This window comes from Capricornis sumatraensis, chromosome 3, assembly GCF_032405125.1.
Source record: "Capricornis sumatraensis isolate serow.1 chromosome 3, serow.2, whole genome shotgun sequence".
Lineage (NCBI taxonomy): Eukaryota > Metazoa > Chordata > Mammalia > Artiodactyla > Bovidae > Capricornis > Capricornis sumatraensis.
This window is the reverse complement of record NC_091071.1, coordinates 170967075-171097767: the sequence shown is the minus strand read 5'-3', so window position 1 is coordinate 171097767 and position 130693 is coordinate 170967075. Positions and strand designations below refer to the sequence as shown.

At 45.7% G+C, this 130693-nt stretch overlaps 3 protein-coding genes and 2 pseudogenes across 3 annotated transcripts; 3 read left to right on the top strand and 2 right to left on the bottom strand.

Moving 5' to 3' along the window:
* Window positions 1–15628: 15628 nt before the first annotated feature.
* LOC138077059 (eukaryotic translation initiation factor 3 subunit K pseudogene) lies at window positions 15629–16252 on the bottom strand (annotated as a pseudogene).
* Window positions 16253–41332: 25080 nt separating this feature from the next.
* On the top strand, window positions 41333–54738 carry LIN28A (lin-28 homolog A). The gene is made up of 4 exons (XM_068968965.1): window positions 41333–41363; window positions 41830–42026; window positions 53648–53832; window positions 54522–54738. Exons 1-4 carry the CDS (start codon window positions 41333–41335, stop codon window positions 54736–54738), a joined length of 630 nt encoding a protein of 209 aa, XP_068825066.1.
* A 4867-nt stretch (window positions 54739–59605) lies between these two features.
* On the top strand, window positions 59606–93956 carry DHDDS (dehydrodolichyl diphosphate synthase subunit). The gene is made up of 10 exons (XM_068967910.1): window positions 59606–59637; window positions 60154–60269; window positions 62227–62343; window positions 66825–66967; window positions 70293–70409; window positions 71351–71452; window positions 82770–82884; window positions 84777–84884; window positions 93006–93242; window positions 93926–93956. Exons 2-9 carry the CDS (start codon window positions 60207–60209, stop codon window positions 93240–93242), a joined length of 1002 nt encoding a protein of 333 aa, XP_068824011.1. The 5' UTR covers window positions 59606–59637; window positions 60154–60206; the 3' UTR covers window positions 93926–93956.
* Window positions 93957–96478: 2522 nt separating this feature from the next.
* On the top strand, window positions 96479–100073 carry HMGN2 (high mobility group nucleosomal binding domain 2). Its single transcript, XM_068968724.1, has 6 exons — window positions 96479–96655; window positions 97682–97726; window positions 97929–97958; window positions 98287–98337; window positions 98728–98823; window positions 99251–100073. Exons 1-6 carry the CDS (start codon window positions 96641–96643, stop codon window positions 99284–99286), a joined length of 273 nt encoding a protein of 90 aa, XP_068824825.1. The 5' UTR covers window positions 96479–96640; the 3' UTR covers window positions 99287–100073.
* Window positions 100074–103853: 3780 nt separating this feature from the next.
* LOC138076374 (GTP-binding nuclear protein Ran-like) lies at window positions 103854–104816 on the bottom strand (annotated as a pseudogene).
* Window positions 104817–130693: the final 25877 nt, after the last annotated feature.

The window sequence follows — 130693 nt, the reverse complement described above, 5'->3', positions numbered from 1 at the left end:
CAGGAGGATTCACATACACCTTTGTCTTCCATCTGCCAACTCTGCTCCCTCCTCCTGGCATCACACTCTGCTCCCAACTCACAGAAAAGTCTGTACAACCTCTTGGTTAGGAACCAAAGTGGCTGTGGAGACTTTCAGGTCTCCCACCCCTGGAAGGACTGGCTAGGAGTGTCCTGGGAGGAGGACACAGTCCTTCAAGTTTCCATTGGAAATAGCCTCTACCTGCCAATCTCTTCCTTGTTCCTATCTCTTGGGCCCTGCCAGGTCCTCTGCCTCGTCAGCCTCCAGGTCCGCTATGGTGTCACTGGCTTAACTGTGAGGTCACCATGTCCCACATCCCCCAGGGGAGTAGCTCAGGGGTAGGCTCTTGGCCTCCTAACTGGGGAAAAAACCAGTGCCTGGACCCAGAGGAGAGACCCAGGCCAAGCAAGTCCTTTAAGACCAGATAGGGCTTGGGAAGTGATTGTGGAGGGAAGGTACGGTTAAGGGGCCTTCAGGGATGAGCAGAAGACACCAGGGAGGCCTCAGAAAAGAATCAGTATCTGGACCAGAAGAGCTGGAGGGGTGGACGTGGATCCTCAAACCCCTGGTCCACTGCGCACTTACTTTCTTCATCTTTCTGTGAATTACAAGATAATACAGATAAGCAGCAGGGAATATAAGGAAAAAAATGGAAGCTCCCTCCTTCCCAGTTTCCCGGAGGTCAGGGTGACTTGTTTGATGTTAATCTTTCCAGACATCTATCCATGAACCTACAAACAATAGATGAACTTCTAAATTTTGTTTTTATACATGAATATTAATAGATGATATGATAATACTGTTCTGTAACTTTTTCTATTGACAGTCTACTGTGGCCATCATTTCATGCCAGAACATACGCACCCTCTGCCTCCTGTCTTTTCCCGGCTGTATAGTATTCCACTGCAGAGAAGTGCATGCCTGCCCTCTGGTGGACATAATAGGTAGCATTTCTCTGTTGGTGGGCTCCAGTTTTCCCCTGTGCCACACAACACTGGACAGGATGTCTGTAGAGAAGTAATACGCAGAATGTTTTAGAATATTAACTGTCAGGCACAGAAAAATAGTTATTATATGTCACTTAAATGTGCAATTGAAAAATAATCCAAATGAATTTATTTACAAAACAAAAGCAGACTCACAGACACAGAAGACAAACTTCTGGTTAGAGGAGGGGGAAGAGGAGGGAGAGAGCTACATTAGGAGTGTAGGATTAAAAGATACACATCTCTATGTATAAAATAGATGGACACTCCCTAGTTCCATATGTGTAAAATATACAGTAAAAGAATTTACTGTATAGTAGAGGGAACTGTATTCAATATCTTGACCTAACCTATAACAGAAAAGAATTGGAAAAATATACATGTATGTATTTATAATTTTATTTATTTATGGCTGTGCTGGGTCTTCATTGCCGGGGGGGCTTTTCTCTAGTTGAGGTGAGCGGGGACTACTTTGTAGTTGCAACATGAGGGTTTCTTATTGCAGTGACCCCTCTTTTTTGCAGAGCATGGGCTCTAGGGTGCGCGCGGCTTCCACAGTTGCAGCACGTGGGCTCAGTAGTTGCAGCTGCCAGGCTTTAGAGCACAGGCTTGATAGTCATGGCACGTGGGCTTAGCTGATCCACGGCAAGCGGGCTCTTCCCAGATCAGGGGTCTAACCCGCGTCGTCTGCACAGGTAGGCAGATTCTTCACCACTGAGCCACCTGGGAAGCACTGCGTAGATATTTTTTAAAGAACGTTACCTCTGCTGATTTCACCCCAGCTCTGCAACCTTATGGCAAGTCACTTAACCTCTCTGCCTCTCTCTCCATCTGTCCAGTGCGGATAAGAAGAGCGCTTGCCTCCCAGGGTTCTTTCAGTGATTCCTCAAGATAATTCAGGTAGAGCCCTGAGGACACTGCCTGGCCCCATGCAAGCACTTGACAAACGTGGATTACTGTTAATATTGTACATCATTCTTTGCCTCGTTAGGCAAGTATCTGCAAGTCAGTTTCCTAAAAGCTGATGATGAATGTTCCTGGCTCCCTTTGGAAGACCAGAATTTAGGCAGCACACTTGGAGAGATGAATTACATTCAGTTTTATTGCTTTGTTCATTAACCCCCAGTTGGAGACTGCTGCTCTCCTCCAAAGCAGTCTTGCCCCCACACCAGTCCCCACAACACAGCAATAATAGCTCCTGGCATTCAAGCCCTCACCATGTGCCAGGAACCCTGCAAAGTACTTCGGCACGCTTGGTCTAACTCCATCAACACGATGACCCTGGATGCTATTATATTCTGTTTCATAGACAAGAAAGTTGAAACTCAGAGAAAGAAAGTGACTGGCCCAAGACTGCATGACCCAACATGGAGCTGTAATGTCCCAGAGGGGAAGGAGAGCTGAGGGAAGAATTGCTAGAGGGGCGCCTGTGAAGAGATAAAAGGGCTACAGATGTAGCACAGTAGGGTCTGGATTCCCTTCAGCGGCCAAAGGACCCTCAGAAAAATTAGGATGGATGGAAGCCCAAGTCAAGTCCTAGGGAAATGAGCTGTAGAATTAGCAGCTGGCACCCTGCAAGTGCCCTGAGACTCTGCCATTCATTCACTCACCTATTCATTCACATATTTATTGATTGTCAACTGTGTGTCAGACATTGAACCAGTTGCTGGGAGTATATCCCATAGGAACATGACTCAGACCTTAGAATTTAGAGCCCACCTACCAGAAGGCTTGCAGGATGTTGCTGAAATAATGAGTTGTGTGCAACTGTCATGGCTTATTATCAGGACTTATCTGGTGGTCCAGTGGTTAAGAATCTGCCTTCTAATGCAGGGGACGCAGGTTCAATCCCTCGTCCAGGAACTAAGATCCCACATGCCTCAGGGAAATTAAGCCCCACCCTGAGCCTGCATGTCCTGGAGCTTGAGGGTTGCAGCTGGAGGGAAGCCCTCGTGCTGCAACAGAAGATCTCACATGCTGCAAAAAAGACCCTTACACAGCCAAATAAATGATTTTTTTTTAAGTTTATTATCATTAAGAGGTTTGGGAGTGGTCATAGCAAACACCCTCTTCCAACAACACAAGAGACAACTCTACACATGGACATCACCAGATGGTCAATACCGAAATCAGACTGCTTATATTCTTTGCAGCCAAAGACAGAGAAGCTCTATACAGTCAGCAAGAACAAGACCCAGATAACCATGATGGTGTGATCACTCACCTGTAACCATGATGGTGTGATCACTCCAGCCAGACAACTTGGAGTGGGGAGTCAAGTGGGCCTTAGGAAGCATCACTACGAACAAAGCTAGTGGAGGTGATGGATTTCCAGCTAAGCTATTTCAAATCCTAAAAGATGATGCTGTGAAAGTGCTGCACTCATTATGCCAGAAAATTTGGAAACCTCAGAAGTGGCCACAGGCCTGGAAAAGGTCAATTTTCATTTCAATCCCAAAGAAAGGCAATGCCAAAGAATGTTCAAACTACTGCACAATTGCACTCATTTCACATGCTAGCAAAGTCATGCTCAAAATTCTCCAAGCTAGGCTTCAATAGTACATGAACTGAGAACTTCCAGATGTACAAGATGAAAGAAAAAGCAGAGGAACAAGAGATCAAATTGCCAACATCTATTGGATCATAGAAAAAGCAAGAAAATTCCAGAAAAACATCTACTTATGCTTTATTGACTATGCTAAAGCCTTTGACTCAATGGACATGAGTTTGAGCAGGCTCTGGGAGTTGGTGGTGGACAGGGAAGCCTGGCGTGCTGCAGTCCATGGGGTCACAAAGAGTCAGACACTACTGAGCGACTGAACTGAACTGAAAGCCTTTGACTGTGTGGATCATGACAAACTGTGTAAAATTCTTCAAGAGATGGGAATACCAGACCACCTTACCTGCCTCCTGAGAAATCTGTATGCAGGTCAAGAAGCAACAATTAGAACTGGACATGGAACAATGGACTGGTTCCACATTGGGAAAGGAGTATGTCAAGGCTGTATATTGTTACCTTGCTTGTTTAACTTATATGCAGAGTACATCATGCTAAATGCTGGGCTGGATGAAGCATAAGCCAGAATCAAGATTGCCAGGAGAAATACCAATAACCTCAGATATGCAGATGACACCACCTTTATGGCAGAAAGCAAAGAGGAACTAAAGAGTCTCTTGATGAAAGTTAAAGAGGAGAGTGAAAAAGCTGACTTAAAACTCAACATTTAAAAAATGAAGATCACAGTATCTGGTTCTATCACTTCATGGCAAAACAATGGAAACAGTGACATATTTTATTTTCTTGGGCTCCAAAATCACTGCAGATGGTGACTACAGCCATGAAATTAAAAGACACTTGCTCCTTGGAAGAAAAGCTATGACAAACATAGACAGCATATGAAAAACAGAGACATTACTTTGCCGACAAAGGACCATCTAGTCAAGGCTATGGTTTTTCCAGTAGTCATATACAGATGTGAGAGTTGGACCATAAAGAATGCTGAGCGCCAAAGAAATGATGCTTTTGAGCTGTGTTGTTGGAGAAGACTCTGAAGAGTCCTTTGGAAAGCAAGGAGATCAAACCAGTCAACTCTAAATGAAATCAATCCTGAATATTCACTGGAAGGACTGATGCTGAAGCTGAAGCTCCAATACTTTGGCCACCAAATGTGAAGAGCCGACTCATTGGAAAAGACCCTGATGCAGGGAAAGATTGAAGGCAGGAGGAGAAGGGGATGACAGAGGATGCGATGGTTGGATGGCATCACCCGCCAATGGATATGAGTTTGAGCAAGCTCCGGGAGACAGTGAAGGACAGGGAAGCCTGGCGTGCTGCAGTCCATGGGGTTGCAAAATGTCAGACATGACTGAGCAACTGAACAATAATCATTAAGAGGTTTGGGAAGCAAAGTAGAGCCAGGAGTGCTGGGCTGGCTCATGCAGTAAAAAGAGAAACACAACAGAACCACAAGCAGAAGCCTCACTTCCTCTTTGAAAACCTCAAAAACTTCTCCAATCCATAACCACTGCCACCTCCAACCTTGAGGACAGTCAGCTGAGCTCCTGGCTGGTTCAGTGCCTGGGTTCTGGAGCTCTGTTGCATGGATAATTTTGACGGGCACCAGGTTAGGAGTCCAGGTCAGATATGGGGGAGTCTGGGGCCATCATTGCTTCAGAAGGTTAAGCAACTCTGTGACTTCAACAGGGTTGAGGGTGGGGAGCTCACAGTGTGCTCACCTCCCCCTGCTCTGCGGTTGACACCTGCCTCCTCCTGCCTGACACCCACTTATCTCATCTCCCTGGACAGCCCAGCTGTCAGTCAGATGCAACAAGTTGGCCTTTGGCTTCACACCCTAGGGCGGGGAGATTCTGAGATAGGGCACATCAGCTCTCACATTTGCAGAAGGGGCCTCGAGACACTTGCATTTTCCCCTGCACCCACCTGTGGCGTTCCAGCCCTTCTGGGGACAAAACGCTAGCTGTTGTTCAGTCACTAAGTCATGTCCGACTATTTGCAACCCCAAGGACTGCAGCACGCCATGCTCCTCTGTCTTCCACTATCTCCTGGAGTTTGCTCAAACTCATGTCCGTTGAGTCAGGGATACTATCCAACCATCTTTTCTTCCGCTACCCCCTTCTCCTCATGCTTCAGTCTTTCCCAGCATCAGGGTCTTTTCCAATGAATGAGCTCTTTGCATCAGGTGGCCAAAGTATTGGAGCTTCAGCATCAGTCCTTCCAATGAATATTCAGGGTGGATTTCCTTTAAGATTGACTGGTTTGATCTCCTGGCAGTCCAAGGAACTCTCTAGAGTTCTCTCCAGTTTGAAAGCATCACTTCTTTGGTGCTCAGCCTTTTTTACAGTTCAACTCTCACAACTGTACATGACCACTGGAAAAACCATTGCTCTGACCATATGCATCTTTATCGGCAGAGTAACGTCTATGCTTTTTCATACGGTGTCTAGGTTTGTCATAGCTTTTCTTCTAAGGAGCAAGTGTCTTAATTTAATGGCTGCAGGCATTGTCCGCAGTGACTTTGGAGTTCAAGAAAATAAAGTCTGTCACTGTTTCCATTGTTTACCCCTCTATTTGCCGTGAAGTGATGGGACTGGATGCCGTGATCATAGTTTTTTGAATGTTTTAAGCCAGTTTTTTCACTCTCCTCTTTCACTCTCATTAAGAGGCTCTGTAGATATATCTTCAAATGACATCTTAGGTTCATCCTACTTATCCCCTCATCTCACCATTCCAAGAGGACAGGAGACAGAAAGAGGTCACACAGCTGGGATTCAAATCCAGCAGTGATAATATACTCTTAACCATCTTATGCTTACCATATACACAGATATCCTATCCAGCCTTGTGTCAAACAGAGAAAAACTGATGTTCCCCTATGTGCCCACCATTAGAAGAATTGTACATACATGCAACAGAATACTGTGCAGCCAGCAAAAAGCAAAGATTAAATCTGCTGAGTACCTTCTGTAAGCTAAACCTCTTTACAATCATCTCATTTAAGGACTTCCCTGGTGGTCTGATATCTCAGTTGGTAAAGAATCTGCCTACAATGCAGAAGACCCCGGTTCGATTCCTGAGTCGGAAGATCTGCTGGAGAAGGGATAGGCTACCCACTCCAGTATTCTTGGACTTCCCCTGTGGCTCAGCTGGTAAAGAATTGCCTGCAATGTGGGAGACCTGGGTTCGATCCCTGGGTTGGGAAGATCCCCTGGAGAAGGGAAAGGCTACTCACTCCAGTATTCTGGCTTGGAGAATTCCATGGACTGTATAGTCCGTGGGGTCACAAAGAATCAGACACGATTAGACAACTGTCACTTTCTCTGGTGGTCCAGTGGTTGGGAATCCACCGGCCAATGCAGGGTACATGCGTTTCATCCCTGATCCGGGAAGATCTCACATGCCAAGGGAGGGCAACTAAGCCTGTGCCCCACAACTACTGAGCCTGGGTGCCCTAGGACCTGTTCTCTGCAACAAGAGAAGCCACCACAATGAGAAACCCATGCGTCACAGCTAGAGAAAGTCCTTGAGTAGCAATGAAGACCCAGATCAGCGAAAAAAAAAATTTTTTTTAATCATCTCATTTTAATCTTCCTCAAAATGTCCCAAGCTAAGAATTATTAATGTCCTCATTTTATAAATAAACAAAGATCCAGCAAGGGTAAACCAGGCAGCATCCACGCAAATGCATACAGTGGCCATACGGTTAACAAAAAGTGGTCCAAGAATAGTATGATACAAATGGTACCTGACACTCAGCCTTGGTGTCAGGATTAACAAGGAAAGGTGGGGACTGAGGCAAACCAGAGAGCCTGGGCCACTCATCGTGACTCAGCCTAATTACAGGCCACTGCTGCCAAAGGTTCTGACTCTAGAGAATCTGAACATCAGGCTTCTTCTGTGAAATCTCTAGATTTTTTTTTTTTTTTAAAGTTGGTTCAATTGTCTTAAAATACTGTGCTCGCTAATCGGGACAGATCTGTGTGCCAGATTCAGCCGCCTCTGCCCAGGGTCCCAGAGCCCTAGCTCTTTCCTGTGGACATGACCCACATTCCTTCGAACAGTCAAAGAACACCAGTTCTTGACAAGATCTGCTAAAAAATATAAGAGAACAACTCCCAACTCATTCTATGAGGCCAGTATTACTCTGATACCAAAACCAAAGACCTTACAAGATAACTATAGACAAATATCTCTTATGGATATATGAGATATATGCAAATATATCTATATATGCAAATATATAGATATATCTATATATATATGCAAAAACCCACAACGTAATATAAGCAAATAGAATCCAACACCACCAAAGAAAGATTATACATCTGGACCAAGTAAGATTTATACCAGAAGTGGTTTGACATCCAAAAATTAATCAATGGAATACACTAGTCAGTAGAATAAAAGACAAAAACCACGCGATCATCTCAATAGATGCAGAAAACACACTTGACAAAATCCAATACTCTTTCATGATAAAAACACTCGCTCAACTAGGAACAGGGAACTTCTTCATCCCAACAAAGAATGTCTACATAAAGCAAGTGGCCAGGACTTCCCTCGTGGTCCAGTGGCTAAGACTCTGTGCTCCCAACGCAGAGGGACCAGGTTCTATTCCTGGTCAGGGAACTAAGTAGGTCCCACAAGCTGCAGCAAAGATCCTGCGTGCCACAACTAAGACCTGACACAGCCAGATAAGTAAGTAAAAAGAATTTGAATTTAAAAAAAGGCAAGTGGCTAACATCGCATATAATAATGAAAGCCTTCTTGCTTTTCCTCTCAGATCAGGAATAATACAACAGGTAAGTTAAACTTTATAAAATTGAAAACTTTTGTCCTTCCAAGAATTACATCAAGAAATGAAAAGGCTAGGATGGCTATAATTAAAAAAAAAAAAAAAGGAAAATAAGTGCTGACAAAGATGTAGAAGAAAATGCTCATCCATTGTTGGTAGGGCTACAAAGTGGTTCAACTGTTGTGGAAAATGGTTTGGTGATTCCTCAAAAAGTGAAAGAATTACCATATGACCCAGGAATCCCACTCCTAGACATTTACCAAAGGAACTGAATACAAACAAGTATTCAGTTGTTCAAACAAGTACATCTGTGGATGAGACACAAATTCAGGTATTCAAACAAGTACACTTAAAATGCTTGCATGTTCTTAGTAGCACTGTTCACGATAGGCAAAAGCTAGAGTCTAAATGTCCGTCAACAGATGAATGGATAAACAAATTCCCTGGTGGCTCAGATGGTAAAGAATCTGCCTGCAACGCAGGAGACCTGGTTTCCACCCCTGGGCTGGGAAGATCCCTGGAGAAGGAAATGGCAACCCACTCCAGTATTCTTGCCTGGAGAATCTATGGACAGAGAACCCTGGTGGGCTACAGTCCATGGGGTCGCAAGGAGTTGGACACGACTGAGCAACTAACACTTGCAGTTTTACGTGATAGAATAGCATAGAATGTGCAGGAACCTCCCAAACACTATGCTAAGTGAAAGAAATCAAATGCAGAAAGTCAGTCCACCTTCCAGTGCAGTAGACGTGGTTCTGTCCCTCATTGGGTCACTAAGATCCCACATACTGTGGGGCAACTAAACCCACACGCTGCAGCTACAGAGAGACTGCGTGCCACAATGAAGACCCAGTGCAGTCAAAAAAAAAGCTACATATTATATGATTCCATTTATACGATGTATGCTACTAAGTCGCTTCAGTCATGTCCAACTCTGTGCGACCCCATAGACGGCAGCCCACCAGGCTCCCCCGTCCCTGGGATTCTCCAGGCAAGAACACTGGAGTGGGTTGCCATTTCCTTCTCCAGTGCATGAAAGGGAAAAGTGAAAGTGAAGTCACTCAGTCGTGTCCGACTCTTTGCGACCCCATGGACTGCAGCCCACCAGGCTCCTCCATCCGTGGGGTTTTCTAGGCAAGAGTACTGGAGTGGGGTGCCATTGCCTTCTCCGATACGATGTTTAGAATAGACAAATTCATAGAGATGGCAGATTGGACATTGTCAAGGGTTGAGGGGAAGAGAGAATGAAGAGAAATTGCTTAATGGGTAAGGGATTTCACTTGGGAGTTATGGAAGCGTTTTGGAATTAAATACAGGTGGCGGTGGTACAATGTTCTGAATGTCCTGGGCTGTGCTTCATTGTCCAGTTATGTCCGACTCTTTGCAACCCCATGGACTGTAGCCCACCAGGCTCTAGCAGTGAATTGTTCATTTTAAAATGGTTAATTTTGTGTTACGTGAATTTCACCCCAATAAATTATTTTTTAAAAGAAGAACATGAAAAGTGTAGAGTATTAATATCTTGCAATCAAGTTCATTAGCCATCTTTTCTATATTGCAGTCATATTTCAGTAAACAAAGTTTTCTTAAAAAAAAAAAAAGTGAAGACTTCCCTGTGGTACAGTGTGGATAAGAATCTGCCAGCCAGTGCAGGGGATAGATGTCGCTGATCCAGCGATATTCCACATGCTGTGGAGACACGAAGCCCGTGGCCACTACTAAAGCCCTAAGGCCTGTGCTCCACAACAAGAGAAGCCACCAAAATGAGAAACCCATGCACCTCAATGAAGAGTAGCCCCCGCTCACCCCAAATAGAGAAAGCTGGCCTGCAGCAATGAAGACCCAGGGCAACCAAATATAAATAAATAAAATTTAAAAAATGAGCAGTCCTGATACTGTTATCCAGTTGATATAGGATGTTTAAAAAACAAAAACGTGAAAAGACAACTCACAGAAAGGTAAAAAAAATTTTTCAAATCATTCATATGGTAAGGAACTTGAATCCAGAAATATAAACAACTCTTCAGTTCAGTTCAGTTCAGTTCAGTCGCTCAGTCGTGTCTGACTCTGTGCGACCCCATCAATTGCAGCATGCCAGGCCTCCCTGTCCATCACCAACTCCCAGAGTTCACTCAGAGTCGCGTCCATCCAACTCAATAATAAGAGCAAATAATTTGCAGCACCATGGGTGGCCCTAAGGAGTATCACATTGAGTGAAGTGAGTCAGAGAAGGAGAAATATCAGGAGATCCCTCATATGTGGGATCTAAAAGGAAATGATACAAATGAACTTACTCACAAAACAAAGAGACTCACAGACAGAAAAAGAATTTATGATTGCCAGGGGGAAAGGATAGCCAGGGACTTTGGGAAGGTCATATACACACTGCTATATTTAAAATGAATAACCAACAAAGACCTATTGTCTAGCACATGGAACTCTGCTTAGGGTCACCTGCCAGCCTGGATGGGTGAGGGGTTTGGGGGAAAATGGGTACATGTATATGTATGGCTGAATCCCTTTGCTGTTCACCTGAAACTACCACAACATTGCTAATTAGCTGTACCCCAATACAAAATAAAAAGTTTAATGTTTGGGGAAAAAATAGACAAAGGAAAAAAACTAATAAAAGTAAATAATCCAATCAAAAATGGGCAAATGATAGGAACAGACACTTCTTCAAAGAAGGTATATAAATGGACAATAACCATATAAAAAATGCTCAACAACAGAAACTCAACATTATAAACATTAGAGAAATGCAAATCAAAACCACGATACTACTTCACACCCACTATACTAGTTATAATTTTTTAAAAATATATGATAAAAGACGTGTTGATGATACTATAGAGAAATAGGAACCCTTACACATTGCTGGTGGGAATGCAAAATGGTACAGCCACTGTGGAAAATAATTTGGTGGTTCTTCAAAAATTTAAACAGTTACAGCATGACTCAAAATTCTAATGTGGATATATATATACTCGAAAGATTTGAAAACATGTTCATACAGAAACTTGTATATGAATGTTTATAACAGCTTTAGTTACAATAACTAAAAAGTAGAAACAATCCACAAATCCACTGTACTTCAATTTAAAAAAAAAGGAAACCAAATGTCCATCAATTGAACAAATAAACAAAATGTGGTTTATTCCTACAATGGGATATTCTTCATTCATAAAAATGAATGAAATATTAATGCATGACAAGGTGAACAATAAAAACATTACATTAAATGAGAGAAACCAGTCACAAAGATGGCATATTGTATGATCCTATTTATATGAAATATCCAGAATAGGCAAGTATATGGAGATGAGAGTTGATTAGTGGTTGCTTAGAGCTAGAGATTGGGAGTGGGAAATGGAGAGTGTCTGCTTTTAGTGTGACGAAGATGTTTTAGAATAGATAATGGTTTTTTTTAAAAAAAAGATCATGGTGGTTACACAACTCTATGAATATACTAAAAACCATTGACATGTCCAGTTTAAATGGATGAGTTATGTAGTATGTGTATTATAACTTAAAGCTCTTTAAAAGAGAGAGAACTGAGGAGTTCCCTGCTGGTGCAGTGGATAAGACTCTGCCTGCTAATGCAGGGGACATGGGCTCCGTCCCTGGTCTGGGAAGATTCCACATGCTATGGAGCACCTAAGCCTGTGTGCCACAACTGCTGAGTCCTTGCTCAGAGCCTGCAAACTGGAAAGAGAGAAGCCACCGCAATGAGGAGTCCATGCACCACAATGAACAGTAGCCCCCGCGTACCCCAGCTAGACAAAGCCTGTGCAAAGCAACCAACACAGCACCGCCAAAAATAAATAAATACAAATAAAAGATTTCGAGAAGAGAAAGATGAGAATATTCTGGCCTCCTGGCACTGGAACACCTTCCTGGAGTTTCCCATGAATGCCTTCTTCTGGAATAGGAGCTCCATGAAATGAGGGCTCTACTGAAGTATCCATTAAAATCTATGTCAGGCGCACGCACACACACACACATGCACACACCACCCTACCCCCTTTAAGTTAATGGTATGTGAACAGGAGCAGGCCCTGAGCAGAGTAATTCCATACACAAGCTCTGCATTGGCAAGAAGGATTGTAGAAATGTTGGCTTGGTACTCAACATCCCTTGCTTCCTTCTAGCATGTCTTCTGGCACTGTGAAAAAAACTACATTTCCCAGACTCCCTTGCAGCTAGAACTCTGTGAATATGGTTCTCCTAAGCCATGGCTTGGGGCTTCCCTGGTGGCTCAGATGGTAAAGTGTCTGACTGCAATGTGGGAGACCCGGGTTCAATCCTTGGATCAGGAATATCCCCTGGAGGAAGAAATGGCAACCCACTCCAGTACTCTTGCCTGGAGAATTCGATGGAATTCTATGGACAGAGGAGCCAGTTGGGCTACAGTCCATGGGGTCGCAAAGAGTTGGACACGACTGAGTGACTTCACTTCACTTCACTTCAATCCATGGCTCAGAGGTTAAAGTGTCCCACTCCAATGTGGGAGACCTGGGATCAATCTCTGGGTTGGGAAGATCCCCTGGACAAGGAAATGGTAACCCACTCCAGTATTCTTGCCTGGAGAATCCCATGGACAGAGGAGCCTGGCAGGCTACAGTCCACGGGGTTGCAAAGAGTCAGACATGACTGAGCGACTTCACTTCACTTCAATCCATAAACAGTTGGGTGAGATTTGGGAGGTGAAAATAAGAAGGTCAAAGGCTCCAAGTCAGCCTTTTTTGCAACAGTATCAGCAGTGGAAGCAGAGTCAACGTTTGAAGCACCTTTTTTTTTTTTCTTGCAGATCTGGCATAGGTCTGGAGCCAGCAGTTACAGATTCTCCACCTTGCCAAGCGAAGCAAAGGGAGCAACTCCCCAGGCTGGTCAGTTCTGTGGGTTTGTCCTGGAATTATTCCTGGAGGCCTTTTCTAGAACCAGCCCCCTGTCCCTTCTTGTTATTTTGGAAGTATTTAAAGCCTTGAATGAATCCCTTTCCACTTGGCATGCATGCGTGCTAAGTTGCTTCAATCGTGTCCGACTTTGTGTGACCCCATTGTCTGTAGCCTGCAGTGCTCCATAGCAGTTTATTCATTTGCAACTGAGTCTTAAAGAATACACCTGCTTTGCCCAAGTTGTCCTGCATGAAGACATGCAATCAATCCTGAACCTCTCTATCCTCATCTTTAGAATGGAATTAAGAATACTTCACTGAGGATTAAATAGGAAGTATTTTAAGAAGCTAGTGTGCTACTTGACAACACTTTCATAAACTGGAGCTCTTTGGTTCAGCTCACAAATCATCACAGCTTGTCCTCCTGTGAAGTAACAAACAGTCTCATTTTGCATCCTCCTTTCTCCCAGAAGTTTACCCTGACCTTTTCTGTCTCTGCATGGTTAAAACTCAGAGCCAAAAGGGGCAGGTCCAGTTTTGTAGGGCAGGGGAGAGTAGGGCAAGGGAAAGACCACCCAAGTGGGGCTTGGATGATCGAGGTACCAGTAGCCCTGTTTTACAGACGAGAAGACTGAGGTTTAGGGAAGATGAAGGACTTGCTTAAGATCAGTAAGCCACGAAGGCAGAGAAGGGGTCTGAAGACATTCTGACTCCAGAGTGTGAAGCCTTCCATCAGCACCCTGTATGCAGACCTGTTACTTTTGGTGTGTGATCCATTCCCCTTTCAGTCTGAGGAAAGCAGCTGGCAAACCTCATTTCAAAGAGAAATTATCTCAACAGGCAGGCTTTGGCTTGCTCAGTGGTCAAGGACACCTCTCCAGAAAACTGGGGCAACTTGGGTACCACAGAGAGCATTCAGAAGGTGGCAGGTCCTTTGCTAGGATCTGGCTGAGATGACAACTCTGATTACTTCCCCAAGGAGTCAGGAGAAAAAGATCTATTCACTCAGTTGACATCGACCTAGTCCAAGCTGTACACGAGGTGCCATGGGGTTTGCAGCAATGTATGCTCTAGCAGGGAGCCCAAGCAGTGACGGTTACTCCACCCTCCCTTGCTTGCCCATCAGCAGGCCTCAGAGCTTTCCAAGGACATCTTCCCAGGGCCCTAGGACTTTCACACCTTCAGAGAGTACCCCCTCCACACTGCCAGTCCCCACCCCACCAACTGCCCACCTTTAAGGTACAGTGGGCAGTTTCCTCCTCTAAGATGGACCTCAGTTCAGCAACCTCTCCCACCTCTGAGGGTCTGCAGCCCTCGTTTTATGCAGACTGCCCCACAGGGACAGAGCAAATCCTGCCTTGTGTCCTGATTACAGTGGGAAAGTAGGAGGCCTGGGCTGACCTCAAACCCACATCAGCCCCACTGTTCTTGCATGTTATTGAGACTTTATGAACCTCTTTCTTAACCTGTGAAAAGTTACTAATACCTACTTTGCTGGAGAGGTAAGTATGTACTGGGGCTCCTGTTCAGTAGATGGTCATTCCCTCCTCCTGGCCTCTCTCCTGCTTTTCAGATTATACCATCCTTCAGGGCAAGACACAGAAACTTTTTATCTCTTTATTCACAACCACACCCATCCACACCTGCCCATGGAGGCTGCCTGACAAAACCTGTTGAATGAGTCAACAACTAGAAGCCTGTGGCGTAAATCACTCCATTTGCTTCATTCCTTTGTTTGTTGAACAAAAGGGTCTTGAGTCTTAACCAGATGCCAAGCCTTGTGCTTGGTGCCAAGGATAGAAAACATGAGTCAAGGTCCCTGTCCTCAAGAGAACCATGGGTTGTGATAAAACAGACACGTCGGATATCATTGTCCAGTGTGATCACTGAACTAGGGGTATCCAGAGGGGAATGTCCAACCGAGGATGTGGGGACAAAGTTGTCAGGGGAAGTTTCCTGGAGGAGGTAGGGCCTCATCCAACTTCATTTAGTGTCTGTGTCTCTCCATTAGAATGGAAGTTCCATGAAGGCAGAGATTTTGGTTTAGTTCACTGCTGTGTCCCCAGGACCTATAAGACTCCCTGGTACATAGTAGGTGCTTGATCAATATATGTTGAATGAATGAATGAAACAGGCAAAGAAGAGGAAGAATTGTGATCAGAGGCAGGAGATCACTTGGCTCCTCTGGGTTCCTGCATCCCTTGTTTTTCTTCTAAGAAACCCAATCACTCTACACAGGGCCCTACCCTCACAGAGGCTCTCATACCCCTGTGTTGGTTTCACAACAGCCCAGTGAGGTGAGCTGGGCAGGTACGACTCTCCCTACTCACCCACGGGGAAACAATTCGTGATGGGTTTTTTGTTTGTTTGTTTGTGTTTTGAGAAGCCAACAGATCTATATTAAACACCTGTTACTGGGAGGAAGCCATGATGCTGGACCCCCTGTCAGTCTATCTTCTCCATGACACTCTTGGGCTTAATGCTCTCTTCCTGGCTACAGATGGAGGTCTTGTCTAGCTCGTCGGGACTCCAGCCATACTGCTCACTCGCACCTTTAGCTTGCTGCCCGTCAGATCCCCCAGCATCTCAGCCAGCAGCCAGAGACTGATGTGCTGATAAGTGATGCCCACAACATGGCAGATTTTGGACAGAGTCTTCGAAGCCAGTTATACCTTCCAAGAGATCCATGTTTTTATCCAGGGCTTACCAGAAGGACCAGAAGTGGCCGGTCCCCAGCAGGTCTCTGAGGGACAAAATTGGCTGGGTGGGCCATTCTTCCTGCCACACTTGCCCAGCATGAGGTCAGCGTGGGGCAGGTTGGTGAGGGCCTTTAGCAGGATCTGGGCAGTGACTGTGGTCTGGAGAAAGGCTGGGTACAGCTTCAACACAGCCAGGTTGGCTTCCAGATGATAAATATTCTCCTTGGCCTGCGTCTTCACATAGTGGTCCAGGGTGGCCAGGTTCTCAGGACTGTACCTGTCCATCCCCTTGAGTGACTTGCCTGCGTTTGCTCTCATCTGCTCAAACATCACCATGACAGCTGTCGCCTCCCACACCGGGGATGGAGCTGAAGACCCTGCCGGGCTGCATCCTCGAGAACTGGAGAAGTGGGGAAACTGCTCTTTAGAGAGAAAAAGTGATTGACCTGTGGTCCTATGGCAAATTGGTGGCCTTGCTGAGAGGAGAACTCAGGTCTCCTGGCTCTGAGACCTGGCTCTAACCTGCTCCCCTGAGGGCAGCTCTGCTCTCCAAGGACCGACAGGGCTAGCTGGGTGTCTGGACCTTCACATCCGGAGAGGGGACCCAGAATCAAAGTGTAGAGAAAGATCCTAGTCCTGAGAATGGAGATGGTATAGTAACAGTAACAGTGATGAAGAGGAGGAGGAAAATTAGAACTTTTCTATTGTGAACTTTGCTTCAGTCGTGTCCGACTCTTTGCAACCCCATGGACCATAGCCCTCTAGGCTCCTCTGTTCATGGAATTCCACAGACAAAAAAACTGAAGTGCGTTGCCGTTTTTAGGAAGTTCAGTGGTTGTTCAGTCGCTAGGTCACGTCCAGCTCTTTGTGGCCCCCGTGGATTTCAGCATGCCAGGCTCCTCTGTCCTCCACCATCTCCCGGAGTTTGCTCAAATTCATGTCCACTGAGTGAGTGACGGCTATCTGACCGTCTCATCCTCTGCCGCCCCCTGCTCCTTTTGCCGTCAATCTTTTCCAGCATCAGGGTGCTTGACATTTGTTTCCTCGTGTATTCCTCACCACAGCCTTATGAGGTGGATAGTCTTCCCCCTATTTAACAGATTAAAAAACTGAGCTCAGAAAGGTTAATTCACCTTTGAGTTGTTTGAGGCCACACAGCCGCTAAGCGGTAGAGCTGAATCATAAGCCGTCTGTCGAGCTTTTTTACCATCTTTGGTCATCTGCAAAGAGCAAAGAATGTAGGACAAGTGTGATGCTGTGGCGCTGTGTTCATGCTGGGAGCCAGGAGGACCTCAGAGCCCTGGCCGGGAGGCACTGCCAAGGCCAAGTAGCTTCCTCCTGACCCCAGAGTCTAGAGATTTAGGTACCAGGAAGGCCCACGGTTCTGGCACAGAGCTTCTCTTGCTGCCATAGCTGTCTCACAACAGACACTTACGTAATGCCAGGTAGGTGCCTAGCATAGCTGGGTTGTACATGGAACCCAAACACCCAGCCTACCCCATTTATTGGGAATAAATGGGGGCACGTCAATAGCAACTACTTCACTGCAACCCAGCCTTGAAATCGTCCTCAATTAGTTCTCCTGTATCAGCTGAGGATTTTGGTTCATAGCCCATGGCCCTAGAGTCAACCAGACTAGGTTCAAATCCCTCTGCCTCTCTAGCTTGCATCTTGAGCAAATTCCGTGACGTGTCTGTTTGTTTCCTTATCTCCTTCACAAAATAGGACTTGGAACAGACGTGGAGTTGTTATGGAGACTGTAGCAGACCATGTCTGGAAAGTGCTTAAGACAGCACCTCACCCAGAGAAAGAGCTGGATGAACGTAGATGTCGGGAGGGTTTTTCTGAGAGGTTCCGGGGATGGCTCTGTGGGCTCCCAAGCATGCCATCATCTGCCTTCATGGGAAGACAAGGGTGTGGAAGCCAGGGGTGTTGCCTCTTGTGGGGCTCCCCCAGTGCTGGGCCAGCAAGTCACACCCACAACATGCTCTGTTCTCAGCGATGAAAAGGGTGTCCCACTCACGCCCCCAGTCCCGCTTTGTCAGCAGAGGGTGAAGGAGCTGAAACGGCACCTCGTGCTCTCCCATTCATCAGAGCCCTCCGTGGCGCCAGTTCCTTCGACTCTGACGAGTGGGGCCGCTGAGCGGCCCGACCCCGTGACTCTCGCTCAACCTCATGGGCATTTCATTCTCCTGAGGACTCCTCAGTCCCCACACACATGGGCCTGAGGGGTCCATGCTAACTCCTAATGCCTGAACCTCAGCAGACTTAACACCTACTTCTGGCAACCCCAAATCTCCCAGGCTGGGTAGAAAAGACTCCAATAAGGGATAATGCTGAAGGCCTTTAAGGGACAGAGAAAGTGTTGCGGGAGCACAGAGCGGGGACTGCTTCTTCTGCCTGGACCAGGGAAGGCATTCTCACCACATCACTAATGACTCAACCTGCTTTGCGGCTCCTCAGACCCCCAGTTTAGCCAATCAGACCTTCTCTGATGCAACCCCTGCCCAGGCAACCACAACATCTCCATGACCTCACTTCATCCTGCCAGAGGAGGTGGCAGTTTTATTACACAGAAAAGGAAATAAGGCTCAGAGATTTTAAATGATTTGCCCAAGGTCACAAAACAAGCTAGAATTTGAACCCAGACCCCACCCCAGAGCCTATGCTCGAAGAATCACAGAATCACTTTAAAAACTAAACGAGCAGGTCTTCCCTGGTGGCTCAGTGGTAAAGAATCCTCCTGAAAATGCAGGAGACATGCGTTCGATCCCTGATCTGGGAAGAACCCACATGTCGTGGAATAACAAAACCTGTGTGCCACAACTTTTGAGCCTGTGCTCTGGAGCTCAGGGACCGAAACCGCTGAGCCCCAGAGCTGCAACGATCAAAGCCCATGAGCCCCAGAGCCCGTGCTCTGCAAGGAGAAGCCTGAGCTCTGCAGCAGAGTTGCCCCCACTGATGGCAACTAGAGAAAAGCCCATGCAGCGTGGAAGACCAAAAAGCAAATAAGGAAATAAATCTGTATACGTACATTGAAAGAAATGCCAAATGAGCAAATTGTAGGGGACTTCCCTGGCGGTCCAGTGGGTAAGACTCTGCGGTTCCATTGCAGGGGATGTAGATTTGATCCCTGGCTGGGGAACTAAGATCCCACATGCTGCATGGCCAAAAAAAAAGTAAAAGTAAAAAAAAAATTTAAAGGAGCCATTTGTAAAAATACTTTGGAAAGCATATGAGAGAAAGTAAAGACACTGTTCATAGTAAATATATTTTAACTAAAAATATTTCCCTCATCTTGATCAAAACCCTCAAGGAATCCAAGGATAGTATCACCTCTAGATTTGGTCACTCTTAACAACACATCAGCTCCAGTACTCTCTTGCCTGGAAAATCCCATGGATGGAGGAGTCTGGTAGGCTGCAGTCCATGGGGTCGTGAAGAGTCGGACACAACTGAGCGACTTCACTTTCACTTTTCACTTTCATGGATTGGAGAAGGAAATGGCAACCCACTCCAGTGTTCTTGCCTGGAGAATCCCAGGGACGGGGGAGCCTGGTAGGCTGCCGTCTATGGGGTTGCACAGAGTCGGACACGACTGAAGCGACTTAGCAGCAGCAGCAGCAACAACACATCAGAGGCTTCCCAGGTGGTACAGTGGTTAAGAACCTACCTGCCAATGCTGGAGACACAAGAGACATGGATCTGATTCCTGAATTGGAAAGATCCCCTGGAGTAGGAAACGGGAACCCACTCCAGTATTCTTGCCTGGAGAATTCCATGGACAGAGGAGCCTGGTGGGCTTACAGTCCGTGGGGTCGCAAAGAGTCGGACACAACTCACTGAGCGCGCACACACAACACATCAAAGGAAACCAAAGGGGTCAACATGAGGCGTCTTACAGAACTGAGGGTCCTCCTTTCTGGACAGAGTGGGCAGGCACAGATTCTGGGACTGTTCCCTGTGGATTATGGCAATACCAGACTGCTCGGTCCTCAGCCAGAAGGAGCTGTCTAAAGTCCATTGCCCTGAGCAGCATCAGCAGTTGAGAAGGTATGCACATTCAAGATGGGTTCTGGCGGCTCTTCCCAAACTTTACTATGGAACACTTACAAAGTAAAGGTATGTTAGCAGACCACTGCCAGGAGGTGATGACCTCCAGGTTAAAGGAGACAGCCCAGCCTCTCACAAACCAACAAAGATGTCATAAATTAACTGCTATAAGAAATGATCCAAAAATTGACTCCTATTTTGATAGACAACAAGCATTGAGCATCACAGTCACACGCTGAAATTACAAGTTGCAAAACATAGTAAAATGATCAAATCGCTTGACCGCAATTAAACATGTGGTTGGTGAATACATTCCTATGAAAGTGGAGAAATATTTGTTGAAACAATGCATATATGCATTGGAGACTAGTCTGTGAAACTTGGAGGAATTCTTGATGTGTTAGTTCAGGTCCTCTGAGAAGCCATTGTTAAGAGGGGATTAGACGTGGGACTGATTTATTGGGGAAAATACCTGTGAGGGAAAATGGGCAAGGAGCCAGAGGAAGGTGGGAGCCCTGGCAGACCACAGTGCAGGTGAAACCCCCATGGAAGACAGAGGAAGGAAGGAAGGAGGAGTGGGCAGGAAACACTTCAGACTGAGGTGCAATTCTAGGAAAGTTTCAGCAGAACCACTGGGGAGTCCTCAGTCCAAAACTGCCTATCGCAGGGACCTCCCTGGTGGTCCAGGGGTTAAGACTCTGTGCTTTCACTGCAAGGGGCATAGGTTCGATCTCAGTTTGGGGCACAAAGATCCCACAAGATGCATGGGTAAAAACTAAAACAAAAAAACGAAATTGCGCATCACAAGCTCCTTTGCCTCCCAGGATGGCCTTGCCTTCCTGTGCTTGTCAGTCTCTGCCTGAGAGTCACCCATGGGAAGTGTGGCCTCAAAGAGAATGTGGTGAAGGATTTTGGCCATGACGCTTGGGGCACACATCACCCTTGGGAATGGCACACCATTTGGTAAAGGCGATAACGTGTGTCACAATAAGACCCATCATAGAAACGTGTTTAGTTTCTGTTATGCATGTACTTTTCCAATGCATTTTAAAAGAAATAAATATCACTAGCCTCAATTTTGTCAGAATATTCCATGAAGTCTCAGGAAACAGTTTAGAAAGTTCTGGATTCTGTGGATTCCTGGGCAAGGGTGGGTAACTGGGATTGTGGAAAGAGGACGCAGGACAGAACTGAGAGAGCTGGGTTTGAGCCTGATTCTGTCACTCACTTGCTGTTGGAGCTTCTTTAAGTTACTTTCTTAGTTTCCACACCTCAAAATGGGTGCAATGGAAAAAGAGTTCCAGACGTAGAACCTGCTACTCAGAGCCCCTTAAAGATTGACTCCTGGACAGAAGCTGCCATGGCAAAGTGGCTGCTTCTGTGGCATCAAAGCCTGCTGGCCCTGCAACCCCTACCTTAAGCCCGCATGGGTGTGCCAAGCAGGGACCTTGTCCCCCTCCCACGCTCTGTCCCTGCCTCCTCCTAAGCAGACTGGCTCAACTTCTGGTCTTGTGGTTTCCCTTTGTCAGCTGTCATAGCATCCGGGGGTGCTCTGGAAGGGGACTGTGGTAAGCCGGGGGAAGGTGTCACCTTCCAAAATAACCCCGGTGGAGAGACTGGTGGCCACTTAGAAGTTGACTCTCACCACCACGCCGTTTCCAGGAAACCCTCAGAGCCTTGAATAAAGGAGGGGCTTTTAAGAAATGAAGCCTGCTGCAAGGTCCTTAGGCTTCCTGGACAGATGGGAGACACGCCAAGGGGCTAAAAGTCCAACCACATTTGGAGGGGGAGCAGGGAGCAGAACCAGGAGGAGGGGGCAAGGTTGGTGGTGAGAAGGTATGAGATCCCCAACAGCAGGGTCTGGGTCTCCCCCAGAGGCTAGAGGTTCCTTGATGGTGGTGTCCTGGGCTCCCTGTGAGATAAGGAGGCCCCCACAACGTGGGCTCTGTGTCTTGCTCAAGATCGGGCGTCTTAGGCAGGGGCTCTGAAGTACAGCCTCGTCCACTTGTCTGCCCAAGTCTAGCACAAAACTCCTTCCTGTCCCCCAGAAGTCTGCCTCGATCAGTTCCCCCTACCTCTTATCTGCCCACACCCATACCTCACCCTCCACCCGCCGGGGGTCCAGCCCGGCCACACGGCTTCCAGAACCTCTGACTGATTTCCAGCTGCCGCTTCCTCTGGGCTTGATTGCCTGTCTGTGGCCTCCTTCCCAGCACACTTAGGCCAGTATGTGTTTGTCTTTGTTTTTATCTGTTCAGTCCAAATCCTTCCTTCCTCTGCGAGGGGCAGAGGCCTCTAGCTGGCCCATCACCAATGCCCCCCTGACAATTAGCTCTAACTCTGAGCATATATAAGTATCCATAAAACAGAGAACAGCGGCCACCCTTGACCGCAAGCTGTGTGTGTGCACCAGACACAGGGCTAACACTTCACACCTCGCATCTCAGGTCGTTCCATCCTTCAGGACTATTACAGAAAATTCCCTAGTGGTCAAGCTGTTAAGAATCCACCTGCCAATGCAGGGGACACGGGTTGGCTCCTTGGTGGGGGAACTAAGATCCCACAGGCCTCGAGCCAGCCAAGCCTGTGCTCCACAGCTACTGAGCCCAAGCTCTGGAGGCCGGGCTCCACAACAATAGAAGCCACTGCAACAAGAAGCACCACAACTAGAGAATAGCCCCGGCTCACAGCAACTAGAGAAAGCCCATATACAACAAAGAGTTTGTGTGCCACAACAAAGACCCAGGGCAGCCAAAGATAAATAAGTAAACAAAAGAAAAAGAAAAAAAAACTATTACGGAGCTCCCATTGTCCTCAGGCCCTTGTTGGAGATGCTGTGGTCAAAAGCAGACAATGGTGCTTGCCCTTCTGGAGTTTACATCCTTGCAACGACTCTGAGGGTAGGCATCATTGCTGCCATTGTGTATCATCTAAGGTGACAAAGCCAGTAAGCAATTTCCACACTCAAACTCACCTCTGTCCAAGCCTGAGGCTTTTTAGTAAATAGGAGATGTTAGACTTTATAATGGAGAAGGCAATGGCACCCCACTCCAGCAGTCCATGGGGTGTCGAAGAGTCGAACACAATTGAGTGACTTCACTTTGACTTTTCGCTTTCATGCATTGGAGAAGGAAATGGCAACCCACTCCAGTGTTCTTGCCTGGAGAATCCCAGGGATGGGGGAGCCTGGTGGGCTGCTGTCTATGGGGTCGCACAGGGTTGGACACGACTGAAGTGACTTAGCAGCAGCAGCAGACTTTATAAACTGAAAGCACTAGACTGACAGGAGCTGGACTCCGCCTAATACCTTCCGTCTCCAACATACTTGGCTCCCTGAAGAGATGGCTGATCTCAGGATGGGTGGGGGAAGGACAGGTGAGCCTGGGACAGCTTGCTTTACCAGAAAGCAAGAAGTACTCAAAGCGCAATGAAGACACCAGTTTGAAGTGGGTCCCACTGGCCAAACTGGGGGCAATTTAAGCCTCAGAACAATGGTTGATAGTGGAATATAAAAGAAATCCATGAATTCATTCTGATATAAAATGAACAGGGACTTTCCTGGTAGTCCAGTGGCTAAGACTCTGCACTCCCGGTGCAGGGGGCCTAGCTTTGATTCCTGGTCAGGGAACTAGATCCCCCATGCCACAACTAAGAGCCGGGGCAGCCGAATAAATAAAAAATATTAAAAAGATAAAATAAATGAATGAACAAATGGAGAAGGGAAAGCTCTTCTAACAAGTGTAGAAAGATAGCAGAATTAGAAAGTCAGACTTGGTAACTATCCAAATAATAATTGATTTAGGCAAGGATTAACAGTGGATTGTCATCACAATGTATGGTGATATTTACTGATTATAAAGAGAAAGGATAGCAACTTGACAGTGGAGAAAACTGACACCTCAACCAAGTGACTCAAGTTCAACATACAATCCAGCTCCAGTCCAGTTCAGTCGCTCAGTGGTGTCCGACTCTTTGCGACCCCATGGACTGCAGCACACCAGGCCTCCCTGTCCATCACCAACTCCCGAAGTTTACTCAGACTCAAGTCCATTGAGTTGGTGATGCCATCCAGCCATCTCACTCTCTGTTGTCCCCTTCTTCTCCCACCTTCAATGTTTCCCAGCATCAGGGTCTTTTCAAATGAGTTTTGCATCTCGTGGTCAGACTATTGGCGTTTCAGCTTCAGCATTCAATGGTTCATATTATTACTTATCTCCTGATATGGGGTATTGAGAAGATATATCAACATTTGTGATAATTCTGCCAAAAATGCAAACTTTCAATCTAATCATGAGGAAACATCAGACAAACCCTAGTGGAAGGATATTCTACAAACTAATAGGCCTATTATTTTTTAAAATGCCATGTCACAAAAGATAAAAACCAAGGAACTATTCCAGATTAAAAAGAGAGAGAGATGAAAAAAAAGGATAGAGATGTGAGTGAAATAAAGTAAAAAAAAAAAAAAAAAGATAGAGATGTGAGAATTTGATGGCACGAGTGATCGAGTGATCCTGGATTGAGTCTGGACAGGAAATGACACTATTAGACCCTTAGCAGGACAACTGATAAAACCGGAGGAAAGTCTGTAGGTTTCAGTGTATCATCTTGACTTTGATAACAGTATTATGATTAAGTTTGAGGATGTTCTTGTATCTTTAGGAAGCACACTTTGACTCATTTAGGGGAAAAGGAACATTATGTCTCCAATTTACTCAGAAATAGCCAAGTATATATAGAAAGACTGGGAAGGGAAAGAGAGTGATAACAAATGAGTTAAATTTTTAACAGCTAGGGAATCTGGGTGAAGCGTGTACAGGAATTCTTTGATTCTTCTTGCAACTTTTCTATGAATCTGAAACAATCTCAAAATAAAAAGTAAAAACAAAACAAAACATTTTACTACTAATTATCTCTGAGTTTCCATGTAGCCCTATCCCCTTGGCATTCCTATTAACCATGAGTCCTCTACCCGGGTGGATGTGGACCACAAAGTAGGGGAGACTGATCGAAGGGCGAGGAAGGATCAGTTAGATCCAAGAACTGATCAGGAAGGATCAGTTCTTAACTCCAGAAGCGGCTAAGGTCTGGAGTGAGTAGTCAGCCTCTGGAACCCCACTCGGGCAGATGCGGGTCATACTGGTCATCGAGCTTTTACAATTTAGGACGCCCTCTTTAAGAAAAGAAATATAGGGGAATCCCCTGGGGGTCAAGGGGTTCGAAATCTATGCTTCTGGACTCTTCTAGTGGCACAGTGGAGAGGAATCCACTTGCCAGTGCAGGGGACCCAGGTTTGATCCCTGGTTCGGGAATTAAAATCTCATGTGCCTCAGAGCAACTGGGCCTGTGTGCTACAACTACTGAAGCCTGTGTGCCTAGAGCCTGTGCTCTGCAACAAGAGGCGCCACCACAGGGAGAAGTCTGTGCACCAGATAGAGAGCAGCCCCTCCTCGCCACAGCTAGAGAAAGCCTGCATGCAGCAACCAAGACCCAGTGCAACGAAGTAAATAAATGTATAGTTTTAAAAAGAAACAAAGAAAGAAATCTGTGCTTCCACTGCAGGGGGTGCAGGTTCGATCCTTGGTGGGGGAGCTAAGATGCCATGTGCTGCAGCCAAATATATAAATAAAATTTTTTAAAAAGAGGTATAGGATTATAGGTATAAAATGTATACCCAAAGTGAACATTTATTTAGACTAAGAAAAAAAGTCATGATAAATCCCAAATTTCAAAAACTGAAAAATACCACAAACATCAGAAAATGTATTTGTATTAACTAATCACCTGGCACACCTCTTGGACTAACTGTTGGTATTTCACATTTCACATGTCCAGCTGTGACTAAAATATCTCATTTGTGCACGTTTTATAAAAATACATGAGCATACGACTTGACTGGCTCCACAGCCTTGGGAGGGGCCCTGAAGTTTAAACTGAGTTTCACTTGTAGCCAAAAAGTTTGTGCTTAGGAATGGGGTGAACAGGAGTTCTCCCTCCCAAGCTTGGTTACTCTAGAAAGGACCCAGAGACCTGCTGGCTCTCTGTCTTCATCTTTTTCCCACAAAAGGCAAATCTCAAGAAAACTGAATCTTGGAAACTGGGAGGCTCCAAGTGTGTGAGTTTCACAATAGAAAGGGTTAAAGTGAAGAGAAAGTCACTCAGTCGTGTCCGACTCTTGAGACCACCATGGAATTCTCTAGGCCAGAATACTGGAGTGGGCAGCCTTTCCCCTCTCCAGGCGATCTTTCCAACCCAGGGATCGAACCCAGGTCTCCCGCATGGCAGGATTCTTTACTGAGCCACAAGGGAAGCCCAGAAAGGATTAAACCTCTGATCAAAGCTGGATGTAGCCACAGAGGAAGGCTTCTATCCTTCCTACTGAACGGGCCCTGATCTTTTCCTGATTCACGTTCTGAAGCCCATTATCCCCTTTGTCTGAAAGGCAACCCCTACACACTCCACCTTCACCTCTTTGCCACATTGTTACCTGGTCAAGATTTAGGCATCTGTTAAGTCTCAGTTTAAAAGGCAGCTCCTCAGGAAAGCTTCGTCTGATACTCTTTAAATTAAATCAGTAATGATTTATTCTCTGTATTCCTACCCTGCCAGCACCACGGAGTCCAGGACCTTGCTTGTCTGTGCGTCTGGTTGGTGCCTGAATGGTTGCAGTCCATGGTGCCATGGTATAGTGTCTGGTGCACAGTGCTTGACACACAGTTGTGCTCAGAGTATTTCTGAACGAAAGAAAATTCTGAGGGGTGAGGAAAGGGGGAAATGTAGGGGCAGAGCGCCCCCTGCTGGACACTTGGAGTACCAGGGACTCAAGACCCCACTCTAGAGGAACGGGGTGGTACATTTCTTAGCTGTGGCTTAGTCTTGGCAACCACAGTTCGCAGTTCGCAGTTCAGTCGCTCAGTCGTGTCCGACTCTTTGCGACCTCATGAATTGCAGCCACAACCTAATGCCAATACTCCTACTGATTTATGCCTTCTCACTTCTATTAGCTCCACAACTCTCCTCCTGCCCTTCAGAGCACAGTCGGAGCTCAGCACCCATTCTCCTCCACACTTCAAACCACCTCCACCTCCATCATGACCATCACCTGAGCTTCCCCACAATTAATATCATTCCGTCCTGGACCTTTAACTTTGATGAGAATAGGCCCAGATTCTTCCATTGATCCTTTCCTCCTCGTCCCTAACCAATCAATCAGAAGTGATTGGCTAGGGCATTGGGGGTGAGGGGGATGGACGTGGGAAAGGAATGGTGAGCAGGAAGGATGGAAAGCAGGTGGGATGGGGTGGGTTAATGTGCTTCTGAGACAGGGGTCTGCTAACATGATGGCCAAAACAACGTGTTTGCTCTTTAGGGATGTGAGGGATGAGAAGGTACTTGGTATGCGATATTCAGAAAACAGGGAACAAGGAATTTCCATCTACTGCCTTGATTGAAAAAGCATAAAATGGCTCCAGACTGGGACTTCCCTGATGGGCAAGTGGTTAGCACTGTGCTTACAAGGCAGGGGCCGAGAGTTCAATCCCTGGCTGGGGAACTAAGATCCCTTGTGGTGCGGCCAAAAAGGAAATGCTCTTGATTACGTAGCACAACAGGACAATAGGGGAGGGAAACCGCAAAAGGAGTTTGACCTAACAGAAATATAGGGCTTCACTGAGGGGGAAATGGGGCTCAGCAAACAAGATGAAGGCTCAGATAGGAGATTAGGGGTTCAGTGAGCGGAGTCAGGGCTCCGTGCTAAAGAGGTGGGAGGATACAGAGCACAGGAGGAAATCTTGGGTGAAGGTAGGAAGGGGAAGAGGGCGGAGGTCAAGCAGAGATAGAGGTCTCGGTCCTCCTCTGGTTGGGGGTACGTTTCTCAGTAACAGTTCTGTCCCTGGCCCTTCCCCCAGCAGTCCCCAAGCGGGGCTGGGGAAGAGTGACAGTTACTTAATGACCCTGAGTCCCACTTGCTCTTCTGTGCGCCCTGTGGTCACTGGAGGGCTAAAGGGGGCTGAAGCCAAAGTCTGGGTTATTGATCTCTGGCCCCAAAGGTCAGCTTCAGGGGCAGAGGGAATGGTGCGGCCACAGCGGGAGCCTCCGGGGACCCTGCAACAGTGGGGCTGTGCCACACTCCCTGGTTTCTCTGTCTGCGTCCTTGGCTCTCCGTGATCCGCCCTCCCTGCCTCCCCTTCCTCCCCCCCCCCCCAACTCATACCTCCTCCAACCAGTCCTGCCTGACACTTTTGCCTGTGAGATGTCAGACTTCTTGTGTCTGAATTTTGGAGTAGCTAGAGAGCACAAAGCAGGGACTTGGCCGGCACTACTATTATTTTCTTATTACTTAAAATACTATCTGGCTGCGCCGAGTCTTAGTTCCGGCCCACAGGGTCTTTGATCTTTGTTGCAGCATCTGGGACCTTTAGTTGCAGCATGCAGACTTTTAGTTGCAGCATGTGGGATCTAGTTTCCTGACCAGGGATCCAACTCAGGCCCCCTGCCTCGGGAGCATGCAGTCTTGGCCACTGGACCACCAAGGAAGTCCCGGATGGAGTTATTTACTGTCCACAAACTCTTCGGTGAACTCAGCGGGAACGTGCCAATCTGGTAGTCAAGAAGGGCTGCCACAGTTTGCAGTGTGACCTTGGGGAAACCACTTAACTTCCAAGGATCTTAGTCTTCTGGTGTAGAAAATCAAGGGAGTGAATCAGATGAGCTCCAGTATTCCTTCAATAAACAATGTAAGATTCTAAGGAGTTAAATAATAACAGGGAGAGTAAGGGCTAGGGTAGGAATTAGGTTAGCTTCAGAAGATGATAAAAAAGAAGTTTTGGAATTAGAAATAAAGCCTGGATTATAATGTAGGCCATTATTAGTCATGGACAAAGGTCCATCTAGTCAAAGCTATAGTTTTTCCAGTAATCATGTATGGATGTGAGAGTTGGACCATAAAGAAGGCTGAGTGCTGAGGAATTGATGCTTTCGAACTGTGATGTTGGAGAAGACTCTTGAGAGTCCCTTGGACTGCAAGGAGATCACATCAGTCAATCCTAAAGGAAATCAACCCTGAATACTCATTGGAAAGACTGATGCTGAAACTGACGGTCCAATACTTTAGCCACCTGCTGTGAACAGCTAACTCACTGGAAAAGACCCTGATGCTGGGAAAGACTGAAGGCAGAAGAAGAGGGCAGCAGAGGATGACATGGTTGGATAGCATCACTGATTCAGTGGATGTGAAGCTGGGCAAACTCCAAGAGATAGTGAGGGACAGGGGGGCCTGCCATGCTGTAGGAATATTGGAATACTAGACACTCATTTAAATGAATGTCAAATGAATGAATTCATTCAAATGAATACAGGTCATTCATTTACTTGTTCAACAAACTTTTAATAAGCGATCACTCTATTCCAAGCTTTGTGCTATAGGCTGGGCGCACAATGAACAAGACAGACATAGTCCCAGCCTCATAGGGTTTACGTTCTAGTAGCCAGGGCTTCCCAGATGGCGGTAGTGGTAAAAAACCTGCCTGCCAATGCAGGAGACAAGAGACACAGTTTTGGGAAGATCCCCTGGAGGAGGAAATGGCAACCCTCTCCAGTATGCTTGCCTGGAGAATCCCATGGACAGAGGAGCCTGGCGGGCTATGGTCCATGGGGTCACAAAGAGTCGGACACAACTGAAGACTTTGCACCCACAGCCAGTGTGAGAGGAAGATAAATAAGCAATATAATAAAGTGGAGGCAAACAGTTTGTTACGGTAAGCACATGTGCGAAGGGTGTTGGCTAAGTGAGCAGGCGGAAGCAAGGAGATTCCTGGAGAATGTGTGACAGACACCTTTGGAACCTAAAGAATGAATACGGACCAGCAAAGTGAGGTAGGAAAGATGACGCTGCAGGCAGAAGGTGAGCAAGGCACACAGAGGCCTGGAATGCTGATTGTGAGAGGTGTGAGGAGCACAAGTTTGGAGGTAAGTCTGGTATTAGGGTCAGAGATCTGCCTCACCTGCTAAACTGAGATAACCACATGCCGCTCATGCCTCCCTCCGTCCCAGCGACCCTGTTTCCCAGGGTCTGGTGAGATGATGTGATGTATGGGAAAACACTTTGTGGCTGGAAAAGCACTGTACAAAGTGATGCAATGGAAAGAAGCTGTGGATCATTGAGGATCAAACTAGAAAAATCTGGCTTTAGGCTAACTTGCGCAGGAACAGTGGGAAATTAACCAAAATTGAGGCATTGAGCTTCAATTTGTCCAAGGTTACTTACGTGGGTGGACTTCCCTGATGGCTCAGCAGGTAAAGAATCTGTCTGCAATGCAGGAGATGCTGGTTCGATCCCTGGGTTGGGAAGATCCCCTGGAGAAGGAAATAGCAACCCGCTCCGGTATACTTGCCTGGCAAATCCCATGGACAGAAGAACCTGGTGGACTACAGTACATGGGGTCGCAAAAAGTCAGATCCGCCTTAGCAACTCAACAGCAATGCAGCTGGGAAAGGGTGGGACTGGGGTTTGAACAGAAAACTTGACCTCAGAGTCTTTGCCCAAGAGGGAGGGAACTTGATCTAAAGCCCCCAGTGGGTAAAGGGTATCGACATCCGCTTCAATACAATGGAAGAAAGAACCTTCTGAAAGTCTTATCAGGGGATGGGGAAGGCTTCCAAAAATAATAAGCTCTTTGTGACTGGAGGTTTGTAAACTGAGTCAAGAAAATAGTTGATATCAACCTTGGGGTCTGGCAGGGAATCAGCTGCTCTGCAAGGTCACTTTTGGCTCTGAGAGTCAGGCCCCAAGGATCCTAGATCCCCCTTCTCTTGGCCCCATACCTCATCCTTCAGTAGGACAGCCGTGGGGGCATCTCTTGGCAAAAACTCAAAGTGCAGTTTGCATTCAGGAGAGGCCATCGGAGAGAGGGACGGCTTGCCCGCATCTGTCCCTCTCTGCCCTTCTCCCATCATGGCCAAATCACAGGAGCCTGGTGGTGAGGAGACGGAGAGGTGATCCCCTCTCATCCGAGCGGATTATATGGTGTTTGATGCTGTCTCAGCTGTCATTTCTGAGATGACGTGTGGTCTAGTAATTAGGAGCATAGACTATGACATTAGACACTTGCTGTTACCCCATTCGAAAATGAAGATAGTCAGAAAGAGAAAGACAAATACCGCATGATGTCACTCATATGTGGAATCTAAAATACGACACAAATGAATACATCTAGGAAACAGAAACTGACTCACAGACATAGAGGGCAGGCTTGCTGTTGCCAAGGGGGAGGGGGTGTAGAGAAGAGAAGGACTGGGAGTCTGGGATTAGAAGGTGCAAGCTATTATCTGTAGGAGGGACAAACAACATCCTACTGTGTAGCACAGGGAACTATATTCTATATCCTGCAACAAACTATAGTGGAAGAGAATATGAAAAAGCATATACATGTATATATGTATAACTGAATCACTTTACTGTACAGCAGAAATTAGCGCAACATGGTAAATCAACTATACTTCAATTTAAAAATATTTTTAAATGGAGGTTGTTGGGGGATTACACGAGTTAATGTAGGGTAGTGACAGTGTCTGGAATGTGGTGAACACTCAAACATTTTAGCTCTTTCTCTGTTGTTACTTGCTGGGAGAATTTGAGGAAGTGATTCAAACCGTCTGAACTTCATTTTTCTCTTCTGTTGAATGAGAAGATAGCAGCTCCCTCAAAGGGTGGTAGGAGGGGGTGATACTCAGCCCAAAGTAGAAGTTAACAGATGTTATTTCTCCCCTTCCTCTAATGGACGGAAGTCAAGGACACCTCGACACCTTTGTACTATTCTTGCTCTGTAATCATCACAAATGAAAGTGGGAAGAGGCCTTGGAAATCGTAAATTCGCTCTCCCAATTGATAGATGGTGAAACCAAGGCTCAGAAAAGAAGAGATTTACTCCAGGTCTCACAGTGAGTTAGGGATAGAGCTAGGACTAGAACCAGAACTTTTTACCCTACCCTCCTAACTCTCTTTTTTCTTTTTTTAGCCACACCTCGTGGCATGTGGGATTGTAGTTCCCTGACCGGGGATTGAACCTGTGCCCTCTGCACTGGGACTGCAGAGTCTTAACCACTGAACCACCAGAGAAGCCCCTCTATCTCTATTATTGACAACATGTGGAATGAATGTGTGATGGAAGATTGACTGAAGGGAGTACTGGATGAGTACTGAAGGAGTACTGGAGTACTGAAGGTCTCCCTGGATGTCTTCACACAGACAGGGAGTACTTGCCCACGTGGGAACCAAACTTTGTGGCTGTTCACTTTCAAGCTTGCTTGCTTCCATTTCTGCTGCTCCTTTCCTCTGTGATATCCTGCCCTCCCCTGGCTTTCAAACTCCTATGCAGGGTTCAATGCAATGCCACCTCCCCTGGGAAGGCTTCCACATCATATAAAATGAGTCAGCTTCCATTGTTTCCACAGTGCGTCATATCTGCCTTGATTATATGTCTCAGTCACAATCTGATGGGATACAGATCTTTTACATGTCCTTTCCACTAACTTTCTCCCCTAAACAGGGAAAACGAGGTACAGAAACCAATCCTGAGTGTGAAGCCCCACTCCCTGATTGAAAAAGGAAATACTAGGAAACCTGAGTTTCTAGTTCTTATTATTAACTAGCTAAGGAACTTGAACAAGTCACTTGGATTTTAGGTCTTGTTTCCACATTTACCAAATTAGGTTGGGGGGAAGATAAAGTCAGAAGATAGTAATTTGTAAGCCTCTTCTATTACAATAGAAGAAGTGAAGTGTGGATATTTTTAAAGTTTATTTATTCATTTATTTATTTTTGGCTGCTCGAGGTCTTCGTTGCTGTGCACAGGCTTTCTCTAGTTGCAGTGCGTGGACTTAAGGGTGCATGGGCTTCAGTAGCTGAGGCTTGCAGGCTCTTGAGCTCAGTAGCTGTGGCCAACAGGCTTGGCTGCTCTGCGGCACGTGGAATCTTCCCAGACCAAGGATTCCCTGTGTTGGCAGGCAAATTCTCAACCACTGGACCACCAGGGAAGTCAAAAGTGTAGATTATTGAATCCGAATCCGAATTCCAGAATCAACCGACCAGTGTTTGAATCCTGACTCTTATCACTTACTTTGTGACCTTCACCAAGGTACTTAAGTCCCCTATGCTCAGCTTCATCTATAAGAAGGGAACAATAACCCTGCCTATCTCATGCATTTGGAGTGACAATTAAATGTGATTTTAATTTATGTAAAGCACTTAGCACAGTGCCTGGCACATGGAGAACCTTGAAATGGTGTTAACTATCAAATTTTTCTTTTTTTTACCATTGATAAAACTAGGTTCACAACCTCAGAATCTAGAAAAGACATCTCCAACCTCAACATCCTCAGAGCAAGTGAAGTGTCTTTCTTCATTTTGCAACAGAGCAGAGTGGTAAAGAGTATGGCTTTGAAACCATCAAAAAAGTAAGGTTAAAAAGCAGTAGGCTCAGACTTGGAAGGCCTAGCATATTCCCCTCCTGAGCAACCTTTCTTGGGCAGTTACTTGAGGATGCTATCCAAGTGTGAACCAAGAAAAAGATTGGCATGGAATCCAGGAAAGCGTGGCTCTGTCCACAATAGTGAGAGGTTGTGAAGGTGATGGGCTGACTGCTGTGAAACAAGTCCAGAGGGCAACCAGGAGGGAAGTCCTCAAGAAAGGGCTTAGTGGAAAAGATAATATGATGGAGCCCTTGAAAATGGTTGAAGATATTTCAATGACTAATCTTGTGATGAGGAGGTTAGAGTCCAGGGTGAATTAACAACAAAACAAAAGCAGCACAGTCTAACAAAAGAATTGTTGTCCTAGTATACCACTTGGCAACACAGTGAACATTTCCATAATTATGACAGTGTAAACACTGTCTATCAATTTAGTTGGAAATGGTGATTTAACTGTTCTGGGAGGAAAAGGAAAGGAGAAGTAGACCTTGTACGCAAGGTTAAGTCCTCATCCACCGTAACATGAAATCAATAGATAATATCTAAAATTGATAAATCAAGGAATGGAGGTACACACATATTATTTAGAGACGTGGAAATATCCTCCAGAAGAAATGACTCGTGGGAGTGGAGGGGGTGGGGTATTCAGGGTACTGTTGTTTTTCATTATAATTCTTTCAATACTAATTGATTTTTTTAGCCACATGCATTAATTACTTTAACTGCTAAAAAGAAAAAAATACAGAAGAAGAAAAATATCAGAGTAAGCTAGATCTGGGATCCACTCTTTGTGATTTGCAAGTCGCTTAGCTAAACTGAGCCTCAGTTCTCTCTCCAGTAAAACGGGGATCATATTAGGATGGTTGAGGACAGAAAGAGGCAATCCACAGAAAGCACTCAGCGCAGGCTTGGTACAAAGTCAGCTCTCAAACAGCAACTGCAGCATCAGAGAAGAGTGAGTTAAGGACTAGGCTAAAGCAGTTTTGGGGTAATGCAGCATTTGGTTAGATCCCCTGCCTTGGTACATGGTATATGACTATCACTGGACACATACAAATGGACACTAGGGGAACCACAGCTGGGTGAATTGTGCCTGACAGGCTAGAGTCACAGTAGGAACATTGAAAAGATCAGCAGTCATGGGGGAAATTACAGCTGGGCTTGGCAAGTTCCACTGCAAGAGAACACCTGCGGAGTGACCATCGCTGGACAGTGGGCTCCAGCAAGCTCATCATTTCCTCCTCTGGCTTGTACCTTGTGGGGGATGTGTCAGAAGGAAAAGATTTAGAGGCTGTCAGGGTGAGGGTCAGAGGTCAGCTGGGGTCAGGAAGTCTATTTCACTGAGGTCACTCTAGTCTCCTTTCAATGTAATGAAGCCATTATTGGTGAAAGCAAGTGCCTGGCGTCTTGCTCTGTGAAGCAAGGCCCACATGGGGAGCAGAACTGAAAGAAGGAAGGGGACTCCCTTGGCTCACCCTCCCTCTGCCAATTCAACAGGCCTAAGAGGTGAGAGGTGCACAATCCCGCTTGATGTAGGAAGCCCTGGTCCTTGGGGAGGGATGAAGATGACAGCATGGGGTGAGAACAGATTGTTTCTCAGAGCAATTAGGAATGGGGTCTCTCTCTCTCTCACACACACACACACGCACAAACACATACACACATCATATTGCTTTAGACAGTCAGAAATGGGAGAAATGCTTATCTAACAGCTAATCCAACTCCCTCATTTTATCCTTAAAGGGTAAAGCTGGGGGCCTTTCTTGAGGTCACAGAACAAATTAACAGGCTGGAACTATATATACTATGTGAAATCTGACTCTTTGCGACCCCATGGACTCTAGCCCACCAGGCTCCCCTGTCCACAGGATTTCCCAGGCAAGAATAATGGAGTAGGTTGCCATTTAAATTTTACTTAATTATTTGTTTTTTGTCTGTCCCTCTCCTCCAGAACGTAAGCTCTAGGAGGGCAGGAGCTCCATCTGTTTTGTTCACTGATGTATTTCCAGTGCTTCCAACAATGCTTCCTGACACATTATACATGTTCAATAAATATATGTTAAATGACTTAGCGAATGAGCAGAAACATTGCACACATCATATTCTCTTCCTCATGAATCACAGAGCATATTACCGTACTAAAAGCTATGCTGCTGCTGCCGCTGCTGCTAAGTCGTTTCAGTCGTGTCCGACTCTGTGCGACACCATAGACGACTCCCCCGTCCCTGGGATTCTCCAGGCAAGAACACTGGAGTGGGTTGTCATTTCCTTTTCCAATGCATGAAAGTGAAAAGTCAAAATGAAGTCGCTCAGTTGTGTCCGACTCTTAGCGACCCCATGGACTGCAGCCTACCAGGCTCCTCCGTCCATGGGATTCTCCAGGGAAGAGGACTGGAGTGGGGTGCCGTTGCCTTCTCCGACTAAAAGCTATACAAAGTCCTATACAGGAAGCCTAGTTAACATATCATTTTCCAGATGATTTCACTATAAAGACCTTTAAAATATGGTAAGGTGTATTAATCATTCTATGGAACTAGTATCCTGAGGGACACATTGTGGAAAATACTTTTCTCAAATGCACACCATTACTCATATTAGCATCAAGGTTTTAACCCCAGCCACCCCGGACCCCACCACAGGGTTCTCAAAACACTTTAGACATGCGGATGTGGACGATTGCCCAAAAGAGGAGCTGTTTTGGCTCTGTTCAGCTCTTTGATTTAGACGGTCAATGAGTTTGGGGGAGGGTAATCAATAAACGACAGACTACAGCTCTGGTCCAGGGAAGAAGAATCACAAGCTTGGATTCTATTTACTAATTATATTGAATATACAGTCTTTCCTTACAGCCTTTTTGTTTGCACATAGCTTGTTTCTCATTGGTAAAATGGGGACAGTACCAGTCATGATAACAATATACTGGGACTGTGGAACGAATGTGACCTTTGGAATCAAATGTATGGGTTCAAATCTGCCTCTGCCAAGTATTAGCTGAGTTACATTACCCAAGCTAAATTGATTCATTAGGCTTGTTTCCTCTCCTGTAAGGTGGCAATATTAATACTTATTACTTAGAGTTATTGACAGGCTTGAATGAGATAAGAAAAGTGCCTCGATAAATAATAGCTGTTATTACCTATCAGAATATAAGCCCCACAAAGGTGGGATTTTTGTTTGTGTTATTTATTGCATCACACAACACCACCTGCCATGGAGGAAGTGCTCAATAGCTATAGATATACATATATATACTTAATGGTGATAAGTTACTATTATTACTAAGACCTCTTTCAACTCTTCCTTTTATGGAGATATGAGTCTACACAAGAGGAACTTAGCAAGGTACTTTAAAGGAGAGATTCTCCTTGTGTTTGGGAGCTGATGCTGAGTGGTAGATGAAGGTGGGTGACCCCGCACCCACCTTGGCTGACACTAAACTGTTAAGCAGGTGGTATCTTCTGCTTCTGTTTTCTCTAGCACAGCATAGACTGAGAGCTGAGAATCTCTCTAGACTCCGGGTTTTCTTGTAACACCTTTTTATCTACAGCCCTGATTCAGATGTGTTCCTTCTAGATCTTTCAGGTAGTGTTAGGAAAGGAGTTTGGAGAAGGAAATGGCAACCCACTCCAGCATTCTTGCCTGGAGAATCTCATGGACAGAGGATCCTGGCAGGTCATTGTTCATAGGGTCGCAGAGAGTTGGACACAACTGAAGTGACTAAGCATGCATGCATGCTCTTTGTGTTGATACTAGACACTACACTATAACTTCTTGGATAGTAGGAAATGTTTGCTCTTTACTTTTGGGGGTACATTTTTGGTCATTATACTACTTAGTACATATTATGTATCTAGTTCCTCCACCAAATGTATGAGCTAGCACAATGCCTGGATCATGCTGCTAAGCTGCTAAGTCGCGTCAGTCATGTCTGACTCTGTGTGACCCCATAGACGGCAGCCCAACAGGCTCCTCTGTCCCTGGGATTCTCCAGGCAAAAATACTGGAGTGAGTTGCCATTTCTTTCATAGTAGCTACCTAATAAGTTTTCACTGAGATGGGGACCCAAGAAAGGAAGAATGTTTAGTCAGGAGCCTCCATCTCCCATGTGGAAACAACCCAATGGGGATGAGGAGTCATTTATGTTGGGAGCCATGTGTCCCTTCCTAAAGCATCCTTTGCCTCTACATATGCAACTTCATGAGGTCCTGACTCTTCCTGGGTTTAAGTTGCTTAGACTTGAGAGAGGCAGCCTAGAAGAATAAGTATTATGACTATTGTAATAATATTCATCATTTCAGTCAAAACCTATTCATCAAGAGGGAGGGGACATAGGTATATCTGTGGCTGATTCATGTTGATATTTGGCAGAAAACAAACAAACAAAAATCTGTAAAGCAGTTATCCTTCAGTTAAAAAATAAATAAAATTTAAAAAACTATTCAGACTGGTATATATAGAATGGATAAGCAACAAAGTCCTACTGTTTAGAACAGGGAACTATATTCAATATCCTGTGACAAACCGTAATGAAGACTATAAAAAGAATGCACATATATGCATAACTGAGTCACTTTGCTGTACGACAATAACTAACACAATGTTGTAATTCAACTAGACTTCAATCAAAATAAATTTTAAAAGCTTATTTAGGAAACTCTTCTTTTTAAAGATTTATTTATTTTTAATGTTTGGCCACACCGTGCAGCTTGTGAGATCTCAGTTCCCTGATTAGGGATCAAACCCACAACCCCTGCACTAGAAGGCTGAGTCTTAACCACTGGACCACCAGGGAAGTCTCTCAGGAAACTGGATGTCTTCTGTGGGCCATCCATTGTGCTAAGTACTGGTAAGGATGTGCGAGAAGGTGCAGAAAGAAAACACAGTAATGGTTCAAGTCCTCAAGGATCAAATGATCCACCAGGTTATAGGACAAAGAGACAAACGTGCATAATAGCTATGATAATAATAGTAATAATTTACATTGTTAATGGCTAACTATATGTTAGACACTTTTAAAAGCTTTACTTACATACTCTACCTTTATCCTCATGATAACTCTGAGAGTTAAATCTTCATTGTCTCAATCGGGCAGAGGAGGAAACCGAGGCATAGAAAGCATATAGCTTTCAGAGCTATAAATAGATGTTCGAACGTAGATTCCAATGCCTGCGTTCCTATGAAAGTGAAAGCGAAAGTGAAATCGCTCAGTCGTGTCCGACTCTTCGCGACCCCATGGACTGTAGCCTACCAGACTCCTCCCTCCATGGGATTCTCCAGGCAAGAGTACTGGAGTGGGTTGCCATTTCCTTCTCCAGGGGATCTTCCCGACCCAGGGGTCGAACCTGGGTTTCCGGCATTCCAGGCAAACGCTTTAACCGCTAAGCCACCAGGGAAGCCCCATAACTGGTGTTAATTAGAGAAATAATATTGAAAAAAAGATTAGTCTCTCTAGTCTTATTTTATGTGAATTAAAAAATATTATCTCCTCTTTCTTCACTCTGTGGCCACATGCACCATTTTTCTGAAGAGGAGCTTGAGATACTTACACTACTCTCACAGCATCATGTATGGCTGGAAATGCCCTCTCTTTAGAGTGCAAGAAAGTCTGTTCATTCGTCTCCAATGTATCAGAGTCTCTGAGCTGGTGGGGGCGGTTTAAGAAGAACCAGGTTTTCTGAGAAGAGCGTGGAGGTGAGAACTCAAGAAGGCATTCTCGAAACTGGGAGCTGGGAACCAGGAGAGCGGGTCTTTATTCAGCACCGTGGACAGAGCTCCCGCCGCCCTCAGGACCCTGGACAGTGAAGCTAGTAGAGCCTGCCTGGAACGTCTCACTTGAAAGCAGACCAAGGGAAAGCAGAGCGCTAAATTCTCTTGTCCCCTCTTTTCTTCAGCCAGACCTTAGTCACCTGCTCCTGAGTCTTGGGAAGAGAGATACTGAGAGTGGGTACATTTTAAGGGCTCTAGTAAGGGGAGGAGATAAGACTTAGATGGGGAGGATTATGTAAATAAAAAACGGTTTTGGCTGATGTACTTGCACGACTCTGGGAAGATCTAAACTAGAGTCCTCAATTGGGACTGTCGCATTGTTAGTGGTATTCTTAATAATTTGTATTTTTTAGGCTGAGGGCCACAGTTGTCCTTTTTATCCCAACTTCCTATCTCCCATTTCTTACACTGAAGTTTTAGTCCCTCGGAGAGCACTCTTGACAGGAGAGAGAAATAATCTCTCAACAGCCCCTTGCTCTCCCCCTCATCTTCCCCTTTCCTACCCCCACTCATCCCTGTTCTCTATTTCTCAATTTCATAAGCGCGCGCGCGCGCGCACACACACACACACACACACACACACACACACACACGGGCGGGCGCAGGAGCACGAGAGGTTCTGCACACTTAGTGGAGACGTCTGAATTCCCAGTGAGCGGATGCCCCCGAAAGCAGGCTCTGTCCCTTTAAATGGGTTGTAGCAGTGGGGGAGGGGAACTGGCCGGAGCTGGCATTGTCCAGTTTGAACTGAGCACCGGAAGTGAAGGGGCAGGGCCAGGGCCGTGCACTGAGCCCCGGGCCATTGTCCATCTCCGACCGGGGCACTAGCCACCCCCCTGGCCAACCCTCTTTATCTCCTACCAGGGGAGGCTAACTCTTCAAAAGAGAAGAATCCCTACTCCAGTTCCCCCACCAACCTCACTGTGGGGAAGGGAGCGCACTTAGGACAGGACTCTGAAGCGAGGAGCGCCTGGGAAGCTAAAAGTGTCTGGATCCCAACCACGGATGAGGATGGGATGGCCATGGGGGCAGGATGAGGTCAGCTGGTGGAGAGAGAAACACACTTTAAGCCTCTTTCGGTTCCTTCTTATGTTCTCTTGGGAAACTCCACGTGGGTCAGATTTTAGACAGATTTGGAAGGAAATGAGGAAGAATTCTTTACACGGAATCAATTGGGAGTGCTTTGAGGGATCCAGAGAAACTCGGTGGGAAACTCAGAGACATTCAGAGACAGACTTAGAGAGGCTGCGCCTAGGTCAGCAGTGGAGATCGGCCCCACTGGGTCTCCCACCTCCCCCTGCTTCCCCATCCAGCTTCCCAGTGTCCTGAACTCCAGGTCTATCTAAGCACACCGGGGGTGGGGGGCGAGAGCGGGTCAGCGCCGAGCTGCCGGGTCAGCTCTGAGGCCTGAAGGGGAAGGGAGGGGGAGGGGCGCTCCAGGGCTGGGGGAGGGGGAGGGCTCATCCATTTCTCCCTTGACAGGTGGTTTGTGTCTCTGATTGGCCAGCGCTGCCAGGCTCACACCTCCCTCCCCCCCAACTCTCTGGAATGTATAATTATCTGCACGGGGGGTGGGGGTGGTGTATAAGTGTGTGAGTGTGTGTGTGTGTGTGTGTGTGTGTGTGTGTGTGTGTGAGCAGTCACGTGGCTTTAAAACTGCACCCCCCCGCCATATGCCCCCCACCTGTATGCTGCTTTGGGGACCCCCGCCTAGTTCTTAAAGTGCAGGATCCCAAATTCCCGGGTACTCAAGACTTGAAGGGTTGACGGCCCCAATCTCCAGATGTGCGTGTGGGGAGGGGGTGTCAAACCTCTAGGTTCTGAGAAGGGACACGCCAGAGGTGTCAGAGACCGCCGTGGTGGGGGAGGGCCAGAGCTGGAGCCGGAGGGAAAAGGAGGGGAAAGGCGACGGAGGGGAGGGGAAGGGAGGGGAGGGGGGCTGCCCGCGGGGGGTTGGGTCATTGTCTTTTAGAATTTGGGAGCCTTTGAAAAGCCGTGGGCCCTCCCACCGCTATTGTGCTGGGGAAGATGTAGCTGCCTCTTCCCCGAGCCACCCCTTTGCCTCCGGACTTCTCTGGGGCCAGCAGCCGCCCAAGCAAGGGCCCGGGGCCGCGGGCTCAGCCGACTACCATGGGCTCTGTGTCAAACCAGCAGTTCGCAGGTTCGACCTCGGGACTTACTAGGGACACCTTAGGCGACAGGGGCGTCCCGAAGCCACATGAAAGAGAGGTGGTGAAGTGTCCCCCAGGCTAGCCCAAGGACTCCAAGTCTGTGCGGCCTCCTGCTTCTGGGGGCCATCTCTGGAGCCAGGAACCCTGGTGTCCCAGTGGCGAGCAAGCTGAAGGTCCGGGGGCGGGGGGAGAGAAGAGGAGGGGCCTGTCTGGCCGCATGTCCCCGGGCAACGTGTTGTGGAAAGAAAAGCAAAACTTTCGGGGCACCGCTGGCCTAAGTTTAAGCTGGGGGAGCGCGGGAGGCGGCCGGGACAGGTATTTTCTCGCCGGCTGCTCGGTAGCTGCAGCCTCCTGGTTGTCCAGCCTCGGGCTGGACCCTCGGGTCTCCTTGCCGGCTCTCTGATGGGGGTCCTCCAATTCCGTGGCCCCCCAGCTGAGAGCCTTCCCAATCTCCAGGTGGCTGCGCTAAGGCGCCGGAGGAAGCGCCGGAGGAGGCGCCGGAGGACGCGGCCCGCGCGGCGGAGGAGCCGCAGCTGCTGCACGGTGCCGGCATCTGTAAGTGGTTCAACGTGCGCATGGGGTTCGGCTTCCTGTCCATGACCGCCCGCGCAGGGGTCGCGCTCGACCCCCCGGTGGATGTCTTTGTGCACCAGGTGAGAGCGATTCTGGTAACTTTGCCGCAGGAACGGGATGTTGGCGCGCGTATCCGAGGGTGGGCGGACGGACTCGGCTGTTGGGATTGAGGGGAGATTCAGGGCCCTCATTGTGCGTTCCCGTCTTTGCCGAGGAACCCCAGTTCTGAGTCCCTATTAACTCCAACGGGACGAGAGCGGGGGAAGAGCCGATGATTAACACCCCCACCCTCTTCCGGGAACCCCTCTGGTTTACCACGTGTCTGTTACCTCTTTCCCCTGGGCAGGGGGCAGGGGGCAGGGAGGTGATCCCATGTGGCAGAACTAAGGTTGTATTGTGCTTGCCAGTGGGGGGAGGGCGAGCGGGCCGGCCAGGGAAGCACATGCCCGGTCAGAGGAGAGCCCTGAGCGCCCGCGCGTTTCAGTATCTTGTGAATGGAGCTCCCGGCCTGGAGGAAGGGAGGCAAACGGCTTCGGGACCCAACGGCGGAAAGCCGAGAAGTCTGCCGGGTCCTCTCACCCAGGCGGTCACCAGGCCCTGGGGTTCTGGGTGGGTTTGGTAGATCCTTGAAGGATCTATTTGGGGGGCTTGGAAGTTCCGCAAGAGCACAGTGTCAGGCACATGGATCACTAGCGGGGCTCTTACTGTCTATTTCCTATTAGGAAAGAAAAGGCAACGAGCCCGGTCTTCGACTCCTGAGCCAGCCGGGGAGGGAGTTAGGTCGCAACCCCAAGTTCTCAGTTAAAGCAAGGCAGCACAAGGGCGAGGGGTGGGGGGGTGAAATTCAGTGTCGCAGGGCAGGGGGTGGAGAAAGGCTAGCCTCAGGACCTATTCTCCTCAGCTTGGCATTTATGGCCCTAGACAGCCATTGATTGCCGTCCTAACATTCCCAGCCTCAAACAAGGAACCAGAGACGACTTCTTCCCTCCTCTCTGGCCACCCCTTCCTGAGTATCTTGGAAGCCTCGCATAACCACTATGTAGAGGAAGTTGTTGCTTGCGTTCCCTCCATCTTTGGAGGTTTGGGGCTGGACCTGAGAAGAAATTGCTAATCTCAGACCCAGGAGGTTGACACCCAGGCCGGGCATGGAGGGGTTACTTTGGGGAGGTTGGCTTTAGGAGCAGTGGGGGAGGGGAAAGGAGGATGTGGGGATTAAGGGTTGGAGCCTGAGGGATGGTATTCTGGAGGGGGAGGGGTGGAGAGGGAGATGCTGGGTAGACTGGAGGGAAACAGCGGGGAAGTCCCCACATGGCCCTCAGTGAGGATGCGGAATGGGGAAACAAGGGAGAGAGAGGACGCAAGGAGATGGGGATCCACCAGTTAACGCTGGGATCACCGGGCTCCTACAACATCTGCCAGAAGGGTCAGCTGCAGAATGCTTGGCTGCCCCCTGGCTTCCCCTGCTTCGGCCACCCCCAGCTTTACCCCCTTCCCTTCCTACAACTAATTCTGGCTGGTGGCTAGCCCCACTTCCTGTCTCATTTACATATGTGAATGATAACCCACAGGAAGTAATTGTGGGGAAAGAAGGGAATTGGCCTCTTTAGATCTATTAAATCACTTTATTACAGGAACCAGCTTTGAATGGCCCTCCTCAGCAGGGTGGCCAGCTCCCCATTTATCTGATCACAAAGAGATTAAAATCTCTCCCTGTCTGGAGACAACTGGACATCTTTCCCAACTTTGGAAAGCTTGGAATGAAAGAATCAGACCCAACATTTTCTTGCCTCCCTTCCAAAGGCTGCCACGTAGGGAAAGATGGAGGGGAAGGTAGTCCCTCTGAGCTTCTTTGGTGATATCCAACTCCCAAAGAAGGTTTTCCTGAGCAAATGGATCTGTGCCTCAGCCCATTTAACCTTTATAAAGGATCAAAAGCAGTTGGGAAATATGGGATGGCATAAAAGAAAATGGGGACTAGCCTTCAGATTTGGGGAGTGGAGCCCACACTATGCTGTTTCAGATGGGTTTGCTGGGAGATAACCTGAACTTGGGGTCTTGGGATATCCAGGGACATTCCACAGTTGAATAAGTAATCAGGAGGAGTTGAGCTGGGATAAGGAATCAAGAATTGTCTCCCTAACACCCCCTGCTAACAGCCACAGAGGGCAACGGTGGAAATTCCCTGAACTTTATACCTGGTAGCTCTGTCTTCACACTGCTGGGGCTTAGGTTGATCCTGAAACCCTACCGTAACACTTAAACTAGTGATTCCAGTCCTGCACTTGAGAAATCTGAAATATCTCCCTGAGGAGCTAATGTAGAGGAATTAGGTGGATGCAGATCAATCCTCAGAAGTTTTCCCAGGGCAGGAGAGTGTTCCCAAATGGAGAGAAAGTAAGACATTTGTCTTTAACAGTGAAACTTCACCTTTGGCTGCTGGTGGTGGGTACCTGGTGGTGTGGGTGGTGGGCAGGATAACTGTCCTAAGATAACATCTGCTAGGGGAGGGGATCAAGGAGCCCCTTTCCTAAGGAAATGGGGGGAAGGGGGACACAATTAGACATTTCCAAAGTTGGGCCTATTTGGTTCCCAGCACACTAGTCACTGTTCTTATGCTCCCTGTCCAACTCTCAGTGCCCAATAGGGGTGGATACGTGGGAAAGAAAACCTACCATTAGACATTAAAATAAGTTAAACCCATATACCGAGAAGACTTCTGTACCAACCCTGGTACTCAGCCACAGGTTTTAAGCTAGAACTCTTTTGCTCTCCCCAAATTTGGGGGGAATTTAAGAATCATCATAATGGCAGCTAGCTCACCCTTAAATCCAGGTTTCTCAGTCTCTGCACTACTGACATATATCAAGCAGGATAACTTCTCATTCTGGGCATCCCTCAGTCGTGACAACCAAAAATGTCTCCAGACATTGCCAAATGCATCCCCCGCCCCCGGAGGCAAACTCACCCCCAGTTGAGAAACAGTTAATACATCGAAAGGTGGAGCAAGAAAGAGCTAACTACTGTCTCCTGGTTGCCTGAGAGGGACTAAGAATTCTCAACTCTCCATGGCCATTTAAAAAGTTTGGGCCATTTTAACAGAAACCTCCTGTTTCCTGTGGCTCAACTCCCAACCCCCCGAGATGTGCAAAAGTTGAAAATCAGGAAAAGGTCCACTGTTTTCTCCCACAGCTCTTAGGAACTCAAATCTGTTTAAAATAGCTTTCTGGTTAAAAATGGTGTATTAGAATGCTTGGAGGCAAAAGAGCCCAAATTTGACCGAGGCACCAAGTTTGGGTTAAGAGAAGTTTTCCGGTACCAAGAAACTGCTGATGCCACGTGGCCTGCTTTCTCTGAAAAGGATGAGTGGGGGTGGTGAGAGCAACTTCAGTCCGGTCTAGATTAAGACTCGGGTTTGGGGGCAGGGAGAATGTAAAGGGATCTTTCCTACCCGGTTTATAACCTTACTAGTGCCTCTGATTACCCTCCTTATGTTTAGATATTGATGTACCTGTCTTAACTCTTCCTCTAACCTGAACTCTTTGAAAAGAGGGACTAGTAGTCTGGTTAGTTTTCTAGTATGCACTTGGTGGGCTGAAGATTTGAGTATGAGGAACAAAGGGGCCCCTGAGAAATCAAGAGTGCACTCACAGTTGGGGGTCCTTGTCCGCAGGTCTTCCTCCAGACCAAAAGCTTGGAGACAGGGAGGGAATGTGAACTGATAGTTGCTATCTTTCCAGACCAGGGCCTGAAGAGGGCTTGGCACTCTGTAAAAACACCATGAAAATTTGTGGAGTGATAGTGGATCACAGCTGATCCACTCCAGCTGATCACAGCTCCAGAGAGGATATGGAAGCCATGGGTTGAAGGGTCATTCATTAGTTATTTCTTTTCCATCTTAATAGGGAATTTTTAAAAGGTTATTATTTTATTTTTAATTAATTACTTAGGCCATGAAGCATGAGGGATCTTAGTTCCCCGACCAGGGATCGAATCCAAATTCCTTACAGTAGAAGTGAGGAGTCTTAAGCACTGGACCATCAGGAAAGGAAAGCGTTTTGTTTTCCTCCCAGTCCTCCAGAGTATCTTCCCTGGTGGCGTAGAGGATAAAGAGTCTGCCTGCAATGCAGGAGACCCAAGTTTGATCCCTGGGTTGAGAAGATCTCCTGGAGAAGGAAATGGCAACCCACTCCAGTATTCTTGCCTGGAGGGTCCCCATGGACAGAGGAGCCTGGCGGGCTACACTCCATGGGGTCGAGAAGTCGGACGTGACTGAGCCACTTCATGTTCATTCACTCTAGAAAGGATTTTTTAAATGAGTGGATTTTTTCAGGAAGTTATAGAAAAGCATGTGAGTTAATTTGAGCATTATGAGATCTTGAGTCCTTCTGTTAGTGAAGAGACAGACTTTCTAGAAGTGTTCCAAGTAAAGGCTGTGCCACCATCCAGAGCAAAGCTTGTGGTTAGTGGCACTACTTGCCATTAAGTGATTTTCTCCAGGGCAAGGTTGTTGCTGGAACGTTCCTAATCTAACTATCAAAACTATCATACTCCCCAGCCTATGGGAATTCCTCTTTGGGGTTCTTTTTGTTTGAGAAACAGCCTGAGGCACATCACCCCTCCCTTCTTCCTGCAGGCAAGAATAGCAACTACTATCAGTGTTAAATCTGGAAGGTCAGAGGAGGTGAAGGAGGAGAAGAAAACTTTCCAGGGTAGTATGCAATTAGTATAGACTCAGCTTGGAGTTCTTTAGTTCAGACCAGTAAAGAGAGTAAATGGCTTTTGTCAACAGAGCAGAACAACTGGGCTTCTGGTTAAAAACTCCAGGATCTTTTTTTCACTTCTTAAGTGGGTGAGTGGGAGTGGTGGGGAGGGAACAGCCCCATCTTTATCAGGACCTACCCTGGGTTGGATCCTCATCAGAGTTCAGTCCCCTTGTAACTTCATCTTCCTCAGGATCACAGAGAAGATGCCTGTCCCAAGGAGCTGGGAAGATCACTCTAGGTGAATTCTTAGGTGCAGAGTTGAGACCACTATGCGGCTCCTTCCCCTCTTCTGCTCCAGTCTCCCTCCTGCTACCTGGGTGCAGACAGGCTGATGAGCAGCACCATCTGGTGGAGAACTCCAGGCAGGAACAGGTGGTCCTGGCTATGTCAGAGCCAAAGGGACGTAAAGAGTGTATGCTGGCAGCCTTTGGTTCTGGGTAGATCTCTTTCCCCATTCTCTCTGACAAAATAAACTGCTTCTGATAGAACCCATTGGTTTCCTACCTCCTACCAAACCCTGCCTTTAGGAATGAGGCTTGGGTTGAACTGTGAGGACACCTCAGGACTAACTCATTAAAATTAAATTGCTTTTTACTTTTTCAGTGTGGCTCTTAGAAGGTTTTAAAATGTCTATGCGCCTTGCATTATATTGCAGAGCACTAAATACGAAGTCAGCTCAGGGCTTTCACACTATAAGTTTCGGCAGGGTGCTTAACCCCTCTGCCTTTATGAATTCAGCAGTTCAGTTCAGTTCAGTCACTCAGTCGTGTCCGACTCTTTGCGACCACATGAATCGCAGCACGCCAGGCCGCCCTGTCCATCACCAACTCCCGGAGTTCACTCAGACTCACGTCCATCGAGTCGGTGATGCCATCCAGCCATATCATCCTCTGTTGTCCCCTTCTCCTCCTGCCCCCAATCCCTCCCAGCATCAGAGTCTTTTCCAATGAGTCAACTCTTCGCATGAGGTGGCCAGAGTACTGGAGTTTCAGCCTTAGCTTCATTCCTTCCAAAGAAATCCCAGGGCTGATCTCCTTCAGAATGGACTGGTTGGATCTCCTTGCAGTCCAAGGGACTCAAGAGTCTTCTCCAACACCACAGTTCAAAAGCATCAATTCTTCGGCGCTCAGCCTTCTTCACAGTCCAACTCTCACATCTATACACGACCACTGGAAAAACCATAGCCTTGTCTAGACGGACCTTTGTTGGCAAAGTAATGTCTCTGCTTTTCAATATGCTATCTAGGTTGGTCATAACTTTCCTTCCAAGGAGCAAGCGTCTTTTCATTTCATGGCTGCAGTGACCATCTGCAGTGATTTTGGAGTCCAAAAAAATGAAGTCTGACACTGTTTCCCATGAAGTGATAGGACCAGATGCCATGATCTTCGTTTTCTGAATGTTGAGCTTTAAGCCAACTTTTTCACTCTCCTCTTTCACTTTCATCAAGAGGCTTTTTAGCTCCTCTTCACTTTCTGCCATAAGGGTGGTGTCATCTGCATATCTGAGGTTATTGATATTTCTCCCGGCAATCTTGATTCCAGCTTGTGTTTCTTCCAGCCCAGCGTTTCTCATGATGTACTCTGCATAGAAGTTAAATAAGCAGGGTGACAATAGACAGCCTTGACATACTCCTTTTCCTATCTGGAACCAGTCTGTTGTTCCATGTCCAGTTCGAACTGTTGCTTCCTGACCTGGATATAGGTTTCTCAAGAGGCAGGTCAGATGGTCTGGTATTCCCATCTCTTTCAGAATTTTCCACAGTTTATTGTGATCCACACAGTCAAAGGCTTTGGCATAGTCAATAAAGCAGAAATAGATGTTTTTCTGGAACTCTCTTGATTTTCCGATGACCAGCAGATGCTGGCAATTTGATCTCTGGTTCCTCTGCCTTTTCTAAAACCAGCTTGAACATCTGGAAGTTCACAGTTCACGTATTGCTGAAGCCTGGCTTGGAGAATTTTGAGCATCAGTTTACTAGCGTGTGAGATGAGTGCAGTTGTGCGGTAGTTTGAACATTCTTTGGCATTGCCTTTCTTTGGAATTGGAATGAAAAGTGACCTTTTCCAGTCCTGGCCACTGCTGAGATTTCCAAATTTGCTGGCATATTGAGGGCAGCACTTTCACAGCATCATCTTTCAGGATTTGAAATAGCTCAACTGGAATGCCATCACCTCCACTAGCTTTGTTCGTAGTGATGCTTTCTAAGGCCCACTTGACTTCACATTCCAGGATGTCTGGAATCACACCATCGTGATTATCTGGGTCGTGAAGATCTTTTTTGTACAATTCTTACATGTATTCTTGCCACCTCTTCTTAATATCTTCTGCTTCTGTTAGGTCCATACCATTTCTGTCCTTTATCGAGCCCATCTTTGCATGAAATATTCCCTTGGTATCTGTAATTTTCTTGAAGAGATCTCTAGTCTTTCCCATTCTGTTGTTTTCCTCTATTTCTTTCCATTGATCACTGAGGAAGGATTTCTTATCTCTTCTTGATATTCTTTGGCACTCTGCATTCAGATGCTTATATATTTTCTCCTTTGCTTTTCGCTTCTCTTCTTTCCACAGCTATTTGTAAGGCCTCCTCAGATAGCCATTTTGGTTTTTTGCATTTCTTTTCCATGGGCATGGTCTTGATCCCTGTCTCCTGTACAATGTCAGGAACCTCTGTCCATAGTTCATCAGGCACTCTATCTATCAGATCTAGTCCCTTAAATCTATTTCTCACTTCCATTGTATAATCATAAGGGATTTGATTTAGGTCATGCCTGAATGGTCTAGTGGTTTTCCCTACTTTCTTCAATTTAAGTCTGAATTTGTCAATAAGGAGTTCATGATCTGAGCCACAGTCAGCTCCTGGTCTTGTTTTTGTTGACTGTATACAGCTGTATGAATTCAGCAGGGGGCATGATAAAAAGCTTGGTGTGTAGGTCACATGTGTTATAGCATATGACATGCTTAAAACTGCTTAGCCTATAGTAAGCATCAGTAGATATTAGTCATTTTGGACAGTAGAGAACTTAGATTTCTTTCTGCAAATGTTTGTGCACTGCTAAGCACCTAGAATTGAGGGTATAGCCATACTCTAGGTAGTCTTGAGCCAGAATGGCCCTGGATATTGCAGAAAAACCATGAACCCAAGCTTTGATCAATTATAGATAATTATAGAACCAGAGCTTATTTATCCAAATTTCACAGAGCTGTGAGTTTTTTAACTCTGCATTCCCTGAGTGACCCCTAAGTTCCCTTCTCTCTATGACTTACAAAGGCAGCGGTGAGGTACTGGGGGTGCAGAAGGCCTTAGTACTGTAGCTGGCCCATCCTTCCCTGCCATCCAAAAGAAAAATGCCTCTTATAACTGTTTTCTGTCTAATTAAATACCGTCTTCCCCTCTCCCCCACTGCAGGCTACCCACACTCCTACCTTGCACAGACAAGGGAAAAAGGAAGATGGGACAGCGGCAGCCCTCCCACCTATAATATAATTTATCTGAATAAAGAACCCTAATTGGTCCCCTCAGTTAAAAAAAAAAAAAAAAAAGGTTTGACTGGAGGCCCTGGAAGGGTGGGAGTGTAGGCCAGAAGGAAAGATGGCTGCAGGTGGTGGCTTTGGCTGGCCAGCAAGCTTGACTAGGGAAGAAAGGTGTCTGTGTCCATTGCTCTCACCGTGACCATAACCCCCTGCATGGAGAGGAAGGAAGGAACTGGTGAGTGTGGTAAATGTGTGATGAGGGGGTCAAGGGGGAATCTGCATCCTCTGGAACTCCAGGAATCTGACACCAGAACCAAGCAGTGTCAGCTCTTTGTTTCCCGGAGCAGGGCTCTATTGGGGGAACTCAGGCCTCGCCCCTCCCCCGCCCAGGTCTTTTCTTTTTTGGAGGGGATGGAGAGCGGGGCGGCGCTCAGGCCCTGCTTTGTGTGTGGTTGGTGGGGTGGGGGGTGGTAGCAAGAATTTCAGGCTCCTTTCTGATGCAGACCCTGTGAGGCAGGCTCAGTGGGGCTGCACGCTGATTACCTATCTGATAAGAGAAGAATTCAAACTATGTGTTTTAGAAAGGCGTGGGGTAGGGGGGCCAAGGCAGCCACCCTTGGAGACCACCAGTCTAAATCTTGGCTGATTATGGTGAGGTGCCCACAGGGATTTTTTTTTTTCCCCTTTACCTTTTCAAAGGAAAAGATGGTCTTAAGCTGACCTCAAATCCTCCAGTGATAGAGTAGGTCAACTAAGAGGACTAGTCGATGTCAAATGTCCCCATTTATATTATCCTCTGATTCTCACAGTAAGCCTTGAAAGGTGTAGATGTAGAAGATTGCAGTGCTCAGTAAACTGGAGCTCAGAGGGGATATTTTTCTGAGTTTCCACTGCTAGTTACCGATAAAAACTAGGGTTAAAATGCTGGGTCTTTTGACGCTTCTTTCTCACTGTTACCCCGCCCTCTTCCAGTCTGAAAAGGTTGGTGATAATTGCCACTTGGGATTTATATGTGGCAGGCAATGTGTTAACTACTTTTCATGCATAAAACCTCACAGCACCACCATAAAATTAGTATTTGCTCCATTTTGTAGGCTAACACAGAAAGCGGGGATAGGCTGTAGGACTCTAAACCTTTGCTCTTAATCACTTATCTTTCTGCCGAATCACAGAGAGAACTGGGAGTGTTCCACCCTAAGAGCCCACTAGGCAAATGGGAGAAGCTGAGTTTACCTGGGTCAAGAATGCTCTTGGTCTGGATCCTCCAGCATCTCCTGACTCACTGGCTTGTCCTAGCTCAATAAGAGACAGATTTAACATCAAATTCAGGGTGGTGGTTATGCAACTGGGAGGAAGAAAGAATTTTCACCTTTCTGAAATGTTTTAAGGTTCTGCTTTAACCCTCCACATTCAGATTGGGGGAAGGGAGTGAGTCATCACAACCCTGGCTGTTCTGTGAGAATAAGAAGGGAGAGGATACCAAACCTTTGGGATATTTCATTCATTGATATTTATTGAGCATATGTCCTGCCTGCCTAATCTTCATTAAAACTCTAGGTAAATAGCTACTGTTATCCCATTGTCTGAAAGATCTGAGACCCAGAGGTGTGTAACTCACCAAGATCAAACACAATGCCAGAAATTGGTAGAATCAGTATTTCATGAACCAGGATGTATCTGACACCTGAGCTTAGGCTCTTAATTACCTCAGTGGAAGTTTTGTCTTAAACAGTACCATCTAAATTAAAAGAAAAATGTAAGTGACTGAGAAATTGGGGATCCCATCTGGCAAAAGAGCACGTTTCATCTAAGTCCCAGCTTGAAATAGCCACTTTGCCCCATCCCCACCAGCAACACCATAAAAGGCCTCAAGCCAGGACTAGGTACATGGTGATCCCTTTTGCTTCTGAACCACATTTTCAACAAGGACTACACCTTGTTGACATATTTGACATGTTCTTTGGATATTTTGGAAGATATCTATAATGAAGTCTGTTTTGTGCAGGGTCTGGGAGAGGCTGTCATTCCACTAATGTGTTATTGATGCAGAAAATGGCAAGGTGGAATGGGCTATCCAACCCAGAACTCTGGGTTCTTCTGACCCTGGTGTTACCACTCAACTGTTTGAATAACTCCTTCTTTTCTTTTTTCTTTTAAATTTTGGTTCAAACAAGCAGTGTTTCAGTGAGATCGTTCCACACAGTATTTGAAGTCTTTTTCTTCCTTTAAAAATTTGATTCTCTTTCCAAGTTATATAATTAAAACCTATCTCCTTGTTCATTAATTCATCCAAAATGTGCTAGGCATTATTTAGGTGTCAAAATGCAACAGTGAACAAAGCAAGGACTTTACATTCTTTTGAACGGCTTTATGGTATTTTTGTTGTCTGTTTTTGTTTCTTTTTGAACCAGTGAGATATTGAATATACGTACCGTGCTAGGTCCTCCTGTAAATTATTCTGTTCTGAGTCTTTCATAATGATGCATAGTAACTTTTTATAGTATTATCAATTTAGATATTTAATTCTTCCAAAATATTTTGCATGCATATGATGTAAAGTATAAATTTCTGGCTTCATTTTCTAGTGGATAACTGGTTTGTTTCTCAATAGTACTATTTATGGAATTATTTTCCTCACCTGCTGATTTCTGCACTTGGATTTTCCAGTAGATTTTCTTTTCTAATCCACTGATCTGTCTGCTTTGGGTCATACTATCTTTTCCCTTCAACTTTCAGTAACATTGTTTTGATAGAATTTCAAATTGGGGGAAAGGTTGGAAGAATAGTTTGAAAAACTCCCATATAAACTTTACCCAGATACATCAATTGTTAACATTTTGTCCTATTTGCTTTATTGTTTTCTTTTTTTCCTTGTACAGATTTCAAGCATCTTTATCTTTACAATATTTCAGCATTTTTTCCCCCTAAAATATGGCTATTCTCTTAGGTAACTTCAGTACAATGATCAAAATTAGGGAACTTAACACATTTGCCTACATTCCGTGTGCAAACTTTGTCAGTTCTTCTAATATTTTCTCCTGTTCTAAGAGCCAATCAGAATCCTGTGTGGCACTGTCTTTACTTCGTAGGGGTCTGTCTTTCATGACTGACATCTTTTAAGTGTATAGGCCTGTTACTTTATATTTTACAATTTTACCTTGGTTGATTTCTTATAAATGCTATGTTTACCAATTTTTTTCTGCTGTTCTAGTTTACTGAGAACCTTCAATGAGAATAGCTGCAAAAAATGCTATGGCATCTGTTTACATAGTGATTGTTCCTAATGGAACATAGATTTCTTGTTCTTAATGGTGGTGACTCTTCCAATCACAGTGTCTTTACCAATAAAATGGAAACGTTACACCCTTACTCTTCCAACCTTAGAGGAACATGTGTATGCAGGTTTTGATGTTTGGGGTGTAATAATGAAGACTAACATTAAAATCTACCATGCTTCTCTCCCCCAGAGTAAGCTGCACATGGAGGGCTTCCGGAGCCTGAAGGAGGGGGAGGCTGTGGAGTTCACCTTTAAGAAGTCCGCCAAGGGCCTGGAATCTATCCGAGTCACCGGCCCTGGTGGGGTGTTCTGTATTGGGAGTGAAAGGCGGCCCAAAGGGAAGAATGTGCAGAAACGCAGATCAAAGGGAGACAGGTATGGACTGGAAGGCAGCTTCTGTGGGTTGGTAGGGATGATGAGCACTCTTCCTTTCTTGGTTGGACCAGATGCTAAAGATAAAGTGAAGCCTGTGGCCCCTGGCAACATCTGGATGTGGGAGGCAAAGAGAGGGTGGTATGTATGGAGGGTACTTCATGACCTACTTTTCTACTTGATAAGTAATTAGGTTCTGGGAGCTCTAGCTTTGATTGCTAAATGGGGATTGTGATACTAACCTCACACGCTATTTTAGAACTAAAGAGACCATGGATGTGAAAGTGTATCTGTAGCTGTTGCTTCTTCACCTCATCTCCAAATGACTGGTTTCTTTCATGTTAGTTCTGTGCGCAAACAGATTCTGGCCCTTTAATTTCTTCTCTATTTTAATGAATGAGAGGTACTGATTTTAAGGGTATGGTAGTTCTCAGTTGAGGTCCAGGATTTCCGTTCTTGGTATTTTCAATTTGTCATGAATCTCAAGCTGTCATCTAGATATTACAGGCCTGGAAAAGACTCAGAGATATCTAGTCATATACCCCTTTTGTAACTGGGGAAATTGGTCTCCAGGAAGGGAAGTGGGTCCAAAGTAACAACTAAAACCAGAGCCCAGGGGTCCTCGCTCAGAGGAAACATTGTGGTCTCTTCGCACACCTTCCTCTCAACTTTACTATCTTGCTTGATGCTAGGTGCTACAACTGTGGAGGTCTAGACCACCATGCCAAGGAATGCAAACTGCCACCGCAGCCCAAGAAGTGCCATTTCTGCCAGAGCATCAGCCATATGGTAGCCTCGTGCCCACTGAAGGCCCAGCAAGCTCCCAGCTCCCAGGGAAAGCCAGCCTACTTTCGGGAGGAGGAAGAAGAGATCCATAGCTCTGCCATGCTCCCAGAGGCCCAGAATTGAAGCCACAGTGGGTGGGAGCTATCCTTTTGTGATCAGAAAGCTTTGAGGAGCAGGCATCAATCGGCAGAGTGGAGAAAGTGGGGACAGGGTGGGTAGGGGGCAGCTGGCACTGCCATATATCTGAGGCTGGAGTCCACAGCATCACCCCCTCTTCCCTCTTGGTGGGAAGAAGGGGTGAGGCAAAGAAACTCCAATTAGCTCTTTCCAAAGGCATATGAGGGCTTTGGGGGTTAACCTTCCCTGCATGCTTTATCTGAGTCTCCACCCCCAGAATCTCCAGCTTTTGAAAGTGGCCTGGGTAGGGAAGTTGTTTTACTCTTAAAGAAGAATGTGGAGTAATATTTCCCATATCAGAGTGTAAAGATTAGGAACAGAACAGATTGATGGACCCAACCAACAAGCCACTACATTCCATGGGAGGAAACATCTCGGTCGGGGCGGCAGGGTTTTCCTCGTCTTCTCTCATAACCCCCTCTTGGGACAGAATGCTAAGAACTGTCCCAAGTAACGGGTTATGATGACAAGTTAAGGGGTGATTGAGGGAACAGCTGCAGACTTGCTCCTTCTAAGCTCACTCTCACCCCATTCTGGGCCAACTCAATTTTATTTATTTGCTGCCTTGGGTGACTGTACCTTGGGTCCCACTTTCTCCAGGATGCCAACTGCACTAGCTGTGTGCGAATGACGTATCTTGTGCATTTTAACTTTTTTTTTTCGTAATATAAATATTCTGGTTTTGTATTTTTGTGTATTTTAATCTAAGGCCCTCATTCCTGCACTGTGTTCTCAGGTAAGTGAGCAATCTCAGGGATAAGTCAGCAGCAGCTCCGGGTCTGCACAGCAGGAATGCTTTTTGTTGCTGTATCATCAGAGAGAACAACTATTTGGAGTGTATAGCCTATTGAACTACCTCATTTTTGCCAATTAGAGCTGGCTCTTCTGCCATAGTGTCCTCTTGAAACCCCTCCATCTTCAGCGTTTCATGAGAGACTAGGTTTTAACTGGGTTGCCCCATGACTTGGTCTCCTTTCTACTGAAAGATTGGAAATTGGTCTGAACAGGAAAACGTGGTGCAGAGGGGTTAGGAGAGGCTGGGCCAGGTAAGTAGTGCAGAGAGGGGAAGCCAAGATTAGGCAAAGGTCATGTGTATGTGTGACAAAGGGTTCCTGTTCCAGATCTATAATCCTAGGGCACAGGACTCACTTTATATACCACATCCATCCTTCGCCTGACTGGGCTAGGCTGACCATGCACAACAGGGTGTGTGTGTTTTTATAAAAAATGGAAGTTGGTAAGGAGAGGTTTTTAAGAACAAAGCCACTGTACCCATCTTGAGCTGCCCAGGGATGGATATGTGAAGCAAGGACAAGATCTTTACCAATTCTGGGCTTTTCCTTCTTGGCTTCTGGAGAGACCATCAGCAATGGCTTCTTTGTGGTTCCCAGAGCCAGGGTCCTACTCTGCTGCAGCAGTGATTAGTATCATGGCAGCTAAAGGAGAAAGGGCGGTGGGGGCGGGGGGTTCGTTTACAAGCTGTGAGATCACTGCAGACCTACCTCACTGTGTTGTCACGGGGCAAACGCAATAGAACGCATTGGGTGATGTGTGTCTGATCCTTGTCTCCCCCAGCTGCTGCCCCCTCTAGTTATTATATTTGTCTGGGCTTTGTAGGACTTCACAAGTAGCTGATTTGGTGATTGCTAGGTGGCCTAGTTTGTGTAAATATAATGTGTTGGTCTTCTCCATGTTCTTTTGGGGTTTTATTGTTTACAAACTTCTTTTTATATTGAGAAAAATAGCCAAAGCATCTTTGACAAAATATTCTGCACCAGGCAAAAAGATCTGAAACATAAGCTTGGGGGCCCCTCTTGAAGTTGGGGGGGGGGTCTTGAACTACACTTTCTTTTGTGTTCCCCTTCCTCTATTTCCTATTTCAAACAAGATCTGTCCTGAAAACTAGATTCCTGCTCCCTCTTCTTTCCACCTTTGTACCCCCCAAAATAGACCATATACCTATACGTTTAATTTGTGGGGTATCTGTGATTAAGTGATTTGTGCAAAAATCCTGAAGAAGCTAAGATCACTCCATCCCTTGTTCCCAATCTCGAGTCATGTCCATTCCTTGATGTGATTCATGCTAAACGGACTGATGTATTTGGATGGATTAAGACCAACTCCACGGGTAGAGAGAAGCAATGAAGGGGGCCTTCCATGTAGAAGGTGGGACTGGGAGACCACGAAAGGAAAGATGAATGTATATCCAAGTCACTCAGGAACTTTTATGCAGGTGCAAGAAACTTATGTCAAAGTAGCCACAAGATTGTTTAATAGCAGACGGACGAATGTAACTCCATGTTTACTGCTAGAAACCAAAGCTTTGTATGAAATCTTGAATTTATGGGGAGGGAGGGAGGGAGGGTAGAAAAGCATGTACCCATCTGTTCTTTTCCTCATCCCTTCTTCTCATTCCTGAACTGCAGGAGACATAGCCCCTCGGGCTTTGGAGACCCCATCTGGGCAGTGTTTATTTGATGGCTGATTTTGCTGTGCCAGGTACTTCCTTTCCCATTTGCTATCATTTTGTAACACACACGCTGACCCTTTTCCCTTCCTTGTTTTCCTTGGGAATATACAATGAATAAAAACTTATTGGTACTGAAACTGTCATCTTGGTTGATATTTAAGGCGCCTTCCTCCTACCGTTATTTCCACCTTCTTGGATTGGGACTCAGAAGTCATGAGAAGAACCATTAAGTTTTCGGTTCAGCCATTTTCTTAGGAGTGAATCTTGAAAGTTCAGTCTTTTTAGCACCTCATTACAGTGGATTTTTGTTTCTAGTTAAGGCCTCTTGTCCTTTCCTTGGAAGCTGCCACATTCAAGAGGGGATTAAGGGCTTGGCATGCATAAGAATGGGGTTGCCTGTGCCACTAGCTGGGATGAAAGGATGGGGCCATGGCTTGGGGCATGAGACCCTAATAATACTTTGTCCCTTGCTCCTCAAAGCCCTTTACAAATCTTAATTAATTAACCCCCTGTAGCAACCCAGGGAGGGAAATACTGGAAACTGGGGAAAGTGAGGCCAGAGGAGATACACTGACTAGTTACAAACACATGTTAACAAGTTCGCTAGCCTTCTATTTCTTAACATCTAGCTCCCCCCATAAAAAGGAGGGTTTACTTGATTGGAAGCATACCAACTATCACACAAAGTACAAGAAACCATTAACAAAAACAAGGATAAGAAGTTTACTATGCAATGCAGATGATGGTTCCATCCCTGGGTCAAGAAGATCCCCTAGAGAAGGAAATGGCAACTCACTCCAGCATTCCCTGGGAAATCTATCGGACAGAGGATCCTGGCGAGCTACAGCCCATGGGGCTGCAGAGTCAGACACAACAGAGCAACTAAACACTCCAGGGACTTCTACCAAGTCAATGCCGGTCATGCTGCTGCTGCTGCTGCTAAGTCACTTCAGTCGTGTCCGACTCTGTGTGACCCCATAGACGGCAGCCCACCAGGCTCCCCCGTCCCTGGGATTCTCCAGGCAAGAACACTGGAGTGGGTTGCCATTTCCTTCTCCAGTGCGTGAAAAGTGAAAGAAGTCGCTCAGTCGTGTCCGACCCTTAGTGACCCCACAGACTGCAGCTTACCAGGCTCCTCCATCCATGGGATTTTCCAGGCAAGAGTACTGGAGTGGGGTGCCATTGCCTTCTCAGAAAGCCGGTCATGGAAGATGTTAAAAGCAGCAAAATACTGGATTTCAGTAAATGGTTTTCCTCCAAAATTGAAGTAATCAGATAGGCAACCTAGACGCCAAGCAGGAAGGATGGAAAAGCTTAAGAAATTTCATGGATGGGTTACTCATCTCTAGCGGGCTTTGATCATTTCACTCAAAAATAACCCTTTTATCATAAAGAGTGGAAGACAAAGTAATGAATTGGGAGTTATGACTGCAGTATCTCTTGCTTCTTTGATGACACTGGAATCGAAAGTTAGAAACAGGAAGGTTCTTTGAAAATGGTAGTTTTTGTTTTCCCTCCTTTAATTTTGAGAAAACTAAACTCCCAATTCCTTTTGTGAGTTAGCAACTCGAATTCCTTCAGCCCTTTTCGTTAAAGGTTTGATACAGAAAGAATACCCCTGATTTTTCTGTCAGGGTTAGCTGATGGGCTTACAGTTTAGAAGCCATTCTTAAGCGGAGTTCTTTCTGACCTTAATCCTTTTTTTTGAGTTCCTTGGGTAGGTCCTACGAATGCAAACCCTAAAATGTGTGTGCCTTAAAGTCAGCACAAAATGGATTGAGGTTAAGTGTCTTGTGAGACTAACGAGAGACAGGAACTTCGCAAACGATTAAATCCACTAAATAAGACAAAATGGTGTAAACACACGCTTTTTAAGACTTGTATCAGATTTAAAGCCAATTCTGCAGCCTTACAGTTAGCAGAACACTGCCTTACCCCTTTATCTCAGCAGTCCTAATCTGCTGCTAGCGGCTGAGAAGTCGGCATTTCTGACATGACGCTCCCCTAACTCCTAATTCCTGTCCTGTAACCGGACGGTCTACAGACTTAGCGGCTCTCTCAGGTGGTCTGGATCTCGCCCTCCCCAGCAAGGCCCCTGACACTTGGCCCGGAACCGAGTCGCCCGCCTCACAGCGGAAAGCCCGGTTCTCGAATTCGCCTCACCCCAGCCCGCCCCCAGGCGTTTGAACGGCCAGGAACGCCCCCCTCGTCTCTCCTCCTCCTCCGACCGCGCAAGAGTAGGCCAGGGCTCCGCCCCTTAAGTGACGGAAGAGGCGTGTCCCAGCGCCCAACGATGACGTGTTCTTCCAGCGCCACGTCGTGAGGAAGTGTCGGTCCGCTGGAGCAGTTGGAAGGTGCTGGCGGAGCTTGTCAAGGTGCTGGATTCAGGGTGAGGTGGACTGGAGGAGAGAGATTGACTGGGCAAGAGGCAGCTGTGGGACAGGCAAAAGGGACAGTGGAAGAGACAGTGAGAGAATAAATAATTGGGAAATCTCTAGGTCAGGAGGTAACGGGTGCAGGGTTGAAAGCGTTGTCCACCTGGAGCACCGAGGGAGGATGGAAAAGGAACAATGGGGAAGGATCAGGATGTAGGCGCTACGATGTGGCAGGAAGCAGACGTTTTGAATAGATGTTCAGAAAAAGGCAGTGCAGACACTGAGGGAGAAGGGAATATAGCAGCAAGCTCCACCAAGCCCGTGGAGCCAAGAAAAGGCCTCTGCCCTCAAAGTCCTGTTGTCTTATAAGTCTGGGTGGAGAAAGACTAGAGGTTTAGGCCAGTGCCTTTGCGTTCTAATGCTGACTGCTCTCTACCATTTTTGGTGAATCCCTGCAAGTCAAACGTAGTTGTTTGCCGGCGTGGTGACTTATGGTTCTCTTTCTTGTTTATACAGAGTTACCTGGTTGGTGTCTAATCGTCCTGTGCTGCTTCTCCGGGGCAAGAACTATGTCATGGGTCAAAGAAGGAGAGCTGTCATTTTGGGAGCGGTTCTGTGCCAATATCATAAAGGTGAGCAGTGGCCCACAGCACCAGCTGGCCTTTTGGTTTGTTGGGTAATCTTATATCAAAACCTGTTATTAAAACTGAGTGATCCCTGACGTTTGTGGATTTGTAATAGAATTTAGCAATGTTAAAGAATCTTAGAATTGCGAGTCTACGTTTCTGGCAAATTATTGCCCTAACTCCCGCGTTTTCAAGAAACCCAGAACCTCTTGGTGTCACTGGGCACCACCGGCTGTTAGGTCTTCCTGAAATTTGTTTCTGTAGAACTTTGATCGGTCATGCCTAGTACTGTCCTCTGGGTTTAGATAAAATAACTAATCTTTCTTTGATGTGATGGTAGAGCATAATGGTTAAGAGTTTGGGTTCTGGAGGCAGACAACTATGAATGAATGTCCTATTCTGTCATGTACTAACCATGTGACTTTATATGGTGGTTTTGAGGATTAGATGAAACTGCATAGAAAGCACTCAGCAGCGTGTCTAGCAGTTTTTAATTACTATTGTTGGGGGTGCCTTTCAGCCATTTGAAGACTCTAATCACTCTGTTTACTACACTCCATGGTTCCCCCAGATCTTCCCTCAACTTTTTCTCTAGGAATCACAGCAAAGTTATATCCTCTGCATTGAAAGGTTTGAGATTGGAGCGAGTCAGTTTGGTTTCAGCCCCAGGCTGCCAAGCAGTGGGTAGCAGTGAATTTATGAGTAAGCCTTGAACCCCACCTCCCCACACACAAAAAATGCCAAGTGATCTCAAGCAGTGCAGGAAATGGAAAGCATCTCCTTAGGGAATCACTGCAGTCTTGTGTTGGGAAGAACAAACTTCATGACTTTATTGGAATTTTTGGAGGGGGGTGCCTCTATGTAGGGCGGAGAAGGGGATGGCACCCCACTCCAGTACTCTTGCCTGGAAAATCTCATGGATGGAGGAGCCTGATGGGCTGCAGTCTGTGGGGTTGCTAGGAGTCGGACACGACTGAGCGACTTCATTTTCACTTTTCACTTTCATGCATTGGAGAAGGAAATGGCAACCCACTCCAGTGTTCTTGCCTGGAGAATCCCAGGGACAGGGGAGCCTGGTGGGCTGCCGTGTATGGGGTCGCACAGAGTCGGACACGACTGAAGCAACTTAGCAGCAGCAGCAGCTCTATGTAGGGGCAAAAATAGAAAATGTCAGAGAGTTGCAGGGGAAGCAGTCTATGAAGAAACCCTCCAGTGAGGGAAAATAGTCCAAGGAGTGAATTTTTGCTATAATGGACAATGTAAGGCTGCTCTAAGCCAGATAAGAAGTTTTGTTTGCCTCCCAAATGCCTTTCTTGTTTGTTTTGAAGTGGCTCCTGACATTGAAATTTTTATAAAAATCTTGAGTGTCTTCTCTTGTGAAATAAGAAGATCCAACAATTTTAGGCCTCTATTTCTGTGTGACAGGACTCAGATGGAAGTGGATGCCTGTTTTATGAGGAGGATGCCCTCTACATTTGACCACATCCATCATTATCTTTCCTGTGTCTTCCAGTTGAAAGCTAATGAAACCGAGCTGGTGGTTAAGGGCATATAGTTAAGACATGTACTCTGAAAGCACATAGACCTCATTCTGAATCCCCACTTTATCTCTTCTTAGCTGTGTAACTTGTGCAGGTCACTTGAGCTCTCTGAGCCTCAGTTTTCTCATGTGTAAAATGCAGATAATACTATTTACTTCATATGTTTATATGATGAGAAAAAAGCTAAGGTGAAGTATAAAAAAATCCAGCATAGTACTTGACATTTAGTAAGGGCTCAGTAAACACATAAATAAAAATAAATAAAAGTGCTTAATGCTTATGTATTGAGCAAAAAAGTACCACATACCCAATTCCCTCCCTCAGGACTTTTACCATATGACTCAAGCCTGTCAGCTTGGCATATTGTCTCCCTCTATCTCTGAGTAGTATGTGATGTGTCTGTTTGTCTTCTTATTTCACAGGCAGGCCCCATGCCCAAACACATTGCGTTTATAATGGATGGGAACCGTCGCTATGCCAAGAAGTGCCAAGTGGAGCGGCAGGAGGGGCACTCACAGGGCTTCAACAAACTGGCAGAGGTGGGTGTGGGAGGCAGAATCAAGGGTGAATGGTCTGGGGAGAATTGGATTATAGCTCAAAAACCAAGCCCTGAGTTTGCTGTGGTTTGAGAGTGCTTTTATAGCTGTTTGTTTTCTTCCTTGCTAGCTATAAGTCTCATATCAACATTCACAAAAAATTAAATCGTCTAGTGAATCATCACAAAATATTAGATATAAGAGCAAAATTGTCTCCTCTTACCACTTTAATCAACAGTTTATATTTTTCTGTGCCTCATCCCAGTCCTTATAGTATGTTCAACATGACTTAACATCCGTAAAATTATATCTATAGCTTTTGAAAAAAATTATTTTTCAGTTCAGTTCAGTCGTTCAGTTGTGTCCGACTCTTTGCGACCCCATGGACTGCAGCACACCAGGCCTCCCTGTCCATCACCAACTCCCAGAGCTTACTGAACCCATGTCCATTGAGTTGGTGATGCCATCCAACTATCTCATCTTCTGTCATCCCGTACACCTTTCGCCTTCAATCTTTCCCAGCATCAGGGTCTTGTCAAATTACTTAGTTCTTCGCATCAGGTGGCCAAAGTATTGGAGTTTCAGGAATACTGTGTTGGTTTCTGCCATTTATCAACATAAATTAGCTATAGGTATACATATGTCCCCTCCCTCTTGAACCTCCCTCCCACCTCCCACCCTTTCCCACCCCTCTAGGTTGTTATAGGGGGTTTGGGTTCCCTGAGTCACACAGCAAATTTTCACTGGCTATCTGTTTTACATATGGTAGTGTATATGTTTCTATGGTACTCTCTCCATTCATCCACCCTCTCCTCCAACCCCCCGCCCATGTCTGTTCTCTATGTCTGCGTCTCCATTGCTGCCCTGCAGACAGGTTCATCAGTCATTTTTCTAGGTTCCATATATATGTGTTAATATATATTTGTTTTTCTGACTTTCTTCACTCTATATGATATGCCCTAGGTTCATCTACCTAATTAGAATTGACTCAAATGTGTTCCTTTTTATGGCTGAGTAATATTCCATTGTGTATATATACCACAGCTTCTTTATCCATTCATTTGTCTGTGGACATCTTGGTTGCTTCCATGTCCTAGCGACTGTAAATAGTGCTGCAGTAAACACTGGTGTACATGTGTCCTTTTCAGTTATGGTTTCCTCAGGGTATATGCCTAATAATGATATTACTGGGTTGTATGACAGTTTTATTCATAATTTTTTAGGGAATCTCCATACTGTCTTCCTGGACATACTGGAGTGGGTAGTTGTTCCCTTCTCCAGCTGATCTTCCCAACCAGGGATCAAACCCAGATCCCCCACATTGCAGACAGATTCTTTACCAGCTGAGCCACCAGGGAAGCCCAAGAATACTGGAGTGGGTAGCCTATCCCTTCTCCAGGGGATCGTCCCCACCCAGGAATAGAACCAGGGTCTCCTTGATTGCAGGCGGATTCTTTACCAGCTGAGCTACCAAGGAAGCCCATGATAGTTTTATTCCTAGTTTTTTAGGGAATCTCCATACTGTCTTCCATGGTGGCTGTATCAATTTACATTCCAGCTATTACTGCACCAATAGTCCAAGAGGGTTCCGTTTTCTTCACACCCTTTCCAGCGCTTGTTGTTTGTAGATTTTTTGATGATGGCCATTCTTACTGGTGTGAGGTGATATCTCATTGTAGTTTTGACTTGCATTTTTCTAATAATGATGTTGAGCATCTTTTGATGTGTCTATTAGCCATCTGGATGTCTTTGGAGAAATGTCTGGGTAGGTCTTTTGCCCACTTTTTGATTAGGTTGATTGTTTTTCTGCTATTGAGTTGTATGAGCTGCTTGTATATTTTGGAAATTAATTCTTTGTCAGTTTCATTTGCTATCATTTCCTCCTGAGGGTTGTCTTTTCTCCTTGTTTATAGTTTCCTTCGCTGTGCAAAAGCTTTTAAGTTTAATTAGGTCCCACTTGTTTATTTTTGTTTGTATTTCCATTATTCTAAGAGGTGGGTTATAGAGGATCTTGCTATGAATTACATCATACAGTGTTCTGCTTATGTTTTTCTCTAGGAGTTTTATAGTTTCTGGTCTTACATTTAGATCTTTAGTCCATTTTGAGTTTATCCTTTTACATGCAGTTGTCCAGTTCTCCCAACACCACTTATTGAAGAGACTGGTCTTTTCCTCATTGTATATTCTTGCCTTCTTTGTCAAAGACACAGTGCCCATAGGTGTGTGGGCTTATCTCTGGATTTTCTATCTTGTTCCATTGGTCTATATTTTATCTATAGCTTTGATAACCTTGTTTTTTCTTGACATTTGGGCAAGTATTTTTCTAGGTTCATATATAGCCTTTCTACCTGTATGTTTTAATGACTGTGGAACATTTTATCCTGAGGATCTGACATGGTTTGTTCAGCTGCTCCACTGTTATTAGACATTATAAATGGTACTGGGCTTCCCTGTTGGCTTTGACAGTAAAGAATCCACTTGCGATTCAGGAGACTCGGGTTTGATACCTGGATCAGGAAGATCCACCAGAGAAGGGAATGGCTACCCACTCCAGTGTTCTTGTCTGGAGAATCCCATGGACAGTGGAGCCTGGTGGGCTACAGTCCATCGGATCACAAACAGTTGGACATAACTGAGCAACTAACACTTCCGCTTTTCACTTTGATAAATGGCACTGATTTAGAATAAATTCTTAGATGTGACCTTTTCAGAGCAAAAGTAGGGGCTAACTACCCATCCTGAGATTGAGGTGTTTTTCAGGACACGGGCCTTTAAGTGCTTAAACTAGGAAAAGTACCAGACAAACAAGGACATGACTCCCACAAAGGTCATCGGCATTTTATGGTTTTAATGCCTATTGCAAATTGGGAAACATTAAATTTAACGATAACAATGGACTGTGTTGATCTTTGTGAAACTAGCTCGCGGATCTCAGCTTCCTGGCACAAGAATACAGCCAGCACAATGATACTTTTTGCCTTGAATGAGTGGTTGTGGAGTTCTCTCCAACATTGTGGAGTCCAGGTCTGTTGACCTGATGTTTCTCTTTTGTGACTAGAGGCGGTTTTGCTCTAGTGCTTAGGAGCTTAAGCTCTGTGGTCACTCAGAATTCTTCTCTGTGACCTGCTTTAAGTTACATAGCTTCCCTTTGCCTCAGTTCCTCCATCTATAATATGGGGAAATAACATAAGGATTAAATAATATGCGTCAATGAAAAGCATGTGGCACATGCTGGCGTAAAGGAAGTGCTCAAAAATTGAAGCTGTTATTAGCGTCTTTACTGACTGAGGTCAGTGGTGGGCTCCAACCCGAAGGTACCCACTAAGTTCGCTGCCTGGTAAGGTCTTCAGGGCCCACGCCTATTGGCAGTTAATGTGTTTGTGTGTCTGATAGCGAATTAGAAAGGTGGTTCTTCAGCTTTATTTCTTCAGTTCTGTTTGAATGTCTTCTACCCCTTGCCTTTAACCTCTAGGCTCCCTGTCTCAGCACTGCTGTTCTCAGCTCCAGTTGGTTCTCCACCTTTAGTGGCACTGGGTTAGAGAAGTACCAGAAGTCTGAGTTTAAATTTGAGTTTTACTTCTCTTTTCATTGAGGTGTAGTTTCATTCAGGGACATGCACAAATTTGGGGTTTTGACAGTTTCACTCCTCTGTCTATTCCACACCCCTATCAAGATATAGAGCATTTCCATCTTTCTAGAAGGTTCCTTTGTGCCCCCTCCCAGTGAAACCCTGTGCAACCTCCTCTTCCTCTCTACGGGCAACCACTGTTCTAATTTCTGTCACTCAATGTGATGAGTATTTGCTGTTCTAGAACCTCACATAATGGATTCATACAGTAGAGCTGTGGACTTTTGATACATTTCTTCACTTTCTGAGCCTCAGTTTTACTATCTGTAAAGTAGGCATGAAAACAATAAAGCCTTTCTCAAAGGGTTGCTTGAAGAATGAAATGAAATAATGTATGTGAAGACACTTTGGAGACTTAAATGGTACACACTTGCGCAGTCGTTGCGTGTTTTCTTATAACTCATCAGCCTCTCAGTCTTCTGGAATAATGATGCTGTGAGTGGTACTACCTGTGTTCTTATGTACCTTTAGCCACCTGGTGAGGGATGGATTGTGATGCCGTTTCACAGATAAGGAGATTTAGGCCCTGAGAGGTTAAATGGTATGCCAGCAGTCACATAGCAAGTGCATGATGGAGTCAGGGGCTAGGACCTAGAACTTTACTCTCTCAGCGAAGAGTTCTTTCCAGTAAACCACAGCAGCAGCAGCAGCATAATAATACTCATTAAGTTCACATTTTTCAGTCTCTCGATTGGTGGCTTTCTGCTTGTTTGGTTCCCTATTCTGGTATTATCCTAGCTCTACCCAGAAGGAAAAAAGTCTGTCTCCCACTTCCAGCACTGAGTTGGGGCTGAGGCATGCCCCATTTCCCTTCCTGGTCTTCCTGTATCCTAGCTCCTTGCCTTCTCCCCCTCAGACTCTGCGTTGGTGCTTGAACTTGGGCATCCTGGAGGTGACGGTCTATGCGTTCAGCATCGAGAACTTCAAACGCTCCAAGAGTGAAGTAGACGGGCTAATGGATCTGGCCCGGGAGAAGTTTAGCCGCCTGATGGAAGAACAGTAAGATGCTGTCAGAGGGGAGCGTGTGTCCTTCCACCAACCTCCAGCCTTATCCTAACCCTCAGCTCTTTTTTCTGGGGCTAGTTAAGGAACTCTCAGTCTTTCTGCTGTTAATAAGACCTCATCAGTGGCAACTATGACAAGCTAGTTTTTCTCTTTTTTCAAAGGAATCATTTATTTGAGGGTATAGAGGTATTTCATAGAATTCAAGGACAAGTATGGCCAGCCTCAGGTAAAACTGAAGCCAGGAATTGAAATCCATTAGGTAATGGATTCTAAACGCCTCCTTGGACATTTACTTCTTTTGCTCCACAGATTACCTTTGTCTGCTTCAAGAGCACAGCCCATAATGAACTAAAACCCTAGTTGGCTCTAGCTCTAAGCAGCCCACCTTAGATCAGAGTTCTATCCCGGGACTGGTAAGCCGTGACCAGGGGAGTAGAGTGAGAGAAACTTTGAAACAGTCATTTTCTGTAGTGCAGCCTTCCCTAAAAAGCTACTACACTTCCCTGTATATTCCCTGGGAAGGAAGGATGATGCACAAAAGGCCTTTCTGGGGATGAGTCAGTACTAGTCTCATCTGTCATTCTGTTTAAGCCTTAACTTAGGGAGCAAAGCCAGAAGGGGACGAAGAGGAAGTTTGGTGGAAATTATTTGCTTCTAAGTGTGGAACTCTCTGCAGCCCGGACTGCCCCAAAGTCTTCATTACAACCATTCTCTGCCCAGCTCCTCCTCACTCCAGGACCAGGAAGATGAGAGAACAGAATACTTAGAGCTCTAGCAGAGCTGGGCCTAGGACAGTTCTGTCATTTCTGTCCCTGTGTGGGTCTGGGTGAGGGGAGAGTAGCCAGGCTTCTCTGTCCATGTTAAGATATGAGACTCTGGGCCACAGACATTACTGCCTCCTTTGTGGCTCAGAAGTCACACCCAAGGGACTGGGGACAGAGGTAATGGGGATACATTTCAGGTGTTCAGATTCTTCTGTATTTCACACTAATTTTGCCTTTTTAATGTGCTTATACTGTGTGTCAGGCCCTGAGCCTAATGTGCATTCTCGTTTAAAATTCACATTATCCTGTGAGAAAGGTATTATTATCCCAGGTATAGAAAGGAAGAAAGTAAAAACCAGAGAAGTTTAAGTGTGTATCTTGGGTTGTGCAGCTATCAGACAGACCGAGCCAAAACAGACAGAATCTTGCTGACTCTGGAGCTAAGCTGTTGTCTACTATACTGCACTGCAAGAGACAGGAGGTAATCTTACAGTTCTTAAAAGGTGCTCCTGAGATTGTTCTAGTCAGTCAGTAGTAGAGGACATGGTCTTAGGTTCTGAAGTCCTGGAGAGAGCAATAAGAAACCTTAGTGGTGGTTTTCCTATAGTGTGCCACAGAACCCCGGTGTTGAGAGGGGTGGGCGTGCAGGGACCCAGAGGGAACAGGGTATACAGTGCTGCTTTGTGTTTATCTGTCTTATATATGGGGCATCTATTTCAGATTTGATTCAAAGAAAGAGTAGTTTGGCTAAAAGAAGTTTGGAAAACCGCTGGTTTAGTTTGGTTTCATCAGTTGGGAAACTAACCCTGGTGGAAAGAAGAGAAAGGTTTGCCTAAGGTCACACAGCAAACTAGTGGCAGAACCAGGCTGGGAACCCAGATCTCCTGGCTCCTTGCCAGCACTTTCACAACTCCTTCCCTGTAGACATCCTTCAGGTCACGTGCACTTTCCCAGTGTGGCACTTTCCCAGTAGGCAGAGATGGTTAGCACCACCAGTTTACAAAGTAAGAGGCTCCGCGAGGCTAAGCAGTTATGCTAGCTCAGATAGTAAACAGTAGCACTAGGGCTTGAATCTAGGTATTCTTTCTCTTTTTTGGCCACATCCCAGGGCATGCGGGGGATTAGTTCCTTGACCGGTGGATGCACAGAGTCCTAAAATCTGGACTGCCAAGGAATTCCCAGATCTAGATACTCTTATTCAAATATTGCCTTGATTTTGAGTATACATTTGTCTACTCGCACTCAAGTGGGTTCTCAAAACTAGGTGATTAGATCTTGCTTCACTCTTGGAAGAAATGTGATTGAGCATTGCAGGGTGGAAAGGCTGTGGGTGCAGCCTTCAACTCTGGATCAGGGTTCTCCAGAACCTGCCAGATAGCCTCGCCCCACAGTATACTTCTTGTTATGGAGCTCCTGTTTTCCAAACATTAGTCATTCTGTTTCTCCTTAGCATTCCCAAGTTTAAGAAGCTGACTAGGAAACAGTGAGTTCATGCTCACTCTGCCATTTAGGAGTTACTATATGGAGGCAGTGTAATGTCGTGATTAAAAAGGCCCTAGAACCAGACTGCCTTGATTCAGTATCTTGACTTTCTACTCACCAGCTGTCTGACCTTGAATGAATTAACCTCCCTAGGCTTCAGCTTCTTCATCTGTAACAGGGGAACGACAATGGTGTCTGCCTCAAAAGTAGATGTAAGGATGGAATGCACGTAAAACGCTTAGACCAATGTCTGAAAAAGTGAAAGTGAAAGTTGCTCAGTGGTGTCCGACTCTTTGTGACCCCATGGACTGTATAGTCCACGGACTTCTGCAGGCCAGAACACTGGAGTGGGTAGCCTTTCCCTTCTCCAAGGGATCTTCCCAACCCAGGGATTGAACCCAGGTTTCCACATTGCAGGTGGATTCTTTACCAGCTGAGCCACAGGGGAAGCCCAAGAATCCTGGAGTGGGTAGCCTATCCCTTCCCAGCCCAGGAATCAAACCGGGGTCTTCTGCATTGCAGGTGGATTCTTCACCAACTGAGCTATCAGGGAAGTGCAGACCAATTAACAAACATATAATTAATGTTAGATGTTGCTATACTTACATTTCACGAGAAGTTAACAAAAGTAACCGGTAATACAACCCCTGCCCTTGAGTTTGTTTGCCTGTCAGAATGGGACAGATAGCATAGAATCCGTGTGATGCAGCTTGCCATCAGGGACACCTGAGGCAGTGTAATATTTGGTAAAGAAGTTTTGGGTTCTCAAATCAGACAGACCTAGGTTTCAGTCCAGACATGGCTCTTGATGGTTGTTTGACTTTGGGTAATCCCTATCTGAGCCTCAGCCTATTCTGTCTGAGCCTCAGTTTCCCGCTGAAGAACAGGGAATGTACTAAACTCCTTTCACAGACATTGAAGGCATGCAATGAAATAATACATGTAGAATGGTGCCTGACACACAGGAAAGCACTCAAACTGGTAATTGAGTATTATCTAAGCACTTTGCTCTCTCCAGCTCAGCAGGTGCTCTATCCCAACTCCCAAACCTGCCTCCTTTCCCCCCTGATCAGGGAGAAACTGCAGAAGCATGGGGTATGTATCCGGGTCCTGGGTGATCTGCATTTGTTGCCCTTGGATCTCCAGGAGCTGGTTGCACAGGCTGTGCAGACCACCAGGAACTACAACAAGTAAGTTTTCAGATTTTTCCCTTAGGAGCCTGTATTAATCTTTGACTCCATCTAACTTTAGGGAGACTTCCTGGGCCTTTCTTGGTCTGCATTTGGTACAAGAGGCAATAAGGACTTGGTTTTGAATGCTTAAAAGCGTCTTCCTTCAGCTACAGGGCAGATGGAGATGTTTCTGCAGTACCTTGTTACATGTGTGTATGTTCACACGTGCAGTTTCTTATCTTCATCCTTCATGGGCCTTGCCCCCTCCTATATAATACATATATATACACACACACACATATTTAAGTATATAAATATATATATATATTTGTGCATGTATATATATGTGTGCACTTATTTACATACATATAATGTGTATATATATACATATTTAAATATATGTTTGTGTTTGTGTGTATTTTTTAATTGACAGAGGATGGGATAGGAATGTATCAGGCATTATCCCTGTCTCTGAAGACAGATCCCTCAAGAAATTCTCTTTCTGTCCCACTGCTTTAACCAATAGATGTGATGACCTGGGGAGGGCATGCTGATGCAGTTGGGAACAGAGTTTAATAATCCAAACTTCATTATGTGTGGCTTTGCAATGTAATGTATATTTGGCAGTGGATTTTTTCACATCAGATTTCCTTCCTATTCTTCCCTACTTGTTCTAATAATCACAATGAATTCACATCCTCTGAAAGCTGGGTGCTAGCAGAAGGCAAGAAGATTAAGTGAATAATAAGGATCAGTTAGTATTTTTCTTATTACAAAACTAATTTGTTTTTTCCCAAGGAAAATAGGAAAACTCAAAAAACGAATAATCTCACCTTTCAGAGGTATCCATGGTTAACCTTTGATGTCTGTTCTACCACAGAGGGGGTGCTCTGTAATCGGGAACTCTGCTTCTTACTCCCTGTCCCTCTTGGTAAATTATTCTGTTCTTCCCTTCTTAGGTGTTTCCTGAACATCTGTTTTGCTTACACATCCCGTCATGAGATCAGCAATGCTGTAAGAGAGATGGCCTGGGGAGTGGAACAAGGCCTGCTGGATCCCAGGTACCCACAGTTGTTCAGCATGGTGACTGATAGGGCAAGCAGGCATGCACCGAACCATAAGAATCCCTCCTAAGTCATGTACATGGGTCAGAAGTCGCATAAGGAATGTATGTGGAAAGATTCAGGTGAGGGTGATTCCCCTCACTTAGAGTTTCAGGATGACTTCTTATAGCCTGCTTTAGAATTTCTCTGTGTTTGCCACATACCAAGAAGTTCCAGAAAAATGGCATAGCAGGATAGCAACACTATGGCGTGCAATAACCATGATGCCCTCCTGGCCCTTTGGCAGAGTTTTTCTAGGAATGATTTTTTAGAAATGCAGCTTTTGGAGGGTATTGTCCTTTAGGCCTGTCATGTTACAGTTCATGCAAGACTCAGGTATTTTTCAAAAAGACAGTTGTTGATCATTAACAACGTGGTGGGATTTTTAGAGCTGGGAGAGACTTTGGAAGCCATCTGTCTGCTCAGTCTCTATTATGAGTGTAACCTTTGGTAATAATATTAGTAAACTAACAACAACAGTAGTAAAATAAAGTAGAAAAAAAAACAAACCCCAAGTAATATGCTTTGTATTTTATTAAATTAATATTCTTAAGTGTAAGAGATTTGAGTCTTTTCTCCATTTTATAGATGAGAAAACTGAGCTCACATTGAAGTGACTTTCCCAAGGTCATTCTGCTAACAAGTGCCAGAGCTGGGACTTCTATCAAAAACTGTCTTGATTACAGAGTTTTTTCCCTGACATATGGGGTCTTGGGACCCAGGAATTTTTCTGACTCCCCTCTTGGATATAATTTTACTTTCCTGGGAAACTAAATTAAAAATGAAGAAGTTTCTCAGTGAGAATGAAATTATATAAGAAGAAAAAGAGATAGTTTTTAAGGCTATTTTAAGAATCCCTCTTCTCTCCAATAGCTGAATGATCTTTCTGTGCTACATAATTTATTCATTCAATCATTCATTCATTCATTAAACAGATATTTTTTAAGTGCCTACTAAAGGCCAGGCACATTGCTATATACAGAGGATATAGTGGTAAGAATAAAAAACATGTATTTCCTGTTTTCATGGAGCTCTGGCAAGGGAAGGAAACATTGTCAAGATCATACAAGTCAGCATAAAATTATATTGATGCTATGCGTGATAAAGGCATTGGTGTGTGGTTTAATAAGAATTTATACTTAAGAGGAATGGACCTGGCATGGAAGGCTCTCCAAAGGAAATGAATGATAAGTGACCTCCCAAGGGGATGGGAGGATAAGTAATAGCTGGGGAAAGGGGCAGTCGTGTGAGGAACTTGTTAGTTGCACAAGTACTGTTGGGAATAATTCAAGTAGAGACTTGGAAGGGAGCTTAAATTATGGTGGTGATGGTGGAATAGACCAGAGCACATCAAGAGTAATGCAGTCGATCAAATTGAGAAGACTTGGTGTTCTGCCTCTGGGAAAAGGGTGTGTTATGGTTGACTCCAGGTGGGTGTTATGGGTGACTTTGACTTATGCAACAGAGGACAGTGGTGCCCTTCACTGTGCTGAGAACCCTGAGAGGATGCAGTTTGAGGAAGAAGGTCAGGAGTTTGGTCTAGGATATCCTGTAGTTGTTGAGCATAGATGTCAGGGCTACAGTAGAGGGGAGGGGTGGGGACTGGGGTAACAGTGTGGTAACTGACGAAAGAGAGGGCCTAAGGAACCTAAGGAGATTCTAGAGTGAGAAGAAGAGAAGGCCTTGGATGGAGTTTTGAGAAAAGTGGCTCGGTAGAGGAAAAGGAGCCTTAAGGGGAAAAGAGAATGAACAACCAGAAAGGTTGAAACAAAAGGGCTGCCAGTATTATAGAAACCAAGTAAAGAAGGTGTTCATCAGCGCAGGTGGGGTGGAAGAAACAGTGTCAAACAGTGTAGAGAGGTCAGCTAGTATGTGGATTGAAAATTAGCTATTAGTGGGAAAAATGAAGATACAGGTTAAGTTGGTAGCATGGGGCTGGGCAGGAAGATGAGCTATAAGCAGATGAGGGATATAGGAGTAGATGCAAGTTACTGGTAATTTTCTGATTCTTGGATGATTCTGTAGTTGTTCATTGTATTCTTAGTGCTTTACAGTTAACATTTTATGCATTTACAAATATTTGTGCTAAAAAGAAAAGAAGCCATTTAGCAAGCAGATTTAATATGCCTTCATGCCTGGGACTAGAACTCTGATCTCGCCTCCTAGTGCAGTATGATGTATATTCCTCCCACAATGCATAGCCACTGACTTCCTGCTTTTTGCCTAGCAAGTTTTCTCATATCCATTTTCTCTACCCTGCATGGTTTAGTAACTTGCCTGTGTGGGTTAGTCATGCAGACATGGCGTGGGCTGGGCAGGTTACTCGGGCAAGGAGGCTGTCTCTCAAACCACCAGTTCAGGAAGCTTGATGTTCAGCTCAGATTGGGCTGATCAGGGCCTGAGGCAGTGCTCTTTATGTTCTTCAGTTTTGGCAAATCCATATTTATAACAGAGAGTCAGTGAGTTCACTACAGCCAGGCTCTACTCTTCTCATAACTGGAATTTTTCTGTTCTCTCATTACCACTATTCAGCTCCTCATTTTCCTTTCTTCCAGGGTATATATATATTTTTCTAGCAGCCATATTAATAGATTGATTTTTGAGTCTCAAATTACAGAAGAAGGAACTAGGTTGAGCATAAATGATAGTTAATAAACTCTTTGGAGCAGGTCTTAACACTCTGCAGCCCTCTGTCTTCCCCTTAAAACAATAATATTAATAATAATTGCTAGTGTTTACTAAGCATTTTCTGTGCAGCCAGCACTTGATAAGTAATCCACGTATATACTTCATTTAATCCTTAGATAGATGCTTTGAAGTAAATACTGTTTTTGTAAATTGAACCTCGCTATGAGGTTAAATGGGGCTTCTTTGGTGGCTTAGTTGGTAAAGAATCTGCCTGCAGTGCAGGAGGCCTGGGTTTGAACCCTGGTTTGGGAAGATTCCCTGGAGAAGGGCATGGCAACCCACTCCAGTATTCTTGCCTGATGAATTCCCATGGACGGAGGAGCCTGGCGGGCTACACAGTCCATGGGATTGCAAAGAGTCAGACATGACTGAGCGGCTAAGCACAGCACAGCATGGGGTTAAATAACCAAGTTCACATCGTTGACTAGGATTTCCAGCCTGGCTCCAGAGCCTGTGCTCTCTTTCACTGTGGTATACCAACTGCCTTATAGGAAGGTTGAAGTAAGCAATAATAAAGTATAAAAATAGAAATTAATATCTAATAGTTATCAGATTTATGAGGCAAGCACGAGACTGAGTTTATCATGCCTAGTCTGGTCTGATTTTCATATAAGGTAGTGACTGTTACTTGTCCCACTTTATAAGACCACTCATGTTGTTTAGTCACTAAGTTGTGTCCGACTCTTTGCGACCCCATGGACTGTACCCTGCCAGACTCCTCTGTCCATGGGATTTCCCAGGCAAGAATACTGGGGTGGGTTGCCATTCCCTTCTCCAGGAAATCTTCCCGACATAGGGATCGAACCCACATGTCCTGCGTCTCCTGTATTGGCATTCTTTACCACTGTGCCACCTGGGAAGCTCTGCTAAGGTTTAAAAAAATTAGTTGGAACTTCCCTGGCAGTCCAGTGGTTACAACTGTGCTTCCACTGCAACGGGTGTGGGCTCAATCCCTGATGGGGGATTAAGATATCACATGCCATGTGGCACAACCAAAAAATTGAAAAAAAAAAAAAGATTAGTTGCCCTGCCTAACCTAAAGTCACGTGAACTAAGTGGAACAGCCTGGACTCCACCTCAGTTGCATCTGCTTCCATAGCCTATGTTCTTCACCATCTTCTTTATAAACTGAATGCTAGAGAAATGTACTATGGTATTATCACAGGGCGCATTTCTGAGTTTGTACCTTCTAGAAAAGGGTCTGTGTTCCAAGATGGTACTGAGAACACAGTGACACGTTCTTACTCTCCCTTACAGGCCATTCACTGTCTTGTTGATACTCACCATTGCCAGGCATCCCTTCCCACAGCTGATGTCGTATCTCCATTATAGGTTTTTAATTAATTTTATTTTAGGTTGGCCATATCCTGAAATAAGTAGTTTACTAGGGAGGAGCCATTATCTTGTGGAATATTTGTACCAATATCCTTCCAGAAGATGTTTTACTTTTTTTTGTGATCAGACATGCATAATGTAAATTTTACTGTGTTAACCATTTTTACTATAATTCAGTGGCATAAAGTATAGTCACAGTGTTGTATAATCATCACAACTGTTTCCAGAAGTTTTCCATTATCCTAAATGGAAATACTTCTTTTAAAAAGAATACAACCTCCCCCCAATATATGCATACTTTTGTAAAAGTCAGAGGTAATCATTAGAGAAAGTTTGCAAGCTATATAAAGATGAAACTTAGATCTCCCAGGATGGGACCCTCAGCAGCAACCCTGGTAGCTGGTTTCTTTTTCTGGCCATGCTGGCTCTTTGTTGCTGCTTGGGCTTTTCCCTAGTTGTGGTGTGTGGGCTTCCCATTGCAGCGGCTTCTCTCACAGCCGAGACGGAGCTCTCGGGCTTCACTAGTTACGGTTCCCGGGCTCTACAGCACAGGTCCAGCAGTTAGAGTGCACAAGTTGTAGCACACCAGCTTAGGTGCTCTGAGACGTGTGGAATCTTCTCGATCCAGTGATTGAACCTGGGTCTCCTGCACTGGTAGGCAGATTCCCTGCCCCTGAGCCACCAGGGAAGCTGCTTGGTAAAGTTTTGATTTGAAGTATTTCCTTCTGAGTCTTCTTGTGTGCTTATGTGTGTGTGTGTGTTTAAATACTGTGTTGATCTTTTCAGGCAAGCTGTGACAATGTCTGTTACTTGTGTTTGAGTTCTAGGTTGTTTGAAAAGGTACATAGTCAAATACGTTTTAGACGTATTTATATTTGGAAAACCAGTGTATATTTATTTCTGAGATCTGTTTTCAGTGGGTCATTGATTGATTTATTTGAACAAGTCTTCCTCTGTCCTGGCAAAGTCCTCTGCTAGAAGAACAGGATAAGGGCTTGCCCTCAAGCAGTTCACAGTCTGGTGTGTGCACACTAATATGTAATCCATGGTGCCATGTACCACAGTAATGGATGTGATATGCAAGGCACAGAGCTGATGCTGACAGAAGTGGTGATCAGCTATGGTTGGGAGTTCAGCCAGAGTCATCTTTTAAAAACACTAATCCAATAATGACATAAATATTTTTAACAGAAGAAATTACCCTGTGAACAGCTTACAACCTTAATCATGCTTTGTTTGTTTAATGTTGTAATATGAGCACTCTTCCATGTCCCATGTTTTTAATAATTCTTCCCTTTATTTATTTGTTTATTTATTTTTGGCTGTAACAGGTCTTAGCTGCAGCATGTGGGATCTTTCCCGGTGGTACACAGGTTCAGTAGTTGTGGCTCACGAGCTCAGTAACCTTGAGGCATGTGGGATCTTAGTTCCCTGACCAGGGATTGAACCCTCATCCCCTATATTGGAAGGTGGATTCTTAACCACTGGACCATCAGGGAAGTCTCCTTAATAATTCTTCATATCATAATTTTTAATGGCTACAGAATATATCTTGCTTTAATTTACTTAATCATTTTGCTGTTGGTTCTATAAGCTATTTCTAATTTATCATTATTACAAATAGGGCTACAATGAAATCTATGGCCTTAATTCTTATGTGCATTTTGGATTTTTCCTCAGGATCTGGGTCTGGATGTGTCTGTTTCACCTTATTTTTGCCAAGATTTTTATTTAATGTAAACTATTCTAATTTTATAGGTAAAAATTGGTATTTTACTTTTCTTTCATGGAAATTATTTCTTAAGATTTTTCATGTGGCCAGCTAATACCATATAGTTGGTAGATTTTTCTTGGCCAAAGCACAGATATTCTGTTTTCATTTTGTCACTTTTGTCTATACCTCCTTAGATTTCTCTTCTTTTTGAAAATAATTCTGCCCACTGCATGCAGTAGACAGAACAAACTTTTTGCAGAGACATTTGAAATTCAGAGGGCTTATACGGGGATCCCAAGTCCCCCAGCATGGTGGTAGGTCTGGAAATAATCTTTATTCTTCTTATGTATGTAGCATTTTATAGTTCCTAAGGTACACTCAAATCTGTATTTCACTTGAGTTGACCCTCACAGTAACCTTTAAGTAAACAGTACAAATGTGCCTATTTCAAAAACAAAGAGAGCTGAAAAATTGTTGATTGTACAGATTTTGCCTTTTTTTAAAAAAATTTTGGCCATACCACACAACGTGCAGAATATCAGTTCCCCAACCAGGGATTGAACCCTGCCCACAGCAGTAAAAGGGCTGAATCCTAACCACTAGACCACCAAGGGGGCTTCCCTGATAGCTCAGTTGGTAAAGAATCCGTTTGCAATGCAGGAGACCCCGGTTCGATTCCTGGGTTGGGAAGATCTGCTGGAGAAGAGATAGGCTACCCACTCTAGTATTCTTGGGCTTTCCTTGTGGCTCAGTTGGTAAAGAATTCTCCTGCAATGTGGGAGACCTGGGTTTGATCCCTGGTTCAGAAGATGCCCTGGAGAAGGGAAAGGCTACCCACTCCAGTATTCTGGCCTAGAGAATTCCATGGACTGTATAGTCCATGAAGTGAAGTGAAGTGAAGTGAAGTCGCTCAGTCGTATCCGACTCTTTGCGACCCCATAGACTGCAGCCTGCCGGGCTCCTCTGTCCATGGGATTTTTCCAGGCAATAGTACTGGAGTGGATTGCCATTTCCTTCTCCAGAGGACCTTCCCAACCCAGGGCTCGAACCCGGGTCTCCCGCATTGTAGACAGACGCTTTACCGTCTGAGCCACCAGGGAAGTCCGTCAGACACAACTGAGCGACTTTCACTTTCAGACCACCAGGGAGTTCCCATGTTTCAAATTCTTGATGAGAGAATTAAAATTATGCTGTCAAGACAAGACTCGGGGACTTCCCTGGTGGTCCAGTGGTTAAGAATCCACCTGCCGATGCAGGGGACACAGGTTTGATTCCTGGTCGAGGAAGATCCCACATGCCCCAGGGCAGCTAAGCCCCCGTGTCAAAACCACTGAGCCTCCGTGCCTCAGCTACTGAAGCCCACATGCCTAGAGCCCATCCTCGGCAACACCAGAAGCCAATGCAGCGAGACGCCTGCACACCACAGCTAGAGAGCGGCCCCCGCTTGCCGCAACTAGAGAAAGCCCGTGAGCAGCAATGAAGACCCAGCACAGCCAGAAATAAATAAGTATTTTTTAAACCGGACAAGACTCAGATTATCAGGGAAATCTGAACCAGAGCCCTTCCTATTGCCTAGACATAAGTGGATATTATTTCTCATATGATTGTATAGAAAATAAAGCTGTGGTTTGTAAAATGATGACTGAGAGATGGACTTACCCAAAGACACACAACTAGTAAGTGTAAATCCTTGTTCTGAACACTCAGCCCAGATAGCTCTGCTTTTTTTTTTTTTTTAAATAATTTTTATTTATCTGTTTTTGGCTCTTGGTTGCTGCACAGGCTTATCTCTAGTTTTGGAGAACGGGGGCTGCTCACTGTGGTGGCTTTTCTTGTGGAGCAGGGGCTTAGAGCACAGGCTCAGTAGTCGAGGCACATGGGCTTCGTTGCTCCACGGCGTGTGGGATCTTCCCAGATCAAGGATCGAACCCGTGTCTCCTGCATTGGCAGCCAGATTCTTTACCCCTGGGCCACCAGGGAAGCCTTTCTGCTTTTTTGACTACACTCCCAGAAAAATGTTCCCACCAAGAAATTTTGTCTTCTAACCTCTTCCCGAGATGCAACTCTTACCACTTGGAGATTCTAAATTCTGCCTCTTGGTGCTTGGTAGGATAGGTAAACAGCATTCCTAGAACCACCAGATACCAGTCTTGCAAACAGAAAAGTTTACCTTAAGATAAGTACTCCCAGTCCCCATTCTTCCTTCATTCCATCTCCTTTCTGAGTGTCTGTCTGCTGGGAAAAGTAGCTCTTATCAAATATAAGAGGGCCGATCATTTTGCTGTTTTTCATATCCTATGTGGATTTTTTGCAGTGTTTCACTGTCCATATGACTTAAATTTAAAATTTTTATCTATAATAAATTCAAACAATAGCCAAAGTATATAAACTAAAAAGAGATAGTCTTTCCTTCTTATCCAACCTTCCAGAAGTAATCACCATTAATAGTATGGTGTATGCCTTTTTAGATTTTGTTTGCATGTATCTATGTTTATATGTATTCACAGGGGTGAGTGTTTCTGTGTGTGTATATGTGTTTTCCACACTATTTTTTTATGAAACTTCCTTTTTTTCATTTAATGTTATGTCTTAGACATCTTTCCAAATCAGTACACTTAGGTTTATCTTTATTAAAAACAGTAGCATAGTATTTAATCAAATTGCAAGGTCCTAGGGTATATGCATTTTATTATTACTACTTTTTAATTTATTATTTATTCAGTTCAGTTCAGTCGCTCAATCGTGTCTGACACATGCGACCCCATGAATTATAGCACGCCAGGCCTCCCTGTCCATCACCAACTCCCAGAGTTCACTCAAACTCATGTCCATTGAGTCGGTGATGCCACCCAGCCATCTCATCCTGTCGTCCCCTTCTCCTCTTGCCCCCAATCCCTTCCAGCATCAGAGTCTTTTCGGATGAGTCAACTCGTTGCATGAGGTGGGCAAAATACTGGAGTTTCAGCTATAGCATCATTCCTTCCAAAGAACACCCAGGACCAATCTTCTTTAGAATGGACTGGTTGGATCTCCTTGCAGTCCAAGGGACTCTCAAGAGTCTTCTCCAACACCACAGTTCAAAAGCATCAATTCTTCGGCGCTCAGCTTTCTTCACAGTCCAACTCTCACATCCATACATGACCACTGGAAAAACCATAGCCTTGACTAGATGGACCTTTGTTGGCAAAGTAATGTCTCTGCTTTTGAATATGCTATCTAGGTTGGTCATAACTTTCCTTCCAAGGAGCAAGCGTCTTTTCATTTCATGGCTGCAGTCACCATCTGCGGTGATTTTGGAGTCCAAAAAAATGAAGTCTGACACTGTTTCCCCATCTATTTCCCATGAAGTGATGGGACCAGATGCCATGATCTTCGTTTTCTGAATGTTGAGCTTTAAGCCAACTTTTTCACTCTCCTCTTTCACTTTCATCAAGAGGCTTTTTAGTTCCTCTTCACTTTCTGCCATAAGGGTGGTGTCATCTGCATATCTGAGGTTATTGATATTTCTCCCGGCAATCTTGATTCCGGCTTGTGTTTCTTCCAGCCCAGTGTTTCTCATGATGTACTCTGCATGAAAGTTAAATAAGCAGGGTGACAATAGACAGCCTTGACATACTCCTTTTCCTATTTGGAACCAGTCTGTTGTTCCATGTCCAGTTCGAACTGTTGCTTCCTACCTGGATATAGGTTTCTCAAGAGGCAGGTTAGGTGGTCTGGTATTCCCATCTGTTTCAGGTTGGTGCAAAAGTAAAAAAAAAATTGCAGTTTTGCGTTGTTGAACTTTGCTGTTTGATATTGGAATATATTCTCAAATAAATATGGTTATGTTATACATCATTTTAATGCACATTTCTAGCTTTATGTTTTTTTGCTAATGACATTACTTGCTGTTTATATTTATTTTAGACTATAGAAATGATGTTAGACAAAAAGCAAATTCAAGCAGTTTTTTTATTTGAGTTCAAAATGGGTCGTAAAGTAGCGGAGACAACTGGCAACGTCCACAATGCGTTTGGCCCAGGAAGTGCTAACAAGTGTATAGTGCAATAGTGGTGCAAAAAGTTTCACAAAGGAGACAAGAGCCTTGAAGACGAGGTGCTTAGTGGCGGCCACTGGAAGTTGACAATGACCAATTAAGAACAGTCATTGAAGGTGATCCTCTTAAAACTACACAAGAAGTTGCTAAAGAACCCAGCATCAGCCATTATATGGTAATTCAACATTTGAAGCAAGTTGGAAAGGTGAAAAAGCTTGATAAGTGGGTGCCTCATGTACTGACTGAAAATCAAAAAAATTATTGTTTTGAAGTGTCATCTTCTCTTAATTCTGCCCAGCCACAACAAGCCATTTCTCAATCGGATTGTGACATGCAATGAAGAATGATTTTATATGACAGCTGGCGACAGCCAGCTCAGTGATTGGACCAAGCAGCGGTAGAGCACTTCCCAAAGGCAGACCTGCGCCAGAGAAAGGTCCTGGGCGCTGCTCGATGGTGTCTGGCCCACTACAGCTTTCTGAGTCCCAGTGAGACCATTACCTCTGAGAAGCACACTCAGCAAATCGATGGGACGCACCGATGACTGTAACTCCTGCAACCAGCACTGGTCCACAGAAAGAGACCATTTCTTCCCCATTTCTTCTCCACAGCCACGCCCAACCACATATCACACAACCAATGCTTCAAAAGTTGAACGACTTGGGCTACAAAGTTTTGCCTCATCCGCCATATTCACCTCACCTCTCACCAACCAATTGCTACTTGTTCAAGCATCTCAACAACTTTTTGCAGGGAAAATGCTTCCACAACAAGCAGGAGACAGAAAATGCTTTCCAAGAAATCTGTCATATCCTGAAGCATGGATTTTTATGCTACAGGAATAAACAAACAAACTTATTTCTCATTGGCAAAAATATGTTGACTGTAATGGTTCCTATTTTGATTAATAAAAATGTGTTTGATCCTAGTTATAATGATTTAAAATTCATGGTCCAAAACTGCAATTACTTTTGTTCCAACCTAACATTTGGCTATGCTGGGTCTTAGGTGTGGCATGTGGGGTCTTTGGTCTTTGCTGTGGCATGAGGGATCTTTAGTTTTCGGCATGTAGCATCTAGCTCCCTGACCAGGGATTAAACCCGAGCCCCCTGAATTGAGAGCACGGAGTCTTAGTCACTGGACCACCTGGGAAGTCCCTGGTGTATGCATTTTTAAAGAAAAGATGTTTTACATGAAGGACAACACAGGCTCTGATGGGTATCTATTTTAGGCCTGCAACTAAATTACTTTGGGCGAAATTTTCATCTGCTCTGAGCTTCACTTTCCTTATCTATAAAGTAAGGATAGAAATATGTAGTTGTGAAAATTAAAATCATTCATTAATTTATCAAGCATTTATTGAGGTTCTTCTGCATGCCAGGTAGAAGTACTGTATTTGATGGTGTTCTACAAACTGGGAAGCTTTATGTAAGGAAGTTCATCGTGAGAGTAATTCAAGAAGAGATATGTGCTCATCTTTGTCTCTTCCCCACTCACCTTAGCGATGTCTCTGAGTCTCTGCTCGATAAGTGCCTCTATACCAACCACTCTCCTCACCCTGACATCTTGATACGGACTTCTGGGGAAGTGAGGCTCAGCGACTTCCTCCTCTGGCAGGTAGGTCATTGCCAACCACAATTCTGTTTGTGTCAGAACTGAAAACTGTGATTGCATCCACAGAGCAGATTGGAGGGGAAGCTAAAATCCAGAGTGCTGTCTCCAGGCTGTGCCTGGCAACATTTGTTATCCCTTCCTCAGCCTCCCCTGGCTTTGTGAGTCTGTGTGGTTCTTGCTGTCTGGAATGCCCAGAGGAAAAATCAAAGCCATCGTGCTGTAGTGGAAGCTTTCCTTGTGCCTCTGTTCAAGGAACTGGACTTCTGCCTTATGCCCTGAGCACAAGCTCCTGCCTTGGTAACCTGCCATGTAACCTGCACCTCTAGGCTAGAACCTTGCCTTGAATTTGCTGATTTCTCTCTTTCAGAATAAAGGGCTGCATTTATACAAGCACAGTCCACAAGGGATATAAACTATATGCAGACTCTTTCTTTGGGGCCTGCCATTGCCTCTTAGCTCAGTTATCCCAGTGTAGGTAGTTGTCTGAAAGCTCATATTCAAATAAGTTTGTCCTTGTTTGAGAATCTCCATCATCTGTTCCCTTGGCCCCTGGGTAGCACTTGGCTGGAGGAAATCTTGTTCGAGAGGCTGGAGGGAGAGACATGAGTTGGAAACAATTCACATGGTAAATTCCAGAAATTTTAATGGCCTGTAGTCTCAAAAGTAAACTAACAAGATTCAGCTACTGAAGATACTTTTAGTCTTTGGCTATACTGAAGAAGTGCAACGTGCAGCTTATGGTCTTATGGCCCACTCTGTTGGTCAGATGATGTTGGAAGAATTTACTTCTGGGCACTGAGTTTTAAGAGGCTGCACTGGTAAACTAGAGGACTTAGCAGAAGAGGCCAACCAGAAGATGGCCAGGAATCTGAGACTCATGTCCTGTAAGGCATAAGTGAAGGATGATGGTCTGGAAAATAGTTTATTCTCTTGTGGGGGAAAAAATGAGTTCCTCCTTGATGTTGGGAATATGGCAGAGACCAAGTTAGAAATAATCCCTACTGTCTTAAAACTTATAGTTTGTTAGCAAGGACAAACTGAACAAGTCATTACAACCTTCAGAGCAGATAACAGGCAGCTGTCATCTAGCCTTCCAGTATGTGAAAAATGTCACTTTGGAAGAGAATGTTGTTCCAGAGAGAAGACCTGAGACCTTGGTAGGAGTTCCAGGGAAGGTGACACTGGTTTAGCTTAATGAGCTCTTTGACAGCTAATGTATCCCCCTTTAGGCACTGAATTCCTTTCCACTAAAGGTATCAACAGTGACTGTCAAGAATTACTGATTAGTAATGATTGTTAAAAGTTCACTCAGCTCTGTGCTTTGTGTATGTTATCTTGTTAAATTTTTACAGTACCTTATAATACAAGATACTCTTATATACCCAGAGAAGTTAAGTAACTTGCCTCAGGTCAAATAGATGGTAAATGGTGGAGCCAGAATTCAAAGCCAGGCAGTCTGGCCCCAGAGCCCATGCTCTTAACCATTGTACCATACTCTGCTACTTAAAAATAACAATGGCAGCTACCATTTATTCATTGCTAACTTTTATCAGACACTATGTCTCTCAGATGACCTCTGAGGGCCAAGAGCCAATAACGTAATCCAGATGTTATTTCATAGTCCTAAAATTGGCTCTTAGAAAACTCCTGGTGGAAATGTTGATCTCGCCTCGCTTTAGTTCCGCCTTGCTACAGGCAGGTGATCTTACTACCTCGGATGACCCTTCCCCCATCAGTGAGTGAATCCGGGCTGGCAACAGCAGCTGCAGCTCAGGATGCCTGGGCCACCTCATCTCTGGACGTGATCAGCCTGCTCCTTCTTTGGAAGCTGACCAGGGATATGTTCCAGTGACACGTTACTAAACCAAACTCTCTTCCTTCCCCACCTTTCCCAGACCTCCCACTCCTGCCTGGTGTTCCAGTCTGTTCTGTGGCCAGAATACACGTTTTGGAACCTCTGTGAGGCCATCCTGCAGTTCCAGATGAACCATAGCATGCTTCAGGTAAGAGTTCAGGGCTGGCCTGACTGGATGGGATGGAAGAAAATGTTAGCATCAATTGACCCCCATGACTGCATATGTCAGGCACTTGCTAATGGCATGTTAACGATAATGATGAGCAGCTACCGCTTACCGAGTATTTACTGTGTCAGGCACTGTGAACGCTGTATATGACTGTCTCATTTAATGTTCCCAAGAACCCAACGAGCTAGGTATTACTAGCCCCACTTGTGCAAATGAGTACATCAAAATTATTTAGTTAAGGATACAGAACCAATAAAAGACCGAACTGAGATTCAAGTTACAAGTCTTTAATCTCCTCACTGTGGAAACTCAGGAAAGCCTTCTCAGAGAGATTGGCCATTATGCACTGAAGGAATTAGCCTAACAAAAGATTGTAGAAGTGGAACTATGCAACATCCAAGACTCTTCCAGAGGGATTAAAAACAAAATAGCACTATCTTCCCGTTGCATAAAGCTGTGTTCTGCCAGGACTTGAAGTTCTGCTTTCAGTTTTGATTACTAGATCTTGAAACAGGTTTCATTAGGAGGGAGATTCACCTATATCTGATTAGGACTGTTCATCATAATGACGATGTATGGTGGTGGCAGCTAACTTATTGAGGATCTGTTAAGGCACTTTGGTGTTTTCATCTGTTTTCTTATTTAACCCTTCCAACAATCCAGCAGCTTTGGTGTCCTCATTGTTCAGATATGGAAACAGAGGGATACAGTAACTGTATCAAAGTCACAGAATTTTAATCCCAAAGCTGGAGATGCTTCTTGAGTCTGGAGAGATAATGGCCAGGAGGAAATAAAGATATAAGTCAGGGCTTCTAAGTCCCCCTGGCATCGGCGACTCCTTGGAGAAACTGATGAAAGCCACAGACCATCCCCCTAGAAAAACTGCAAAGGTCACTCTAACACATGGCATTTTGCATAGAATTGCACGAATCACTGAAGCACATAAACTACTTCTGGAGGTTCACATAACTCATGAAATCTCTCCATGAATCCCAAGTCCAGAACTCCTGGAATAAGTCACTGAGATTGTGTGCTTGATCATTTAGTCTGAGAATATGAGGAAACTGAAAGAGGAAGTTGAGTTCAATTGAAAGGAAAAACAGCAAAGTCTCAATTATCCACTGTCAGTGAGGAATGAATATGTTTTTCCACATGACCAAATCTCCCTTTAAGAACTAAACCTTCTTTATCTCTTTTTGATAGATAACTTTCTGAAACATGTCTTGTGTGTAATTCATTGACACCTACTGTGTATTAGGCACTTGCTAATAATTATGATGATCAGAATAATCACATTCTACTGATGCTGATAGTGATAGTAGCGACTCCCATCTTGAAGCACTTCATTGTGCAGGATGGCCTTGAAAGATGGGATTCTTTCTCTAAGCTAGATGGTCTGCAAATACTTGACTTTGGGATTTCTTGTGTATGGTCAGTGGATAATTTTGATAGCATTCCTTCTTCCCTTCTCTTTCTGTTTCCAGTTTTAAATGAGCTACAGGTAAGAAAACCAGTCAACCAAGCTTGTTAGAATTACGTCTGTAAAGAAAGAGTAAACTGGCCTTTCATGAAGCCCAGAGGATCTTGGTGCATGAGCTTTTGCGTATGGCTATTCTTGTCTCTGGGCTTCCCTGGTGCTCAGACGATAAAGAATCTACCTGCAACGTGGGAGACCTGCGTTCAGTCCCTGGGTTGGGAAGATCCCTGGAGAAGGGAAGGGCTGCCCACTCCAGTATTCTGGCCTGGAGAATTCCATGGACAGAGGAGCCTGGCAGGCTACAGTCCATGGGGTTACAAAGAATCAAACACGACTGGCTTTCACTTTCACATTATAGTCTCTAATTAGGAAGCTCAGAAGTCTTTTAGTAATTCAAATTTCTCAGATACTTTCCCACATGGCTATCAGAGGAATTGCCTCAAGTTTCACTCATTCTGTTCAGTTCAATCCAGTTCAGTCGCTCAGTTGTGTCCGACTCTTTGCGACCCCATGAACCACAGCATGCCAGGCCTCCCTGTCCATCACCAACTCCTGGAGTTTACTCAAACTCATGTCCATTGAGTCGGTGATGCCATCCAGCCATCTCATCCTCTGTTGTCCCCTTCTTCTCCCACCTTCAACCTTTCCCAGCATCAGGGTCTTTTCAGATGAGTCAGCTCTTCGCATCAGATGGCTAAAGTAAATGTCTCATTCTATAAATGTCTATTACTGAGTCAGGCACTACATTAGTATTCCACACAAGAGATTTAAGCAGTTAATTGGCCAGACAAGAACCCTACCTTCATGGAGATTATATTTTTACTTGAAGAGACAGATAATAAGTAAACAAATATATGCAATAAGGCAGTGGAGAAACAGAGTGTTGTCCTAGAAAGGAATGAAGCAAGCAAGAGGTGCTGAGTGGAGCAGTCAAGGAAGGTCTTGATAAGCCGTGATATTAAAGATGAGAAGTAGCCAGACATGTAAAAATCTAAGGGAGAAGAATTATTCTCCGTAGAGGGAGCAAGAAGTGGAAGGATGCTACAGTTATATAGTTTAGGTCTTAGAAGAACGAAGAGGCCAGCATGCACGAAGAAGGGTGTGAGATGAAGCTGGGTAGGAGTCAGGCCTCTGATCATTCACGGCCTTGTAGGCTATGGTGACACATCTGAAGACTTCTGCTGAGAGGGAATGGCAGGATCTAATTTACATTTTGTATAAGTCACTCAAGATTTTCACAGGGCAGGAGTCAGAGACCAAATTCCTACAGTTGTCCAGGTGGGAGGATGTGGCCTCGAGGTGGGGTGGCGGCTACAGAGAAGGGGAGGTCTAAGTGGACTGAGATGGAGGACAAACAAACATTAAAACAGAAACAAATGAAACTAAGTTGATAATACAACCTTCAGAGACAGGGATTAATTCAAGTTACCTGAACATAGTTCTCTGATTATACATCTCCAGCGGTATATATTCTAAGAATAATACAAACTGGAAAGCAAACTTAAACATTACTTAAGAGGTTTATCAGTGGTAATGTTAATAATGTAATTCTGAAATTCTTTCATGCCTCTTGTAGGAGAAAACCAATGAGCATGAATATTAATCTTACTAGGAAGCAAAACATTTAGGTTTTGGCCTGGGCAGTTGGGTGGATGGTTCTGCTGTTTTCCTTTTACTTGATTCTACGTAGTTCTATAAGGTATATATTACTCTTAATTGCCTCCATTTTTAGAGAGAGGAGACCAAAGTAATAACAGATATTGACTGTCCTGAACTGTTTCTCAGCAGACCCCATGGGGGTTTTGGCCAGATTTCCTCTGCCCAGGAGCATTCATACTCTGTTTCTAGAAATCTTAGCACCTCAGCAGAAGCACTAGCAGTATAGTCCAGACTGACAACATCCTGGCCAGGATGCTGTCAGAAGAGAGCTGATCTTTCTGATATCTCCCTTGTATGTGTTCTGTATCTGCACCAAACTGGACTGTTCAGTTCCTTGTTCTCATCCCCTTTGGTTTTCTGCCTCCACATCTGTGTTCTTACCCCATCTCCCAAATTCTTATTGTTCAGTTTGAGCTCCTCTGTCTCTAAGCCCAGCCCAGTATGTCCTGATGCCCTGCAGGAAGCCAGGATAGGGAGCTGGGTTCTTGACCTAGCTCACTGGGGTGAGGGCAGGTGCTGGATGCTAATGGAAGCAGGGACTCAGCTACAAACGGTTGGAGGCTAGATCTTGGTATCTGAAGGGATCATGAAAGTTTCCAGGTGATCACCTTTCATCTTCGAGAATAGGGGCTAGCAAAGGGAAGCAATCTTGACGATGACACAGTAGGACAGAGAAAATCAGGGAGGGGAAGGGGTGGGCAGCGGTACAGGCCACTGATCTGTTACAAGCTGCATGGGTGGTAGGTCCCCGGGGGCCTTTCCTCAGAGATGAGGAGTAACAGTGTGGTCCACCTGACCTGTAATGATGCAGAGGGAGGAGGCACAGGTTCCCACTAAACTTCCTTTGATGCATCTGTCAGAGGTTAAACACTAGGCTGCATCAATCAACCATTTTATTTTTAGTACTCTAAAGGCAGTCACTGTCTTCTCCTCAAGAAAGTTTAGAAAACTTCAGCTGTTATCTCAGACATTCCTGACTTTGAATCATGGTGCTGCCTACTGGCTATGTGACTGACTAGGCAATTACTTAACCCTTCAGAGAATCACTTTTCTCATCTGTAAAATGAGAGAAGTAATGATAATACCTGCCTCACAAGTTTGTGATCAGCCTTCAGTGAACTAATACACCAAACTGATACACCAGAACTGAGTGCAGTGCTGGAACAGAGTTCATTTTCAGAGACTGGTGGTCAGTATAGTTCACCATGTGTGTCTCTGGGCTCTTCATTAGACTTCATCTGTCTCCAGAAAATCCACAGACACTTAGCACCCTGCTCATCCTGTCTCAAGGACAGTTCCCTTGGCACAGAGACTCGGTGTGGTCATCAGAATATCATGTTTCCAGCAGGGGGTGCTGTCTCAGCCCTCCGAAATGCATCCCCCTTGCTACCAACCTGGGGAGATGGGGACTCAGGAGAGGACTTGTTATTAGCTGGTGGATGTTTTGAAGCCCAAGACCTGTATCCTCTTTCTATGCCCTAGTGAGGTCAGCGGACCTGAGGATTTACGTACTGTGGAGGGGCATTACATCTGGTTCCCTGATTCTGCTGAGGACAGAACAAGAGCAGAGTCTTAATGCCCAGGAGAGGTTTATATTGATAGTTTAGAGCCCCATTTCTCAAAATGAGCTCCATGAAGACCTTACACCACAGAAGGTCTGTATAAGTAGTATCTACGGTAATTATGAATGCCCTCCCCCAGTTGCTCCTTATACAGGGAGAGTAGACAGTATGGTCAGGGAGAGAGAAATTGACCATTAGGACTTCCATTAGCCTAGATTTCCAGAGGCTGAGTACCTGAGAAGAACTTAGAACACCTTTTAGGCGGGGTGGCAGGTCCAGACCATCTGGTTGCACAGAGGCATCCAGATGCAGGCCACTGGTTCCCCACTCCGCCCCTAGAGAGTACAGCTTATCCAGAGGCACGCAACACGCATCCTGTAGGTCTTTCGAGAAGTCACCTTAGTGGGAACCAAGGAAACTCTAACTCACTGTGTGACTTAGGCCAAGTCTCTCCCTAGCTGGGTGTCATTATCTGTACAGGAGAAGTATAGAGCCGACGGGCTTTCCGCTCTCCCCTGACTCTGTCATCCTAACAGTGAATTGCTGATTCCTGGCAAATTAGGGGCCAGACTCTGCCCGACTGCCACCTCCCTGCTCAGCACTCAGGCTCGGGCTGCCATTTGGAAAAAGCCAGAGCAATTTTAACCAGCTCCGCATCTCCTGCCTCTGTGGCTGGCGGCCCTCGTCCTTTCTGTTTGGCTAGAACTTTGCCTACCTAGTCACAAGCAGTGGTGACAGAAGAAGAGCTACCTGTTAATAGCCAGGCACCAGATTGGGCATTCATTATCTCCTTTTTCTTCAAACCACCCAATGAGATGGATGTTATCATCCTCATTTTGCAGATGAAGAAATAGGCTCAGTGAGGTGAGGACATTCTTTGAACAGAAACTTCTCAAACCCTAATGTTCCAGGCAGACTCACTAGCCTAATCACCCTCTCTGATTTCATGAGTCTGCCCATTATTCCCCTGCCTAATATTCTCCTCCCCCATACACTCTACCTTTATCTGACTCTTCCCCATTGGTTAAATGGAGAAGGCAGTGGCACCCCACTCCAGTACTCTTGCCTGGAAAATCCCATGGACTGAGGACCCTGGTAGGCTGCAGTCCATGGGGTCACTAAGAGTTGGACACAACTGAGCGACTTCACTCTCACGTTTCACTTTCATGCATTGGAGAAGGAAATGGCAACCCACTCCAGTGTTCTTGCCTGGAGAATCCCAGAGATGGGGGAGCCTGGTGGGCTGCCGCCTCTGGGGTTGCACAGGGTCGGACATGACTGAAGCGACTTAGCAGCAGCAGCAGCAGCCCTGGTTAAAGCTCATCTGGTTCTGCCTGCCCATGAGATTCCACTGCCCCTTGACCTTCATCAGTCAGTTTCTTTCCTCTGAATTACTCAGCCCTTTCCCTTACCTTCCTGATGACCCTTGCCACATTCCACCAGTACTGTGGCATTTGGGTATATCTCTGTGTTGTCAGCCTGTGAGCACATGGATTGTGGTGACTATATCCTGTGCATTTCTGAACCCCCAAAAAGGTCCCACATATGGGACCCAGGGTCCCCCCTGACCAAGGCCAGGAAGAAGCCCTTCTAGCATGATGGAGACACTTAGGCAGCAACTTCTCAAACTTGTTTAGCCTTCATAGCACCACACGTGAGTTTGCTATCATAGCAGAAGAGTGCCCTTGAATGCCTTGGATCATTTAAGAGCCTAGAGGGGGTATTTTCTAGATTTTTCATTTCTCATCTTTGTGGTGGTGGTGGGGTTTTAGTTGCTGAGTCATGTCTGAATCTTTTGCAACACCATGGACTATAGCCCTCCAGACTCCTCTGTCCATGGGATTTCCAAGGCAAGAATAGTGGAGTGGGTTGCCATTTCTTCCTCCAGGAGATCTTCCCAACCCAGGGATTGAACCCACATCTTCTGTGTCTCCTGCACTGGCAGATGGGTTCTTTACCATTGTGCCTTATTCATGCAATAAATCTTTATTGTTGAGAAGATGCTAGAAAATCACTTCCCTACTCTGAATCTCCATGTCTGTCTCCAGCAGATAGAAAGTCCCTTCCTAGCTTTATTGTGAGGGTCAAGTGAGACAACAGATGAAGCACTTGTGTGTGTGTAAGATATCCCTTAAAGGAGGAACACAGAGCAGTCCAGCTGTTGACAGGCTGAGTAGGACATAGACAGGTACCCAAATACCACAGTACAAGGCAGAATGTGCTGGAGGGGCACCAAAGGTATAGGGTGCCAACCTGGCAGCAGGATGGGAGTTTCTCCAACATGGAATAGGACTGGCAGGAGGAGCTCTGAGGCTAAGGTTCTGAAGCCTGTTAGCAAGAGCAGAGAGCATCAATAAGGCACAGCATGGCCTTGGTTCTGCTCCAAAAGGATTTTCGCCTCCTGTGCCAGGAACATCCTCCATGGCCTCCTGGGGGCATACGGTCAGTCTGTTGAACAGGTACAGGGTGCCCCAAGTGCCAGAAAGAAAGAGCCACAGTCTTTTTCCTCTAGGATTTCATGGTTTGTCTGAAGACACAGTATGAGAAGTGCTGCCAAGGAATGCAGTCACTTCCCTCGTGTCAGAACTGGTTCCAGGAGCCCAAGGGCTCTACTGAGCCTTCAGCGGCTCCTTTTCTAACAGAAATGGTGGACTGTGGTCCTAATGCCTATTCTAGAGGCAGAATGCAGTAAGTGGCTTAGGAAAGCTGAACCTGCTTCTCAGAATGTTCACAGGAGGGTCATTTGCTGAGCAGGTCAGCCTCTCACTTGAGAGGCAGTTCTGGATCCATACCCTGAAAGGTAACTTAGAAAGTTGGGAAGATAACACCCTCAGAGTGCCTGGGGAACCAAAAGAAATGACCCAATGGATATGCCCCAGGCAGGAATAGAACCTTCCTTGCATCAGAGAATAGGCAATAATAACTTGTAAAATTGCTATTTCTGTTTGAGAGCCTCCTAATATGCTGGAGGGGTTTTGCATATATTATCTCTAATCCTTAAAACCATTCTTCAAGATAGGCACAACCCCTACTTTACAGATGAAGAAATGAGGTTAGGAGAGGATTTGCCCAAAGCCACAAAGCTAGGTGGTGGGAGAACCAGAAGTCAGACCCACATTTGCTGGTTCCCTTCCAAGTGCACACCTGAGAAGAATTTCGAGCAATACAGAAGCTCCCACCCCAAAGAGACCAACATGGAGCCAGAACTGGCAGCGCCCTGCCTGTACAACGTGGACACCACCCATTGCATACCTACTCCCAGATCTTTCCAAATGTGGTCCAAACTCCCCACTGTTCCACTTAACTTGGCCAGTCCTGTGCCCAGTCCCCACCTCCTCCATTCCAATTCCACCCAAGCCTAAAGATGATTTCCCCACCCCAATCCCCGCTTTTCTCTAGCAGAAGGCCCGAGACGTGTATGCAGAGGAGCGGAAGAGGCAGCAGCTGGAGAGGGACCAGGCTGCAGTGACAGAACAGCTGCTGCAGGAGGGGCTCCCGGCCAGTGGGGACCCCCAGCTCCGACGGACACGCTTGCACAAACTCTCAGCCAGACGGGAAGAGCGGGTCCAGGGCTTCCTGCAAGCCTTGGAACTCAAGCGGGCTGACTGGCTGGCACATCTGGGCACTGCATCAACCTGAGTGAGGCTGGCCTCCTGCCACTTTGCCCTACCCTTGGCCTCCAGGGCCCCACTCCCCTTTCTTTTCTTGGCGAAAGGCATCTCCCTCCTGATGATGAATTGTTTTCCTTGGCTTAGCAAGGGAGCCCCAGAGGCTAGGTCTGCTGGCCAAATATCTGTGGGCGGCCTGGGACAGTGCCGCTGGGTAGAGGGGTGGGGGCGAGTCTCAAGGACGCTGAGCCCAGCTGTGGTCACAGTGGTTTGGGGAGCAGTGGGCCCCAGCTCTTCCGTCTTTGCCACCTCTACCTGGACTCCTAGGTGCGTTTTGTTTTTCTACCAGCACATCCTTCAACACACAAAATTTGGGGGAAGAGGTCTCCCGCAAACCTTAGCCCTTTACCCATCTATCTTAGCCATCACAAAAGATGTGGCCCCACTGGATTTGCTGGCAAAGAGCTAATAGGTGGCCAGCGTGATTTAGGCAAAGGGGAGGGAGAGACAGAAAATTTGCCCATCTGCTGCTCCTCCCCCTTGGCTCTCCACCTGGGATTTGCGATTGAATCTTTACCCCCTCCCACCACACTGGGCTGATTGCTCACTGAAAGGCTCAGCGCCCCCAATGGTGCGAGGAAGCCAGGCGGGTGATTACAATCCAATTACCTATTGTCGACTCAGCCCACACAAGCTTTTCTCCTCCTCTTGCAGGGCATGGGGCCAGGCTCCACTCCCCAGTGAGATGGGCCCCCTCCATTGCCACAGGGTAACAGAAGAGCCTGTAGGCCCTGGTGAGTCTAATCTAGCACAGGCCGCCTCCCATGGATCACATGAGGACCAAGAGCACAGAAACCAGCCCGTCTCCCAACTGACTGCCTCCTGCCCTCAGCATCTCGGACTCTGCTTCCCACCTCCACAGCCTTTGAGGCTTTTCTCAGCTTTTGACCTGGCCCCCTAAGTAGGCCGTGAGATGATTTAGTCTCAGCATGGCAGAGTCTCAGCTTGTGAGGGCCAAGGTTGCCCAGCAGGGAGAAGAGGGCCAAGTCAAGGGCTGTGTCCTTTCCCTTACCTCTCCCTGCCAGGCCTGGCTGCAGAGCTGCTGAGAGGATTAGTGCCTTTGAAGAGCTGTCTGTCTGAGCAACTCCGTGCTTCAGGTGCCCCACAGCAGCACCAGCGGGTAATACCAACCGAACGCTGTGTCTTCCCATTTTACTTTCTGCAAACTACTTCCCCAGCACCTCCCTCTAGGGGAGAGGTGGGGTCTTGCAAGCAGTGCCAAGAGCATATTCTTTAAAACCCCTAACTTCCTTGTATTCCAGTCCCCTCCCCTTTCTGTGCCTGGATACCTGGCACAAGAGACCCCTTGGCCATCATCCCTGCTCCCAGAATTAGGCATGAATGCCAGACACTGCGATGGAGAAGCCAATCAGTGCACCCTTTGGCAAGTCCCCCACACACACCTGGCACTCCCCACTACCAATGCCTGGCACAGGGTTCCCAGAGAGCAGGTGCTGTACATTTTCCAGCTTTACAATGAGGCTGTTGACAGCCTTAATTAGGGAGGCATGAATTATGCGGCTATAACGGCAGAGCCCTACAATTAAGGCGGGAAAGAGGGGCTGGAGGCAGCAAACGGAATCAGCCCTATGAGCATGGTGGTTGAGTCCTTGTCTTCTTTCTGGGTCTGACTTTCCCTAACGTGATCAGGGGTACCGCAGAGGTGATTAATGGCCAGGTATCTCTCTGGCCTGAGGGCCTGTATTCTGAGAGAGGTACACGGGGTTGGGGAGGGGCGAGGAGTGGCTGCCTCGGGAGGCACGGGAGGGGTGAAAAGCAGCTGAGGGATCACAGATTCCCTGAACCGGGCTGCAAATAGTTGATACGAAGTCACTGTGATTGCTTTCGACCGGTATGATTTGTACAAACCAGCTCAACCCTTGTCTCAAGAAACTCGGTGCGACCTATTTAAATGTCCTCTCACCTGTGAGCCAATCCCCCCCCCCCCCGCAACTTGAGGATATTTATCGTGTTGTGTTCTCTTGGGTGTCAAATAGAATTTTAAAAATTCTTTCTTAGAGGTAAAACTTGTTTTCGTACAGTGCAACAGAAGACCGTGTTTTGCTGCAGCAATTGTCCACCTCCCTCAGGTGCACTCGGCCACTTCCAGGATCCCTAGCTTTGGGGGCAGAGGGGGGAGCCACTGAACAGGGGTTTCCAATCGCAACACCTGTTCCTCTACTTGTTTCCTAATCCCTGGACGCTTTCCTCCACCCTCCTTTTCATCGCGCAAGTGAAAGGAAGCCAGCCTGCCAGTGTGGAAGGAGGGATTTCGCCAGCTGCGTTTGCAGCGCCCAGGCTTGGTGGCCGCGTCGGGTGGGGGCAGCTGAGCTTGATGTCTCCGAAGCGGGTGGAGCTTAGGGGGAGGGGAATGCTAGTAGGCCGCCTTGGCGGCCACTCTCCATCATTCGGTGGCGGGGTTCTGAGGTCCGGGAATACAAGGACCTAAGGGAGCCCAGCCGCCCGACAGGCTTCGGGGGGCGGTGAGGCGGGGGGCGCTCCGTTGGTATTTGGGGAGGCGGCTGAGCAACGGGTGCTGAAAGGACAGCTCCTACCTGCCCCACTGCACCCGAAAGGCACCTCTACGCATAAAGTCTCCCCACTGGATCCTCTACCCCACCTCGAGAGGTCCGCCTTCCAGGTGAGGTGCACGAAAGGCTTCCTCTGAGTGGCAGCTTGGAAGGATGCACGTCCGGCTGCGCCAAGCTGGCTTCCCGGCTGTTTCCCCACTTCAGGCGTCAGCCTCGGCCCTGGGAACTGCAGCCCGTGCCTCTAAGCCGCGCGCTTCCTCCCGCCTCCGGCGGAGAAGGGCAGTGCGGCCAGCCCTAGCAAACCCCTCTTCTGGGGCCCCCAGCGGGAACAGGAAGGAAAGCGGCTGAGATGCGCCCTAAGTGTCGCACGGCTTGGAGAAGTGGGTAGCTCGGTTGCATAAGGTGGAAGGAACTTGGTAGTTTGCAAAAGCCAAGCTCTTGGCGGGAGCCGAAACCCAGAGCCCGCCGACTCACACCACAACCACCACCCCTCGCCCCTCATTTACTGCCTGCGACGCGCGCCTCCCCCACTGCGCCCCCACCCCCTCGGCGCGCCAGCGTCTCGCGCGCCCTACCCCCCCATACCCCCCTCCTCACTCCCTCCAGAGGAGGTGAGTTTAAACCCCGCCCACGTGACCCCAGCTGGGCCAATGAGCGGCGGCGGGAGGTGAAATCCGGTTCTAACCGGTCCGGGGCTCCCAGCGCTATAAAAACTTTATAAACCCCCCGGAGCCCGAGCAGTGTGAAGAAGAGGCGAGAGCGACCCCTGGATCGACTTAAAGCCCGCGCCCCACTGCATCCCCGTGTCCAGCGCCTACGTCCCACCGCCGCAGCCACCATGCCCAAGAGAAAGGTACGTGGCGCGAGGGCCCCAGGCGCTGGGCCGCCGCCGCCGCCACTACCACCACCGTCAGTGCTGCTCCGCCGCTCTCCTCGGCTCCGGGGCGCGCGAGCCGGCTGCGATGCTGGAGCAGGCTCAGCCTCCCGGCGCAGCGTCTCGAGGCGGTGTCAGGCGGCCCCAGGCTACCCTGCGCGGTTCGTCTGCCCGCGGGCGCCAGAGGCCATATTGGAGGAGCGGCGGCCGGGGCGGGAGGAGCCATGTTGGCGGCTGTTTATCCCGCTCCCCTCGGGCTCGACGTGCCCGCCCCGCGCCCCCTCCCCCCATGGCTAAGCTCTCCCTCCCTCCTCCCGTCCCTTCCCCGCGGGCGGGCAATTCAAACCCAAAAGGGCGGGAAGGCGGCGTTCTGGGTTGGCGGGCGGGGGGAACGCGCTGCCGCCAAAAAACCGCCGCCGTGAGGGGGCGGGACCCTCCCTTCTGGGGCGGGGCTTCGGTGAGGCCCCGCCTCCACCCGCGCACCGCCCACGGCCCCAGCGCACGAGACTCGGCGCCGGTGCGCGCCGCTGCCGCCCACGGGTTCCCCCGCTCGGCTGCGTGCGCCTGCCGTCTCCCGCCCTCGACGGCTGCCATGGCAACGGCGCTCGGGCCCCGCCCCCGGAGGGGTTTGTTTGCTCCCTGTGCAGCTGTTGCTTCTGCCTGGCGCGGCGGCGCGGGCCGCACTTCGCGCGCCTCGCTCCAGGTTTCCTCGCTTTTCCCCAGGCTGATTGGGGCTCGTACGCTCGCTGTCTCAGCGCGATTCGAGCCTGCTCGTGCGTGCAGCTTGACACGAAAGGTCACTCCTTGAGCTTTCTAAGCACTTGGAGGATTTGCAGAGGAGCTGGAGATGCTACAAACTGACCATTTGTATGTCCTGGAAAAAGTTGTGTACAAGATTCCCATTGATCCCCCCCATCCCCGGGACTTAAAGTTTACTGAATCATTAAGAATTGCTTCAGAAGCTGCAACTTTCTTAGGTTTTGCTTGTTTTTTTTTTCTTTTTAGGCTGAAGGGGATGCTAAAGGAGATAAAGCCAAGGTGAAGGACGAAGTAAGTCTTTCCTGCCTTTAGAATTTCACAAAGCTTTGGGCTCCTTCAGTGGAGCCCAAATCATATCCGTAGTCCTGAATTTACCTCAATAAGCTTTCTTTAGTCCCTGGAGTCCAGAACAACTTAGCTCCAAAACTTGTGTTTTTAAGTAGTTCGACTGCCCTATTTGTAATTTTCTTTTTTTGTTTTTTTTTTTTAATAGCCACAGAGAAGATCTGCAAGGTTATCTGCTGTAAGTGTGTCTGCCTCTAAACTTTCATGTTACTCCCTGAAACTAAAAAGCACTGGAAAACTTCCCTTTACTTCCCATGAGTTACAGTTAGTCTCTTGCCCATTGGAGTTTGCTTGTTGTGAAATTGTGTTGATTGTAGCCAAAGTGGGACACTTCTGAGTGTTGCTTGAGTGGGTTTCTGAAGATAAGTTCTAATACAAAGCCCACTGCAGACTTTGCAAAGTTGGAGAAACTTCTATGCCAGTGATTCTGTGGTTTGGTTGTGGGTTGTTTTCTTTGGTCTATTGTACTAATGTTTTCTACTTTCCTTCTCTCCCCCAAATAAAAGAAACCTGCTCCTCCAAAGCCAGAGCCCAAGCCTAAAAAGGCCCCTGCAAAGGTGAGCAAGATGGTGAGACAAACATTGCCTATAAGATTTATGCAAAAGTCTGAATAGTTGTCTCATGTTGCTGACAGGGAGACCTGCTATAAACAAATTCTTTTGTTGACACAAAGTTGAGACTTGACAGAGTTACTAGGGCTGGTCCTTAACCAAAACCTCTGCCTTCAGTTTACAGCAAATTCTGCACTTGGGTATTAAAACACCCAAGTGTTTAAGCTGTTTTATTCTGTTATTTGCACCTGAAAGATTTTGTATATTGAAGACCACAATTGGTTTTGTTTCTCTATGGGGGAGGCGTTTGTCTTATAGTTGATAAAGCAGACTGTATCCTGGTGATATGAAATGAAGAGAAACAGCTTTTTTTTCCCCCCTCCCTCCCCTTTTTAGAAGGGAGAGAAGGTACCCAAAGGGAAAAAGGGGAAAGCCGATGCTGGCAAGGACGGGAATAACCCTGCAGAAAACGGAGATGCCAAAACAGACCAGGTACAGCTACTGTTTCCACTTTCTTTAGGTCTGCCCTTTGAGTTACTGATCCCAAAAGCTTTCATGGCCTTTTTCTTGCATCTGCATCACTCCCCAGTGTCCCTTTTAATCCAGTTTGCTTGTGGTTTTTTCCCCCCTGTGAATTTAATCTGGATTCCTGAAGTCTCTGCCATCCAGTATATGGAGCTGTGATTAGAGAGCCTTGTCCTTGGCTTAAGCGTCACACTCCTGCTACACTATGGTTCTCAAGCAGGGAGTAACCTCAGACCTTATCATGCTGATGTGTCCCCATCCCTAGTTTCACAGTAAGATCCAGAGGGGAAGTGACTTAGTAAAGTTACCTACTAAGTCATTTTAAAAAGAAATACTGAGTCTCTAAGGTGGTTTCCAAGTCTGCTTATTGGATTCTTCTGTCCTTTTTTTTCAGGCACAGAAAGCTGAAGGTGCTGGAGATGCCAAGTGAAGTGTGTGCATTTTTGATAACTGTGTACTTCTGGTGACTGTACAGTTTGAAATACTATTTTTTATCAAGTTTTATAAAAATGCAGAATTTTGTTTTACTTTTTTTTTTTTTAAGCTATGTTGTTAGCACACAGAACACTTCATTGTTGTTTTTTGGGGGAAGGGCACATCACTAACAGAATGTCTCAGAAGCTGACTTGACGTGGGGGGAAAATACCTTTCCCGTCTAGTTTTGAGAGACTTCCTCTTGGTTCCCAGGAAGGAGGGATTCCTTGATGTTGACACACATTAGCCACCTTGGCACAAACGCCTTGTGGTGTGGGAAAACTAAAATTTAGTTTTTATGTCCTCTTCTCCCTCTCCACCTCAGCACAGACTTGACTCCACTAAACCCAGAGACCTGTTGGAACCTGAACCCCGTGCCCCCCCAAAATTGATGACCAGTATGTCAGGCAATCTGGACTTTGTAGTGTCACCGTTGAGATGGCGTCCTTCAAAAGAGCAGCAGTTCCTTTTTTTAGACTGCGGCTCCTCAGAGTGATACTTCTGCCATTTTCATTTCCATTTCCTGAAAGTCAGGGTCGGCTTGTGAAAAGTTGTTAAACAACATGCTAAATGTGAAATGTCAACCCTCACTCTAAACTTTCCCTGTTCAGAGCATCACATGAAGATTTCATTGGGTTTTTATAGTGGCTTTCTGATTTTGGTAGTCCATTGAAAAAGGGAGTTTGAAAGTTGTATACTGTTAACGATTGTCTGCCCATGTCCTGCCTGAAATACCATGATTGTTTATGAAAAGTATCTTTAATAAAGCTGGATACAGTTTGGCTTGGAATGCTGCTTTTAATCTTTCCCCAGGAGTGGGGGAGCCTGGTTTCTCCCAAGTCTCTTGGGACAGGATGCATTCTGGTGTGAGGTGTGGACGCTCCATGTGCAGTCGATCTTTATGGTCCATCTGTAGAACACAGTGCTGCGTGGAGTTGGGAAAGTTCCCAGGAGCAGACTGCTGGCAAGGCTGGGAGCAGAGAAGTGGTTTCTGTACTTGGTTATACCTGAAGTGTATTTTTAAATGCAGGTATCCGGTAGGTCTGAGGTTTTGGCCTGGTAGGTGACAGTAAAAGAGCCTTTCCACTTCACTTGCATTTAAGGTCTCTCTAAAGTTAGCAAATTAATAGATACAGCCATATATTCCTTAAGTGAGAAGGAAGTGCTTTTGCGTCTACACAGTTGGCCATAGGATGTGTAAGGCAGATGGCACCCTGCTCTTGAGAAGTGATTATAAATTCTTGTCCTTGCTGGTGAAGTATTCTAGCTCCACAAACAAAGATGTTAGTGGGGGCTTTACTCATTGCTTTAGTTTGAAGACCCTTCAGAGAAACCCTTTCTTTTAGGAAAGTAGCAAGAACTCATCTGTTAGGAAATCAGACTTGTAATAAATTGACAGTTGCAGTTTGAATTTGCTTCCACAGGTCACCTTTTATTTGAGGGAAGTTAACATTGGGTTGGCCAAAAATTTGGAAGTGCTTATGGAAAAACAAACTTCTTGGCCAGCCCAATAAGTTGGAGGCTAGTTTTTAAAAAAGCCTTGTGACTTTATCCCTTTAGTCAAAAAGGTAGAGCTTTCATATCGGTTAAGCTTTTTGTTGGTAACTCTTCTGTTTATTATCTCTGACCTTCAATTTTGAGACAATTGTGTAATCCAAGTGTTAACACCCTTTTTACTAATGGGGAAATAGATGAAGAAACTTGTTCAAGGTTATGTGTACATCTAAGGAGTAGCAAAGTCCTGGTTCAAACCCCCGACTTTAGTGAAAAATAATTTCAAAGTTCGACTTGTATTAGGGGCCACTATTTGGAGAAGGTATACTTTGCCCACTTGGGTAGTTTCAGGCATTTGCCTCCATTATTGCTGAAATAGTTCTAGGGTGTTGGTTGGTCATTTTTATTCAGGGATGGTGTCATTTTCCAGAGTGGAGCCTGTTAACAACTGTTAAGAGTCAGGGTATGGCAACCTGTTATTGCACAGAAGTTGCAGGATTTGAGAAAGCCACAGTTAAGGTTACCTTATCAGTGTTAAGAGTTCAGGTTGTTGAGACCTGTTGAGACATAGACCAGGCTAGGAGTTTGGCCACTTTCTGTCCTTTAATCTTTGGGTCAGTCCTATGTAGATGTTATCCCCATTTTATAGTTAAGCGATTCAGAGGTGAAGTGACTGGCTTAGATTATATTCAGTAACCATCTTTTTCTGTTACTTAGAAATTAGGATAAGGAAGGTGAGCTTGAATTTTCTCCTTCCTGGACAATATTTACTGATTTGACTGACTGTGGAGCATGAGAGTGCCTGGGCTTACAAATCAAGAAAGTAGATGTGAAAACCTTGTAAGGACATTTAAGACAATCTTACAGCTTGATCAGTGGCAGTCCTGACCTGAACATATAAAAACATTCCCTTCCCCGTGTCCTGTCTACAAGCCCAGTTGGGAAGAGTTGGCAGTAACCTGCCTTGGGCTGCTTTCTTGACTCTTTAAAAAAGAAAAAAAAAAAAATCAGATGGTTTAAACAGGATTTCTGTCCCTAAGAAAACTGGCTTAGAGTGGTTCTAAGAACCCAGGTGGTTCCAGCTTTTCTGCCCTGAGAGTGTGGTCCACCCACCACCCCTCCCCAGTCAGCTGCTGCAGACCTCAGCTTCACACCAGTGTGCAGAGGCAGAAGATGTTTTCTCTTCTTTTTCTTAAGAATAATTATTTCACAGATGTGCCTCAGTAGCTTGGGTCTGATTGGGCTAAAGTAGATCACTTGCTCACACTTAAGCCAGTCATGGCAAGAGGGATGGAACCACAGAATCTGTTGAGGATTCAGCCAGAATTACTGAAATTAAATAGGGTAGAGATAATAACAGAACTGAGTGGATAATCAACACTACACTCCAGTCCTGTGATGTCTCCAAGCCTCACCTTGCCTGGCTTGACTGCAGCATTTAATACTGCTGAGCACAGGCCCCCAAGCTTATTTCAAAGTGAGAAAAAGTTCACCCCGTAAACTCCACCATTTTAACACATAGTTGAGTGGTTTTTAGAATATTCACAAGTTTATACCAGCTTCCACTATGTGGAATATTTTTAGCACTCCAGAGAAACCTTATACTTTCTAGCAGTCATTCCCCATTCCCCCTCCCACCAACCCTGCTGCTAAGTCGCTTCAGTCGTGTCCGACTCTGTGCGACCCCATAGACGTCAGCCCACCAGGCTCCCCGGTCCCTGGGATTCTCCAGGCAAGAACACTGGAGTGGGTTGCCATTTCCTTCTCCAATGCATGAAAGTGAAGTCGCTCAGTCGAGTCCGACTCTCAGCGACCCCATGTGTGCAGCCTACCAGGCTTCTCTGTCCATGGGATTTTCCAGGCAAGAGTACTGGAGTGGGGTGCCATTGCCTTCTCCGCCCACCAACCCTAGGCAACTGCTAATCCCCATTGTCTTTATTTTTTAAAGTTATTTTTATTGAAGTAGAGTTGTTCCACATTGTCCAATCAAAGACATTCCATCTAAATGAAATCTTGGAATACAGTCTTGTGACTGGCTGCTTTCACTAAGCATGTTTTCAGAGTTCGTGCAGGTATTTCATTCCTCCTATTGCCAAGTGTCCATCAGGTGGATGATAATCCGTATTTTATCCATTGATGAGTTGGGCATTCAGGTTTCCACTTTGGCTATTATGAATACTGCTTAAAATATTGTATACAAGTTTTTTGTGTGGACATGTATTCAGATCTTTGGGGCATATCCATAGCAGTGGAATTGCTGGGGCATATGGTATCTCTTATGTTTAACTTTTTGAGGAACCAACAGTTTTCCATAGCAGCCGTGCCATTTTACATTCCCACCAGTGATAAATGAGGGTTCCATTTTCCCCACGTCCTCACCAACACGTATTGTTTTATTATAGGCATCCTGGTGGGTATGAAGTGATGTTTCATTGTGGTGTTGATTTACATTTCCCTTATGACTCGGATGCTGAGCATCTTTTCACGTGTGTTGGCCATTTGTATACCTTTTTTTATTTTGGCCAAGGGCTTATGGGATCCTAGTTTCCCAACTAGGGGTTGAATATATGCCTCCTGCAATAGAAGCACAAGAGTTTTAACCACTGGAATGCCAGGAAATTTATTTATTTATTGAGAAATGTTTATTTAGATCCTTTGCCCATTTTTAATTGAGTTATCTACTGTTGAGATGCAGGGATTCTTTATATACTCTTGCATACTAAGATTCTCATCAGATACGTGATTTGCAAGGACTCCCATCCTATGGGATTATATTTTTTTGTCCTGTGACTATAGCAGTCTTTATATCTGAAATTCAAGAAGGAAGCAGCTGTGTTCCAAAGCAGACACCCAGGTCCAAAATATGAAGGTATTTTTTGAACTGCCTCCTTCACTCCAAAGCCCATCCATCTCTCAGCATCCAGAGATTAAGGACATGTTCTGCTTAGCTCTGTAATAGAGCGGCAAACTGTGCACCACTGACGCCACAGGACAGTTGCCTGTGAAACGTCTGCCGCAGGGCCCCAGCTTCACTTTCCCACAGCTTGGCATCTTCGTCCGGGAGAGCGATTGTCTGAGCATCCCTCTAGATAGTGCTCATGCTGTGCTGGCAGGGCAAGAGCAGGCATGGCGAAAGACTCCAAGAGCAGGGGCTTTTCAAAGCTGTAGTTACTTTGGGCAGCAATGTCATAGTACTGAAGATTCTTTCTGGGGAAGAGAGTTGATTTTGCCTTAACCTTTCTGTCCTTAACATCTACTTTGTCGCCACACAACACAATGGGGATGTTCTCACACTTGTACCAAATCTCCATGCCAGTTAGGCATGTTCTTGTACATAACTCTCAATGCAACATCCAACATCCTGATGGCATACTGAGCCTTGGATATAATAGTCATCTCCATACTCTTCCCTGAAAAATCCCATGGACGGAGGAGCCTGGTGGGCTGCAGTCCACGGGGTCGCTAAGAGTCGGACACAACTGAGCGACTTCACTTTTGACTTTTCACTTTCTTACGTTGGAGAAGGAAATGGCAACCCACTCCAGTGTTCTTGCCTGGAGAATCCCAGGGACTGGGGAGCCTGGTGGGCTGCCGTCTGTGGGGTCGCACAGAGTCAGACACGACTGAAGCAGCTTAGCAGCAGCAGCAGCAGTCCACCAAATTTCTCCTAACCAACTGTATCACATACGTTGAATTTAATAGGTCCTGTGTTGGTATGGAACTCAAGGAGATGGCCCTTAACACCCAAGGTGGTGGTGGTTTAGTCGCTAAGTCGTGTCAAAATCTTGTGACCCTATGGACAGGGGAGCCTGGCAGGCTACAGTGGGTTGGGATTCTCCAGGCAAGAATACTGGAGTGGGTTGCCATTTCCAAGGGAGCTACATAATCTGAGTCACCAGTCAGATGTTTTACCAGTTTAGTTTTTTCCAGTACCATCACCAGCCAATACAAGCTACTTGGAACTGAACTTGGGGTTCTCCTTGGGCAGCCATCGTGGTGTTATTTCCAGAAGTGTCTCCATGCCCATCTGACTGAGGGGCGGGTTTTATTATTTAATAATGTGTTTTGATTGATTGTAATAAATCCATTGCCTAGTTCAAGGTCATAAAGATTTACATTTAATGTTTTTCTAAAAGTTTTAAATTTAGTTCTTAAATTTAGCTCTGAACCATTTGAGTTAATTTTTTGTATGTTGTGAGACCTAAGCATTTCCTCCTTTTAAAAGCTGTTCTAGACCTCTTCCTGGGCCTTCCCGTTTTCTAAGACACTGTTTATCCAACTCTGCGTTATGACCACGCAGACTCCTTTGAGATCCTGTTTTTTCTACAGTTTCTCCTAGTGATGTCACCCAGTGACTCCCATTTTCATCTTCCACATCTCTGGAGTTTAGTGTTCCCACCATTGCACAGATTCTCTTGTGCAATCCCATCTAGACATACTATAGACACTCCAAGTTCAGCATGACCCACATGGAGTTCATCTTGCTAACAAGCTGACCTCCCTGGCTGGTCTCAGGTCTGGTAAAAGCACCATAGCCATGCCATCCCTCAAACTATCCTGAAGTTTAGCCCAAATACCCCGCTCCCTCTCCATCATCACACATTTCCAGTGAGTGCTGAAATCATGGAGACCTTTGGGAAAATTTTTTTCATGAAAAATTTTAAATGTGCAAAAGTAAAATAATGTAACACACCCCAGTGTACCTGTCACGTTGTACAACTGCTAAATCTTGTCCGACTCTGCAGCCCCATGGACTGTGGCATGTCAGGCTTCCCTGTCCTTCACCATCTCTCAGAGTTTGCTGAGACTCATGTGCATTGAGTCATTGATACCATCCAACCATCTAATCCTCTGGTGCCCCCTTCTGCCCTCAAATCTTTCCCACTATCAGGGTCTTTTCCAATGGGCTGGCTCTTTGCATCAGGTAGCCAAAGTATTGGAGCTTCAGCACCAGTCCTTCTAATGGATATTCAGGACTATTTTCCTTTAGGATTGACTGGTTTGATTTTCTTGCTGTCCAAGGGACTCTCAAGAGTCTTCTGTAGCCTCCATAGTTCAAAAGCATCAGTTCTTTGGTGCTCAGCTTTCTTTATGATCCAACTCTCACATCTGTACATGACTACTGGGAAAACCATAGCTTTGAGTATACACAGACCTTTGTTGACAAAGTAATGTCTCTGCTTTTTAATACACTGTCTAGGTTTGTCATAGCTTTCCTTCCAAGGAGCAAGTGTCTTAATTTCATGGCTGCAGTCATTATCTGAAGTGATTTTTTTAGCCCAAAAACATGACGTCTCTCACTGTTCCCATTGTTTCTTCATCTGTTTGCCATGAAGTGATGGGACTGGATGCCATGATCTTAGTTTTTTGAAGGTTGAGTTTTAAGCCAGCTTTTTCACTCTCTGACTTTCTGAGGCTCTTTAGTTGTTCTTCACTTTCTGCCATGAGGGTGGTGTCATCTGCATATCTGAGATTATTGATATTTCCCCCGGCAACCTTGATTCTAGCTTGTGCTTCATCCAGCCCAGCATTTCACATGGTGTACTCTGCATATAAGTTAAATAAGCAGGGTGACAATATATAGCCTTGATGAACTCCTTGCCCAATTTGGAACCAGTCTGTTGTTCCATGTCCAGTTCTAACTGTTGCTTCTTGACCTGCACCCAGATTTCTCAGGAGGCAGGTCAGGTTGTCTGGTATTCCCATCTCTCAGAATTTTCCACAGTTTGTTGTGATCACACAGTCAAAGGCTTTAGGATAGTCAGTGAAACAGAAGTAGATGTTTTTCTGGAATTCTCTTGCTTTTTCTATGATCCAATGGATGTTGGCAATTTGAGCTCTGATTCCTCTGCTTTTTTCTAAATTCAGCTTGTATATCTGGAAGTTCTCAGTTCATATACTGTTGAAACCTAGTTTGAAGGATTTTAAGTATTACCTTGCTGGCATTTGAAATGAGTACAACTGAGTGGTAGTTTGAGCATTCTATGGCATTGCCTTTCTTTGGGATTGGAATGAAAACTGACCTTTTCCAGTCCTGTGGCCACTGCTGACTTTTCCAAATTTGCTGGCATATTGAATGCAGCACTTTAACAGCATCATTTTTAGGATTTGAAATGGCTCAGCTGGAATTGCATCACCTCCAACACCTTTGTAGTAAAGCTTCCTTTGACCCACTTGACTTCACACTCCAGGATGTCTGGCTCTTAAGTGAGTGATGACACCATTGTGGTTATATGGGCCATTAAGACCTTTTTTTATACAGTTCTGCGTATTCTTGCCACCTCTTCTTATATCTTCTGCTTCTGTTAGGTGCATACCATTTCTGTCCTTCATTGTGCCCATCTCTTCATGAAATGTTCCCTTGATATCCCTAATTTTCTTCAAGAGATCCCTAGTCTTTCCCATTCTATTGTTTTCCTTTGTTTCTTTGCATTGTTCACTTAATAAGTGAAAAGAAATCCCTGTCACATAGCTTCAGTAATTATTAGCTCATACATGGCCAGTATTGATTTAATATGACTGTCTACTTATTCCTCTTAACCATACATAGCCTGACATATGTCATCCATAAATACTTTGGTATATATGGATATGAACTTTTTAAGATACATAATTGTAATATCAGCATATCAAAAATCTTAGTTCCTTAATATTATGAAATACTGAAGTTCTCAAATTTCTGTCTTTATTTTTCAGTAATTTGTTTATTTGAAAATCCAAACAGGGTTTTATATTAAAGTTGGCATATTCCTTGAAGTCTTTTTGAGCTGGCAGGTTCCTCTCCATCTCTTTCCCATTCTGGCTTTTGCTAAGGTGTCATTTAACAGGCCTCTTTACCCTTTGTATTTCCTGTTAGTTAGGAATAGACCTGGAAGTATGAGTAAATTCAGATTTAATGGCAAGAAAACCTCACAGATAGTGTTGTATATTTTCATCAAAGATGCATCATGTCTGATTGTCTATTTTTCCGTGTTGCAGCCATTGAAGCGCAATGCTTAGATCTGTTAATTTATCCAAGTTTGCAAAATGGTGCTACTGTCTTTTTACCATTCCTTTCCCTATGATACCTGAAATACCACAATGAATGGAAACTTGTCTACATTACCGTTCATATCGGAAAGAAGGAAAGTGTCCAGATTTTTTGCCAGTTTCCTGAATAATGAATTGGTTTACTGGCACCCTTCAAAAGTGACCAGTGGTTTTTTTTTACTTTTAGTATCATAGTTACTGAATTAAATAAATTTTGTGTGTTTCAGTTCATTGCAGTTATTAAACATCAGCAATGCTTCAGTTGTCCTTAATTTTGTCCAGTGGCTGTCTCTTCAAGTTGGCTCCCAAGTCCTTTCGATACAGCCCTTTTGATAGTAATATTTGGTAACTTCTTTGCTATCTAGTATGATAAGATGTTCCAAACATATCTTGTTCATTTTCTGCTCCAGACCTGGAGTCAGTTATTTTTAGGGGAACAGAAGAAAACAACAAAGTCCATCGTTCTGTTTAGTGATGAGAGGTAAATCTAGGCTCTAGAAGGCCCATTGCTGCTGTTCTGGTCAATGTTTGTAGGCCTTTTTAGGGCACAAAGCTGGGATACATATTTTAAGATAAAACACATAGATACTTTCTGTTCAAATTCAAGACTTGAGTATTTTGTTTTTAATACCTATGTGTTTGGCTGTACCCGGTCTTATCTGCAGCACGTGTGATCTTTGATCTTCATTGTTCGGCATGCAGGATCTCCAGTTGCAGTATGTGGGGTCTAGTTCCCAGACCAGCGATTGAACCCATGCCCACTGCAGTGGAAGTGTGGATACCTCCCCACTGGGCCACCAGGGAAGTCCCTCATTTAAGTTTACTTACATAAAATAATTACGTAGTTCCAGGTCTAATCGTTAAAACAAGATATATTCAGACAAGTCTAATTTCTGTTCCTGTATCATCCTCTGGCTTCCCAGGTGGCTCAGTGGTAAAAGAATCCACCTGCCAATGCAGGAGACATCGGTTCTATCCCTGGGTTGGGAAGATCCCCTGGAGAAGAGAATGGCAACCCACTCCAGTATTCTTGCCTGGGAAATCCCATGGACAGAGAGGAGCCTGGAGGCTATAGTCTGTGGGGTCGCAAAAGAGTTGGACACGACTGAATGACTAACCACCACCACCACCGATCATCCTCTGCCTTAGGCCTTGCTTCCCACTGAGGGGCTTTCTGTTTAATTTTGTTCCTTAAAAAATTTTTTTCAACAGATAAATGATGTTATATTCCCCCTTTCTTATATGAAGATAACATATATTTCTCCACTTATTCACTTAATACAGTCTGGAGATGTGTAATGCCCCTTTTACAGGTTTTGTGTTATATTTATGTGTATTTCACGTCTTTTGTATATAGTTCTTCTTACGTAGTGTATTTTTTATCTTTTAGATGTTTTTAAAAAATTTTAGCTGCTTTTGGTGTTTAAAAAGGTGTGTGTGTTTGCTTAGTGGTAATGAGTAATTGGCATTGCTTTATAGTAAATACCATTACTTTATAGTAATGCCTTTATATAATAAACTTAATCTCTTCCAACCCCAAACTCCCAATTCGTGACCTTTCTGACTTTTTCCCCAGCAGTCACCACTTCTCTTGGCCTCCATTTCCCTTCTCACACCTTAGCTTCCACGGTCCAGCACTGAAGCCACACTCTCGCTCCCTTCTCCCGCCTCCATCACTCTCACCAAGCACTTAGCCAGCATGTGCACACAAGCAGCGGAGCGTTGCAGAGAACACCTGCCACCATGCAGCCAGAATCACTTGACAGTGTAGACCACGTTTCAGATGGCGCCCAAACACTGCCGACCTCCCTGTTCCATTTCTCTGAGAGCCTCGGCTTTCCTGTCTCAGTCTGTTCCGTGCCACCACCTCCTCGCCCATCTGCAGCACCCCGTCCCCACCCTCATTGGTCACTCCCATTCAGACTCCATAGTCATGGAAGATGCAGTTGAGAGGAGCCCCCTGTCTTCCTGCCACCTGCATATCCCCCAAAGGTGGGGGAACACCTCTCTTCTCGAGTCCAAGCCTTCGACTTGGTGTCCAGATCCATCCGTCTCAGCTCCTCTGAGACTGAACCCACACAGGTGTCCCCTTTCTCTCCTGCCTTATCCATTTCTCCTCCCCTGGATTGTTCCTGCCTGCAAACACACCAGGCCTCAAGAGCATCCTCTCTTGGCCCTCTGGAGTCACCACCCCATTTTTCTGCTCCCCTTTACGGCCGAACTACTCAAGGAACTTGTCTGTTTTCTCCATCACCACTTCCTCTTCCCCTAGTCTCTCCTCAGCCCGCTCTAACAAGGAGTCTTTGCCTCTCCCCCACCTGTTAAGCCACAGTGGTGTACATCTTGCCAAAGTGAAAAATTCCGCCTCGTCTCCTTTTCGCTCTCTACCAGCCTCTTTTCTTCGAGGTTGATGGCAGTATTGTACCCTGACTTTACCATCTACATGTGTGAGTGCTCAGTTGTGTCTGGCTCTTTGTGACCCTGTGGGGTGTAGCCTTCCAGGCTCCTCCCTCCATGGGATTTTCCAGGCAAGAATACTAAAGTGGGTTTTCTACTCCAGGGGACCTTCCCAACTCAGGGATCGAACCCGCATCTTCTGCGTCTCCTGCGTCGGTAGGTGGATTTGTTACCACTGAGCCACCTGGGAAGCCCGCCGTCTGCATGACAGTGACTCAGATACCTGTCTCCAAACAGAACTTCTCCCCTCAAATCCAGACTCAGGCCACTAATAGACTTCACCAATCTAACAAAAATTTATTAATTTTTCTAACAAAGTATTTTTCCCCATCTAAGTAAACAGCACCATCATCCACCAAAACCTTGATTTTTCTCTTTGCCCATCCATCACTCCATTCACGATCAATCCATCAATAAATTCTTTTGGTCCAATTTGAAAAAATCTGTTTTGGACCCAACCAGCTTGCAGTGTCCTAACTGCAGAGGACACAGACTCTATGAGATCCCTCAGACTCCTCAGCAGCCTCCGCAGCTCTCATTTGGACCCCCTCTGCACCCAGTCATCCTTCTACTTTCAGACTTGCATGAAAGACCACTCTTGGGCCACAAGATCTGACTTCCTAAAAGGCAGCCCAGTGGCTGGTTAATTTGGTCCAGAACTGTGGAGACATTAGCTCCCCAGAAACATGGGGGACGGGAGATGAACAGCGAGGGAGGTGTGCTAGTGAACGCCTCTGCCTCCAAGTTTCCTCCTTTCAGCCCTCCCAGAAAAGTCTCTTGTGCCAAGTAAATACAGCCTCTGAATGGCCTGCTGTGTCTGTGCAGATTGTTGGGAAACAGTAGCCAGTGTGTCAGGCATCCCATCTCATGACTCTGCATCTTTCCCCTTCCTCACCCTTGTAACTCCGGGCTTGCTTAGATAAGTAAAGTTGTTGTTTTGGTCACTAAATCATGTCTGACTCTTTTGCGACTCCCTGCACTGAGAAACATCTGCTTCACTGACTACGCTAATGTCGATGATGGTGTGGATCACAGCAAACTCTGGAAAATTCTTAAAGAGATGGGAATACCAGACCACCGTACCTGCCTCCTGAGAAACCTGTATACGGGTCAAGAAGCAACAGTTAGAACCAGACATGGAACAACTAACTGGTTCAAAATTGGGAAAGGAGTATGTCAAGGCTGTCTGTTGTCACCCTGCTTGTTTAACATATATGCAGAGTACATCATGCGAGATGCTGGGCTGGATGAAACACACGCTGGAATCAAGATTGCTGAGAGAAACATCAGCAACCTCAGATATGCAGATGATACAGCTATTATGGCAGAAAGCAAAGAGGAACTTGATGAGGGTGAAAGAGGAGAGTGAAAAAGCTGGCTTAAAATAGAAGGAAGAAAAGTGGAAGCAGTGACAGATTTTATTTTCTTGGGCTCCAAAATCACTGTGGATGGTGACTGCAGCATGAAATTAAAAGATGCTAGCTCCTTGCAAGGAAAGCTATGACAAACCTAGACAGCATATTAAAAAGCAGAGACATCACTTTGCCAACAAAGGTCCATATAGTCAAGGCCATGGTTTTTCCAGAAGGCGTGTATGGATGTGAGAGTTGATTCATAAAAGAAGGCTGAGCACAAAAGAATTGATGCTTTCGAATTGTGTTGAAGAAGACTCTCGAGAGTCCCTTGAACGGCAAGGAGATCAATCAGTCCTGAAGGAAATCAACCCTGAATATTCATTGGAAGCTCCAGTACTTTGGCCATCTGATGCGAAGAGGTGACTCATTGGAAAAGACCTTGATGCTGGAAAGATTGAGGGCAGGAGGAGAAAGGGCACCAAGAGGATGAGATGGTTGAATGGCACCATTGATTCAATGGACATAAGTTTGAGCAACCTCTGGGAGATAGTGAAGGATGAGGAAGCCCAGTGTGCCTCAATCCATGGGGGTCACAAAGAGTTGGACACGACTTAGCAACTGAACAACAACAGTAACATGGACTGCAGCCCATCAGGCTTCTCTGTCCATAGGATTTCCCAGGCAAGAATAGTGGAGCAGGCTGCCATTTCCTTCTCCAGGGAATCTTCTCAACCCAGGGACTGAACCCATGTCTCCTGTATTGGCAGGTGGGTCCTTTACCACTGAGCCACCAGGGAAGCCCCTCAAGTAAAACATCAGTACTTTAATCCTTTCCTCAGCCTTTTCTTTCCCAAGGAACAAGGATAATACCAGAGTAAAACACAACCCGGATCCAAGCCACTGTTCACTCTCTCTGGGGCAGTGCCTCAGAATACCTGTGAACCTGTGAGCCGGGCAGGTCTAGAGCCCTGCCTGAGACCCACAGAGCTGGATTGCTGGAGAAGGGGCTTAGGACTCTGATTTGAAAAGTTCTTCAGGTGATTCTTGTGCCCATAAAGTTTGAGGAAGAAAGTTTCTAGAGGAGAAAAAACCTGTTGCTATCTTCCTCTCATTAACTCCCTGTTTGGTGGCATATGAGGATGTGACTCTTGGAGCTGTAGCAACCACTTTGTGACCATATGGCCAAATGTTGCCAATACACAGGAGATGACAGAGCAGAAAGCCTGGGACAGCCCTGATCTGCAGGCTCATTTTAGAGCTACCAAATCTAGATACTTTTCATCTGGTAATCTGCTACATGCAGCTGAAAACAGCCCTAACCGATCCCATGTGTGTATGCTCAGTTCGGTTCAGTTCAGTCGCTCAGTTCTGTCTGACTCTGTGGCCCCATGGACTGCAGCGCGCCAGGCTTCCCTGTCCGTCACCAACTCCCGGAGCTTACTCAAACTCATGTCTGTTGCATCAGTGATGCCATCCAACCATCTCATCCTCTGTTGTCCCCTTCTCCTCCCACCCTCAATCTTTCCCAGCATCAGGGTCTTTCCCATTGAGTTGGTACTTTGCATCAGGTGGCCAAAGTATTGGAGTTTCAGCTTCAACATCAGTCCTTCCAATGAATATTCAGGACTGATTTCCTTCAGGATTGACTGGTTGGATCTCCTTGCTGTCCAAGGGACTCTCAAAAGTCTTCTTCAACACAACAGTTCAAAAGCATAATTCTTCAGTGCTCAGCTTTCTTTATAGTCCAGATCTCTAGTAGTCCGTACATGACTACTGGAAAAACCATAGCTTTGACTAGACAGACCTTTGTTGGTAATGTCTCTGCTTTTTAATATGCTGTCTAGGTTGGTCATAGCTTTTCTTCCAAGGGGCAAGCATCTTTTAATTTCATGGCTGCAGTCACCATCTGCAGTGATTTTGGAGCCCCACAGAATAAAGTCAGCCACTGTTTCCTCATCTATCTGCCATGAAGTGATGGGACCAGATGCCATGATCTTTGTTTTCTGAATGTTGAATTTTAAGCCAACTTTTCCACTCCTCTTTCACTTTCTTCAAGGGGCTCTTTAGTTCTTTGCTTTCTGCCATAAGGGTGATGTCATCTGCATATCTGAGGTTATTTATATTTCTCCCAGCAATCTTGATTCCAGCTTGTGCTTCATCCAGCCTGGCATTTCACATGATGTACTCTGCATATAAGTTAAATAAGCAGGGTGACAATATACAGCCTTGACGTACTCCTTTCCCAATTTGGAACCAGTCTGTTGTTCCATGTCCAGTTCTAACTGTTACTACATACAGATTTTTCAGGAGGCAGGTCAGGTGGTCTGGTATTGCCGTCTCTTGAAGAATTTCCCACAGTTTGTGGTGATCCACACAACCGAAGGCTTTGGCGTAGTCAATAGAGAAAAAGTAGATGTTTTCTCTGGAACTCTCTTGCTTTTTCAATGATCCAGAAGATGTTGGCAATTTGATCTCTGGTTCCTCTGCCTTTTCTAAATCCAGCTTGAACATCTGGAAGTTCACTGTTCACGTACTGTTGAAGCCTGGCTTGGAGAGTTTTGAGCATTACTTTGCTAGCGTGTGAGATGAGTGTAATTGTGCGGTAGTTTGAACATTCTTTGGGATTGCAATGAAAACTGACCTTTTCCAGTCCTATGGCCACTGCTGAGTTTTCCAAATTTGCTGGCATATTGAGTGCAGCACTTTCACAGCATCGTCTTTTAGGATTTGAAATACCTCAACTGGGATGCTATCACCTCCACCAGCTTTGTTCATAGTGATCCTTCCTAAGGCCCACTTGACTTCACATTCCAGGATGTCTGGAGCTAGGTGAGTGATCACACCATCGTGATTATCTGGGTCATGAAGATCTTTTTGGTGTATGCTCAGTCCAACTCTTTGGGACCCATGGACTGTAACCCTCCAGGCTCCTCTGTCCTGAAATTACCCAGGCAAGAATAGTGGAGTGTGTTGCCATTTGCTACCCCGTGGGAATTTTCCCAACCCAGGGATCAAACCCACGTCTCTCGAGTCTCCTATGTTGGGAGGTGGATTCTTTACCACTGAGCCACTTGGGAAGCTTAACTGATTCTATAGGTGGTTTCATTTTATCCTCACCCTAATGTGAAGTGGGAATTAGTTTCTCTCCTGTACAGGTGAAGAAACTGGGTCTTGAGGAGGTTGAGGCCTTGTGAGTTCGCACGTGCTGTAGTGGCATAACCAGGAGGGCAGCACAGGCCCATCCAGCTCCAGCGACCCTGCTTCCCAAACTGTCACTCTGTTCTGCAAGCTGGCTCAGACTGCATTCAGTCTGCAATGTGAATGAACAAATTGGGCTTGGAAATGTGAAGTAGACTCTCCTCCTGGATTCAGCTCTGGATGGGACAGCTGAAGCATTATTGATGGACCATGCAGAAACATCCCTGTCATTTTCCCACAAAAATGTAAGAGGTAGAGGATGTTTTTCTCAGTTATTCAAAAACTAATGGCCATTCACAAGAATGGCTCTGGCATTCTTCAAGACCACAGGAAGAGCTGAACAGAAGGGACAGGTAAATTACCTTCTAAGAAGTCTGGGTCAGACACTTAAAAGAACCAGAAAGAACCCCAGGGATCACTTTCTGCTCTTAATGATACAAATGGGAAATAACAACTCTGCATCCTTACCAAGCCCTCACTATAAACCTGGTACTCTTCTAAATGCTTTGAATTATTCCATCCTCACAACAATCTAGTAACATCATTGTTCCCATTTTACAGATGGGAGAATTGAGGCACAGGAAATTTAAGTAACTTGCCCAAAATCACATAGTTGGCAAGTAACTAAACCTGAGTTGAAAGCTGCCTTAGAAACCTCCACACTATTCTTAGTCCCCAGGAGTTCTCCCTGGGCCACACTGAGAGCAGAGTGAAGACTCGACTCTACACCTGCCTTCACTCGCCGCCAGTCCCAGCCCTCAAAGCTGCACCGCACCACCTACTGTTTTCTACCACTGAACCTTTGAAGGTACCAGCTTCCCTACTGGTACCATACCCCACAAAGTCTCCAGTAACTCTGTCCCTTTCCGGGGCCACCCGACAAAACTGGCCCTGGGAACCCCATCTCCTATGGAGATGTACTTTTTTTTTTTAATGAATTTTAATTTATTTTTGGCTATGCTGAGTCTCTGTTGCTGCCCAGGCTGTCTTCTAGTTGCGGTGAGAGGGGACCACGCTCTAGTTGCGGTACCCGAGCTTCTCGTTGCGGTGTGTGCTCTTGTTGCAGAGCATGAGGTCTAGGGTGTGCAGACTTCAGTAGGTGCAGCACGTGGGCTCAGCAGTTGCGAGTCCCAGGCTCTACAGCACAGGCTCAATAGTGGCCCATGGGCTTGGTTGCTCCTCGGCATGTGGGCTGTTCCCCAATCAGGGGTTGAATCTGTTATCTCCTGCATTGACAGGCGGATTCTTTACCATTGAACCACCAGGGGAGCCCCTATCCACTACATTTAACAGAAAAAACTTTAGCCCCTCTCACTTCCTTTACTAAAGCTGAGGTTTAGTCAAGCAAAGACTAGTTTCTTGAATATTTTTGTTCTTACTATTATCACTTTGTGGGACTTCCCTGGTGTTCCATTGGCGCTCCCAACCCAGGGGACCGCGGTTCAATCCCTGGTCAAGGAACTAGGTCTCTCCTGTCGTAACTAAGACCCAGTGCAGCCAAACAAGTAAATAAAAATCACTTTGTGCCGAATATGACCTACATTTTCTCATTTAATCCCCATGACAATATTTTACAAAATGAAAACTGAAGCACTGAACCGTTCATGAGTTGTCCAACCTACTGCTGTCTGTGCTGGGAGAAGGCAGAGTCCCTGGGGCCAGAGGGCACTTCTCCCATGCTCCTGGTGCAGGCCCAGTCCAGACACACCTGGGCCCGCAGCAGGCACCACCGCTCAGCAAGGGCACCATTTCCACTTCCAGCGCAGGGGCCCAGACCCCTCACAGTCCCTGGACCCAAGAGGAACCTTTTGGGCCACTCTGACCTTTGGCTGTTCTGGAGCTGGGGTAACATGGTGGGGCCCTGACAGGGTCTGTGAAGGAAAGGGCCAGCCAGAGGCTGGACATTTCCCCAGAGAGTTTTAGTGACTGAGGACACAGTGGTCACTGCTGGTCAGTGAGTCAATACTGACCTCTGTTTCTTATTCTTCCTTGCCTGCCCATATGTTTAAAATTTTCCTCACTGTCCATGTATTCCTGGAGTGAGCTGGGAGGGAAGTGTTTGGGTGGAGTAGTGTTTGCCTTCTAAACACAGATGTTTTGCCAGCTCGCTATAAAAATGTTATTTGAAACAATTTAAGGATTAGAAAAGGGTAAACGTGAAAATCCCTGTCACCTCTCCAGACCTTCTCACCTCCCGGAGGCAGCCACAGCCATGCTGGTGTGGAGTCCTTGAGCCACAAGAAAGGCCTGAGGGGAAAGAGGTGAACCCAAATGTGTCCAGTCTCCAGCCTCCTCAGTCCCCTTGGCTCTGCCCCTGCGGTCTCTTTGTTCCAACCCAGATGAGAAGCTCAGCCCCTTTCTGGAATCTACCCTGAAACTCATGTGCCCTGAGTGTTGGTCAGCCAAGTGGACTTCACAAAGGGTTTGGAAGTTCCTTGAAGGGTTCACATGGTACCCCATGCAGCAAATAATTTTAAGCAGCATCTCTGTGATGGGTTCAAAGTCCTTTCACCCACCTCTGCCAATAAGAAGTGCCCTGTGGTTCTTTGCCCCATACATCCCACCATTTTGCCCCGTGCCCATCCTTCCCCGACTTGGGAAATTAAAATTTTCCTCCCTCCTCTCCCCAGGCAGTTCAGCTCCCCTGCTCCTCGTGGAGCCAACACAAAGGCCTTCTGTGGTCCTGGGCCCGCCCTCCACGGCAGGCATGTATGGTTGTACATTTCATTTTTCCCTTCTGCTCTCATGGATTGGGGTTGGCGATCTCATCAGGAGGCTTCTGCTTACATCTGGATTACATGCTTAACATATATAAATAGTTCGGGGGGGAGGGGGCGGGATTTTCATTTGTTTCCACAAGTGAAATCTTGTACTCAGTGCTCGGCAACAGGCTGGTTTCACTCAGCCTAAAGGACAGACGTCTTCCAAGTCACCAGTAATAGTGGCTGAACTTCTTAAGAACATAGCTTGTGCTGGGCACTTCATATCTGCGCTGTCCCAACCTGATCGCCACTAGCCACGCATGGCTCCTCAGCTCTTGAAATGTGGCTGGTGCTACCGAGGAAGAAAGGTTACATTTTTATTTAATTTTAATTAAAGTTTTAAAATTCATTTATTTGGCTGCACCAGCTCTTAGCTGCAGCATGTACGATTTAGTTCCCTGACCAGGGATTAAACCTGGGCCCCCGGCATTGGGAGTGGGGAGTCTTTGCCTCTGGACCACCAGGGAAGTCCCTAGTTTTAATTCAATTTATAAATAAAAATATTTGTCTGCTAAACACAACTTTATTTTTTGGTAAGACTGTTTTATTTTATTACATTGCTTAAGATGTTGTATAGCTGAGATGTGCTATAGGTATAAAATATACACCAGATTTTGAAGACTTAGTAAAAGAAAAAGAGTGAAAAGTAGCTCAATAATTTTTATATTGATTTCATGTTACAATGACATCTTGGATATATTAACATATATATTATTAAAATTAATTCTACCTGTTTCTTTTTACTTTTTTAACATGGCTACTAGAAAGCTTAATAATGTAGGTTGTATTACTTTTCTGTTAGACAGTGCTGCTTTATACATTACCTCATTATTCCACGGACTTGTTCAACAAATGTTTATTGAATAGCTGCTTTGTGCCAGCACTAGGCTTAACCCTGAAGATATAGCAGTGACTGAAACAGATCAAAATCCTGCCCTTAAAGAGTTTCCGTTCTAGGTTCCCATTTTTTTTTACAATAAGTGTATCAGGTAGATATTGTTGTTAGCCCATCTATAAAATTAGGTGAGGAAACAGAGACACACAAAAGTTAAATAATTTTCCCAAAGTCACAGAGCTAATGAATGGTTGAGCTGGGATTTGTATTCCAGCATTCCAAGTCCACTGAGGTTTTGTATTGTACAGTATTACTGTATTAAAATTTATCCAACCGGGCCTTTACTGTTGGATGCTATATAGGAAGCAAACAATAAATGTTATAAGAACAAGTAAACTGTGGTTGAGGGCAAATATAGACGCTGAAAAGAGACAAGCTTCAGGTCTAAGGTCATAAGCAGGGCCAGGGATAAGACAATAAGGGACATGTTCAGAAAAGATGCTCAACATCACTAGTTATTCAAGAAATGCAAATCAAAACTATTGAGACAACGAAATATCTGACCACACACTGGTCAGAATAACCATCATTAAAAATTCTACAAATAACAAATTCTGGAGAGCATATGGAAAAAAGGGAACCCTCATACACTGTTGGTGGGAATGTGAATTGGTTCAGCAACTATGGAAAACATTATGGAGGGTCCTCAAAAAACTAAAAATAGAATTACCATATGATCCAGCAATCCCACTCCTGGCCGTATATCCAGACAAAATTTCAACTCAAACAGATCCACGCGCCCTCTGTTCATGTGCAAACATTATGGAGGGTCCTCAAAAAACTAAAAATAGAATTACCATATGATCCAGCAATCCCACTCCTGGCCGTATATCCAGACAAAATTTCAACTCAAACAGATCCACGCGCCCTCTGTTCATGTGCTTCACGCTGTGCTTAGCCGCTCAGTCGTGTCCGACTCTGCGACCCCGTGGACTGCAGCCCGCCAGGCTCCTCCGTCCATGGGGATTCTCCAGGCAAGAATACTGGAGCGGGTTGCCGTGCCCTCCTCCAGGGAATCTTCCCAACCTAGGGATCGAACCCAGGTCTTCCACATTGCAGGCAGATTCTTTACCATCTGAGCCACCAGGGAAACCCAAGAATACTGGAGTGGGTAGCCTCTCTCTTCTCCAGGGGATCTTCCTGACCCAGGAAATGAACCTCGGTCTCCTGCACTGCAGGTGGATTCTGTACCAGCTGAGCTACCAGGGAAGCCCCCTGTGTTCACAGCAGCACTATTCACAACAGTTGAAACATGGAAACAACCTAAGTGCCCGTCAGCAGGTGGAGATGGATACAGATGCGTGAAGTGAAGTCGCTCAGTCGTGTCCGATTCTTTGCGACCCCATGGACTGTAGCCTACCAGGCTTCTCAGTCCATGGGATTTTCCAGGCAGGAGTCCTGGAGTGGGTTGCCATTTCCTTCTCCAGGGGATCTTCCCGACCCAGGGATCGAACCCGGGTCTCCTGCATTGTAGGCAGATGCTTTACCATCTGAGCTACCAGGGAAGCGCTACAGATGCGTGAGTTGCCTGTATCAGCTCAGTTCAGTCACTCAGCCGTGTTCCACCCTTTGCGACCCCATGGACTGCAGCACGCCAGGCCTCCCTACCCATCACCAACTTCCATGTCCATTGAGTCAGTGATGCCATCCAACCATCTCATCCTCTGTTGTCCCTTCTCCTCCTGCCCTCAATCTTTCCCAGCATCAGGGTCTTTTCAAATGAGTCAGCTCTTCACATCAGGTGGCCAAAGTATTGGAGTTTCAGCTTCAACATCAGTCCTTCTAATGAATATTCAGGACTGAATTTCCATAGTTTATTGTGATCCACACAGTCAAAGGCTTTGGCATACTCAATAAAGCAGAAATAGATGTTTTTCTAGAACTCTCTTGCTTTTTTGATGATCCAGTGGATGTTGGCAATTTGTTCTCTGGTTCCTCTGCCTTTTCTAAAACCAGCTTGAACATCTGGAAGTTCTTGGTTCACGTATTGCTGAAGCCTGGCTTGGAGAATTTTGAGCATTACTTTGCTAGTGTGTGAGATGAGTGCAATTGTGCGGTTGTTTGAGCAGTCTTTGGCATTGCCTTTCTTTGATATTGGAATGAAAACTGACCTTTTCCAGTCCTGTGACCACTGCTGAGTTTTCCAAATTTGCCGGCATATTGATCACTGCGGAAGGCTTTCTTCTTGCTATTCTTTGGAACTCTGCATTCAAATGGCTATATCTTTCCTTTTCTCCTTTGCCTTTCACTTCTCTTCTTTTCATAGTTATTTGTAAGGCCTCCTCAGACAACCATTTTGCCTTTTTGCATTTCTTTTTCTTGGGGATGGTCTTGAAGCCTGCCTCCTGTACAATGTCCAATGTCCTGTACAATGTCCTCTGTCCATAGTTCTTCAGGCACTCTGTTTATCAGATCTAACCCCTTGAATCTATTTCTCACTTCCATTGTATAATCATGTCCAAGACCCTGGACACTGATAAATGTATTTTGAGCCCAAGTACCCTGCCTGTGGCTTTGGCCCCACTCTTCAGTCCCTCACCCAGGCTCAGAACCTTAGAGACCTTTTAAAAAATGTGTTTATTTATTTATTTTGGCTTTGCTGGGTGTTCATTGCTGTGTGCGGGCTTTCTTTAGCTGTGATGAGTGGGGGTTAACTCTCAGCGGCCATGCAGGGGCTGATCCTTCGTGTGGTCTCTCTTGTTGCAGGGCGTGGGCTCTGGGCACACGGGCTTCAGGAATTGCACCATGCAGGCTCCATAGTTGTGGCGCATGAGCTTAGCTGTTCCACGGCATGCAGCATCTTTGTGCATTGGCAGGCGAATTCTTAACCACTGGACCAACCAGGGAAGTCTTAGAACCTTAGAGACCTTTGAACCACTCCCCTCCTCTTAGCCATGTCTACCTCCGCTTTCAAACTCCATCTCCAGGGCATCCTCCTCCAGGAAGTTTTCCCTGACGCCCTCACCAGCCTAGTTCAGCACTTATCTCACCAAGCCTGGAGTTAGTTATAGACATTCACGTTCACATGAGTCTGCAGAGCTCAGGGGCAAGGCCAGGCCCGGCACCGAACAAAGGCCCGGGGCTGGTTTCATTCAGCCAGAGCCCAGCAGGCCCTGAGACTGGACTTCTCTCTCGGGACTTCCACCCCTCGCCTGCGCTCCGGCTGTGCGCGCCCCTACCCAGGTTACGCCACACCTCCTCTGCGGTCTCTCCGTCAGCCTCCTCCAACCCACCGCCTCTGTGAGATGACACCTACCTCCATCTAGGTTCCTTCAATCATTACATATAGCAAAGACTATAGGTAACATTACTGCAATGTGTATTTGAAAGTTGCCAAATATGCAATAGATGGTAAAATATACAATATACAATATATACATATATACAATAGATGGGAAAAGTTTTCATGGCAGGGGGGAAAATTTGAAACTACGTGTGCTGACAGATGTTAACTAAACTTACTGTGGTAATCAATTCCCAATATATGCAAACATTGAATCGAATAAAATAAGTACAATGTTATATGCTGATTACATCTCAATAAAAATGAATAATTTTGAAAAGTATCCTGGGCCCTCTTTGGCATGCTTGGCTCGCTCCTGGGTGCTAGGGATATAATGGTAAATAAAACAACAGGTTCCCCATGTCTGCTGCGTCGGCAGGTGGATTCTTCGCTGCTGAGCCACCAGGGAAGCCTGGATTCCAGGAACTGTAATGGAAGACTCTCAGTGACGCTGGTTTCTAGATAGAAAGCATAATCTGATGTTATAGTTGCATCATCTGGGTTCTCAATGGGAAATGCAATTCAGTAATTCCACGTGTGCGTGTGCTCAGTTGCTCAGTTGTGTCTGGCAAAAAAAAAAGAGAAAGGAGAAAAAAGCAAAAGAGAAGGGATAAAAAAGGCAGGTTCCACCTATTACAAAGCTCACACTCTATGGGCGAATCTGATATTAAACCCAGAAGCCCACCAATGGCCACACAACTGCAAACTGAGTGCTGCAAAAAAGGAGCATGGTCTAAGAGTCAGACCGTGGGGGACTTCCCTTGTGGTCTCCCTGCTTCCACTGCAGGGAGCACGGGTTTGATCCCTGATCGGGGAACTAAGATCTCCCATGCTGCATGCCATGTCATACAGCCAAAAAAAAAACTGAAATCAATAAATGGCTTTTTAAAAAGAATCAGACTGTGGGAAGGAGGGATAAATTGGGAGGTTGGGATTGATATCTACACCCTACTATATACAAAATAGGTAACCAATAAGGATCTACTGTGTAGCTCAGGGAACTCTACTCAATACTCTGTCATGACCTATATAGGAAAGGACTTTAAAAACAGAGTGGACATATGTGTGTGCAAAACTGGTTCACGGTCCTGTACTCCTGAAACTAAAACAACACTGTAAATCAATTATTGTTCAGTCATGTCAACTCTCTGTGACCCCACGGACTGCAGCACGCCAGCCTTCCCTGTGCTTCACCATCTTTCGGAGTTTGCTCAAACTCACATCCATTGAATCAGTGATGCCATCCAACCATCTCATCCTCTGTCATCCCCTTCTCTTCCTACCCTCAATCTTTCCCAGCAATGGGGTCTTTTCCAATGAGTTGGCTCTTCCCATCAGGTGGCCAAAGTATCACAATGATTTTTAAAATGTACAGACCAGAAAGGCATGATTAATACAAAAAAAAAAAAAGATGAAGAACCAGACGGTGGTCTTCTGAGGCCAGTATGGGAGTGCGGAGGGGCCAGGTGAGGGACTGAGGCCGGGGAGGGCATGTCAGCCAGGGGGAGCTGCTGGAGGGGCCAGAGTGGAGTGTGATGGATGGAAGACCGGCTGGAGACGGAGGGGCCACACGACACAGACCCTGCATGCACGTGAAGGTCTGCTCGCCCCTGCTGGTCATCCCCCTGCTCCAGACCTTCCGTGGGGCCTGCTGTTGCCCTCCGTGACCCTTAGCTGGCCTTCGAGGTCTGCTCTACAGAGAGAGACCTGAAGGTCATTCTCCTCTCCTTTCCCCTCTTTGCCCCTCCATGTCCAGCCAGAAACATTTATCAAATGTCTCTGGTAACCAGACGACTGGGCGTATATACACAGCAGGCATGTCTGGGCTTACAGCAGGCAGCAGAGTGGACGTCGCTCCTGCCCTCCTGGAGGTGACAGGCCGCCCGTGTCCTGAACGGCTCCTCGCAGCGCTCCTGCCATCACCTTGATCACCAGTGGCTTCCTGTCTCTGACCCCACGAATGTTCCTCAAGTGCTCTTCTCTACACTGAAACAAGGCACATAGTTTAAAGACACAACTCTGCATTTCTTACGTCTGAGTCATCCTGCCTCATGTCTCGGTCTTGGGTTTGTTTGCTCTGTAGCTATCACAGTCTGTAATTATTATTTCTTTTAAATATTTATTTTATTTATTTGGCTGCACCAGGTCTTCATTGCAGCATGCATACTCTTAGTTGAGGCATGTGGGATCTAGTTCCCTGACCAGGGATGAAACTTGGGCCTCCTTGAATTGAGAGCACAGTCTTAGCCACTGGACCACCAGAGAAATCCCTCAGTCTGTAATTATTCATCTGTTTACTGGCTTAGGTAAAAATGGAAGCTCTGAAAATTATGGCAAATTGAACATATGCGTCTAATTTCACTCCCTCCCCAAAGTTCACTAAAGCTACAGTAAAGGGATTTTGTTTAAGGCACAAACCCTTTAACATGAGCAGAATGAGGGAGAAGACAAGAGCAGGGCATTGGAAGCTGGAAAGCAGATGGTCGGGCGGTAACTACACTGCAAACCCAAGGAAACCACTGCCTAACCTGGGTGTGGGGAAGGAGAGCCAGCCCAGGTTAGATCCCCAGCTCCCCTAAAAGGCTTGGGTACCTCTTTAAATGGGGGTGGGAAATGAAAAAAGGAGAAGAGGTTGGAAGATGTTTCAGGATCAGAACTGTTAGGTTCCTACGTCCCTTCCCCAATCCTGGAAGGAAACTGGAGGTTTATTCTCTAGACAGAATTAAACAGGATCACTGGGACGGTAGACCATAGGCATAGTAGAAGGTGGGGGTATCTTTTCCAAATCAGGCAGTGAAGTGATTGTATATACTGGGAGAGCTGAGACACCTCCCAGCCTGTTTCCCAGCTTGCCTTCCAGAAAGCTGGCAGCCATGGCTTTGCTCTCTGGGCAAGAGGACCAGAAAAGTTCTCTCAAAACTAATTTGGCCCGACTGAGAGAAAGGACCTACAGACACATCTTCAGAGAGATAAGAGAATTAGTGCATCTAGGAGGTAAGAATGGGATGTTCTTTTAAAAAGAAACAAACATCAACAACAAAAAATCCTTGCAAATTAAAAATTCAGTTGGGACTTCCCTGGTGGTCCAGTGGTTAAACATCCACCTGCCAATGCAGGGGACACAGGAAGATTCCACAAACCTGGGGCAACGAAAGGCATGCAATTACTCACAGTTACTGAGCCCGGGCTCTAGGGCCCGAGAGCAGCAACTACTGAAGACCAGGGGCCTTAGAGCCCAGGCTCTGTCACAAAAGAGGCCGCTGCAGTGAGGAGCCCACTCACCATAGCCAGAGAGCAGCCCCCACTCACTGCAGCTGGAGAAAGCCCTGGCACAGTCATGAAGACCCAGTGCAGCCAAAAGAATAAAATAAGGCAATAACTTAATTAAAGCTGCAGGGGAAGGGTTGGAAGATAAATTTGAGGAAATCTTTCAGAAAGTAAAACAAAGAAAATAAGAGAGAGAAAAGCAGAGAGAGAGAGAGAGAGAGAAAAGAAAACTAGAGTACTACTCCGAGACACTCAACATCTGAATAACAGAAATTAAAGAAAGAGAAAGCAGAAAGAAACAGAGAGGAAGTGTCATCAATTAAAAATCGAAGAAAATTCCCAGAACTGAAGGACATAATGTTTTCATGTTGAAAGGTGTCTCCAAGGCAAAAATATACAGTGGAGAAAAGACAATCTCTTTAACAAGTGGTGCTGGGAAAACTGGTCAACCATTTGTAAAGAATTAAACTAGAACACTTTCTAACACCACACACAAAAATAAACTCAAAATGGATTAAAGATCTAAATGTAAGACCAGCAACTAATGGGACCTGATTAAACTTAAAAGCTTTTGCACAATGAAGGAAACTATAAGCAATGTGAAAAGACAGCCTTCAGAATGGGAGAAAATAATAGCAAATGAAACAACTGACAAAGAATTAATCTCCAAAATATACAAGCAGCTCATGCAACTCAATACTAGAAAAATAAATGACCCAATCAAAAAATGGGCCCAAGAACTAAAGACATTTCTCCAAAGAAGACATATAGATGGCTAACAAACACATGAAAAGATGCTCAACATCACTCATTATCAGAGAAATGCAAATCAAAACCACAGTGAGGTACCATCTCACGCCAGTCAGAATGGCTGCCATCAGAACGTCTACAAACAATGAATGCTGGAGAGGGTGTGGAGAAAAGGGAACCCTCTTACACTGTTGATAAGAATGCAAACTAGTACAGCCACTATGGAGAACAGTGTGAAGATTCCTTTAAAAAGTGGAAATAGAACCACCATACGACCCAGCAATCCCACTGCTGGGCAAACACACCAAGGAAAGCAGAATTTAAAGAGACATGTGTACCCCAGTGTTCATCGTGGCACTGTTTACAATAGCCAGGACATGGAAGCAACCTAGATGTCCACTGACAGACAAATGGATAAGAAAGTTGTGGTACATATACACAATGGAATATTACTCAGGTATTAAAAAGAACACATTTGAGTGAGTTCTAAAGAGGTGGGATAAATCTGGAGCCTATTATACAGAGTGAAGTAAATCAGAAAGAAAAACACCAATACAGTATATTAACGTACATGTATGGAATTTAGAAAGATGGTAATGACCACCCTATATGCAAGACAGCAAAAGAGAAACAGATATAAAAAACAGATTTTTGGACTCTGTGGGAGAAGGCAAGGGTGGGATGATTTGAGAGAATAGCATTGAAACATGTATATTACCATATGTGAAATAGATGATAGTCCAAGTTCGGTGCATGAAACAGGGCACTCACAGATGGTGCACTGGGACGATCCAGAGGGATGGGGTGGGGAGGGAGGTGGGAGTGGGGTTCAGGATGGGGGAACACGTGTACACCCATGGCTGATTCATGTCAATGTATGGCAAAAACCATCACAATGTTGTAATTAGCCTCCAATTAAAATTAATTAATTTTTTAAAAAAAGAGAAAGGTGTCTCCAAGTGCTCAGTGCTATGGATGGAAATGGACCTGTCCCAAAGGTACCATCTTGAGCTATCAGACCTTGGGGGTGGCAGGTGGAGGGGAGGAGGGCAGGGGCCGCGAGATGCAAAGAGAAGACCCTGTAGCTTCCAGAGCAGAAAAGAGACCCCACACAAAGCACCAGGGATCAGGATGCCTTTGGACTTCTCACAACACTGAAAGAAAATAATCTCCAATGAGAGTTTTTTAATAATAATGAGAGCAAAACTCCTGTCACTTACGATGTGCCAGGTACTGTTCTAAGAGTTTTCATATATCCTGTACAGAGCCACATTATTAAGGGCAAAGATAGAATGAAGATATTTGCAGACTTGCAAGGTCTCAAAAATCCTCTTTCCCAAGAAACTGTTGGAGGAGGTACTCCACTGAAAGGAGGGTAAAAAAAGCAGCAGTCCCAGGGATATCCAAAGGAGGAGTAAGGTGAGAGATGGCCCTGAAGACCCCAGGATCAGAAAGGCGCTCACTTGGAAGCCTAAGCTTCTGATTCCTGCGACTCTCCCCAGGGCTCTGGCATGCTGGGGTGGGGGTGGGGTTGTAAGTGTTCTCTAAGGAGGCGGGGAAAAGCCAAACAGAAGAAAGCATTTCCGCTGCTTTGTCCAATCAGAGCTCAGAAGAATAGATCCTGAATCTCCAGGGATCTCAAGCTCCAAGAATTTATTGATTTATCAATCCAAATTAAATATACCTAACTTTGTATACCTATTTTTTAAGGGCCCCCAGATTGTATAAACTTGAAACCCTACGAAGTCTGGATCTTTCCCTGCTCAGAATGAGAACTGATCACCAAATAGAAAGGGCCAATACTCCAGATTGGAGCAGAAGGTAGGCTCCAAGGAAAGTTCCCTTTAAGAAGATGGAACTGACAGAAAACCTGATGTGGTGGTCATGGAGCTCGTCTCCCAGAGCCCTCTTCAAGGAACGGCTGGTGGCCCCGCTGAGGGGGCGGTTTGGACAGCTGACCATCTCCAGCTGTTAGCTCCTTCAGGGTCGGTCTCTGGTGCAGAGAGCTGCATTGAAAATGCAGATCCTTCCTGGGGCAGCCCATAGCGGGGACTGAGTCAGGCAGAGAGGCCTGGCCATTTCAGCGGGCTTCAGGACACTCTTAGATGGCCCATACTTGCTCCAGGGCTCCCTGCCAGGAGAGCGAAAGCTTTCCAGGCCTCAGTACAGTTCCTTTCGCCCTGCCCCCTCCGCTTCCAGCACTGCCACTTCAGAGGTGTTGATCCCTAGTAAACGTCTCTGTCTCCATCTCTGCTGCCAGAGACCCCAAGCTGATTCATAGGAACCTCTTGAGAAGAGATTCAGATAACCAGTGGAGGGTGGAACATATACAAATTAAGCAAGTGACAAAACAGGACGCTTGCTAACTCTGGGGAAAACAAAAAGGTGGACAGGACAGGACAAATAACCATAGCACACATGTGGCAATGCACATAGTGACGACCGAGCTAACCAAGATTATGCTGGCAATTTGGAGATGTGGGGATTATGTGTATGATGGAGCCGGGGATGGGGAAAGAGGATTAAAACTGTATCTTCCATAGTAGAGAATCAAAAGGTAGTGTTTAAAACAGAAACATCTAGGGACTCCCTTGATGGTCCACTGTTTAAGGACTCGACCTTCCCACTGGAGGGGGCATGGGACCTATCCCTGGTAGAGGAACTAGGATTCCACATCCTGTGGAACAAAAAAAAAAACAAACTTTTTAAACCCCCCTAAAAAACCTGAAACAGCTACAAGTGGCAAGATGAGAAGATCAGAGATGATGGAGATGCATCTAAAATATAGTCAGTTAAGAGCTGAGTGTCCATAGATGTGTCTGTGAATGTGGAGATGAGGGAAAAGCGTAGTGGACCAGACCACCTTCTGTTTTCATAGAAAACCTTACAATCCTTGGTATGTCTTTAAACCACGTTTAAGTATCACTTGTGTTGTTTTTTTTTTTTTTTTTTTTTAAGAATATAAGCTTTCTGGTGGCAGGGACCACGAGAGTCTGGTTCTATAAAATCCCCACTTGAAGTAGGTGTTCAAAAAGTTGTTATTCGAATAATTGAAGTCACCTTACTTGAAGCTCTGAACAGCTCCTCATAAGGCATACATAGTATGATGATCACAATGCTTGTGATGCCTCCAGGGACTGCAGGTGGGGTCTGGCCCCACAAATTCCTCTCCCTGACTCTTCCTCTCATGCCTCTTTCAGGTGCTCACAGGCACTGTTCCTTTCTGCCTCAGGAACATTTGCACATGCTGTCCTTCTACCTAAAAAGCTCTTCATCAACATCACCTAGTTTTCTTCCATAAATCAGACTTCAGCTCAAATGTCACTTCCTCCAGGAGGTCCTCCTTGTCTTCTGTCTCCCTCTCTTTACCACCAGCAGGCTTATCCCAGGATCCCCAAGGACCTTGTAGGTTATGTTACTACATTTACTCCTTATCTAGAAGACAGGGAGCCACCAAAGTGTTGCCAGCCAGGAAAGATAAGATCAAACATTCTGGTAGGTCTGGAGCTCAGAGAATTATGAACAGTAGCAAGCAGCTTACTTGGGACACAGATGACCCTTGCTCAACAAAAAGCGGCCTCATCCTACCTCCCCAGGGTACCTCAGTAATTCCCTATGTGTATTTTCCAGAATGGAGCATGGCTACCACTGGGCAGGGGGGATAATTTTAGTGGCATATGGCCAAATATTTTTCAGAGCTACATATTTTCTTAATGTACTGAAGAGTCGTGTCCGACTCTTTGTGACCCTATGGGGTGTGGCCTGCCAGGCTCCTCTTTCCATGGGATTTCTCAGGCAAGAAAAATGGAGTGGGTTGCCATTTCTTTCTTCAGGGGATCTTCCCGACCCGGGAATCAAATCTGAGTCTCTTCTGTCTCCCGCATCGACAGGCTGGCAGGCAGGTTCTTCACCCCTAGAGCCACCTTGGAAGCCCTAATTTTTATTTATTTATTTTTGACTGTGCTGGGTCTTTGTTGCTCTGCAGGCTTTTGTCTAGTTGCAGTGAGTGGGGGCTACTCTCCGGCTGCAGGGTGCAGACTTCTCACTGCAGTGGCTTCTTTTTGCGGGGCACAGGCTCTAGGGTGGGCAGACTTCAGTAGCTGCGGCACGTGGGCTCAACAGCTGTGGTTCCTGGGCTCTAGAGCACAGGCTCAATAGCTGCGTCACATGGGCTTAGCTGCTCTGCAGCACGTGGGATCTTTCCAGATTAGAGATAGAACCCATGTCTCCTGCATTGGCAGGCGCATTCTTTACCACTGAGCCACCAGAGAAGCCCAAGACTTACATATTTATTTCAACTGGTATTCAAAAATAAAACTTTCATACTAAACCCATGATTTCACGGCCATTATTGCTTAGGACAAACTTCATGAGGTTGATACTCAATTGACCAACTAAGGTTTGGAGCCTCTTGGTCAAGTCAAATTTGTCACATACCCTAAAAATCCCTCCACGTCTTTCTCTGTACAAGTCTCCTGCCTGAAACGCCTTTCCTACCCACTGCTTTGGAAATTCTATGTACCTTTCAAAGTCCCAGTTGAATCCCTGCTCAGGAATGTGGCCTTCAATTAGGGTAGGAGGTTGGCATAGTGGTTAAAAGCCAAGACTTATCAAATGAAAGTTTAGGCTTTGGGTGATAATGACGTATCAATGTAGGTTCACTAATGTAACAAATGCACCATTCTCACTGTGAGATGTTCAAAGGGGGAGGAGGTTATGTGTTGGGGCAGTAAGCATAGGGAAACACTGCATCTTAACTTGATTTTGCTGTGAATGTAAAAATGCTGTAAAAAAAAAAAAAAAAAAAGGGAGTTCCCTGGTGGCCAAGTGGTTAGGATTCTAGGTTTTCACCGCAGAGGCTGCAGTCAGTCAT

Excerpts from the sequence above, each read along its gene's own strand:
- HMGN2 (XM_068968724.1), top strand. Across the intron at positions 97,727-97,928 it reads AAGCCAAGGTGAAGGACGAA|CCACAGAGAAGATCTGCAAG; the intron begins GTAAGTCTTTCC and ends TTTTTTTAATAG. Across the intron at positions 97,959-98,286 it reads GATCTGCAAGGTTATCTGCT|AAACCTGCTCCTCCAAAGCC; the intron begins GTAAGTGTGTCT and ends CCCAAATAAAAG.
- DHDDS (XM_068967910.1), top strand. The coding sequence starts at position 60,207 with ATGTCATGGGTCAAAGAAGGAGAGCTGTCATTTTGGGAGCGGTTCTGT. Across the intron at positions 70,410-71,350 it reads ACCACCAGGAACTACAACAA|GTGTTTCCTGAACATCTGTT; the intron begins GTAAGTTTTCAG and ends TTCCCTTCTTAG. Across the intron at positions 82,885-84,776 it reads GCGACTTCCTCCTCTGGCAG|ACCTCCCACTCCTGCCTGGT; the intron begins GTAGGTCATTGC and ends CACCTTTCCCAG.
- LIN28A (XM_068968965.1), top strand. The coding sequence starts at position 41,333 with ATGGGCTCTGTGTCAAACCAGCAGTTCGCAG. Across the intron at positions 41,364-41,829 it reads GTCAAACCAGCAGTTCGCAG|GTGGCTGCGCTAAGGCGCCG; the intron begins GTTCGACCTCGG and ends CCCAATCTCCAG. Across the intron at positions 42,027-53,647 it reads TGGATGTCTTTGTGCACCAG|AGTAAGCTGCACATGGAGGG; the intron begins GTGAGAGCGATT and ends TCTCTCCCCCAG.